At 42.1% G+C, this 144,179-nt stretch overlaps 2 protein-coding genes across 4 annotated transcripts; one reads left to right on the top strand and one right to left on the bottom strand.

The window, feature by feature from the left end:
- Positions 1 to 51,374: 51,374 nt before the first annotated feature.
- On the bottom strand, positions 51,375 to 66,490 carry LOC133510740 (uncharacterized). 2 transcript variants are annotated; one of them, XM_061839053.1, is made up of 5 exons: positions 66,366 to 66,490; positions 64,454 to 64,604; positions 64,117 to 64,213; positions 53,816 to 53,906; positions 51,375 to 51,794 (listed from the first exon to the last, which is right to left on the bottom strand). In XM_061839053.1, exons 2-5 carry the CDS (start codon positions 64,579 to 64,581, stop codon positions 51,646 to 51,648), a joined length of 465 nt encoding a protein of 154 aa, XP_061695037.1. In that variant the 5' UTR covers positions 64,582 to 64,604; positions 66,366 to 66,490; the 3' UTR covers positions 51,375 to 51,645. The 2 variants fall into 2 exon arrangements, with proteins under 2 accessions (XP_061695037.1, XP_061695031.1); XM_061839047.1 differs by having other exon boundaries at positions 64,062 to 64,213; positions 66,366 to 66,484.
- Positions 66,445 to 123,716, top strand: LOC133510731 (teashirt homolog 2). Of its 2 annotated transcripts, none has more exons than XM_061839025.1 (2): positions 66,445 to 67,024; positions 119,948 to 123,715. In XM_061839025.1, exons 1-2 carry the CDS (start codon positions 66,985 to 66,987, stop codon positions 122,965 to 122,967), a joined length of 3,060 nt encoding a protein of 1,019 aa, XP_061695009.1. In that variant the 5' UTR covers positions 66,445 to 66,984; the 3' UTR covers positions 122,968 to 123,715. The 2 variants fall into 2 exon arrangements, with proteins under 2 accessions (XP_061695009.1, XP_061695018.1); XM_061839034.1 differs by lacking the exon at positions 66,445 to 67,024 and adding an exon at positions 106,509 to 106,675 and having other exon boundaries at positions 119,948 to 123,716.
- Positions 123,717 to 144,179: the final 20,463 nt, after the last annotated feature.

Here is a 144,179-nt window from a genome sequence, read left to right as displayed (position 1 = left end):
GAGCTCGTGCAAGTGACGTCACCATTTTGATGGTATCATATTCCCGGTCAAAAAGAGCTGCTCGACAGTGTTGGGGACATTGAACCGGAGTAGAATATACACAATGCCGGAGACTTGTTGTCCTGCTGGTTGTCACAACAGACGAGACAGATATTCAAAGAGATCATTCTATGGAATACCAGGAGGCCCTGTAGCTCAGTGGTTAGAGCACTGGTTTGGTAAACCAGGATTTGTGGGTTCGTATCCCACTGGGGCCTCCATTCCCTGAGTAGGGTTGCATCAGGAAGGGCATCCGGCGTAAAAATTGTGCCAAACATATATGTGCATTCATCTGAGATGACACGGTGTGGCGACCCCGAAAGGGACAAGCTGAAAGAAACTCTTATTCTATGGAATACCAGCAGAAAAGACCAGAGAAGATTGATGGATTTCAGCAATTAAACGTGATGGATGGTTCCCAACCAAATACACACGACTGTGTAGTGATCACTTCAGGTAGGAATTATTCTTCTCAATCTCAAATTCCCAAGAAGTATTTATAATGCCAAGTTGGCTCATTTGAGAAGAGTGCATTAAAAAGAAAAAATGACAGACCAATGAGGAAGCGTGTTGCAGCCACACGTTAATCTTCGGCAGTCTTTTTTTTTTCTAATATGCATTGTTCTCAAATGAGTCAAATGTGTATTTAAAAAAAGAAAATAAAAGGTCGGTCACACAGAGGTTTACCAAAGTTCGTGTGGCCGCAACGCGCTTCCGTGTACTTGGGCTGAAACCTATCCCAGCGGTCTATTTTCTTTTTTTAAATATGCGTTGGACTCATTTGAGAACAATGCATATTTTAAAAAAAAGTCTGTCACAAAGAGGTTTACCAAAGTTTAATGTGTGGCTACAACACGCTTCGTGTTGCCGACTCGCTGTCTTTTTTATTTCCAGTCATAGTTAATGAATGCGAGTTTGTGTAAAACCAAAGGTCATTTATTTAAATATTGGTATTTTATTGAAAAAAATCTGAGTAGGTCCATCACTATGTGGGATTTATTCTTGACTGAGAACAGATCCAGCAACGAAGTATTTGTATGCGTCCAGAATTTTCTACACTTTCAAACTCTTCCGTGTAAATCTCGACGACTTACTCACCAGATACATGTCTAGATCCAGTTGTCCGAGACAAGCGGAAGTGGATTAACAGTCCAATTTCTTATCGGCAAAAACATCGACTTCGGTATTAAATATGGGTCCTCTATGCTAAGTGTGTCTCATTTTTCCAAGTATCTTCGTTTATTATCACCTTCTAAATGTTAAACAGTATCGGATAAAACTCTCGGAGTCGTGCTAGTAGATGTCGTCTCCAACTGACTTACCACTGAAAAATGGCTTGTTTGACTGACCCTTCCGGCCAGTGACGTGATTTGATGACATAGGTGCACGAACTCTATAGAACTGAAACTACATACAAAGTTAAGCGGTCAATAAAAATAAAAAAAAAAGAATGTATTACAACAAAATTCATTGCAGTATTTCATAACAATCAGTTTTAAAACAAAAATTAAAATGTACTTTCTTAGTGCTTGGATACAAATAGTGTGGGCTATTGTTCTGTTGCTGAAAATGTGTCTTCCAGCAGGTCATGCTGCACTTGCACACTATTGCTACATAACAGTGAGGCTAAAATACATAATAATCACACCCACACATGATCACTAAGGCTGAGAATTGGGTACCTCGAAACGTGTTGTGTATATACTATATATACACTGTACCGTATGTACAGTGGGTATGGAAAGTATTCAGACCCTCTTAAAACGTTCACACTTTTTATATTGCAGGCATATGCTAAAATTATTCAAGTTATGTTTTTCCACATTATTGTAATGCAGCACCCCATAATAAAATGGAAGACAATTATTGAATTTTTTTCCATTTGTTAAAAAAGACAAAAAAGTCAAAACCTTAAGTCAAAGCACTTGGATCTCAAGTATCTCTTTTTTTCTACACTCTGGGTTTGACACCTGCCTGCTTGCCTTTCCACTATCTTGGCCCCAGTTGTCCTGGTAAGGAAATTGGCACTTGCCATAGACCGAGCAGTATATTGGGTAGTGTTTAAACAGACTAATTTCATCAAAACCATAAACAGAGAGTGGAAAGTGTGAAGCAATTCTTGGGGGTGTTAGCCAGACCTGGGAAGAGCCTTTAAAAATAAAAATGAAAATGCATAATATGTGTCCTGTGAAGGGTGAGGTGTAGATGTCACGTTCATGAATCTTTTCTGTTTCCCCCTTGTGGCAAACATCAATTATGCTGCTTAAAAACTGCTGGCCTTTAGACGGGACAAGCACTAAACTTGGGTTCAGGTTCACTGCACAGGAAGATGAATGCTGTGAGCAGGTTATGATTTGAGCTGCATGAGTCCAATGGGGCCCACGTGCTGAATCGTGGAAGGCCATATCCCAAACTGTCAATCAGCTGACATTTCGCAGCCTGAAGATGGCAGTGTGGAGGCCCAAGGGGAGAGGGGGACATAAATCCCGAGTCGTCTATAAAAAGAAATACCCTGTGTGTCAAGGAAAGGTGGGATGGCTTAAAATGAATGATAACAGTCTCATTAAAAGTAATGGCCTGCTAAATGATGAATAGGCTGCCTCCTGGAAGGTGCTCAGGACAACAGATTCAAAAAATTAAACTGGAGACCACTCGGACTGCATTTCAACAAAATATGAACATGTGCTAACCCTCCTGCTCATACCATGCATGTATGCCTGCTTTAAACAATAACTTTCTTTGCCTATGACATGAAGAGCTACGTTTTTATATTTGTAGCTGTGACTGTGACCTGCAGATTTTTCATTTTTTTGGTGGTGGTGGGGGACAAGACATCCGTCGCCATTTGCTGAAAACACTACATATTTACTAAAATTATTTGACCATCCATCCATCCATCAATCCATTTTCTCAACTGCTTATCCTCACGAGGGTCGCAGGAGTGTTGTAGCCTATACCAGCTGTCAATGGTCAGGAGGCGAGGTACACCACAAACTGGTTTCCAGCCAATCACAAGGCAGATTCAGACAGACAACTGTCACGCTCACAATCACACCTAAGGGCAATTTTTAGAGTGTCCAATTAACGTTGCATGTTTTTGGGATGTGGTAGGAAACTGGAGTGCCCAGAGAAAACTCACGCTGCCAAATTAATGCTATGAACATGTCCCTTGAAAATATAAATTCTTGGTTGATTGGATTATAGAACGTAGAGGGCCGTATGAGACTCCAGGGCCAAATTTTGCTCACACCGGTGCTACATCTAGCTGGTACCAAACATGTACTGTATGGTACTTTCACACACAAAAAAAACTGACATGAGAGCACGTGTGTGAGATGATGCCAACAAACTCATCCAAACTATCTCACTCAGCCTCAAAGGCCAGGTCTTCTTCTTCTGACTGTTAAAAAAAAAAAAAAAAACATTGTGTAAACATTTACATCTGTGAGACATAAACAAATCGCAGCACTGTAAATAGTCCCGAGAAGAGACAGAACTCGGGCCTGTCACGGGGAATGAAAATGAGAAATGGGTGAGTCATGCGAGCAGTGGAGTTCCGAACTGATAGACGTCCTCTCCCAAACAGGCTTGACGTGTCCGCTAGTGCAAACTTACTCTGTCTCTTCTCTAAACACTGACATTCCACATGGATTAGAGACGCTTTCTGAAGAATTCAAAGGTCCGTTACGATTTCAACATTTAGGACCACGATACGTGCTGCCTTCTACTGAAAAAAAAGTTGCCTTTCACTCATGTTTGACATGTCTTGGATAAACATAAAAAAACTAGCTGTTCTGGCCGTGTGGAAACCAATGAAAATACAAAGCACACACATTCGGATCGATTGTTGCTCATTGAACTAAGCTCTCAGCTGTCTTTTCTGTTGCCATAGTGATTTTCACGATGGTGTAATCATTTGAACATGATGCTATTCTGACCTGTAACAAGGAAAACAATTTCTCCTATTGTAGCCATGGCAACAAGTATCAGCTACTTAAACGGTCTATCGTTTTCATGGACCGGGCAAGACACCTCTTGTTCTGCGTTATAACATCATTAGAAATGTCCACCCCCCCCCCCCCCCCCGGCTGGTTTAAGAGCAGAGTGACTTCAGAGGTGCCACGGTGAGTCCAGTCTCTTCCCTCCTTGGGAGGATATTAAAATAGCAGTATGTAATTATTTGGGCGGCACGGTGGGTCAGCTGGAAGGCGATAGCCTCACAGTTCTGAGGTCCAGGGTACAATCCCAACACCGCCTGTGTGGAGTTTGCATGTTCTCCCTGTGCCTGCGTGACCTTTTTCCAGGCACTGTGGTTTCCGACCACAGCCCACAAACATGCAACATTAATTGGACACTCTAAATTACCCCTAGGTGAGATTGTGACTGTTTTCTGTCTCCATGTGCCCTGTGATTGGCTGGCAACCAGTTCAGGGTGCACCGCCTCCTGCCTGTTTACAGCCGGGATAGTCTCCAGCAGTCCCCGGGACTTCTTGTAAGGATAAGCGGCTAAGAAAATGGATGGATGGATGTAATTATTTGGTCATCCATGAGCAATTTCTAAATCCTGAAATTGCCTTGGTGACCTGTCTCAGCAACATCAGTGGTCTGTATTAGTGGTGGACCACCCAGGCCAACTCTCATGCTACCATTGTGTTCAAACACCAAAATATCTATTTCAAGACATGCAGTTATACAGTGACGAAAATAAATATTTGAACACCCTGCTATTTTGCGAGTTCTCCCACTTAGAAATCATGGAGGGGTCTGAAATTTTAGGTGCATGTCCAGTGTGAAAAAGATAATCTAAAAAGAAAATCTAAAATCTAAAAAGAAAATCACAATGTATGATTTTTTAAAGATTTATATGTGTGATACAGCTGCAAATAAGTATTTGAACACCTGTCCATCAGCTAGAAGTCTGACCCTCAAAGACCTGTTAGTCTGCCTTTATAAGTCCACCTTCACTCCATGTATTATCCTAAATCAGATGTACCTCTGTGAGGTTGTTAGCTGCATAAAGACACCTGTCCACCCAATAATCAGTAAGACTCAAACTTATAACATGGCCAAGACCAAAGAGCTGTCCAAAGACACCAGAGACAAAATCGTACAACTCCACACGGGTGGAAAGGTCTATGGAGAAGTTGCCAAGCAGCTTGGTGAAAATGGTCCACTGTTGGAGCAATCATTAGAAAATGGAAGAAGCTAAACATGACGATCAACCTCAATCGGAGTGGAGCCCCATGGAAGATATCACCTCGTGGGGTCTCAATGATCCTTAGAAAGGTGAGTAATCAGCCCAGGACTACATGACAGGACTTGGTCAATGACCTGAAAAGAGCCGGGACCACCGTTTCCAAGGTGATTGTTGGTAAGACACTAAGACGTCATGGTATGAAATCATGGATGGTACGGAGGGTTCCCTTGCTTAAACCAGCACGTCAAGGCCCATATTAAGTTTTCCAATGACCGTTTGGATGATACAGAGGAGTCATGGGAGTCGTTTTGTGGCCAGATGACACCAAAATTTAACTTTTTGGTCATAATTCCACTAATCCTGTTTGGTGGAAGACGGATGATGAGTTCCATCCCAAGAACACCATCCCTACTGTGAAGCATGAGGGTGGTAGCTTCATGCTTTGGGGGTGTTTTACTGCACATGGGACAGAACGACTGCACTGTATTAAGGAGAGGATGACAGCAACCATGTATTGTGAGATTTTGATTTTTGACAATGACTCGAAACACACAGCCAGGAAAACCAAGGAATGGCTGCATAAGAAGCATATCAATGTTCTGGCGTGGCCAAGCCAGTCTCCAGACCTAAAGCCAATACAAAATCTTTGGAGGGAGCTGAAACTCTGTGTTTCTCAGCGACAGCCCAGAAACCTGTCTGATCTAGAGAAGATCTGTGTGGAGGAGTGGGCCAAAATCCCACCTGCAGTGTGTGCAAACCTGGTGAACAACTACAGGAAACGTTTGACTTCTGTAATTGCAAACAAAGGCTTCTGTACCAAATATTAACATTGGTTTTCTCAGGCGTTCACATACGTATTTGCAGCTGTATCACAGAAATAAATCTTTAAAAATCATACATTGTAATTTCTGGATTTTTCTTTTTAGATTATCTCTCTCACAGTGGACATGCACCTACGATGAAAATTTCAAACCCCTCCATGATTTCTAAGTGGGAGAACTTGCAATATAACAGGGTGTTCAAATACTTATTTTTGTCACTGTAGCTCTCAAGCTTTGTTGTCATTACTGATCGTTTTAAAGGACATCTATTATACTAAAACATTGATTTCTTCAATGGCCCTGGACTTAAAAACAATTTCTGAAGAAAAAAATCGTTCCAACAAAGAACCATTCGCAATTTTCGCCCAACTAAGACACTGTCTCCTCAAACGGGGTGAGGCCCTCTGAGCCAGTTCTTCCACCTGTTTTGACCTCCGCTTCACCTCCACCTTAATGTCTGACCACTTCCTTTTTAATTCAGCCTTTGCGGTATTCTGACCTCTTCGTATTGACAGCCACGTTCACGCTGTCGCATTCATTCCTCTTTCACTTGTTAACGCCAAAGGACAGCGTGTCAAAAGAGGATTTTCTTGGCCACCTCCACTTCATTGAGCAACTCCACATTCAGAAAAATTCTTACTTCTGCTACTCCAAAGTGTGCTCAATTCTACGTTGATAGAGATGTAAGAAGGAAACGTGCCGTGCTCGGATGCATGTGTACGCACAGATTCATATATCTGGATGCCTTTAACCTTTTCTGGATTTGAGCGTACACCGCGTTTCTGTAGGAAATCCACACGAGTCTTTGTACACGAGGCCCCAGTAGGAATCCGCATCGAGGGCCCTACCCCGTTTGATGAGAGGGTCGGTGCAATCATGGGGGAAACTGGTCTCAGCGGAGGTGGAGCCCCGTGTTGCTGTTTCTGATTACCCCACAACGTTAATACCATGTATTGTTCTAACGCACCACAAATGTGTTCATACAGTAACCTACACGCAGCCCTATGAGATAAAGGTTCAGGTGTAAATCTTTGCACTCAAATAGAATAAAAAAGTCTGGTTGAAAAGGTCATGAAGTTGGGACAATTGCCGTAACAATATTATCGAACGTGAAAGTTGTGACATGCTCATTTACCATGGTGTTGTTCAGATACCGACACGTTGGGGCAGAAACGGGAAGTAAGGCGGCCATTATCTAAATGATGTTGATTTGTACACATTTTTGAAGCTCCTTTTAATTTGAGTTGTTTCCTGAGGGGTTACTGGAATGTTTCCTTTGTTGAGTTTTACGAGTCCTGACACCATTACATGTACAGTAAATGCAAGCATGTGCATGATTCTCTAAATCGTTTTCTCCTTCAAAATTAACAAAGCGACCAGTTTCATGAAGTTGTGAAAAATGATGAGAGTTTTAAAGCACTTTGTCGCTCCATTATTTATATACAACCGCACGGCGACCTGACATCATTGTCATGTATCCGCCGTCTCCACCATAAGGATGCACCACATGGAGATCACAGACTGGCAAAAAGCAATCAGCTTTTTAATTAACAGAATTAACAGCGCGACGTCAAAGCTTAATGACAGCAGTAAAAAAAAGTGGTTGATGTGACAATCAGAAGTCCACCAAACACAACCACGGGTTTTCGTTTCACAAGACAACAATGAAAATCAAGGGAACAGGAAACAATCTGAAAGAACCATCACCCTTTGGTTTAATGAATATAAAATGAAATTATTTTTGTAATGTAATATAAGCATAGTAAGGCAAGGAACCATATTTGATAACTCAGGAAAACCTTGGGCTAAGCTATATGGTGAAAATTAATGATTGTGAATAATTGTTCATATTGACTGATTGTAATGATTCTCATGAATTCTATTTTTTATTTTTTGTTAAACAGATTTAAAGCACCTGTACTGAATACTAAAGATGGTTGCACATACAACATCTTTTGCTAACAATACTCCTCATTGTCAATATTTAAAATGTAAAAGAACATTATATCAGCATACTAACCAAACTAGAATAAAATATAGAAAAAAACAAAACAATTTTCATTGAACAAGGCAATGAATGTAGGAAAATGCAGGACAACACAGTCCCGAGTATTTTTCAAGGTACTGTATACGTGTTTGTACAAATAGACAAACTGCCTCCAGGGGGCTAACAGACATCTTGTGATGTGAATATGACGATTTTCTAATTACAATGCTGCACGTATATAGCAACTAGTAAATGTAGACCATCTGCGATAAGAAAACAATCAAGAGTAGCTGGTTTTGCCAAGTTACAAACCGCTTCAATAATGAGGATGACACGATTGATGATGGCCTCGCTGCTAGTTGAGGCTTAAGCGCTGATGCCACGTGTGCTGCTTGCAGTGAGTGTTTGGCTGTGTTGACCCAGCTTGGATTTTTATGGTCTTCACATCATTACTTCCGTGGTACTTCTTCAAACGGAAAAACAGGTTTGTTGTGTTGTCAGAGCACCAACTGTCGACTTCGGTTTAATTTATTAATTTGGCCCGATTGGGTACATTCATGAATTTGGTCCATTGACAGTTCAAATCCCGGCTCCAGCTGTCAAAGTGTCCTCGGGCAAGACTCCAAACCTCGGTTGCTCCCAGTGGGGCTGGCAGCACCTTGCATGGCTGCAACTGGCCATTGAAGGTTGACTCTTGTCACGGACGAGACTCGGGGGTGGACCCAAATGCACGACTCAGGTGAGAGGTAAGCAGTGCGGAATAAGCCTTTATTCGTTCCAATGTCGGTTACCAGGGAGTCAGTCCAAACAAGCAGCAAGATCAGTAACGGCAGGCTTACGGGGTAGGTCGGGAGACAGGCGTTGGTCGGTACACGGGAGGTAGACGTCAGGAGTACGGTAGTGCGGGAACGAGGCATGAGAGGCAACGATCTAGCAGAGTAATAGTGGTCCTATATGTACTGGGTCTTAATCAAAGGTCATGAGGCGCAGGTGTGCACCTTCAGATTAGCTGGCCACGCCCAGCCCTGGCTGGAATCCAGGAGCATGACAACTCTGATTGGCTGTTGTCGTGCACATTTCCTCTGTGTTGGATTTAAGTAAATACAGTATGCTCACGCCTGATCACCGTAATGGACTTGAAATGTATTACGATGTATGGTAGTCAATGGCAGCAGTGACAGTGGCAAGGCAACTGCAGCAGCACCATTAAAATGAAAGAAAAAGAAAAAAAAAACCACAATGGCAACACAACAACATCAACCAAAACCAGCATCAGAAGAAGAAAAACAGCAACGGAAGAATTACAACGGGGAATGTGGATAAAGTATTCACACGCTGTACTTAAAGGGCCACTGTCATGAAAGACATGATTTTTAGTATGTTATTAATGAAAAAACAGCAGCCGGTATGGACCCATGCTTTTTCCCACCACAAAACATGATTTTGACGTATGTGGCTTTTTGTAACTCCCGCCATGAAAATCCTCTCGAGGGATTTGCTTTCGAGAAGAGGCAGGAAGTGACGTACAGGGCAGTAGCGCACTCAAGCGGAGTCGTTTGTTTCCATTAGTTTTTCCTGCGGGAAGGTAGCTCTTTGTTCCTTCGTGTTAGCCAAACTGATTTTGACCTCTATCAGAGCACAAATCCCAGATTTATTTCTTTGATCGCTAAGTGTTAATTTGTCCATTTAACTGTCGACATCCAGCCCTGAGTCCTCCGTCAAACTTTAGAGAAGTGCAACCACTGGCTGGAAGACTTTGTTGGAAAATGGCATTTTTTTTTTTTGTAACCATCAAGCTTGTGCTCCAAAGAGACAAAGATGGCGATGGCAAGATGGACCTCAGTGAGCGCCACTCCCCTCACCCAACCCATGCAGAATGTAGCCTAACAAAAGAAACTCAAATGATTAGAAATAATGAAAAGCCATCAATAAGAATTCAGCGGAGACTCATTTCATTCTGTTTTCGCCGGCGCTTTTCAGCCCATTATTTTCTGTAAATGTTAACACGGCCGAGCTCGCCTATTGATTGTATTATTTTTGACCTTGCATTAGTGTCGGCTAATCTCGCGTGCTATAAAATTTCATTTCATGGTGAAAAATACTGCGGGGCCCTCAGGGTGAGTTATACGCAGGTTGGGGGCGCCCCTGGGATTCATAAGTGCACATGCGGGTAAACAAACGGCACATTTAATGTTTCTAAGATGAGTGAGCAGCGCCCGCACTTTCATTTCGTTCTTTTGTTTTGTTTTTTTCCATTCACAGCGAGGGTCAGGTCGAGTAGCTCATTCCAAGACAAATGTGAGCATCTCGTGGAACAATGCTGAGTTTTCTCTGCCGATCCCGAGTGAGTTTTCCCATTGCGTGTGCGAGCCGCGGTTTGAAGAACATGTCTTCCCTGCACATTTGTGACCCGGGCCTGACCCGAATGAGAGAACAACGAATCACATCACATCTCCCATGTTTACTATGCAGCTGAAACACTCCTCGCTGCTCATGTCAATCACATAAATCACAGAGAAATCAATTTCAGAGGCCTCTTGATGGATCAAACCAAATATTGACATCTTAGTGATTGTAGGGGTGGCCCTCGTCTGTTATTATTAAATGCAAACAAAATCTTATTCAATCTGATAAAAGTATTTACATTCAGAGAAATCTGATCAATGTGTTAGCTATGAATAATTTGAATCAAATAGAGTGGAGCCTCAAAATGCCGCCTCAAATTTGAAAGAAAAATGAACTATAATAGACTCTTTTTTAACCTTTCCCAAGGGCACCAATTACAAGAAAGGGGGAACATAATGAAAAGAATGGAAAATAATCCTCTGTAAAAAAAAAAAAATAGTGCGTGTGTGGCATTTCACAAGGTTATTCATCTTATGTGAGAGGGAAATTGCAGTACAATAAATAATTGCCATAATTGAAACAACTAATAATAAATAGATGTTGAATTGACTTTTTGTTAGTATATAGTACTTACATTTTCAAGGATCCAGTTGAATACTTTCAATTGATTTGCATGCACAAAAAAAAAAAAAAAAAAGAGGATTGTTTGGTTTACGGAAGAAATTGTTCATAGATGAGAGTGAATTTTTCTATTCTCGCTCAAAGTCAACCGGTATAGATAAATCATTACTATCGTTTTCGCGTACCCGCCAATTGGCTCCACTTGTGTTCTGCCCAGCAGTGCATTCTTGCTCCGGTCTGCAATTACTTGCTTTGTTTCATTTCACTGCTGGTGACAATTTCTTTTGTTGTGCATCCTGCAGTCTCCACGTGGCGCTCCCGTTATTCTTTGTCTTTTGGAAAACCAAGCATTTGTTGCGTGTGAAAGCTGAAGGAAATCTATGTAGTACTGTTACTGCATCGGTCCATACGGTTCTCAGCAATTTACTCATAAAGTGCAAATGTGCCGCGAGCAGAATAGCGATGACATCAGAGCAGTCGGGTGAAGGGAGAGAAGAAACCGCCCAATGAGTCTTGCAGTGTGCTTGCTGTGTTATTGTGGGTGTCACTTTAGTTAATAATCTGACAGCAATCTTTCAACTAGGCTGCACATGGAGGACGCCTCGAAGCATGAAAACATCTGGTTGTGTGGAGCCCAACTGTTTCGGGGCTCCGTTGGTGTCCAAGATTGAAATATCACAGCGGTGAGCTGTGGGTTGACTTCACAATTCCAACCCTACCTCGAGATAAGTCACGCAAAACAGTTCAGTAGTGTAGACTTGAAGTTTCATCATTGGTATAACGATCATATTTAGCTCTGAGCTCACTGGGTCGAGTGGAGTTATCCTGCAATGCGAAAGTGTTATCAAAGATAAAAATAACAAGAACATGCAACATTAATTGGACATTCTAAATTGCCCCTAGGTCTGATTGGGAGTGCGGTATTTGTTTCTATGTGGCCTGCGATTGGCTGGCAACCAGTTCAGGGTGTACCCTGCCTCCTTCCTGGTGACAGCTGGGATAGGCTCCGGCACTCCACGCGACCCTTGGAAGGATAAGCGGCTCAGTTGCATAGTGTAATAAAGGTGTAATAAGGCGTCCCATGAGTGAGGCTTTTCTTGTGTGTTCTTGAATTGTGCAAATGATGCACATGTTGCAGAGCTTCAATGGTGAATATAAGCGATGAATGAATTAAAAGGCCTGAGCACGAGAACCTGTTTTCCAAAAGGTTCATATGGTGAAAGGAGTTCTGTGACATAGGAAGACTCAAGACTCAAACAAGTAAACGAACCTCAAAATCAACCCTGAATAACAGGGTAAGCAAAAATTTCCAACAATGTAGTATGGTTTGTTCCATTTGGTCTTCGTCAGGACACGTGCGGCCAAATTCTGTCATCATTCTGTAATAACTGGAAACTTGAAATATTGTTTTGGGGAAGACCAGCATGTAGGGCAGGGGTGCCCAAACTTCTTTACCCCAAGATCTACTTTTCAAGCTGCCAGCCTCTCAATCGCAAGTGGGGCGGGGCAGCTTTTTTTTTTTTTTTCATTTTTTTATTTTTTAGAATGACCAATAATGAAATAGAATAACCAAGTCACAAAGACGTACCCACTACAAAAATGCAAAACATATTTATTTTAAAGTATATTGAGGATTCTTTATGTGTAAATGTACGTTTGTGTGCCTTGCATAACCGCATGAGCCAGTATTGCACAGCAGAACATAATTAACGTTAAACATTTTTTGTAACTATCTGAGTTCACGTTGATGATCACTATACAGCATACGAATGAAAATGCACACCCGGGCTGTGTCACTCACATTAGTGGATTCGTCCAACTGCAGTGAGAAACACTCACAATCCGAAATGTCCTTCCACACATCAGCCATGGGTTCACGGCGCCGTGCAACTGTACTCCTTTACGGCTGCAGAGATTTTATTGAAGATAATATTTCCGCCTTGTTTTTAAAAGATCGGAACAACAAGTCAGCTATGCCTCTTTTACCATCTCTCCCTCTTGGAAGGATTTCTTGTTATTAACAATGATGTGACGAACCCGAAATGAATGCCGGCTTTCGCTGTTGAACTATATTGTGTGAAAAGTGACTGCTGTGCGGCCAGTTGGGATTTTTGTTCGTTCACTTTTTTCGTTCTCAGCTCACTTTTTGGCAGAATGTCTGTGTCGAATTTTCCATGAACATTTTGAAAATGCCGTTCCACATTTCACAACACTGGCAGATGAGGCAAACGCACTTCGAAAATGACATAGTGGAAAAAAAAAAGTCTGAATGCAATTCTCTATGAAAGTGATATGTTTTTGTCTTCTTTGCTTCAACATCCATACTCATGTTTGATAAGATTTCTTTACTTTAAGAAAAAAGCAAGGGCTTAAAATAGTGGGGGAACTCACTGAATAGCGTCTTTTCCTGTACTGTGTAGTTGTTTGCGGATATGCAGTGAGCTAAAGGTCAGAAAAATATGGCTGAAGTCTTTTTTTTTTTTTTTCCAGCATCCTGTCGCGATCGACCAAGACTGCCTAACGATCGACCGACAGATTGAGCACCCCTGATGTAGGGCATTATCGGAATCAATCCATTAGTGATCAAAGCTTGCATTAGCGTCTCCATGTTGGCCTGAAAGAGAAAGGGCTGTATGTACTTTGCCGATATTCTTCAAATGATAATAACCTACTTTTGTTACATTTTTAATGTGAGGGATAACAGTGAGCTCACAGTCTAAAATAAGACCCAGGTTTTTGACTTGTAGTGGGGGATGAGAAGAAAAAGGTCTTTCTTGCTGTTTTGGAGAAGTCTGTACTGTATTCATTAAAATTATACAATTAATTTGCTCATTGAGTATTTGATGTTTACCATGTTTTTGATATATTCTCCAGTTCCTCTCTGCGAACTTGCAGCACCTTTTTTTAAAAATGTTTGCATAGGAATAGTATTTATGAAATGAAGTAATTACAGTTATTGCACTTTTTTTTCCTGGCAGAAAAAAGGAGGTGTCAATTTGACAAAGCGCGATGAGAGTTTGTCTATTTCTTATCAGCGTTCCTTAACACTTCTGTCTACTTTTGAATATTCAAATCAATCAAAAAAAAAAAAAAGTAAATCACAAGTGATTGCTTAAAGATTACATTATATTGCTAAATTGCCAAAGGTATAATTTAGTTGGACTATCTGAGTACCGGTAATTTTAGAGCTAATGTGAATGAATTTTTGAACATTATTTTCATAAATCCTTTTAAAAAAGAAAGTAATTGTCTGCGTACAATGGAGTGTGATTCTTTTGTTTTAATATGGCCTCATTTTTTTTAAGAGCTTTTAAATCTGCCTGTTATGCACCGCACATCTAATGCTGTCCGATGAGACTTGACATTGACCATTATTCAAAAGATGATGATATGAGTGCGACTAAGAATTCAAAAGAATGTTGTTGTTAATGCTTTACGAATGATCCCACTATGTGTGTGCATTTTTTTGAAAAGATGTAAGTTGAGAGAGAATTAGCAAAGCCCCCATCAGGGTACCTCATCTAACTTTAAGCAAGCGGCAAGGACCTGCTCTTATGGAGAATGTCATGAATAAATGAGCAGACGAATTTGGTCCTGACAAGTGAGGGACATGGCACTTGCCTATGCATTTTTGATAGTGATCTAATTCGTGTGGCAGGCGTGGATGTTGATTAAATCACAATGTCAGCCACTTGACAGGACAAGACGCCCCAACCTGTTTGAACAGCCGTGAGCCGTGCAAGATGGCCGGGGAGATTCGCCACGCGCCCGCCAAAGCCAAGCCCGCCGCCCTCTTATCGCTTTGCGCAACGTCCACAGAGACAGACTGATGGACGCCGACCGATCCGCTTTTTCTTTTCTCTCTCGGCATGAAATCGGGCCAATGTGACACAGTGAGTGTAAATTTGTGCTCCCTCTTACCCACGTGACGTGTCTCCGTCAAATATGGATGTCAATTACGGAGCTTGAGGCCAGACAGAATGACATCATGTACAGGACCATCGTGGCTGCCAAAGCTTGTATCATACCCCTTCAGTGGCAAATTATACCGGGGAACAGGTTTATGAAACAGGTTGAGAATTGAACCATATCTTATGTCGAACATAATTAAGGTCAACCTCAAATTTGTTCACAATTCCCAAAATATATTCTCAAAATATTCCCCACAGAAAATAATCTAATGAACAGTCTTCCCTGTCACACTCACATTCACACATAAGGAAACTTTAGAGTCTTCAATTAACCTAAAGTGCATGTTTTGGGAGTGTGGGAGGTACCTGCAGATACAAATGCAAGCGAGGCAAAAACATGACAACTCCACAAAGGACCTGGACGCAACTCCCTGAATTCAAAACTGGATGGCGAATGCCCTAACCACATAACCAAGGAAAATCATAGTCAGAATATTGAACAAGAAAATTGCTATGTAATACTAATGATAATATTTTAGAAAATCCTGTGTGCATAGCTTTTAAGGAGGTCAAAGTTCCATGTAGAAAGTGACTTTTCTAATCTCCTTTGTCACTCATAAAATTTACACAACACGTCCCTCATGGAGGCCTGTCAGTTTGCCGCTTGCCTGTGGCTGTCACACAACACAGATAATGACTCGCAGGAACCAGCTAAGGCCTTGATTATTTATAGCGAGCTATGTCTGAAAAGAAAGACAGGCACTACATGTGTGATTCCTTGTCAGTAATAATACAGGATTAGCTTTTATAATAAAACAACAACAATCTTTATTCCAGTCATTAATGTGAAAAGCCAAGAAGACATGAACCCTGGAGTCATTTTTGACTGATGATTATTTTTAATACATTAAATAAAATGTTTTCTTTCCCCGAAAAGATTCAAAGTGCAATATTAAATGTTACCTGGGCTGTGAGCATGACATAACTTTGATACGTGGTCAGTTACAGCGCCAGTTAAGTTGATGTTTAAATGTATCTAATCTACTTCAATTTAAAAAAAAAAAAATGCACACAATAGTGTTATGACAAAAATGCACTTGAATGCATAAATTTCACCACCATGATCGGTTGTGAGTGGCATGGTGGAGACTGGTTCACAGTTCTGAGGACTCAGGTTCAAATCCATGTACAGTGTGTGTGGGTTTTATACAACGCTCCTCCCATATTCCAAAATCATAAATTGTGAGTTAATAGAAAACTCTAAATTGTCCATGGGTGCAAATGTGAATGTGAACGGTTCTTTGTCTCTGTGTGGCCTTCGATTGGCGGCCGACCAGTCCCAAAGTCATCAGTGCAAGCCTCCAGCACATCCGCGGTCCTAGTTATGAAAAGCGCTTCAGAAGACGGATGAATCTGTTAACATTACTATTTTGTTTCAGCACCAAGACAAAGCGTTCAACAACAAACATTATACAAAAAGACAATAGCTTTACAGTCATAAACATGAATTTCAAATGTTTAAGTGTATTTGCTTGACATATCACCGTCACACCGAGTTGTAAATAAAGCGACGGCTTCCTATGATTCACCAACCTGAAAATGTAGCAATCATCTGCTCAAAACATTTCATTTACTCTCCAACGCTGTCAACACTTGGCTCATAAGAATAATATAACAAGTATCTGACCTCTTCACTCATCTTCAAGTCAAAGAGAATCGGGGAGGTGTGGTTTGCAGAGGATGTACTGTATGTATTTCAAGGACAGTTGTCATTGGGTGTTTAGCAACACACTTTTTTTTTTGCTGAGTTCTGTTTAGCTGTTTAGTCACGCAGCAAGGTGGAGAGTTTGATTTCCAGTTGTCCCTCTGTCACTGGTTGTATTGAGATGGATGTTTAATTGAAGTGCAGTTAGACGGAATCAGGTTTGAGAGTGGACACACTGAGAGAAATAGATGACCAAAAAAAGTCAAGCAACAGAAAAACAGCATAACAACCAAACCGAGCTTTGTTTGGAACAGTCTGCATGAATCAATACGATCTCAGGGAGCACGATTTTTGGTTTTGCGATTGACGCTGCGTGGCTACGTGTGGGCTGGTTAAATGCATCTGACAACAAGGTGCAGCTCACGTAGTGAAACATAAAACCACCAGCATGAGTGAACAATTTGAAAAAACAAGATTTGGAAGAAACAACGACTTAAATAATGGTTACCTTGAAATAATTTATACTGCTCAATATGCTACAAAATGAAGTTTTTGCCTGCAAGCAAAATAAAGAAACTTTTTGAGAGGGGGAAAAAATTGCCATGTTTAAGAACAAGTAAGACAATTTTGGCACAAAAGCCACAGACTGCAGCATAGGTGTACCATCCTGCACCTAGTTTGCAGTGTGGCGTGGTTACAGCAAACAGGCATGTGTCTTGGGAGATATGCTCAGGAATCAGTATAGGTGCTCTGCAGCTACAATGAAGGTGGAGGAACCCACCCACCTGGGCAGAAAATGTGGGTCCACCCACTACCTGGGACCCACAAAGGCTCGCCAGCACCACAGAAGAACCCAGTCAGGCCCTCAGGAGGCAGAGCCAATCATCTTGTTTGCGATCTCGCCTGCTCTTTGTATGTAATCAGCTCCCGTGGTAATTTGTGAACATCATGAAGTCCAGACCTAAAAAAAATAAACAGTTCTTGATTTCCCTGATCACTTGGTAAGATCTTTCAAATGTCAGAGAAGACGACGTTTCCATGTAGTATTTTTATTGATAAAAAAAAAATATATATATATTAGCAGCACCAGGAACAATGGCTCCCAGTCTATCTTTTGCAGTGACACACTCAACACTCCAAATGATGACTCGAAACCACACACCACAAAAACATAAAAGGAACACTTTTGTTTTCACTCAATTTTCTCTGAAGTGAATTAAAAGATGTGAGACAGCAGCGAAATAAGAAACTGCTCCTGTCTCCCAATATTGGCTTCATACATTTGTTTAATCTGTGTTAATGAACACTCCGCTGGCAACGATAAGTCACTTGCCAGGGGATCTCAAAATGTTTACTGAAAAGCAGGATGATACAAATGAAGCGCTAAACACACTTGGCAAAACATTTGAACGTGCGTTCCATTTAAAATGCACACTTTAGGGACACCCATGTGAAAGATCACTTTTTCTTTTTCACATTTCTATTGGTATTCAAGTGTCAAATCAAACATACTTCTCCCAAAATTTGGAGGGAAAATTTATCTTTGCAAAAGTCATGCCTAAAACTTTTACAATGTTCAAACATCATTCGTGAGTACCTCACAATATCGCACTTTGGCGAGCATCATAATGTACCTTGAGCGACATACAGTAAGTGGACTTGCATTCAAAGCAGCAAGACCGTTCCACAAGCTACTAATAGACGGGTTTTCATACTTTTGCACATGTAACATTATTTGTTTTTATGGGAGGAAAACAATGCTTCTTGACTTAAGTCATGATTTTTTTTTTTTTTTTGTGCGCGTATCTACTATTTGGAAGGGTTAGGGTTCCCTCAAATTTTTTATGTGTCTGAGGAAACACACTAAGGCCGTGAGTGCTCCTTTTGACCACCGAGAGCAACATCAGACGTAAGCACTGTGGTCAGATCAGTGTCATCCACTGAAGTTACACAGCTCATTCAAAGGTTCAGATGAACATTTTTAAGAACAATTTTGTGTTTTCGCAAACTTACACAGAAAATGTCAACAAACAAACAAATACATTATAATACAAATACATACCAAGCCAACTATTAACTATAAATTTGAAAATTTCCAACTTTTCCTTTTTTTCTTAACCCACAATGATATCCCTGTCTGTTTTTCTTGGTGTAAATCTGAATTATTGCTTGCAGAATATCTTTAGCAATGCATATTGAAAGCTGAATGATGCTCCCAAACAGTTTTAGGGTTAATGTTATGTTGCCTCCTATATTTCAAATACAGAATTAGCTTGTTGCCTTCATCCTCAATCAGGCTGTGCCTATCCAGTTTCACCACTTTTTCTTCAATTATTCACATACCCAGTTTTTGTAATTATGAGTGTAAAGTAAGTTTCTTTCAGCTCGTCCCATTAGGGGTCACCACTGCTTGTCATCTCAGATGTAACGCTCATATTTGCTTGGGACGGTTGTTACGCCGGATGCCCTTCCCGACGCAACCCCTCAGGGGGAGTGGAGGCCCCACTAAGATATGAATTCACGACCCCTGGTTTACTAAATCAATGCTCTAACCACAGAGCTATGGGGCCTCCTTTTGTAATTATGAGTGTACCCCTTTAAAATGGAGGTGGGCGGTGTCAGGAAAACTAGGAAGTAGAGTGTGTGGCCAAGCAGCAGCTCTTTGTGAGAGATAGTGTGCTGCCGTGTTTAAAAAAAAAAAAAAAAAAAAAAAAGACGACAGGCTGTAGTTCACTGCGCTGGATCTGTTTTCCTCTGCACTGAGAGTATGCGACAGGTGCGCAAATCTGCAATTGCGCAGCTTCGAGGGAACATTGTTTGGAAGTTACACTGAGCAAGTTAGGATTTGGATGTATGCTGAACAAGGTGAGTTTGTTCTTTCAAAAAACAGTGACCATGTCAGAAACCCTCACAAACTTTCAAACAACACTGTATGGTGAGATAATGAAAGGACTGAATTCCAATTAATATCTTGGAGCATTCGCCCTCGCTACAGAGAACTACAATGTAAACGTACTGAGTGTTGCCGTATTTGGCAGTACTTGAGGAAAATGCACATCAAGTGAGACGCCGGGGGCAGGTGGAGCACTGAAGGGCCGATATGAACGTACAATTATATTCCCGTCTCGAGCTCGGTGACAGTTGTGTGTGCTCCCACTAAAGGCCGTAAAAGCCATGAATTTCCAGCGACAGGCTCAGGCAGCAGAGAGAGGAGCACTCGGGGAGGATAACTAGTACTACGCAGTATAATCTGACATTTGGACCACGGGGGAGTCATAGCGCATTGCTCACAAATGACAGTGTCACTGTTGGTTTACGTCCCTGGCGGAGTAGGTTAAAGAGAACAAAACATGTTTTTGCGGCGGTGTGCCACACTGCAAGACACAACCAATAAAAATGAATTGGATTGTAGAGGCTATCATCTAACCGACTTTGGCACGGCAGAGTGAAGACTACCAGCTCTCCATGGCCCTCCAAGAAGCATCAGCATGCACTGAAAAAAGTAAAATGAAAATTGTCAGGGAGTTGACTCAATCACGACTGGATTGTTCTGGTTGGTAGTTCAGTTGCGATTGATTTGGCGCTCTGAAAATGAAATGACCTGGATGAATGACATTATTCAAAGGCATGACTGTCTCATTCAATAAAGAGCATTTTTGTATTAGTTTATAGAAAGTCTTGGTTTCAAGCTCAAATCCGTTTCTTGTCGCACACTAAAAGAAGGCGACACTCATCTGAAGCAAAATCAAACGTAAGTTTTAATTCAGTAGCGTTTTTACTTCAAACAAAATTTCATGTAATCATGTGATGTCACACCAAGTGAAATTTTGATCTTTTTCTGACATCCCACATTACTTCACACATCCGTCCATCCATTATCTGAGCCGCTTATTCTCACAAGTGTCGCGGAATTGGGACCTATCCCAGCTGTCATCAGGCAGGAGGCGGGGTACACCCTCAACTGGTTGCCAGTCAATCATAGGGCACATAGAAACAAACAAGCATTCCCACTGACAATCACACCTAAGGACAATTTAGATGTTTTTGGGATGTGGGAGGGTACCGGAGTGCCTGGAGAAAACCCTCAAAGGCCGGGATTTGCACTCCGTTTGAGAGTTGTGAGGCTAACGCTCTAAACAGTTGTCCACTGTGCCACGCTTATTTTTACACAATAAAGATGAAAATGCTGTTAACAAAGGTAAGAAGTCTTTGCCTTAAAGGTGAGTCAAAGAATACAGTTTGTCATATTTGATTACGATCTCGTCAGTGGCTATTAATATGATCAGTCTGATCAGCGACAACATCAGCCACCTCTGGTCCCATGTTGTGGCTCTTTTACAATTTAGAAAAAACCTCTGTGCCTGGGGTGGGGTGGGGTGGGGGGGTCAGAAACAGATTGACTTGTGAGGTGTTAGTCATTTTCGACGCACACGTGGGCATGCCCAACGGGGCCAAACTCCTGCAGCCTTGAAACTGACAAAATGTACTGTTGTGGTAAGACGCCTCTATTAATATAGTGTTTTTTTTAAGGTAACAAGGTACTGTAAAAGTTTAGGACATGGCCACAGGTGTGGGCCTGATTGACAACTTGTAAGTCACGCTTTCCGTCTCTGATTGGTTGTTTTTCTTTGGGCTCAGTGGTTTCCTGCAAATCTATTTAGAGTCACAAGATGGGGCCAGAGATGGCAGATTTGTTTTCACAGAGCATATTTATCTTAGTACTGTTAAGTCATGATGACAAGTGTGACAAAAGAAGGATTTCTTTTGTTAAAAATTGTAAACACTCATTCAAGTGTTTTTTGTCCTCATTTATTGTTATTGGTTGGACAACTATACAGACTGATTTTGTATTTTGGAAGCAAACTCAAAGGAACCAAAAAATAAACGAGAAAATGACAGAAGAAATGAGGCAGAAAGGAAGGAAAAGTAAAACAATATGATCGGTGAGAAGGGAGGAAAGGAGTGGAAAAAGGAAATTAAAAAGGAATTAATGATGGAAAGCAAAGGAAATGGGAAGAGCAGAGTGAGTAAGAAAATGTAAGGTTTCAGAATAGCTTACTTCCCATCCAAATGGGAGGGGGCGGGGCACGGTGGATCTGATTTTTAGCTCCTTACTGGACAGATGGGTAAGCAAATCGAGAGGGAGACATCTCTTTGGAAACTGAAGAGGTAGAAATTGGCTGAGGACAATAGACAGGAATGCAGGAGGAAGACTGAATTTTCTCTTGGGCTGGGAATAAACTAAAAAGACATCCATTGTATTGCGAGCTCAAGAGGAAACTAAGTGAGGGGTTGAGGTTTTCAGGAAAGGTGCACGTCGTTTGCTTTCCTATATGTCAAAATTGATAATGAGACTTTAACCCACTAATTAGCATTACAATACAGTATATAAATATTGACCATAAAAAAGGGGAAAATCCATCCATCCATTATCTGAGCTGCTTATCCTCACAAAAGGTCATGAAAAAGAAAATGTTAACAATAATAATAAAACCATCCTCATTTTAATGCTTGGTATCACAAAAAAATATTACTTGAATAGAATGAACATGAGAAAACACAGCTTATTCCATATTATTTTATGTTCTATTTGGCATGTGTAAACTCAATTGTATTCTGAGTCATTTTAATTTATTATCAATAAAAATCTGAATTATTCCCCCCCGCCACACACACACACACACACAGATCCCTGCTGAAACTACCAGGCCTCGTTTTCAAGCACCTCTTCATGCATAAACATCCAGTTTAGTAGTCCACAATTCTCGCTTTGGTCCCACCGTGCCTCGCTTAAACGATAACACCGGATGCCATATTTGAGTAACTGTCAAATCTTTTTAAAAACAACAAGCGTGATATCCCATTCAGCGCTCGATGAGATGGGCCGAGGGGGGCTTCGCGAGCGTCCGCCGGGAGGACGGACTGCAGCCAAACTCCGTGAGGCGAGATCTTGTCGGACGCTAATGAATTGGCTACTTGGATAGAATAGCGTCATACTTGATTTCTTTGAAAGGAAGTGACAGGTACTCAAGTAGTTTTGAAATTTATTTATTTATTTTGTACAATTAATTTCATAACTATGTGGAACAGAAACGTCAGAAGCTGCATCATGAAAAACATTCAGGTTGATGGAATGATCAGTCCAAATTGGCACGCATTTTTGGCAATGCGACATCATATTATGAGAGTCCTCAGCTCAGCGAGCCTCAACAGATACAAGACATTCCCTGATTTCTTCATGATAAATATAATTCAAGTGAATTTATGTAATGATGGACACGCATTCAATGTAGCATATGCAGATCATATTTAAAGGTGCTTGTTTTTCCTGTAGTTGGAATTACTTTGGGTCTTTGTAGTATGTTTATTTGTGTTGATGTGGCTGTGTTTTGGTCACCAATCCTCTTATTTTGATCACGCCAGGCTTCTATTGACGCGTATCTCCGATCTGCGCATTTTTGCTGCATCTGTAGGATTTTTGCCCGCATGTGGGCTTGATTTTAATCTGAGGATATGTGAGTCCATCATTTTTATCTCTTTATGCTTCCATGGGATGTATCCGAACAGTGCCACTTGAAAGCAAAAAGTTGGAATTGTGACACTTGAACCATGAGGTGTAAATTAAGCGTTAAGATTTCAGTGAATTAACGCTGGTTTTGTTTGTCTTGTACGTAGTGTACCCATTAATTCCTTTCAAAGAAAACAAACACAATGTCATTCTTGCCAGGTATCCATTTCGTTACTTCCATTTGAATAACTGGTGCTTCTGCATTTTGGCTGCAGTCCGTCCTCCTTGCGAACGCTCCAGTAATGGCATGGGGGGAGCCCACGTACGCCCTGGTCATCGTCCGACACCTGCCTCCACTTTGGAGAGATGTGTAGCAAAGCTGCTCACTTGGTGGGGGAGGTGAACTAACCGCAATCTTCAATCACGGTGTACGGGAGCCGCATACACATGGGGGGAGTTTGTTCCTGGTTGAATGCGGCATCGCCTAATTAATGCTCACGCAATATTCCCACCAGTCAGACACTGTAGTGCTCCAGCGGCTTTTCTTTGCATACTCCCCCCCAAAGTGCCTTTGAAGAGGAAGCGGTGCTAGTGCTAATAAATAGACGTATGGAATATGAAGGTTGGGGACATCTTTACTAGGTGACAATAAAGCTAGGCTAACTGTGGCAGGGGAGAAGACGAGGTGCTCAGTGGAGATTGGGGCATCGGCAATGTGCAGGCATTTCTTTTCAATGGTATCTTTGAATTATTTCCTATGGGTGTGCATAATGGCAATATAAATCTTACTGGCTGTGCAATTACAAAGACTGGCATGGTCTATTCCCCGCTGGGTGATCGCCTGAGAACAATGACATATTAGCAGCCGGCCTGCAGTGGTCATTAAGAGCTGATACGGGATTGATGGCCAGTCTTTAAACACGAGATGGCATTAAGGAGATTTGAATACAGTTAAAATGGCACAAAGAATCCGACTTGAGCAAGACGGAGCTAATGAAGTGTGCTCGGAAAGCAGGAGTGCATCCAGTTATTTTTGGGTGAAGCCATTTTCCCGGTAGGTGAGCACTGGATCGTCCATAACAAGCTGAGTGTACTAAAACACGCTCCGGTTTTATGTGTGGGGGTTGGGGCTGGTACATTATATTTCCAGTTGTGGGTGCACAACTAGAAATTCTCGGCTCCGGCTCATTGTTGTAGTGTATATGGGCTCAATCAAAATGTATTTTTTTAGTAGAAAAGAATAAACTGCAAGTGAGGCCTGTGTTGGTTACGGTTTTGTGTAATTTTGAATTAGCGTTATAAATCAAGCCATTTTATCGAGAAAAGAGGCATCACATTACTTTTTGTGTGGATAAAATTTAGGAAAAGTGATGAGAAAGATTTTTACCTTTTCTTTTGTTTCATAATCTGAAGGTTGCTCCACTTTGTGACGTTTTGAGTTCTAGATGACAGTGATTTACTAAAACTCAGAACACAACAAATACTACCAAGAGTGGATTTTTCTAGTATACAGTATTTAATAAGGCATTTAGAGGGAGCCACACAAAGGGGTCAGACTAAAGAAAGAAATTAACACTAATCATGATAAAATGAAGGAAAATGGGCTTTGCAAAATGGAAATGGAACATTGTGTGTTGGACTAAAGTTGGAGAAAGGGAAAAATGTAGAATATAGAGCAAAACAAAAGGTGCTGAAGACGAAAAATGGCTAGTCGTCACTCCTCATTGGGAGAATGATGTTTATTGATATTAATGTTTCTCTTTCTTCCTCTTGATTGTGGGGCTTTCTGGCAATTTCAGAGCGATCACACTTACTGTAGCTGGAACTGTACCTGGTACTAGCTGCTCTGATTGCATAGCAGTGGCCCTCTTTTAGGGTGGGAAGCCAAGTCTATATTCTCAGGGGCCACGGTTACTGAGCTGTGTACCCGGACAAAGAAATGGGAGGGGGAGGGGTGGCTGAGCTGCCAGCAAGACAAGAGGAGAAAAAAAAACACAGGAGAGCGGAAGGCATGGGTTAAGAGCCTTTTCCATTTGGAGAAGACAACACCCATCAGCTTGAATCTTGCTAAAATTTGATCAAAGGGTTTAAAATCAGATACTAATATCAAATAATGACATGACATGATTGTACCCAATGACAGCGACGAACAGAAGTGTGTCCTCACTTTGTTGATATAAATGACCAGGCACCTCAGTGAAACAGTTGGATTAAGATTTTCGTGCAAAGGAAGCTTTCACGTCTGGATTTTTTTTTTTTTTTTTTTTAAATCAAATGAAAGGTGGCTAACAGAAAGCAGCTGTAATTACATTCTAAATGAGGCAATATCAGCAAATTGTAATTTTATGAACAAGTTTGAAATAGGGTAAAAAGGCGGTGGTAATACTCTTATTTTTAAGTCATTGTTTCATTGTAAAGAAATTATACTGTGTGATTTTTGAATATGTGCTTTTTTTTTTTTTTAAGAAAAAATATGTCCCAAGTTATTGTTTTAATAGTTTATAGACCTCCAAGACACACTAAAAAAATTCTGGAGCATTTTTCAGAACTGTTGGCAGTTATTTTTACTGACTACAACTATATTGTCATAATGTGAGCCTTCAACATTCATGTTGACAATAAAATGGAATAAACAGCCCCAGAACTCTCTGTCATACATTTGACCTCTATTAACATATTAAGAGTCCAACCCCCACTCGGGGTGAAATCTTAGACCTGGTCTTCTCTAAGGATGTTGAGATTTTATCAATTGACACTAGGATATGGCTATTTCTGACCGTGTTTGTCTGTGTGTGTGTTTTTTTCTTTTTTTTTTTTTTATTTAGAGATTCTTCCAAAAGTTCAGACAACATCTATGTCTATTAAGAAAAGGTAAATGAATGAAAGTACTGCCACTACATTTATGGAAACTCTAGCTGTTCCCCAAATTGTGGAAGCTGAGACAGTTGATGAACTTTTGGACAATTTCACCAAGAAAATCTCAAATGTCATGAATGCTGTCGCTCGTGTTAAAACTAAGACCATCTGGAGGTGACCGAGAACACCATGGATGAGCACAATGATGGTCAGGAGCACTTAATCAAAGTGTATCAAAGCAGAATGTAAGTGGAGAAAAACTTAACTCCAAATCTTTGTAATTTTAACTCAGGGTTAGGGCTAGACAGCAACACTTTTCTGAAATCATCATTCGGAACTTCAACAATACTCAGACATTGTTTGTTGTGGTTGACAACCTCCAAGTACAGGAAATCATACAAGAAAGAGGTTAGCTAAGATGTGTGATGAATGAGGAGAGGAGACAGCAATACAAGGAGATGCGACATAGAGCAAAAATAAAGAGACGCATATGAGAATATCTACCATAGATTGGACGCTAAAGAAAGAAAAAAGGTTCTCTACACGTTTGCCAGACAGAGTGAGATGGGAAGGATGTGGAGCAGCTTACAGTGATTTAAAGATAGAGATGGAAATGTGCTGACTGGTGGCTGTAGTGTGCTGGATAGATAGGCTACATTGAGGAGTTGATAAATGAATAAAATGAGACTGGAGGAAGAGAGATGGATGCAGCAATGATTAGTAAGGGGGAAGTTAAAGGCATTTAAAGAGGATGAACACTTGAAAAGCAGTTGGACCTGATGACATTCCTGTGGAGCTATGAAAGCACCTGGAAAGATGGCTGTGACGTTTTTGACCAGCTTGTGTAATTATTCTAGTGGGTGAGAAGATGACTGGGGGGCATTTTTAAAACAAGGGTGCTATGTAAAACTTTAGGAACTACAGAGGAATTAAGTTGATGAGCCACACAATTAGGTTAAGGGAAAGAGGAGTGGAGACTACACTCAAGACAGAAGTTAGTATTTGGGAGCAACAGTATGAGTTCATCCTTGGGAAAAGTACCAGGGATGCATCATTTGCCTTGAAGGTGGTGATGGGAAAGTACAGAGAAGGTCAGAAGGATCTATATCCTGTCTTTGTAGATCTAGAGTCAGCCTACAGCATGACGGAATACCCAGAGAGGGACTATGGTATTGCAGTGGTCTTAATTATCTCACTACCAGTCACTTTCAACTGCAAAAATTTCCCGAGGCCCAAGTGGTATTTTTGCAATGTTCCCTGGACCTCATAATTATTATTAGTCATTTCAAACTGATCTAAATTTCTAGAGTACTTGGCGTCATTTGCACAACTGTCAAAAAATAATAATAATAAAAAAAAATATATAAATAAATAAATAAATAAATAATGTACTAGCCTTACCATTTTATTTAATTGTTCAGTCTCTCCTCATACGATATTTTTTTATATTTTTATGTCCCAAAAGTATGTTCTGTTGTTGCACTAGAGTGGCTAAAATTAGTGAAGACAAAATCCTTGAGTGTTTTTGACATACTTGGCAAATACTTGGGGAGGCTCCAATTTTAAAAATCGAGTTGATATTGATGGTAACCATTCATTATACTATATATTAATGGGAACCAGTCATTTTAATATAATAGGCATTTGGAAATGCGTGAGTTTTGAAGCCTTTCATCAGGAAGATTACAGGCATTAAAAACACCCACATCAGCCATAAACCTTCCCTGCCTTGCATTCAATTATTTGTAGCTGTCCACAGATTACTGACAAGGCTCACTAAGAAAGGCAACTAAAACCGGCCGTTATCAATAAACTCAGGAAAGAAAAAAGCCAAAACTGAATTCTGATTCTTCTCACTTTTGACACGCATCGAGTGTAATAGACATAATGGAAGTAAAGGTAATGTGAAAGAAAAGAACCATCTTGCTATGTGTCTGAAGATGCCACTTCATCCGGCGCTGTGATTCCAACTTGTCTTTTTTTCCCAGGTGACAGGCAGACCCGGGCCTAACCAGCACTCCTTTAAAGCGCCTGACAGAAGGAGTGCATTAATTAAGTCATTGCTGGACTTTAATTGTGTTAAGAAGTTTAGAAAAAAAAAAACCTCATGAGAAAAGGTGAGCAAGTACTCGGTGGTGTCAGATTTTCTTCTTTCTATGAATATTAATGTGCCTAATGAAGACAATCGTCGCTTCATCTCGCCATCGCTCAGTGTGCAGGTGCCAAGTGTTCTCAACCACTGATTTGTTGTTCAAGAACAAATATGTCACGGGAGGAAGTGACTGCCATGTCTTTTATCTCAAAGTCATCAAGACGAAACCTTTCTCTCGCTTTTTTTTTACTAAAAGCGAAAAAGTTGTCAAGATATGTTTGTGTGTTAATTAATAGTTATTCTAAGCGCAGGGAACAAAAGAAAAGTATGATTTCTTTGGTTGGTGTTCGATTTAGTTTTTTGGCACGTGTCACTTAGAAAAAGCACATGTTTTTTACTTTTCTTTGTAATCACAATGCTGAAATGATTTTGAAAATAAAAAGAATAAGAAGGATTTGCAAAGAGATTTTCATAAACACATAGCGACTAAATAAATCTGCATACTTTCTATCGTGCTTGTCCTTATTTGGATCACGGGAGAGCTGGACCCTCTCCCAGGTGACCTCAGTCAAGAGATTACATAGGTACACTCTGGTCTCGCCACTGATTTCAAGATTCAATAGTTAGACAGTCGAGATATTTTACCACAAGTAACATTACAAAAGTCAAATCGAGTTCTCACTTGTTGATGCGGGTGTGGGGGCCACAGCTGTTCAGGACATGTAACAACTCACCAATAGGATAAGATGAGAGAGGACAGCAAAGGGCGGGTAGGACCGGATCCCGGGGGATGAGCAATGCAGTACTACTGATAAGTAGCGCGGTGGGACTTTTATTGTATCTAAACACCTGTCAGAACCTGTGAGTGAATATCTGTGTTATTATTAGTAGTCCAAGCACAAGCAATTCAAACCTATAGCGTGTCTGTGGATCTTTTTAGTGAATGAACACCATCTAGCATGGAAGGTAATCAACTGGTGTACGGAGTTGCTGAGCTGGCCCACTGAGGGAGGGGCACAAGCAACCAAGCCCAACCTGCTGGGGACTCAGGCAGGGAGACGCCACCCACACCCCAGGCCGTCCTAGCCCAACCAAACAGACCATCAACCCCCACTCCCGATCTCCCCATCCCCCACCCAACGCACCAGACCGCTGTCATCATCCCTGCCAACCCTGAAGAGGATGATGGCCCCAACCACCAACAGTGCCCAACACAGTAGCCACCTGCCACCTGAAAAAGGTCATAACCTGCCAAAAGTGAGCCCATTTCAAGTGGCAGTCACTAGCAATGATGGGTGAGGCCACCGGGAGAGTGGTCGGGGTACGGGGGGGAACCTTAGCTCCCAATGGCTCGACAACAGAAGCAGATGTAGACTCCAGGAGTTAAGCCACGCTAAATGTGAATCCCCACCACCCACCCTATTCCTATGGTTGCCAGGTCCCCACGAGCAACCGTTATCCCTGTACTGTGATTGTGTGCGGTGGGCTGTCTTGCATTAAAAATGGGGAGGCTGGTGGCGTTGGGGCTGGACAGTCATGGAGCAATGGTGATCCGCAGGTGTCACTCCCACCCAAGCCAATCAGTTCACCAAAGGATGTGCCACTCCATGAGGAGCATTAGACATCTGTGGGGAAAAGCACAGCAGGCCAGAGACCAGAGCGCAGGGCTCGAACACCTGTCCGAGTGTCCACGCTAGCCTGACACTGCCTTTTCCCCACCGCCGGGTGAATGATGCATTAAAATTGGAGGACCGGCAGTGCAGAGAAGGGGAATGACCAGACCAGAGACCAGCATAGATGTGCCACGACCTGGCCCGTCGTCCCTCTCATCGTTCCTCGTGCCAGAACCTCAAGGGTCCCTGAATGAGATGCGAATGTATGTAAGGTGTAATACAAATGTAGAGACTGTGTGAAGTAAGAGGCTAGAAACCTCTGGGCCCATCTCGGCCTGAACACAGAGAAAACGGGGTCGTCGGTACACACACACACACACACACACACACACACACACGCACACACACACGCACGCACGCACGCACGCACGCACGCACACGGAGAACTGGACCAGCACCCAGGGACCGAGAGCAGCCTCCCAGGAGGGCGACACAGACTAAACTTGACCCAAAGGGAGAGGGGGAAAGAGGACCAGCATCCCCAGAGGCTCAAACTGCAGATCTGGAGCTAAAAGGATAGGGAGTACGTGCAAGTCATCTTTTGGCGTGCTCAGGAGTCTCAAATGAGAGGATATGATTCAGTCACATGATGTTACATTTACTTCACACATTACATTGCATCACAATTCTGTATGAATGACATTCTTTCCCAGACAAGACTCAAGCGTCAAGGTTCACCATTTTAATGAGAGGTGAACAGGTTTTCTTAAAATGTATCCATCTGCTGATTATGTTTTGCAGGCATATATTTACATATTTTCAATAAATATATAGTCTATGAAAAGATTTTGCCGTTGGTTAATGTTGATAGTTCAATTATTTTTCCAGTTTCACAATATTGTTTTGTTTTGTTTTTTAGCAATTACTAAGATTGTTTGTTTTAAACGCTGGAGATGACGGTTTTCCTTTTTTTTTTTTTTTTAAAAAAGTGGATTTGCTTTGTACCAGCATTAGGTGCAAATATACAGGTAGAAAGGCGGAATGGTGGGACAGCTGTAAAGCTTTGGCCTCACAGTTCTGAGGACCCAGGGGTCAATCCTGGCCTGCCTGTGTGGAGTTTGCATGTTCTCCTCGTGCCTCCATGGGTTTTTCTCCGGGCACTCCGGTTTCCTCCCACATCCCAAAAACCTGTGTTAATTGCCCCTTCATGTGACTGCGTTTGCGACTGTCGTCTGTCTCTGTGTGCCCTGCGATTGGCTGGCAACCAGTTCAGGCTGTACCCAGCCTCCTACCTGATGAAAGCTGGGATTGGCTCCAGCAGTCCCGCGACCCTTGTGAGGATAAGTGGCTAAGAAAATGGATGGATGCATGGATACAGGTAGAAGTCCAGTTGCTGTGACAACAGAAACAGAAGTTTGAAGGCTATTTGGGATGTTAATTAATGTTTCACCCAAAAGTTACATATAGCATTGTCAAAATTATTATTTGGGACTGCTTTATTATGTCCATAGGTTTAAATGTGCACATAACTTCCTGTTTTAAGCTCGTAGCCTTGCATTTTGACGGTTAGTCACCTGATATCAGCATTTAGACATGAAAAGTGACTTCACAAGACTACATTGATATTTTATTTATTGTGTGTGTCCTGTTCGGCTGTCAGATCAAGCAGAATGGAGAATATGTATCGCCTTTATGCCGGAACAATTTTACTGTGTCACAGTGGAGTTTTTGATCTTCCTCTGTGATTTCTTTGTATTTTAATTGCAATTTTATTGAGGATCAGAGTCAATCAGTCGAACAAATCAGAATTTCTAGAGGGGTGGGGGACAAAAAGACAAGGACAAAGCGCTACCTTTAAAAAGAATGAGATGAGAAAATCATTCCATATTTACAACAAAAACAAATACGGATATTGCGTGAGACTACAATTACACCCTGTAAACGAAGAACAGGACAGGACAGGACAAAGACAGGAGAAGAAGCATGCAAGAGAAAGATCGTGAACCCGGCTATACAACTGGAATGTGATGGAACTGACTAAGTGGATTACAGTCGTCAATAGAACAAGAATATAAGTGGGGTCATACATAAGATCTTCATGTATACATGAGCTGTATTTGCAATAAATGAGTACTCCCACACCCAGTGAAAGAATCCCAGAGTTGTGTGGCTACGGACAAATGCAAGTGAATTCACATCATCGTGCATGCAAAAGTACTGACAGAAATGTCCTATAATTTCTGTGTTTGCAACGTGGACGTGAAGGACTTCATAAAATCTATCAAGGAACCTTGGTCCTGGTTCTTCCATTTATTTATTGACAGAGGTAAATGCTATGAAATGTTTTTCTTTGTTGGTTTTTCCCAGTTCTTCTTCGGGACTGGCAGGCCATGGATCCAAACCGTGACCCGAAATGTACACATTAGAACGATTCTGGGAGAATTGGAACCTTAGTCCTGGTTCCAACCTGTTCTCGATTCGTGATTCGCAGCCCTCTTCTCATCACACCATTTCACAAAAATGAGTTTAATCTTTTCATCAGAACACAATGACAAATTGACACTGTTGCAGTGGAGTCTGTTTACAGCTTCTATATACCGGTCCCAGAAAGGTCAATGTAGCCACTCATGACAAAGAACGCTGAGGATCTGAAAGAAAAATACTTGTTGGTCTACATAAAGATGGCCGAGGTTTCGAGAAGATTGGCAACGCCCTGAAATTGAGCGGTAGCACAGTGGCTAAAAGCATACCGGACAAGATCCACTCAGAAGAGGCTGACCAAAGAAGAAGAGTGCACATATTTAGCTTTATTTCACGAGGTTGTCAATGGAAAAAAAAAATTATATGAATGCTGCCAGAATTGCTGCAGAGCTTGAAAGCGTCGGGATCCCTTTGGGCATTATGGACTCTGTGTTAAATTATTCTGAGCGGAGAGTGAATTTACATTTTTGTACAAATTTTACAACTGTACATATCGCAGCAATGTCTTTTCTTCAACGTTATCCCATTAAATAATATACTACGGCATCTATAAAACATTGTATATGACAGCATATTTTGGAGGTTTTGTTCAGGTGACCATCAATCCAAAGGCAAGATGTAGAAGCAATGAAATGCTCTTCAGGCGTGCCTGAAGAGCCTGAGGCAACCAGGAGGGACGACAACATCAAGCGACCATCCAAATGCAATATTAAGTGGACACGATGATTGCCAGGCATATTGAAGGGACAGAAATTCAAATTAACCTCCGTGCCCATGATAAGAAGACCTGGGCGCTCGTGAAAGATGAGCTGGGGCTATTTCGGGAGAATGAGTTCTCTCGCCACAGGGCAAACCCTGAATAGCCTCGCTCGGAATTACTACTTGAAGAGAAGGACTGGATGATGTACTTGGCACTTGTCATTGAAGGAGTGCCTTTTGTTCCCACTGATGCCATAGATCTCCATCTGACGCGACTGTGCAAAAAGAAGGGTTCATGTATTTGTGAATCCTTTTGCGGAAAAATGAAAGGACACGTGTCCCTGGTGGGGAAGGGTCTGGCAATGAATACTGCAACGCCTGGATTTAGTTTCACTTTTGCGCATCCTCCCGAGTTGCCCTTCCTCTCCAAATATTGGTTGGCAGCCAAAAGGGGCGTCGTCACCATTGCTAATTGATGCAGTGAGACGACTGCTGAGGGCCAAGGATCAGCAACGACGTGCACGAAAATCCAATGTGATTGCATCTGACGGAGACCATGTCTTTCTGATGCCAGCCCTCAGTCATTTGGGATACACACACACACGCACCACACACACACACACACACACACACACACCACACACACACACACGCACATACGCACACACTCAGGTTTGATGCTCAACTGTAATTTTGTTTAAAAAGTTTCTTCGTTTAAAATAAATAAGATAAGCACAAGAATCTAGAAAAGATTAAAACAAAATAATTGAATGTGTATACATATAACAACGGAGAGTGGGTAAGCTGCTCCCCTCAAAACGACAGAATGGTTTTAATACACCCAATTTGCTTCTATATTGATTTTATTTACATAATATGAAAACAACTGACATTATTTTAGAGCAAAAGTACAGAAGTAATGCAAAGTATTGCTATACACAATACACAATGTCCCCCTAATGTTGGAATAATTTTGTTCTCAGTCAAGACCTGTCAATGCCCGTTGTCCATTTTTCTGCTTAAAGCGCACTCTTATGACTACTACTACTTCTCAGAATATTAAACAACTTTTTACACATGTTTTATGTTATACTACAATGTATACATCTTTCCAAGGAGCCAGGGAATAAAAAATAAAAACAAAAAGAAACAATATGAAGTACTGTATATCTCTGTGTGTGATCATATTACTGAATGCACACTTTGGTGAACTGTATTTTTTGTTTTTTTAACTGTCCAAGGATGCACACTCAAAGCTCTTGTTTGGGAGAGAGAGAGAGATGTCAAAGGCTGTGGTACTGATACTGAAAACATTGAATGTATTAATGTTTTGTACTTTTTCAATTCAAAAAGTAAAAGTCCTACATAGACTGTACAGTAAAGTCATACCAGATCAGAAAATATTTTTTCAGAAAGCCGTCCATCCATCCATCCATCCATCCATCCATTTTCTGAGCCGCTTATCATCACAAGGGTCGCAGAAGTGTTGGAGCCAATCCCAGCAGTCATTGGGCAGGTGGCAGGGTACACGCTGAACTTGTTGCCAGCCAATCGCAGGGCACATGGCGATAGACAACAGTCGCACTCACAATCACACCTAGAGCCAATTTAGAGCCTCCAATGAATGCATGTTTTGGACATGTGGGAGGAAACCGGAGTGCTCGGACAAAACCAACACAGGCACAGTGAGAACATACAAAGTCCACAAAGGCCTACAGTACTCATTTTAGATGGCACAGTTGATCAAACTGTCCATTGGATTCTTTTTGGCCAAGTAAAGTTTAGGGCAAACATGTGAAGGACAGCACAGCAGCAATTTTGTCCATCCTGCAGGATCAATTTGAATTCAGTATGAAAATGGCCTGCACATCCAAACTTGTGAACATATAATTCAATGAGCAGCGTCTTCGTTTATATGAACTATACACTTGCCTACTGGTGTTGGGAAACGGTAATACAACCGGTGACCTCGGATTAGATCTGCCACAACGTTTACAGGAATGCTGTTCAGATTCATAGGGGGTAATGGGGTCATTAGCGTTATCTAGTTATGTTAGTGTTCAGTCGAAGTTTTGATGAAGATGAAAATAAAAATCTTTGCATTTACAGGATATTTACCCAATAGTGTCATTTTGGAATGAAGACTGGACCCAAGAGGAGGGTGAGAGGTTCTGATGACCAGTTTATGTAAAAGGGTTCTGTCGATGGTCCTCGAGGTGCGCTGGCGTGTCGTAGAGGCAGGGAACGCGTGCCAGTCAGTGACACACTTTACAGCTTAGTGCTCGGAATTAACTTGCCAATGAACTTGGAGGAAACGCTGAGGACAAGGAGAAACACGGAGGTCAGAAACGAGACCAGGAATCACGTAGCTTGCATGGAGACGGGGAAGCCGTTGTACCACTGGACCAACTGTAACACTCTGGCAAGAGTTTCTCGGATCTGGGAGGTTTTTATGCTGGCGGCTGATTGGTGAAAGGTGCACAGCCGAGGAAGGTGCAGTGAACAGAGAGAAGGAGGGCAAGATGGTACAAAGCCCCACCCAGGATCTCACCATGGGACTGCAGGGGGGCTCATGACAAATAGGAAACTATATGGATGTGATTCACTAGTATTATTCGGTGTTCTAGTTTGGTGAAATATCAATAGGTATCTCAAGCAGCAACATCTACTGATGTCCCCATTAGCGTTTGCATTTGCTAATCCTCCTCTGGTCCAAAAATAATAAAAAGTACAAATAATAGATTAGTAGAGCTCAACAATGCAGTTACTTCCACGATTCTTTGATACAGTTGATCCTCAAAATACATGCTACAGTCAAACAAGTAACACAAACTTCACATAAACTACACAAATTCATGATTCAATGAAATATGGAATCAAGTACAGTTGAAACAAAATGAAAAGTGTATCAAGTGGATAGAATAAAAACAAATACTGTAAGAAGCATCTTAAACTCGCAGCTAGTAGTAGCCACATTATTTTATGTGCCCGGCAAAAATTAATCATTTACCTCAACTTCCATGATTGTTGCTAAAATTTGGACCAGAATTTCACATTATAATATTTAATATACAACATTGAGATGTTACACTTTTTTTTTTTCCCATTCACCTCCGTTTCCACCAAAATTAAACATCAGGGATCTGTAGAAATCAGAAGTATACTGAAACTGTGGAGAAAGGCGCTGAAACTTTGTGGTTGTTCTAATGGAAAATGCACTTTTATGGTATCAACTGATGACGGTGGTGATTTCATCTCCGTTCCCCGTGTGGAACAAACGGATCAAAGTGAAGAAAAAAACAGAGCAGAGTCAGAAAAGTAATGAAACGTTTTTCCAACAACGCTTTGTCTCCGTCCTTTTAGCAAGACTGGGACACCTAACATTCCCTTTAAATTATTCATCCTGATGGATAAAACACCTCCGCTATTAATTACACATTGGCCACCGCAACCTCCAGACCCCCCAAAATCTCAGGCTGAATCATACAGAATGTCATCATTAAATGTGAAGGGTGCAGTAATTTTTGTGGGCCACAGATAAATTATCAAATGCATCTGTGACCAGAAATAACAATAGAGAGCAATGGAGAGTCTCTGTTAGGATGAAGGCCAAAGTTTATAAAACAGCGATGACCCAGCCATGATGTACGGATTAGAGACGGTGGCACCGAAGAGACAACTGGAAGCACACCTGGAGCTAGCAGAAATGAAGATACTGAGGTTTTCGCTTGGAGTGAGCAGGTTGGATGGGATTAGAAATGAGGTCATTCGAGGGACAGCAAAAATTGGATGTTTTGGAGACAAGGTTAGAGAAAGCAGACTGAGATGGTTTGGACATGTTCAGGGACAAGAAAGTGAGTATGTTAGTAGAAGGCTGCTGAGGATGGAGCTGCCAGGCAAAAGAGCGAGAGGAAGACCAAAGAAAAAGTTGATGGATGTTGTGAGGGATGACAAGAGGACAGAGGGTGTTAGAGAGGAAGCTGCACGAGATAGGCTTAGATGGAAAAAGATGACACGCTGTGGCGACACCTAACGGGACAAGCCGAAAGGAAAAGAAGAAGATCAGTGACCAGAAACTAAAAAATTGAAAAAGTTTATTGTCAGTGAGTTGAAGAAATGATCTGCAAATGGTATTTTTTCTAAGGAACATAGTTGATTACTCTTCACCTTTCAAGGCCGATTGCGGATGGTTGTAGGCTGAAATATGTGCCAATAGGAACTCAACTTAAATCATTTATATGTGAATTTGAATTCATACACTGGAATAATTACATTGAAAACGGAATTCATGGAACACAATGTTTTAATCTGAAACATTCCATTTTAATGTAATGGGAGACAAACAAATCCCTGTTTACACGCCCACAATGCCGATTATCGACTTATTCAAATCAGACATACGTAACTCTAATTTTTGCTGACTTTGATCCAAAGTGGGAAATCGGCATTAAATTATGCCCGGTTGTGGGTACGGGTGAAAGATGACGTCAGTCCCAGTGGACTTAATCTAAAAGTCAGATGACACGCTGGACTGGTTGCTAATAAATCTAAGGCCAGAAATTAAGACAAATGACCATTCGTCGTCACATTCAAACGAAATGTCGCTGAACCTAGCAGAGGTGCTCAATGCGTCGATCGTGACCCCCCCCAAAAAATAAATAGACATCAGCCCATCATCCATCTTGACACTTGATTCAGGTGTGGCCGATACGTCGATGTCAAGCGTCGATTGACTGACAATCGGTTTTACCAATCCTGGCTTCTTCTGACATGTCACCTCACATGAAGGCACGTTCTAGCAAACTGGTGAGTTGGCCTCCTTTTCACCGCAAGTCTCTTACTTTCTTCACTGTAGTCACGTTGAGGAAACACTTGCGCTCAACCCAGCACTACACAATCAGCCACTGAATGTGAATGATTTTCATCCAAGTATCAAAAACTCACATTTGTCAATGTCAACTGATTTAATGGGGGGGAAAAAGGCGTAATATAAATAATATGGCTCCTGGTAGCTAATTGTATGTTCAGAAAATGTAAAATAAGATCAATTACTAGATTGTACACAGGAAATGCCTGTATTGATCCAGACAATCATGATAATGAAATCATCTTCATAATGAAGTTAGCTGAAACATCATTTTCTTTCATGGAGGGTGTAAACTTTTGTCACTGCCAGCACCGACATTTACACAACACTTGAAAAGTGCAAAACTCAAGAGTTACAGAGTGAAAAAACAACGTGGCAAGCAAAGGGACCAAAGAAGTGTTGTGTTTTTGCCGGGCTATTTATCTGCCTCTGAGCTCAAATGGCTTCGAGTCATCTGGGAGATTGTTAGGCAACCGTGAAAACTCTGGATTGCTGAGGAAATGGATGAGCAACACTTCATAACAATTAATCAGAGGAAGCTGACGAATAAAGTCCATTTTTAATTCTGGATGATTCAGGGGATTATCAAAAGGACACAGTTCTTGTCAGTTTGATTAACACGTTTGGGATCACGGGCCACGCACTGGAGGGAGGCGCATTCTTTTTCGCCCATAAAATAAATATTGAATGAGAATATTAACTCGTTAACCTTGACTAGTATTTGTAATTTTCATAAAGGGGGCTAAACTAGCAGATTCAGCACAAAAAATATCCTCTATGGGCCGGAGGGACGAGGCCCAGAGAAGTGTATTGCACCAACACAACAAATTAGAGAGAATGAAGAATGCTACTGCGTGAATCCTGTCATTTTTATGCGCTGCAATGATTAATTAGTGAGTTCCTAATCTCAATTAAGACGCACAGACCTGGTAGGACTGGAAGAGGAGAGTGGACCCAGGGACTCATACAAGGTCTTGAGGGCCCTCATCAGCAAAAATATGATGGAAAATTATCTTGAATGACGAAGTGACTACTCGACTAATACTGAGTCTACTTCAGGGAGATTTTTTTGTAAATCCAGAACTATGGATGAAGTGCCAATGTTGACCTGTTTGAACATTTTATATTCAGCCAGATTCGGGCTGAAAATGCCTCTTTGAGGAAAGAAGACAGCCATGTCATCCCACATGATTTAATTCTTGCCGATTCATATAGAAATGGGTTTCATTAGATCAATTTTGTACTGATTGCATTCCAAATGCCTTTAAAATGTTTGAAAAGATTTCCTATAGAAGAAAAATGCATTTCTGTAGCTGGCATTGTGTGACAGACGTGGACTTCGGCTGACTGTCAAAATGTCTGACCAGGAGGGACACCCGACCAAAAGCTTTACAGCACTTTATGTCCCAAAATTGCAATCCATCCATCTATCCATCCATTCATTCATTTTCTTAGCCGCTTTTCCTCACGAGGGTCGCAGGTGTGCTGGAGCCTATCCCAGCTGTCAGCGGGCAGGCGGCGGGGTACACCCTGAACTTGTTGCCAGCCAATCGCAGGGCACAAAGAGACAAACAGCCACACTCATAATCACATCTAGGGGCAATTTTTAGTGTCCAATGTTGCACTTTGTTGGGATCTGGGAGGAAACCGGAGTGCCCAGAGAAAACCCACACAGGCATGCGGAGAACATGCAAACTCCACACAGGGAGGGCTGGGATTGAACCCAAGTCCTCAGAACTGTGAGGCTAACGCTTTCCAGCTGCAACACCGTACTGCCATCAGCAATCTATTATCACCCAAATTTATGTGGACATCTCGATCATTTAAAAAACAAAACAAAACACAGAAAGAATGCCTAAATCTGAATCAACCTTTAAGACCTTCATTATAAATTTACACTTAAAGATTTATTTCAAAATGCAGCAAGACAGGAAAAATGTAAATTGATATATGTTATGCAAAGCACTTTGATAAATCACGTTGCGTTTTCCTTTCATTTGTACAGGTCGCATTGTCAAGGGGAATGCCCTTAAAATGTCAATTTTCAACGTGAGCATGCATTGTATTACACGTAAAGTACACCCTCACCCTCCACAGAAAGATATAAAATATGGAACTTGCACTTCTTGTCTCCCCTGAGGCCCTCTACTCTTGTTATTTGTCAAAGTGACAGATGTTTCTCATGCGTGTTGAACTTCTAGCGCCGCTTTGACCCCCAGGGACCGCGGGACGCGCTGCGCCATCTCGCAGTGTTCTGGGAGGAGTGGAGCCCCGCTATTTGCGAGGGTTAGGGACCAGGCCGGACCATAAATAGTGAAAAGCAGCGGATAATTGACACCAATAGTATAGCATTGAAAAAAACATTTTTTTTTATTCCATCAACCCTTCCGGCCAGCCATTCATCATCTACACCAAATGTTCAAGCCTTGGTAGAGATGCTGTATGTTTTTTTTCCCCTTTGCATTAATAATACTAAGAATTAATGGTCATATTCAATGACTAATAACTTTTCATGTTTATTACACGATTACTATCTTGAAGTTACCATTTTCTGCACAAGCAGGCTCGTGAAATAATAGTAGCGGCTACCTTTATTTCTTTTCCATTGCCTGGTGCTCTTTGTGCACTCTGCATCTATTCAGAGCGGCAGCATCGACTCGAGACAGCGCTTGTAAAGCAAAAAAGGCTTATTAGTCAAAGAGTCCCATTGGAGAAACATTGCGGTCAGTCGACGATGAGGGATAACTCTATGGACGACACAATGGAGTTAAATCCGTTGGGTCCAATGGATCCAAAAAATAAAATAAAATAAAAAAATCTATGATGCATGGACACAGAATCATCACGGGAACGTATGGTGTGCTGTACGAGGGAGCTGCTGAGGAGATTTGCATCAAATAATAGCACTGTGTTCTACTTTCTGGGAAATTAAACTAACCTAAAGAATACAAATTCTCTGCATGGAACGTACGGTGATATGTTTGCGCACCCGAAGGAGGCCGCGTGGGCTCAAATGAAGAGAGCCGCGCCATCTGGCGTGCCAATCGCTAACATGATAGCAAGCTATAAACAATCAGCCATGGGATGATTTGATTACCTCCGCAGAATTTGTAAGCTGTGTACTGTTCTTTATTCAAAACATGGAGGACCGGGCGAAACACATTTAATTTGATCTTTTACGGGATTCAAATGAAACTGTCAGGCATTTCAGAAAATCACAATCATTAAATACATCATCAGTCCGTCCATTTTCTACACCGCTCATCCTCACATGGGCCGTTCACACTCACATAGTCATAGTCACATACCTACCTACATGCACGAGCATGTTATAGGAAACCGGAGTGCCTAGAAAAACCCACACTGGCACAGGGAGAACAGGCAAACTCCAATCTTATTATATGAATTTGTTTACGTGACAATAATAAATGGCAAAAGCTTTTTGAATTTGATTGTGATCCAGGTTATAAATAGATGTAGATGACTATGAAGGCGACTTAAAGAAATATTTATCACAATAAATAAACAGGAGATGATGTTCCTTCTGTCACGAACCTCCGGTACGGGGGCGGACTCAAATGCAGGACTTCGAGGTAGAGGCATAATGTTCAATGTGGTTTATTCCAGAAACTGGGTCAGTAGCAGTCCAACAAGGCAGAGGCACAGAAATGCTAGGCTAGGCGGAATCCAAAAGACATACAGCAAGGTCCGATAACTATGGGGCAAACTATCAAACTTAACAGGACAGGATCAAACAAAAGGGCACAGGATTGCTGTGACTAGGATTACGCTAACTTATGCGTAGAAGCGAAGAATCCCACAGGCAGTGAATGCAACTCACTAATGCAAGGCAAAGAACTGGCAAATGCCAGTGACAAAAACTCCGACTTAAATGCCTGTCTAATTACAGTCCCAATGTCAAACAGCTGTGAGCGGTGACAGGTGTCATCGCCCACAGCAGTGGCGTGGTCGCGCCCCTCTTGGCAGTGGCCATGTCTTGCTCACGACACCTTCCAAGATCTGGACCTTTAAAAATTCTTGTTGAATACCCCTGCACTATATCATGGTCTCCGATAAGCAGAGCTGCAGTGCTAGCACATATCCACTCTAGATAACAGAAGCATCGGCGTTAGCTTCACCTAATTCAATCGCAATCTAAAAATACAATACTTGATCGGTATGTGAAATTGTCAATGTGGGGCGTGACGTTTTTGGCCTTCGCCGATGTGACCGCTGGGTATGCCACATACGTTGATCCACTACAGTGCCAGGGGTATCAAACCTGTTTTCATCAAGTGCCACATCATAGTTAGGGTTGGTGCCCACTGCTTCTGCTGATACTACATAACATAATTGCTTACTGTATCAATTGTGTGAAGTGGAACAGAGTTCACATCATTTCAAATAAAACATCCGTATCTTAAATCTTTTCTCTTTAGTAAAGTGCAACATAAACAGTTTGTCTTCTTTTTAGGAAACGAAGGATAAAGACAAGTGCAACACTGATCGAATAATAAAAGGTGACAGCTTGATGATAAGTAAAAGCACAAACGATGCCTGTGTGGTGGTCCAGTTTGTCTTCAGATTCTGGGATACTTGATTACAAGTAGTCGCTTGCCTACTCGCAACGCCCTTGCTTCGGGATTGAACTCCTTTGATTGAATTTGATGTAACCTCTCTGCACCCAGTCAGTAAAGAATGCTAACGAAACCCCTCCCACTCTACATTGGCACTGACACTGGGCCACCCCCCAAAAACCAGAAGTATGTCAGAGACAACAGATTTAAATTGTGGGAGGAAAAAAACGTGCTCTTTAACTTTTGATTACCTATGTAGTTAGTTGTATGTAATTGTGTATAAGAAAATGCTACTTCAGGCATAACTGGATAAGAGCCAAAATATAATAAGTAATAACGAAAAATAAATGAATAATAGCCAAGTTTAAAATGTGACAAAGTCACAGACTCGGCTGATTTAATTCATCTAGTCCGTTTAACAGTCTCTAAGAAAGAGACTCTGTCATTAGCGAGGAAACCTCAAAATAAATTCCAATCCCAATAAATCCACCTCTGAAGGAACCTGCGTCGTTGGAAAAGTGACAGCGAGTGACCTTGAGATTTATTTTTGTCGTGCCACAAAACTGTCTCGCTCAGCAGCGAGCGACGTGCCTGTCCAGATGGTTTTGTGTGGCGGCGTCTTGCTAATTGTCAGTGATGCCATCAAAGGGACAGAGCGGACCTGACAAGTTAGCTGATGAGCAACAAGAGCTGCACGGGGGTGGGTTGGGGGGAACGGCGCCTAAAACATGTGACAGTTATTTTCTGCGGCCCACCTACAGTACGCTTTGAAGTCATTTACATCACTGCCGTTGGCTCCTTTTGTTTGCTGCATTGCTTCTTTGCGTGATACACGTTAACCATACGTAGTTTATTTTACACCTTTCCATGCAGGAACACGATCTATTGCTTTTTCAATCAAACTAATCTTCCAATCCATTTTCCTTATTTGGGATTTTTCCCCAGCGGCACGGTGAAGCAGCTGGTAAAGCATTGGCCTCACAGTTTTGAGGACCTGGGTTCGAGCCCGGCCCCGCCTGTGTGTAGTTTGCATGTTCACCCCGTGCCTGCGTGCGTTTTCTCCGGGCACTCCAGTTTCCTCCCACATCCCAAAAACACGCAACATTAATTGGACACTCTAAATTGCCCCAAGGTGGGATTGTGAGTGCGGTTGTTTGTCGCTATGTGCCCTGCCTCCTCCCCGTTGACAGCAGGGATAGGCTCCAGTACTCCTCGCGACCCTTGTGAGGATAAGCTGCAAAGAAAATGGATGGATGGAGATATGCCCCCGAATCACACCCTAAAACATCATACAGTATATTGTATTAAAGATATCCATCTGTATCTAGCTAATATTTCCCAATAATCAAGTTCTTTTGAATAAAATGACATACACTTATGTAAATATGTACTATGTATATGTATTATGTATGTGTGCCCATCCATGCGGATTTGTATATATCATTTAAGTTATATCATAAATCAGTCAGTAAGCGGTCCAAGTTTTGCAACTGGATTCTATTAACTTGGATGATGAAATTTTAAATTGCTTCACTGTTACGTGCTTTTTGTAACGTTTCCGAATAGTTAATTATTCTTTGCCAGTGCACAAGGGACGACAGAACTTGTTGCAAACTGTCATTCATCCATTATATATATATATATATGAAGAGATCAGACGCAAAAGAGGATATATCCATTTTTGTTGTGTCTGTAGATTATTTGATTTATATAATGTATACATTTTTATACAATTTATATATTATTATTGTTACAAAATCTACAAAACATTAATTGGACACTCTAAATTGCCCCTACGTGTGATTGTGAATGCAGCTGTTTTTCTCTGTGTGCCCTGCGATTGGCTGGCAACCAGTTCAGGTTGTACCCTGCCTCCTGTGTGTGTGTGTGTGTGTGTGTGTGTATATATATATATATATATATATACATACATACATACATACATACATACAGTATATGCATATATATATATGCACCGATAAACTACGGGCGGTTCCGAGTCTCGAATCAATATACCAGCGTGCTCTTGTAATGTGGAAGGAAGCAACAGAACACGCAAACTTCACAGAAGGTCAACACCAAGATTTGAAATGTGAGGCAGATGTGCCAACCACTATTCCACCATGCACTTCAAGAACAAAATAATCTTTCATGATTAATGAAATGATTAACTTTCTCATCCCTAATTGATACCCATGTGAAAGGTTAGAAAAAAACAAGAAATTCCTGTTTTATTGCCATATGAAGGGTTATGGTTATCATTGCTATACTGCATAGTTGAAGTAGGAATCTACCGTGACATCGATTATTAACTCGGCCTCTGCAAAGTGTCTGAGAAGGAATAAAACAGGATGGATTTTTGAAGCTTATCACCTGTCTAAGTGGAATTTCAACTCAAATAGGCGGCAGCAGGGAAGACATGACGTGGCTCCCTGGTGAGTGTAAAACATGCACGACAAAACATATGACACGAGCGGGGAGACTGACACGTGCTCAAGTCCATTAGAGTCATCGCCTGGATAAAGGTCACATTGGCTGCTGCTCTAAATTGGACAGGACAGCTCGGCCATACAGCGAGTGTCAAGTGGGAGGAGGGCTGAAAGAAAATCCCCCCAATGATTTGGGACATGCACGCAAACACGCACAAACACACACTCACACATCAACGTTGTCATATGAAACCAAAAGGAATGAAATAACCAAAACTAAAAATGAATCAACAGTTTTGTAAACGAAATAAAATAAAAATGAGAATGTTTGAATGCTTTTGCCGCAAAGCTGTTTTTGTTTGCCACGTGTTGCTAATGGAAACAGCTAAAATGCCGACCAACTAGCTAGCGCCTCTACTGAACATGCACATCAGTTATTTGTATTCTATCTATGTATCATAGCTGGTTATCATTTCTAAGTGCATCTACAAGTGAATTTTTAAATTATACAAATAACTTAGTAAAACATATACATCTTAATCACACATTAATTGTTATTGATTAATTATGAATCACACATTTTAAGTAATACTACATATTGCTTTGAGATGGTATGTTCAACTTGTTGTGCTTGGATTAAAAGAGATTTCAACACTGCACTTATGTGCCAATTACCGTAGAATTTTCCAGAAGTCCCACAGGGGAAACATTTGGAGCAAAAGTTGCCACCGACCACACAAGCCGGCGTCTCCTCATTCATCTTTGGACTTGCGTTAGCATCGACCCGATCACTGACCATACTGCAACCCTTCAGCTCATTTCAAATATCCATAAAAAATGAATTGTTGAGTTAATACATGATTCATGCAATTTTTTTTTAATTTGTCATATACCTGCATGTCAGAAACAATAGTAAAGATTTTGCAAAAATTCCCACACAAGGAAAATGCTATGACTATAAATGCACGCTTTACATGATTTTTTTTTCTCCATTTATCACAAAAGTTTACATTAATACATTATGCAGTGTAGCTATTTAAATCTATGTTTGTAATGCACGTCTTTAATTGTCACAACTAAACTAGTGGTCACAATGTAAATGTATGTACATGCTGGTTGAGAAAGCTCAAAATTGTAAACAAATGGACCTTTCCGACCTGTCAATCACTCGTACAATAATAGCCAATCAGATAGCCGTATTGTCTTAACCCCTGGCTTGACACGCCCCTCTCGCCATATTGTCCCACAAGCAATGCTTGTTGTAAGTCGCGTGCGCTTGGAAAAGTTAATGTTACGAAGAAAATGGCCTTCAGATGCGCTTGGGGAATGTGCAATTCTGATGAAAGATATCTGGCTAGGCTGAAAGGGGCCTGGTTGATTCATTTTCCAAAGCCTAAAACACACTTGACTAAGTGTCTACGATGGATCAAGGCTTGCGGAAGACCGCAAGTACATTTAAAAACATATAGCTGTCTGTTCAAAGTTAAGTGAGGGAGGAGTATCTTCTCTTGCTGAATGAAGTGTGTCATGTTTTATGCCGAAGAGTCGGGGTTAGCGATACGTAAATGCGCCACGTCATGCAAGAGAAACGTCTATTTGCCTATTTATATCACATGCGACTTTTAAGACGGCGCACTGGGTTCCATTACGAGCCAAGTCAAATGGATACACCCACTCACTTATAAAGCCTACATGATATTACTCGTGATCTTTCCAAGTAAAAAGTACTCACCCTGCTTTACATGCGCAGGACAATTCCGCTCGTGAAGGGGGGCGGAGCTTAAGGTCGCCATCTGAAAGGTCCATTGTTTAAGACCAGCGCAAGTGAGGAAGTCCCATCAAGGACCAGCAAGTGGGAGAAGCAGGTGAGCTAAAAGAACCTGGAGGAGATGAAGGCTGGGCCGCAGGGCGAAAGTGAGAGAAGCACAGGGAATATTAGATAACGAGCAAATTAAGTCGTAAAATAAAAATGTATGTGTTGGATATGGATGATGGCACTCAAGAGCATGTTTGGAAGAAGCTCTTTGTCTATCCTTGGAGTTGCTTGGAAGCACTTCAAAGCATCTTTGGAAAGCCGTCAAGGTCAAAGCTAAGTGCCATTACTCCTTCCAAAATATCCGCAGCCTTTGGATATTCATGCGAATAAATTTTCAGATTTTCTGTGCTTGCAACGACTCTTTCCCCATTAGAGTTCTCTGCTAGATGGACATTTTTTTCCCCAACTCCTCATCTTCTGACGGATGGACACACACACACACACACACACAATCCAACTGGTAAATGACACAAGAGTCAAAATTAGGCAGTGACAACAAAGAGCAAAACAATAATACCTCAGAAAATATCAAATATTAGATGTCGTTTCCTAGGCTGACTCCTTTCGACTCATTAATTTAAATGAGCGTACCCAAGGCATTACTGGCCACTCTCCCCAATTAGTTTCCTCATTTAGTGATCATTACACTCCTAGTATAACATATTTACATCATATTTAACAGTTTATGCTTTGACTGTAGTTTCAATTTATAGTGGGTAATTTTTTGATAGCATTTATGTTTGAGCGGGCACAATATGTGTACTTTGATAATTGGTGTATTTTGATGCACGTCAGCTTTGCGCTGATCTGGGCGTGTCCGGACTGCGCTAACGTTGCACTTGGATGGGGAGTTACATAATTATCATATTTTTAGTCAGATTTCGTCGTGTCCTGCTTGCGATCGGAGGATTTCCGATTCCATGGCTTCAACTCACCGATGAGGATAGGCTGTATAGGAAATGGATTGATGGTGGATGTTTTTTTGTGCTTTCTGGAGTGACGCATATGCGAACCGCGCCACTTGAGGGCAAAACATCCGAATTGTGTCACTTGAACCATGCAATGTAAACCCCGCTAATGTGGAACCAATCTGAAGATGTTTACCTCCTGGAACACGGAAATGGATGCACATGCAACTGCCCCCAATCCCCCCTCCCCCAGTGTATTGAGGCCACTCGAATCCATTGGAAAATTGCTGTCTGTCAGACTGGAGGAAATACAGTCATTCACATTTATTTATTTATTTCATTTTAATTTTTTTACTGAACCACACTGCACAGGTTACATGCCAATCTGACAAGAACAGACAAATATGGGGCAATGAGGGCCTCACAGTTCTGAGGATTGGAGTTCAAATCCCGGCCCCGCCTGTGTGGGGGTTTGCATGTTTTCCCCGTGCCTGCGTGGGTTTCTACGGTCGCTCCAGCTTCCTCCCACATCCCAAATACGTGCAAGGTAAATTGATTGAGGACTCTAAATTGCCCGTAGGTGTGAATGTGAGTGCGAATGGTTGTTTGTTTCTATGCACCGTGTGATCGGCTGTCTACCAGTTCCGGGTTTACCCCGCCTCTCTCCCGAAGGTGGCTGGGATAAGCTCCTGCACGCCTGCACACCTTGTGAGGATAAGCCGTACAGAAATTTAATGGTTAGAATCATGTTGATTAGTCAAAAACTATGAATGTTTTAGATAGATAGATAGATAGATAGATAGATAGATAGATAGATAGATAGATAGATAGATAGATAGATAGATAGATAGATAGATAGATAGATAGATAGATAATGATCTATACGTAGATTCAGTACCTGTAAATAGAATAAATACTTTTATTTTGAGTTGTCTTGGAGTGTACACAAGTATTGCAATTACACAACGATTGCCACACTTTTGCCCGAACTTTTCATTTAGAGCAAAACAACAACAAAAATATTTGCAAGTTTGTTATTATTTCCAAAGAGGAATGCTTGACAAAGAAAAATCCAGAAGTCTCGGAATAGAGCAGCGAGCGCAGGAGCAGACTCTTTGCTCCGAGATCCAAAGGGAAACGACTTGAAAGGAAAGAAGCAAATGACTGCGATGCCTCATTAGGTGGGTTTTATTTGACCGTAGCCAATTAGCGCGCATCTGTAATTTAAAACAGTCAACCTAAAAAAAAACTCAACAAAGAGCTCATTTCTCTCGTGGGAATGAACCCCTTTCCTTTTTTGGGGGGGACTGGAGTATAATCTCACATTTCTATTTTTCTACATAAATAAGACTCGAGCATGTGCGTGTCATCATATTTAGAAGTGGATGGTTGCAGGGGCTTCCTGATACATTTTTCGCATATTTTGGAAAGGTTCTGCTTTGGCTCATGTTGATTACTTTGACTTTCGTAAAGAGTACAACCATGTGCAACCGCCATTTCGCAATCAATGATGATAAAATTCTCATGAATTATAATACATTTAAGTGCATTAAAACATTGGAGGCCCAACATTATTTGTTCCAAGATGCTGGAAAGGATTTTGGGATATTAAATAATTGAAGTAATTAGTATTACTGAAACTGTCAACATCATACAGTATATCCTTTCATAAGTGTGCAGAGAAGATTTTAAGAAACATCCCTAGCTGGCAGGTGGAAGTAAGTAAGAATAAACAAAACAATAAAATGCAAAAGTAAATTGAATTCTTCATTGTCATTATTAAACTAATCCACTGTTAATAGTAGAATAGTGTAGTTTCATGTGGTATACTGCAGGGGGCCGTCCGTTTATGAAACGTGTGGAAGTTATGAAAGCTCATGCAGCAGCGTCAGTAATACGATGTCATACAGAACAAGAAGGTCACAACCGTACATGCGGTTTTCATTTGATAATTTTGAATTCATGGACGTCATACAAACATTTACTGTAATTACAACTTTACTACTTTGTTAGCATAGGTTAGCGATAGATGATGACATGTTCCAAAAAAAAAAAAAAATACTACTGTAGCAGCCCTTGGCATCAATGAGACAGCGTAGAGTTCAACCGGTGCAAACTTTATTGCATCATCAAGCACCGTGAAACTAAAAAAACGCATAACAATATTAATATGTACAAAGTTCAGTTTTCTCTAAAAACCAACACTTCGTTATACATCCATTTTTGTATACAAACAACAATTGTTTAAAGCAACACACAAATATCAAGAGAATGAGCCAACCTCGCTCCGCCTACCAAGGGTGCAAACTTTTCAATGACATCATGAAGGCCACAACGCCTGGCCCAAACTGCATTTGAACAACAACAACAACAAAAAAAAAAACATTTCACATCAATGTCATACTTGTATGCATATAAATGGACCAAAACAAAATGTCAAACATTTAGACTTACTCTGCTTCTCTGCTCTACTCCACATAACCTCCTCTCTGTGTGATCACCCAGGTAAGTATGGCAAACCAACACAGGTGTGGCAATCAGCACAGGTCATCAGCTTGTGGATCACCCCAGAACATGAATGGGTCATTCAATTTACTCGACTGGCCACCAACAACCACAAACTCAATTCCAACAGTGTTGGGACGATGTGACGAGGGTAAATAAAAGAGAATTCAATTTCAGTAGAACCTCTACAAAACAGATATCACGGACGTTGGATAAAAAGGAGCCCCGGGACAGAACAACGTGTGCCAAAAGTCTGTTACTTCTACTTCTGGTGGGCAAAATATCCATCCATCCATTTTCTTCTAAGCTTATCCTCACGAGGGTCGCGGGGGGCGCTGGAGCCTATCCCAGCTGTCTTCGGTACTCCCTGAACTGGTTGCCAGCCAATAACAGGGCACATGAAGACAGACAACATTCGCACTCACAATCACACCTAGGGGCAATTTAAAGTTTCCAATTAGTGATGCATGTTTTTGGGATGTGGGCGGAAACCGGAGTGCCCGGAGGCCAACACTTTACAGCTGCTCCACTGTTCCGCCGGATGAAGATGTTTCTCCAAAAAGTCTTCAAAAAAGCAATAACCAAAAAACTCATCTGTAAAAAAAAGACATGAAATTGCGTAAAGAAGAAAATCTAACTACACAAGTAGGGAACAAAGAAAACTTAACAAACAGAGGAGCAGCTTCTAGGCGGCATGGTTAGCGCATCTGGCTTGCAGTTCTGAGGATCCGCATTCAAATCTGAGCTCCACTATGGGGAGTGTGCATGTTCTCCTCGTGCCTGTGTGGGTTTCCTCTGGGGACTCCACCTTCCGCCCATAATCCGAAAACATGCATTGTAGGTCATTTGAAGGTTAAATTGCCTGCTGGTGTGAATGCCAGTGTGGATGGTTGCACGTCAATATGATATGTGCCCTGTTTATTGGCTGACGACCAGTTCTGAGTGTACCTTGCCTCTTGCCCAGATTCTGCTGGGACAGGGTCCACAGCAGGCCCGCGACCCAAGTGAGGATAAGTGGTGTAGAAAATGGACTGATACCGGTAGATGTTTTCAGGCGCTGTGGCACAATTCAGACAGTGAATAGGAGTGACCTATTTCCAGCGACATTTGTGTTGTTGATAACCGTATGGCTTTCGCTTTGCACGGTAGAGCTGTTACTTGCATTTGTAGATGTAGTGAGAAACTGTGTTCCGAAGCCCACATGGCAATATCCTTTACACAATGATTCAGATTTTAATACAATACCGGCTTCTGAGCAACGGAGCCTTTCGGGCATGCTCTTTTTATACACGCTGGTGACACGCAACTGTTTCTAATTAACCTGCTCATCTGATGAATGTTCTGAGCAGGTGTTTTTTCAGCATTCTTCAAGGTTCCCATTCTTTTGTTGCTCCATTGCCGGCTTTTTTTTTTTTAAATGTGTTGCAGGAATCACATTTAAAATGAGAAACAAAAAAAAAAAAAAACCAATAACATTCATCAGTTTGAACATTCAATATCTTGTCTTTGTTGTGTATTCATTTGCATATTGGGTGAAAAGGATTTTGGAAATGTGTTTTTAGTTTCTGTTCTGTGTTTATTTCTGTTTTCCACATACCAATTTCATTAGAATTGTGGTTTAAAGCCCCACTGACAACCCTAAATACATTGCAAAATAGATATTGTAATCAAAAATAAATATAAAAGGGAGAATGTTGTGCGGCCTTCCGGAAAGAGGTGAGACAGGCTCTCGATGGACAACCGAAGCTCCCGGAAGACTGGACGACGACAGCCAAGGTGATCAGAGAGACAGGCAGGAGAGTACTTGGTGTGTCATCTGGTAGGAAAGGGGAGAAGGAGACTTGGTGGTGGAACCCCATAATACAGGGAGTCATACAAGGAAAGAGATTAGCGAAGAAGAAGTGGGATACTGAGAGGACTGAGGAGAGGCGAAAGGAGTACATCGAGATGCGACGTAGGGCAAAGGTAGAGGTGGCAAGGGCTAAACAAGAGGCATATGAAGACATGTACACCAGGTTGGACACGAAAAAAGGAGAAAAGGATCTCTACAGGTTGGCCAGACAGAGGGATAGAGATGGGAAGGATGTGCAGCAGGTCAGGGTGATTAAGGATAGAGATGGAAATGTGTTGACTGGTGCCGGTAGTGTACTAAATAGATGGAAAGAATACTTTGAGAAGTTGATGAATGAAGAAAATGAGAGAGAAGGAAGAGTTGAAGAGGCAAGAGTGAAGGACCAGGAAGTGGAAATGATTACTAAGGGGGAAGTCAGAAAGGCACTACAAAGGATGAAAAATGGAAAGGCAGTTGGTCCTGATGACATACCGGTAGAGGTATGGAAGCAATTTGGAGAGATGGCTGTGGAGTTTTTGACCAACTTATTCAACAGAATACTAGCGGGCGAAAAGATGCCTGAAGAATGGAGGAAAAGTGTTCTAGTTCCCATTTTTAAGAACAAAGGGGATGTTCAGAGCTGTGGGAACTATAGAGGAATAAAGTTGATGAGCCACACAATGAAGTTATGGGAAAGAGTAGTGGAGGCTAGACTCAGGACAGAAGTAAGTATCTGCGAGCAACAGTATGGTTTCATGCCTAGAAAGAGTACCACAGATGCATTATTTGCCTTGAGGATGCTCGTGGAAAAGTACAGAGAAGGTCAGAAGGAGCTACATTGTGTCTTTGTGGATCTAGAGAAAGCCTATGACAGAGTACCAAGAGAGGAACTGTGATACTGCATGCGTAAGTCTGGTGTGGCAGAGAAGTATGTTAAAATAGTACAGGACATGTATGATGGCAGCAGAACAATGGTGAGGTGTGCCTTAGGTGTGACAGAGGAATTTAAGGTGGAGGTGGGACTGCATCAGGGATCAGCTCTGAGCCCCTTCCTGTTTGCAGTGGTAATGGATAGGCTGACAGATGAGGTTAGACTGGAATCCCCTTGGACCATGATGTTCGCAGATGATATTGTCATATGCAGTGAAAGCAGGGAGCACGCAGAGGAACAATTGGAAAGATGGAGACATGCACTGGAAAGGAGAGGAATGAAGATTAGCCGAAGTAAAACAGAATATATGTGCGTGAATGAGAAAGGTGGAGGGGGAAGAGTGAAGCTACAGGGAGAAGAGATAGCGAGGGTGGAGGACTTCATATATTTAGGGTCAACAATCCAGAGCAATGGTGAGTGTGGTAAGGAAGTGAAGAAACGGGTCCAAGCAGGTTGGAACAGCTGGCGAAAGGTGTCTGGTGTGTTATGTGACAGAAGAGTGTCTGCTAGGATGAAGGGCAAAGTTTACAAAACAGTGGTGAGGCCGGCCATGATGTACGGATTAGAGACGGTGGCACTGAAGAAACAACAGGAAGCTGAACTGGAGGTGGCAGAAATGAAGATGTTGAGGTTCTCGCTCGGAGTGACCAGGTTGGATAGGATTAGAAATGAGCTCATTAGAGGGACAGCCAAAGCTGGATGTTTTGGAGACAAGATTCGAGAGAGCAGACTTCGATGGTTTGGACATGTTCAGAGGCGAGAGAGTGAGTATATTGGTAGAAGGATGCTGAGGATGGAGCTGCCAGGCAAAAGAGCGAGAGGAAGACCAAAGAGAAGGTTTATGGATGTGGTGAGGGAAGACATGAGGGCAGTTGGGGTTAGAGAGGAAGATGCAGGAGATAGGCTAAGATGGCAAAAGATGACACGCTGTGGCGACCCCTAACGGGACAAGCCGAAAGGAAAAGAAGAAGAAGAATCAAAAATAAATATAACATTATTCACTTCAATGTCTATACAAAAAAATAAATATGAGCGGAGAGCGCGTCATCCATGCGCAAAGTTGTGGAAGTCTCACTCGACATCGAAGTGGTAGCCATATTGCCTGCAACGTCATCAGCAGATGTCACACTGGGACAGTCGCCATTGGGAAGATGCTGTGCCATCTGCTATGGGAGAGGAACAACAGAGATTTTCAGATTTTTCTGACGCCTCTTCTGAAACGGAAGCTCTTTTTAAAGAAGAGAACATCTCATAATCGAGTGTCATGACCGGGGCGATATTGCCCTATCATTTCGAGCCATATTTAAATGATATGCAGAACCCTTCCAGCTAACAACAGACTCCCCGGCAGTATGACAGTATGTAGCATACTCAGCCGCGAGCGACGACAATGCCGCGGCCCGGGAACGACGACCCACCGATGCGACGAGCCGATCATGGCTTCGGCCTCGGTGACTCATCGCGGCGCTGAACCGGGGCGCTTTACGGCGTAGTTGTCGCTCGCGGCTGAGTGCGCCATCGTCGGCGGTGTTGTTCATCACCGATGGATGAACAACGCCACCTCTGCGCTGCGATGAGCCAGTTTAACACCCCAATGAGCCACCCCAGCCGAAGCCTTGACCGGAACTTCTCGTCCTTTGCACCTGTGCAATCCATTTTTCACAACGAACCAGGTCTCTTGGAAATATATAAAGAGTAAATCCATCCTCCTGAGTGTTCAAACAATATCCAGCAATAAAATGAGCCGGCATTTTGGCTAACACGAAGGATCGAAGAGCTACCTTCCAGCAGGTAAAAGGCAGGTGTGTGTGTGTTTTCCTTTCATGCTTTTAACTTGTTAAGATGCGGATATTTGTGACACTGTTTCTTTTCATACTTTTAAGTCCTTATGATGTTTCCTCTAATGGGAAACCGTCTGACAGGAACTCTTTGTGTCCTTTGTGATGCGGAAGTATGAAATGTTTCAAGGATTACCTATATAAGGACAAGAAAAACGGACATCGAGGCTTCTTCTTACGAACTTACCGCTGCTCTGGGAAACTACACTGCTTGGAACACTAACTACACGGACGCCTGCTGCCTTTCGTTTTTGGACCGGCTGGAAGTTTCGCTAACTTGGAATACCCGCTGGGACGAACTTTTGCTTGTTTGGGAACAATCGTTCAACATTGGTGAATAGTCGCCATTGTGGGTCAAATACTCAGTTCTTGTCAACAAAAGCTCTTATGAAGTACGTTTGAGGTTCCACTGTCCAAATGCATTGTGGTGGCTTCCATGTTCTCTTTCCCAAACCTCCTGACAGAAATATTGGCCACGTCCAGAAGGAAGGGGGGGAAAAAAAAGTTTTTCCGATTGCAGCATAAGGCCGCCACATCCCAAATGTGAAGAAAATTGAAGAGCGCTCAACTCTTTGAAGACGCTGTCATAACACCTGTACGACTTATCCTGGTTGTTAAGCATTGGAATAAAATTTTGTGCAATATGCATCACCAAATGTTGGAATAATGAGCCATCTGCATGTGAGAGGTGGCTTCCTCGGAGATGCCAAGAATGGCGCCATCTGCGACGCTGCTACCAGCTGTTTTCTTCTTATTACGTGTTTATTAAAAGCTGAACTTGGCCTCTTCTGGAGTAGGGGAGGGGGCAGTGTGGGGTCCTCCATCGCCACAGGAAAAAAAAAAAAAAGACACACACAATTTGCTACATAAAACAGTTTGAGCAGAACAGAGGGAGTGCTAATTAAATAGTGCGTCTTTATCTTCAGAGACTAGCAGCAAATTAAGAGAACAAACACGAGATGAAGTGGCTGCAAAGCAACAAACATGAAAGCATTGTGAGTGAATCTAAACCAGCCTGATGGAAAATAAATAAATAAGCCATGCCCCAGAGCCCCAACTTCACTTAGCCCTCTGGAGCTGTATTTTCAAAATAATACAAAAAGGGAAGGAAAAAAAAAATCCCTCAAGTGCATTTTTACTCATCCTTCTCATTTCATTGTTGTCAATTTTCAAAACCTATTAGCAAGATATCGATTGACCGCAATTGAGCATTTATGCACAGCAGGCAACCTGCATCCCCGCCGTCAGGATCCGGTACCGTCTACAGTAATGGAGGCTGACACAAGTGCAGACCACCCTCTGCAGCTGTCAACAGATTTCAGGAGCTCAAAAGGAAGACGCGTCAGGCAAACGTCCCGAGCCGAGTGATGGACACTGGAAACGTCCATCAGCATCCGTGGCCACGCGCGCAAGAAGACAGGTCGGGTCGCAATAGACGCTGACAAACCCAACGTGGACGCACAATCCGAGCACACTAAATGCGATGCGGGGTGACAACTGACAGGCTGCTGCCATAACGGCATTCCAGATGGACGCGGCATTCCTCGGATCACTCGAACCCCACATGCAGTATTTGCAGGTTGGACTTTGACCCTGGGACGGCAAAAATGGACCAGCGCATTTAATGATGTTACCTTGAGTTTTGGTGAGAATCTGAATGGCTTTAATTTCTCCCTGGAGGTTCACTCTACCTCCTCCTCTCCTCTCATATATTCTGTTTTACTTCGGCTAATCTTCATTCCTCTCCTTTCCAGTGCGTACCTCCATCTTTCTACTTGTTCCTCTGCCTGCTCCCTGCTTTCACTGATATTGTCATCTGCAGAAGAGGTAGCGAGGGTGGATGACTTCAAATGCTTGTGGTCAACAATACAGAGCAATGGTGAGTGTGGTAAGGAAGTGAAGAAACGGGTACAAGCGGGGTGGAACAGTTGGCCGAAGGTGTCTGGTGTTCTATGTGACAGAAGAGTCTCCGCGAGGATGAAGGGCAAAGTTTATTAAACAGTGGTGAGGCCGTCCATGATGTACAGATGAGAGACGGTGGCACTGAAGAAACAACAGGAAGCAGAACTGGAGGTAACAGAAATGAAGACGCTGAGGTTCTCGCTCGGAGTGAGCAGGTCGGATAGGATTAGAAATGAACTCAATAGAGGGACAGCCAGAGTTGGATGTTTTGGAGACAAGGTGAGAGAGAGAGCAGACTTAGATGGTTTGGACAAGTCCAGAGGCGAGAGAGTGACTATGTTGGTAGAAGGGTGCTGAGGATGGAGCTGCCAGGCAAAAGACCGAGAGGAACACCAAAGAAAAGGTTGATGGATGTGGTGAGGGAGAACATGAGGACAGTGGGCGTTAGAGAAGAGGACAGATCAGATAGGCTTCGATCAAAAAAGATGACACGCTGTGGCGACCTCTAACGGGACAAGCCGAAAGAAGAAGAAGAAGAAGAACCTCACGACTGCAGGCAGATGCACACGCGCTTACCACTTGGTCACGGTGCTCACCCAAAGAAGAACCTTTAGCAGTTATTTTGCTCTCATTTTTTTAAAGAGATGCAGGACATCGTCCATCATCTTCTGTGTGACTAGGTAAACGTCATCACCTGATAAACAGAAGGCTGTTTGCAGTCGTAGAAGAAGTTGTCTACTGGCATTATGAGAAATGTGCTGATTCTCAACATTTGTTTCTCTTTGTTTGTGACAATGGATGCCTCTCCGTGGTGAGTGTGTTCTCCACTCACTCCGGCACTCAATAAAACAAAACAAAAGGCCCTCCAATTTTTTTCCTGTACAAACAATTACCTGCATTGGATTTGTAACCTTATTGGATCCAGTGGAATGTTTGAAATAAATCATTAAAGGCGCTGACAGGGCATTTATCTTCACTCGTTCTTTAATGCGTTGCACACGGAACTGCTGTGTGTGTGTGTAAGTGTGTGTGTGTGTGCGTCTGCGTGTGTCAATCCTCCCGTGGAGCCATGTTCTCAAAGCTCTTCATTCTGAAATCAAGCATGAATAATTAAGCGTTTTCACAAGGCTGCTTTAACGATACATTACACGAGAGGAAATAGGTCAAGCAGCAGTATGAGCGTGATCGCAGCCCTGGTTTTTTTTTTTTTTTTTTGGGTGGTGGTGGTGGTGGTGGTGGGGGGAGGTTGAATCCGTGGCCAACAAATAGACAATACGCTTCTCACTTAAATGCAGATATGATTGGAAGGGTTACATCTGGGACACACTGGCCCAGTTTTATTTAGCCTGACCATTTTCTTTGGGACTTCATTTACATTGAAAGTCTTGGGTTTTGTGCCAATATCCAACTTCTGTTAATAAATATGATACAGTGCAACCAGTAAAGCTGGGTACACTCTTCCTTAAATGTGTTCAATATTTGTATTCGCAAATCCCTATGTGACTTCGTCAAGATGGAGACACAGTGACTTTGACATGAATTCAGAATTCATAATCATTACCATCATAATGAGAACTTTGACTTACTGAATGTTCACTAGCCAATTGGGAAGCGATTTCCAAACTGGTGCAGTTGCTGTACACAAATATAGGAGTAAAGGACTATGTTGGATGTTTTTCCAAGTCATTTGCCACAATTCAAATGAGAAGCAGAAGACCTTTCGACCACACACACAATGGAACCTCGATATAACAGACCCTGATATAACAGATATCGGCTAAAACCAAACGTCAGGACCAAACAATGTGTTCAAAAAATAGTTTAGAATTGTCATTTTAATATGCATTGACAAACTCTATTAGTTCCACAATTGGCGCAATGCAAGCAGGGAATAAAAATATGCATTTCCGGGCACAGATATACGTCGAGATATATGTTGAGATCATAAGTCATGCCTCCCATGTCTATCTGGTGGTCATGTAGAATATTGCACATTTCCAGGCTATGCATTGATTGGCAGCCCTCATTATGATGGTTCTATCTAGTGTTTATTGTCGCAAAGTGTGCTGTGTACAGAGAGAGAGCAGCTTGGTGGTGGTGTTAACTTTAAGAGGAATGCAAAACACGAGTCTAAGGCGTCTACAAAATGCTATTTTTGGTTTAATTTCCAGTATTTTTCATTGTCAAGCCGTTTGTCAATGTCAATGACTTTGGAAGTAAAGAGAGCGCACTAATTCCTTATGACTCATGAAAATGACCCACCTTTTTCTTCACATATGATAATGTCAACAATGCCTACATCAAGCACACTAGCATATTAACTTTATATATAAACTTTGAAAATGTTAAAGCTTTTTTTCTATTCATTTACAATAACTTTGGACTGTACGGTGCATTATAGGCAACAAAAACAAGTACAAAACATATTTTTTTACTGTTCAGTAATAAGGGGGCACATGGACACAAAAACATTATAATCCATCCCTCCATTTTCTGAGACACTTATCCTGACAAGGGTCACGGGAGTGTTAGAGCCTATCCAAGCTATCATCAAGCAGGAGGTGGGGTACAACCGGAACTGGTTTCCAGACAATCAGAGGGCACAAAGAAACAGTCACACTCACAATCACACATATGGGCAATTTTGAGTCTCCAATTAATGCATGTTTTTTTTTTTTTTTGAGGGAGGGGGGAATTGTGGGTGGAAACCGGAGTACCTGGAAAAATCCCACGCAGGTACAGGGAGAACATGCAAACTCCACACAGGCGTGGCCTGGATTTGAACCCCAATCCTCAGAACTGAGAGGTCAATGCTGTAGCCAGTTATGCTACCTTGCCGGCAATATAATATAATAAAATATAATATAATACGCACGCACACACACACCGCATGCACACAAACTATGTCAAAGAGGGGGGAATAAACATTGGGTTCTGAGTGATGTTGCAGAAAAAGGCTCCAATGATCTCAGTCATCTGTTACATTCAGCCCCGAGGACACAACACGCCATGGAGCACAAAGCTGCTTTTACTGCTTTCAACAGCAGCGACACTCACGTCAACCCGATCCAATTCGTCTGCACTCAAATCTGATGTGCCCTTTTTGTGCAAATGTGATCAACTTTGACCCCTTTGCTCCCGAAATGCCTTCTAGAAAAGAAGTTACAAGCAAAGAAATGTCAAGAGTGTTGTTTACATGATCATGGTGTACATTGAAGCCCGTGTGGGTATTGTTTCATTGTGAAGTGCTTGTCAGTCATGAAGAATGTCTTTGCACATCTGAGTTTGTAGTAGAACTTGGTATTTAGCATTTTTTTTTCTCACAGAGCAGATTTGGCTGCTTTCAAAGGGATTAAACTAGGGATTGGCAAACTATGGCCCATGGGCCACATCCCGTCCCTTGCCCATTTCAATCCGGGCCACCAGATTGGCACAGAATTGCCCGAATCATGCCAAAATCATGAGTAAATTCATTGGACCTTGTCTGAAATGCCAAATGGTTATACCCTTAGAGTATTTGCAATTATAGGTATCAAAGCTCATGTTTTTTTTGTTTTTTATTCTTGAACAAAAATGTAATACAATATCTCAATGATCGCATGCCTTCTAACTATCTATTTGAACTTGAACCCAGATTCAGGGAAGACAACTCTACTGAAAAAATCCTTGCAAAAGTATCAAATGGTCTTTAACTAGCTATGGATTGCGACACCTCATCAATAATAATATTACTTGACCTCAGTCCTGCCTTTGATACGTTTGATCACAGTATAGTACCAGATCACCTTGAAACATATCAGTATTACACGCCGAGCACTTTCTTGGTTTATCTCTCAGACAGCAGAAACCATCTAAATTCACAGTGATGTGACCTCTGAGTATTATAATCTCTGTTTGTGCGGTGTCACTGGGATCAGTACTCAGCTCTCTTTTGTTCAGTAATTATATGTTTTTGTCACATGCAAATATAAAATAAGACATGAAAATTTACCAGCCCCACGCTATTGCGATAATCTGGAGTAATATCTCGCTGAGATTAACAGTGGATGTCTTGAATTTTTTGCTCAGCAACGAGAATACTGCGCTATTATTGGTCCTTCTAAACACTTGTTTAATAAGGATAGCACTCCTAGGTTAGACAAAACCACCATTCCACAAAGTGACTGAGCAAAGAATCTGAGAGTTACCTTTGACGCATCTCTCTCCTTTTAAATGGGCATTAAGAAGATTACTAAAACTGCTTCTTTTTTGTCATCTTCACAATACCTGCTGATGATAGACAGCCCTCCCTATCCGATCGTGATACAGAGATCATAGACGGTGCATTTGTTCCGCCTCGCCTCGACTATTGCGATGTGGCGCTCTCCGAACTTCCCATGTCTCTTATTAAAAGCCTCTATTTAGTATAAAAATCTGGAGCAATGCTCTTGACGAGGATGAGAAAGTTCAATAATATTTCCCTGATAGTGGCCAACTTGCATTGGTTGTGACTTTGACGTCCTGTTACACGGGCTAGCACCCTCTTATTTTATTGAAGTAGGTGTACCATATGTTTCGTCCTGACACCAACGCTCACAAAAAAACTCTTTTTTGAGGTGACTATGAGGGCCTCAAAGAAGTCCACAGGCTCTTAAGCATTTGATAATCGGGCCTCAGTGCTCTAGAATGCCCTACCTGCGGAGATTAGAGGTGTCACATCAATAGAAATGTTCAAATCACAATTTAAGACTTATTTTTACTTTTTAGGACTGAGCTAAAATACATGTAGGCTTGTTTCACGACCGCTTTTTCTATCTCCTAACCCCCTAATCTTCTTCTCAGAGAGGGGGCGAGGTGACGCTGAACAAATCTGGGGTTGTTGCTGTTGGCATTTTCCACTTACCAATTGGGCCAGGTTCTGAGGAAGAACCGTTTTCCTGAAAGTCTACCTGTGGTGGCTTTTCTCTTTAAATAGACTCATCTTAATCTTGTTATCTTAATGAACACTGAACAACATCTTGCCATCATAATGAACGTTGTACAGTACCAGACGATATGATAAATGTTACCCACACATTAGCCATAGCAGCCTGGTTATCCTGGAAGGGGGTGGGGGGCCGTAAATCTGTAGTTCCTTGAAATTTTGCAATGTTCATAATATTGTGTGGCTTTCTTTTTTAATTAAAATAACCATCTTTTATAAACCTCATACTTAGTTGATTACCGAATTTCAAATTCACAGCTCTCAGGTTTCTGCAAACCAGAAGAGGGTGACTGTTCATATTTTGAAAGGATATGACGACATGGCATGATGTGCACAGAGCCCATTAGTGAAGTCCAGAACAGTGCAATCTTTTGGTAGCTTCCTAATTGGCTATCGTTTCATTTCACATCACAGAGTTTGTGGCTGCACCTACGTATTATGATTTTTAATAGGAATAAAACACTTACTTTGAACTTTGGTGAACAGACTTGTAAGGTCTTGCTCGATTTGCTGTTTGTGTTCAGTTTCCAAATTGTACAATCAATAAAGTTCAATTGAGATTTTATTTGACATTTTAGATTCAGTGTGCATTTTTGCTCCAACATTCAGTGGCTCTTTGGGTAACTTTTCCTCATTGCACATAAGAAGCGCAACTGAAAATTTCCTTGCCTGTTAATCTTCCTGTTGGTGAATCCTAATAGTTATGTTTTGACCATGCACCCAAGGTTGGAGATCAATCTGCCAGCACAATCTGCACCGCTGCAGACTGAATTGCAAAGAAGTTGCTGACATGTGGGCACCAGCAGGAAATGGTGGGAGTGATAAGGTGTGCATGTGTGTGCCCGTTCGTTGGGGTAACTGCGGTAGTTGCGTAAACACAAGGTGCTCGCAGCTGTCAGAAAGCTACCACACAGGCTTGATCTGAGGCTTGATTGATCGCGAGAGTTCAGGCGGAGTTCAGCGGAGGTCTCGAGTATCGGCTGTGGTATGAGTGAGTGACAGACACAAAATAGACTGATAGAATATTATCAGGAAGTCATTTGTAAAGTGGGTTGAGCCCAGATCTCTGAGGAGGGTTGTCTCTCTGAGATGAAGTCATCCATCATCTCAGCTTCTTGTTGGATGAAGTCATGAGCAGCATTTGAAGAGAGACAGACATTTTCCAAATGTTCCCACATATAAAACTCAAACTTTGTGTCAAAGCACACCAATTCATACAGTGTATACAGTAACAAGACTATTTAATTTCATATCAACAAACAATGAATGACAGATGAACAAAAGAGGCATGAAAAAAGGCTTGAAATTTGAAACAGATTCTCAACGAGCCAGAAAATGACTCAAACACAAACCCCAAAAAATGCTAAGTCTGTAATATCAGGGTTCAAAATGGTCAGGATTGAGATGTTCCTTCAGCTTGCCGATGCTGTGGGCAGGTCCGTGAATGCTCTGAAAACCCCAACTCCGCAGAACTTTCAGCTGTCATTCAAATACTTCCGTCCGTCATGACTCAAGTGGGGAAAGGAGAATTCCTAGCGATCCACAGTGCATTGGCTCCGACGAGCGAGAGAAACAATTTCTGAGATGGCACCGACCAACAACTTTCTCTCTTTTGGCTCTGTTGACATTCAGCGGAACAGAGCGCTGCGCACTTCTGTGGTTGCCGAAGGCCACAGCAATGGCTTTCACAGTGGTCCACCTGGATGATTTTTTTTTTTTCCCACCTCCTCCACCTTGACATGCAGCCAGCAGCTGTGTGGCTGACAACCTAAACACTGATGTGCTAGACCTCAGGTGGGTACGCTAACCAATATCTGGCTGACGAGGCAGAGTGACAGATTCCATCCAGGTCACGACTGACATGCAGTTTACATGGGGTAGAGACATCCATCCATCCATCTTCTACCGTTTGTCCAAGTACGGGTCGCGGAGGCAGTAGCTTGAGCAAGAACATTCAGACTTCCCTCTCGCCACCCACTTCATCCATTAGGGAAGATGCATTTTTACAACTTGTGGACACATTTTAATGGCCAATTGCATGCTACACTGGCAGTAATGGGTCAATTTGTTTATGTTGAGCAAAGAATGAGACCAACAGGCCGCTGGCCGCTCAATGCGCTTTGTCGGTGGCTGTCTGAGTCACGGGATGGTCAGGCTGGAAAGGGGAGTATTTAAAATCCAAGGTGTTGAGGCAAAAGCTCAGATATTTTCAGAAGTTGAAGTGGCCATAAATTGTGACGGCCAGATAAATTTAAAGTTTTTGGAGTTATCCAATCAAAGTCTGGACTTGAATCCAATTTGAAAAGGCCATTTGTACTCTATAACCCTCCACTGTTTCCAGTAAGGAGGGTGCATGTAAATGGAAAAAGTATACGATCCGGATTAAGAGTACAGTATTAAAACAACACGTGATAAATATGGACACAAAAAGTACAACCAAACACAATGACAAAAAAGGTACATCATAAGGCAAGTTACTCCACAAAAACTAAGTGCATGCTGGTGGATGGAGCTGCAGTGGAAAAGAACCGGTCTAACAAACAAGTATGAAGTAAGTATTTAAGCAAACTATAATTGAAAAAAGATGTACTTGTAAGAATAACACAGGACAGACATACCACTGCACCGTGGACAAAAAACAAAAAAAGGCCAGAAACAATAATGTGACAACACCTTTCTGCCGCTGCTGGCCTTGAAACACCACAGACTGCAATCAATGCCTTCCAGGTGTGTCTCAGATGGCTCCGCCCACCAACGATCGCCAAGGGAACTGAAAGACAATGAAGCCAAATGAACAGCAACACCCAGTTGGAACACAGAAGTTGGTGAATTCAAGCAATTCTCCAAGGAAGAGTCGGACAAATTGCTGGAGCCTATCCCAGCTGTCTTCAGGCCAGAGACAGGGTAGACCCTTAACTGGTCGCCAGCCAGTCGTAGGGCACATGTACAACAATAACCATTTAACTCACATTCACACCCACAGGCAATTTAAAGATACTGGTCAACCTACCATGGGATGGGGTACGGGAAGAAACTGCAGCACCTGGAGAAAAACCCACGCAGGCTCCCGGTGAGGCCGGGATTTGAATACGGGTCCTCAGAACTGTGAGCCAGATATGGTAACCAGTTGTTAACCATTTCCCCCTCATTATTACAGATAGCTATAAAAATCACAAGACAAATTATTGTGAATATTATGGCACGGCACCTCGAGACAAACAGCCGCGCTCACAATCACACCTTGGGGCAATTTACAGTGTCTAATTAATGTTGCGTTTTTGGGATGTGGGAAGAAACCCACACAGGCATGGGGAGAACATCCAAACTCCACACAGGTAGGGTCCGGGATTGAACCTAGGACGTCAGAACTGTGAGGCCAACGCTTTCCAGCTGCTCCACCGTGCCACCTAAGGTGAATACTATACTATATTCTAAGCTATTCAATATTAAATACTTTTTGTCCTAAAACTAACTAACTAACTAAATACAATGAAAGGTTTTCCACCTGACTTTTGGTGCCCTCTTGAGGCCGCCGCAACCTTAGTATTTGCTAACCACACCCCGCGGGCACACTGGCCTTGACCAACGGACTTCAGATTTATTCATTCATTATTCGAGCTGCTTATCCTCACGAGGGTCACGGAAGTGCTGGAGCCTATCCCAGATATCAACAGGCAGGAGGCGGGGAACATCCTGAACTGCTTTGCCAGTCAATTGCATAGAGACAGAAAACAGTCGCACTCACAATCACATCTGAGGGCAATTTAGAGTCCACAATTAATGCATGTTTCGGGGATCTGGGAGGAAACCAGAGTGCCTGGAAAGAAAACTGACCCAAGCACGAGGAGAACATGCAAAGTCCACACAGGATTTGAGCCCCAGTCCTCAGATGTATGAGGCCAATGATCTAACCACTTGTTTCACCGTGCCGAGTGAGTCCCGTGAGGGGGGACAATGGTATTGACAGGCATGTATCTCATATCAATTATTCATTTGTATAATGTTTTCTATCCATAAAGTCAGAAAATATTTAAGTTAATAACGTCCAACTTTGACCTGAAGCAGGTTGCTGTACTCCCAAAACTTTAACAACAACAACAACAAAAAAATAATAATAATAACAAAAATAAAACCACACCACAGGCCAGAGTATACGGAGAAAAGCCAGCCCAGCAAGGGTAGAACATGCAACCCACTGTACTTCATTGCCGTTTCCATTTGTATAAAGTTGGAAAACACGGAAGGACTTTGTGGTTGCAGCCAGAGGGCCACATGGTTTGAATCCTCTCGTGAACAAGATGAAAAAGAAACCAATTTGTTGTCGGGTATATGCTCTTCTGGCAGCACGGTGGGTTTCCTCCGGGCACTCCGGTTTCCTCCCACATCCCAAAAACATGCAACATTAGTTGGACACTCTAAATTGGCCCTAGGAGCGCGGCTTTTTGTCTCTATGTGCCCTGCGATTGGCTGGCAACCAGTTCAGGGCGTACCCCGCTTTCTGCCCAGTTTACAGCTGAGAAAGGCTCCAGTACTCCCCGCAAGCCTTGTGAGGATAAGTGGCAAAGAAAATGGATGGATGGGTGGATATATGCTCTTCTGCTTCCTGGAAATATTCGAGGTGCCCTGAAGCAAGGCACCACCCCAGCCACCCAGCTAAAAAAACACACCAAAAAAAAAAATTCAATTTGCTTCTGTGCCACACAAAATACATACAGCAGTAGACTATAGTACACTGAATTTCCCTTCTCGAGATGATAGTTAGTCTAACTTTTTTATTATTATTATTATTACGAGGACTGACTATAAGACGTTGATGTGAAAAATAAAAGCTTCCGTTCATTTGAAAGGCAGAAAGCGGCACGCGGCCCCTGTTCCTTTAATAAATTACTGCTTATCTATTCTCGCAAATGTCTCGCAGCCACCATCGTCGTCGTCGTCGTCAGGTCCGGCCCGGTGGAAGGAGGGAAGAGGCAGAGAGGGAGGGAGGAGTTTTCAATGTTCAGTTTCTCGCGTGGATCTCCGCGCGCTGACATCGCCTCTCTGCTCTGCCCGTCACCCCCGGCGCCCGGCAGCCCACGGTTCCGGTTCTCCAAGCCCTCTTTCTTCTTTTGCTTCTCGGTGTTTTTTTTTTTTTTTTTTTCTCGAGCCTGCTCCACGCGTTCAAGGTCCCCCGCAGGGGGGGCGGGGGAAGTGGACGCGCGTGCACACGCGGGGACCAGGTTTCACATGGACACGAGAAGGAAGACGCTTCGTCCCGCGTAGAAGACGGAAGACGCCGAGATTTGTCTTTTTTGCATTTTATTTTTGAAATTTCCGTTTTATTTTGATCTGATAAACGCGACAAAGCGAAGGGGATTCTTTCAGGCAGCCAGATTGAGAGCAACGAGAAAAAAAATACAACAACAACAAAAACAAACAAAAAACAATCAGAAAACCCCGAGAAATAACCCCGCACGCTCCGCGCGCCTGTGCACTCTCTATGCGCGCTCACGAGCGTGGCCCCGCATTGTGGTTGCACCTGGGCACGCGCGCGCGAACAACATGCCACGCAGGAAGCAGCAGGCGCCTCGACGGGCTGCGGGTAAGAAGACGCCTCTTGCACTCCCGTTGTCTTCGTTTGGCTTTCATGAGGGACATTGTTAGGCTTGTTTAGCCTTTGTTGCCATGGTCACAGTCTCACCTTATCCCCCCCCCCTTCCTCCAGCCATCCTTTCGTCCCTCCCAACAAACTTTTGGGGTTTGTTTTCATGCGCGACCCAGTTGTACGTCTTAAACTCAACATGCACTGCATTCACATGAGCAATTTTTCATCTAATAAGTTGCTAAAAAAGTAACGTCGGGCGCAAAAGCTATCCATCGTGGTCACTTTATTAGGGAAACTCCACTTGCCCAACATCCATCCTTGCATGTTCTATCCCAGCTGACCTTGGGCGAGAGGCGGGGTGCACTCATGACTGCTCACCAGCCCCAATCTGAATGCATCCAATACAAAGATTCTGCCTTTAAAAGAAAAAAAAAAACGTGACAACAAAATGCGTTCGTTGGTGCGGTTGTAAAACTGCACTGCCCCGTGCTAAGTGCCGTTCCTAATATTATAGCTGGAGGTGACCACGATTCAATTTCCCTGTATGACTAAAGAGAGGAATTAGGATCTTTTCATCTGCTTTTTTCACATCACAATTGGAGTTTGCTGGAAATAATCCACAAACTATATATTTCCAGATATATCTATGTAAAGTATTTGAAAGAGAGCATTTTTTTTAAATATGAAAAACTCTATCTATCTATCTATCTATCTATCTATCTATCTATCTATCTATCTATCTATCTATCTATCTATCTATCTATCTATCTATCTATCTATCTATCTATCTATCTCTATCTATCTATCTATCTATCTATCTATCTATCTATGTAATCCAAAATCGTAATTCGGATCGGGACCAACTCGTACGCCTTCACTCTTCCCTGCTTGCACGCGTCAGTGTGAGTGAGTTACTGTAGTAGTAAATAATAAGTCTTGTCCTCCATGTGTGGAGCTGCGCGTATCCTGCTTGTGAACTCTGTGTGAACTCTGCATCATCTTCTGGACATGCACGTTTTTTGGTGGGCTGTAATGTGTGTACGTCTTCATAATCCGTTTAGCCTTTCGGGATGCGAAGCGTGTTTCCTAAGGGGCGCCGTAATCGGTGGCCTCGGCCGCCTGTCACCTCAGCCCTTTGGGCCATCTTTTGGGTGTTTTCGGAGGATGCCTTTCTGTCTCTCTCTCTCTCTCTCTCTCTTTTTTCTCCTTTCTTGCGTGTGAAGCTGTGAGCCGTTATCACTCTTTATTATGGCTGCGGATCCTCCGAGCAGATGGCGATTGTTTCTCTGCCTATCATTGTTTTTACTACGTGAGGAAGATACTGAGATCTCAAACACACACACACACACACACACACACACAACACTTGCTGCCATTCGAGGCTGACTAGACTTAGTCGTTTTACAGACGTTTTGTTTTTAGACCCAACAATATATCTAACCAGGATATCAATTGTATATTGTAGTTTCTGCCCCTTTAAGTCAATTCTGCAATTGTGATCAAATCACTGATCTCATTTTCCTCTGCAGTTTTATTCCCGGTCATGGGTTGTAGTCATCGGGCAGTCTTCCACGTCAGGCATTTTCTTGGTGGTGTGTCAGTCATTACTGTCCAAACTTGATATGCAGCGGAAGCGTCACGACAACGCCACTTCCGAATCACGTTCACGGCAGCTATGTATTTACTGAGCTGATCCTAAAATTAAATAAATGTGGGGGAATACCTTTTATAAAAGCAAAGCAAATTATTTGTATTGCGCATTCCATACACGAGGTAACTCAATGTGCTTTCCATGATTAAAAGAATTTGAAAACAAAGAGATAAAATATTTAAAACGGGATGAAAACACTAAAAATGACAAACACAATATTAAAAAAAAAAGAATTAAAACGGCATACAGTGCAAGTAATATGATCAAAAAGTGGATATATTCTAAAAAGCGTTGATAAAAAAGTTTTCAACCTGGATTTAAAAACATTGACACTTGGGTCTGACCACACCTCAGTTGGCAACTTATTCCATTTGTGTGCAGCATAAAAGCTAAATGCTGCTTGACCATGTTTGCTCTGGACTCTGCACTCCACTATTTGACCTGAGTCAGTCGATCTCAGAGCTCTACTGGGTTTGTATTCTGTAAGCATTAGGACCTAAATCATTCAGTGATTTATAGACCAGTAGCAGAACTTTAAAATCTATTCTAAAGATGACTGGAAGCCAGTGCAAAAAAATTAGGTTTGGAGTTACAGGTATATGCTTTGTTTTGGTCAGAACGCGAGCTGCAGCATACTGAATGAGTTCCTCTTTTTTTTGGAAGTCCAGTCAGAAGACCATTACAATAGTCAAGTCTACTTGAGATAAAAGCATAGATGGAAAAGGTGAGCTTTATATGTGTTTCAAAAGATGTCTCCACAATGATTACAATTAAAGGTAGCCGAAGTTTGCTCTATCACGATGATGATTTATCAGACAAAGACTTTAATTTATTCATACACTTGGAACCAAACATTTCAAATTTATAATATTCCTCTACACAGGCAGAATGTACCATCTTTGTTTAGGTTTCCAGTCCCTGTCCATACAGTCATATTAACCCTTACCTGCGTTAGTCATGACAGCAGTAAAATTGACTGCATAAAGTACCGTAATTTCTCAAAACTAATGCGCATTTTTTTCCAAAAATATTTTCAGAAAGTCAATAGAGTGCATTATATTTAGGTATGGATGAAAAAAAAGGTATACATATAAATTCCGATATGCCACCGACCTGAACTCTGACCTCCTCGGGAGGGTGTGGTGGGGGGCTTTTGGAGCTTTGCATTTTACGATCGTTAGCGTAGCATATTTGTTGCTACTGCACCAAACATCAGAAATGACTGCCCGTGACTTTGTTTTAACTTAAAAGAAGACAAAAAATGTTGACTACAACGGCTACTTGTGCAGCCGCATTTAAAAGAAATGTGTCATCACTCCGGCCGATGACGCCACCAAACTGGAAACAAAACAATGTGAGCTGAAAGTACGTATTACTGTCGTACGATTATTTTAAAAAAAGGGATCGCGGACACAAGTGAAATGCTCGCTTTTTTAAAAGTGCCCATTACGCTCATTCCTAAGTAGTTTGAAGTGTTGGTTTTGATCACGACCTGACGTTCTGAAGAGCTGGGACAGATTGCGGCCGAACGGCGGCAAGAGGCTGCGCTGGTAGCACGGGGTTGACCTTCCCCTCGAAGCGCTGACAATAATGAGGAATAAAGGGAAGCAAGACTCTTAGGAATCGTAAAAATGTTTCCTCACAAACGCCACGGATGGCACAGAGGATGACATGCGGTGGGAGCAAGATGGGATCACTGTTCATAAATGCAGGAGGCACCAGAACTGGACCAAGTCATCAATGATGAGTTTGACAGTGATGCACAAAGGTAGCTACGATGGAGCTTTCTCAGACTGGAGATGAGTCAGATCCTTCTTTTCCAAGTCCTGGCCAAGGATGTGTAATTTAGTGGGTAAACTTCACTATGCACAAATATGTAATGGAGTTAACAGAGTAAAATAGTTTAATTATTTAAGACTGTAATATGTGCTATCAACAGTATTAACAAAATGTTATGCCATCATTGAGCATTTGTTTTAGTTGGTTGAGGGATTCTGTTCTAACATTTGCAGGGACCAGGACAAGCATGTCCTGTGGCCTGTCCCGAGATATATATTACCGCTGCATAAGTACACGCACAAATATTATTATTAATGATTGTTGTAAAGACCCCGTAGCTCAGTGGTTAGAGCACTGGTTTGGTAAACCAGGGGTTGTGGGTTTGTATCCCACTGGGGGCCTCCACTCCCTGAGAAGGGTTGCGTCAGGAAGGGCATCCGGCGTAAAAATTGTGCCAAACATATATATGCGTTCATCTGAGATGATACGCTGTGGCGACCCCGAAAGGGACAAGCTGAAAGAAACACACAGTTGTAAAGACATTTTTTTTTAAAAACAATACAAGTACAAAGAGTAAAAGTATAAATCTAGCAAAATTGAAATACAGATAATTCCCAATATTTTGAGCCTATGGATTGCAGCAAATTGGTGGTGCGCATTGTTCATTGGTAGAAGGGTTTTCCTGATTCTTTTAGGTCAACTTTGGGGATGTGCTTTAACTTCAGGACGCATTATACTCGAGAAATTACGGTATATGGAATATTAAGATGATTTGACATAATTGTAATCAATGCAATTGGATTTATTTTTCACAGCTTCGTGGACAGTTTTTTTTGGGTGAAAAAGAACAAAAGTTAGTTTAAGATAGAGTTGTTGATATGATTAGCATTTGTTTTGGCACTATTTTATTATGAACACAAACACACACACAGAAAACCAAATACAGGAGGCCTAATCCTACATTTGTACAGCAAATACAACACAGAATATTCAACCCCCCCCCCCACACACACACACACTACACACACTCACATTTCAACCTTCTAAGTGGTTGTCCTCAAAAAGCAATGCCCTTGCTTTTATTATCTGGATGGGGGTAGGGGGAACTTTTGAGACGGTGCCTAAGTGATTCCCTTTACACACTCCCTAAATGTGTCGGGCCTGTGCGAGCGTACAAATAAGCCCTCCAGAAGAGTTTCTTCATTGTTGAGGTAATTGTCTCCTGGCTGACAGGCACATTCATCAGTGGCTTAATGGTCAATCAAAAGTTGGCAGGCAGAGTGTTTTCATTCTTTCCTATCCACTACATTAGGAATACTTCATCAAAATGTCGGGCCGCTAATGGCTGTGAAGAGTTCATGACTGACTGATCCCTTGTCTGAAAGCCCCCCCCCCCCCCCCCCCCAAACCCCTCAGCTTGAAAATTAACAGCTCCGCGCTTGTGAGATGTGGACCCGCAGATAAACAAATTGTGCATTAATATTTCATCTCCGAGACCTGCGACGGTGTTGTGAAGCGGTGGAATATTCCCAGCCCTCGTTGTCATTTTTCTCCTTTTTCCGCACCCCCCTCCTTCCCATCCTCCGCCAGTGTTCTTGAAGGCTCTTTGCAGCTGTAACTCATTTCACTTGATGACTTTACTGAGGTTACAGAGAGTGACGACAAATTGATTACCTGGCAGAGCAAGAATGGAGCGAGCGGAAAACGGCGGCTGACAGTCATGTTATAATAATATGTTTAATGATGTGTGCAGAGAGAACAAGGAGAGAGGAGGATGGAAATAGGCGCACACAAGATGCAAAGGAATACATTTTTAAGTGTGTTCATTGTTGATGTACGGTTCTTAAAGATGAAAGGTCCCTCCTATTGGAGTTTGTTTTCTTTTTTTTTTTTTTTTTAAATCACAAAGCAGTCAGGATGCTCCTATGGGAGTTGTGGTATTTATTAATAGGTGCATATGTAAGTGTCACATCAAAAATATACCCCCCGGACAATGTTCCCTCTAATTTTTTTACGTGTCTGAGCAAACACACTAAGGCCGTGAGCGCTCCCTTTGACCACCGTGAGCAACATCAGACGTATGCACTGTGGTCAGATCAGTGTCATCCATTGAATTTGCATGGCTCATTCAAAGGTTCAGATTACAGCATTTCCATTCCCGTCAGAACAGTTTTAAGTACAATTTTGTGTTTTTGCAAACTTACAATGAAAATGTCAACAAACAAAAAAATACATTGCTAACCAAACCAAGCCAACTATGAACTGTAAATTTGAAATGTCGCATGCAACTTTGTTTCATTTCTTTTTTTTTAACCCACAATGATATCCCCGTCTGTTTTTCTTAGTGTAAAACTGAATTATTACTTGCAGAATATCTTTAGCAATACATGTTGAAAGCTGAGCGATGCTCGCAAATAGTTTGAGGATTAATGTTATGTTGCCTCCTATATTTAAAATACAAAATTAGCTTTTAGAGCACTATCTCATCTGTGCTTTCATCCTCGATCAGGCTGTGCCAAGGTGGAATTTTAACATTGCACACCATTGCATCCCGTACTTTCTACTTTGGCTTCAGACCAGACCCTTTGTGACTCAAAAAAGAGAAACTCTCATCCAGTTTCACGTCAAGGATACGCTGTAGGAATGACAACAGTTTGTTATTTTGTTTCTCACTTATTGAAGGCTAGCTCACTGCATGCTAGCATCGCTGATGCCCATTTGAAGAAAGGTTTCATTGGTAATCAGTGATATTGTCCCAGGGAGTTTCACATTTATCCACTTCATTCCATGTCAACTAGGTTTTTATTTGTTATGAATAAGCAGTTTGGAAAATGGATGGATGGATGGATGGATTCGATGGACGGATGAGAGAGGTCACAAGTTCACAGATGTAGCGGGAGTGCACACTCAACTGTAAACATTGTTTTTGTTAGATTGTTGACCAGTATAATTCTAGCTTGTGTTGGGTTCACTTTTTTTTTTTTTTAATGTGTGAGATGCATGCTTTCGACCGGCTCCATATGACATAAAAGCATTTTAATCATTAGGTTTGGCTGAATTTGTTCTGTTTCAATTCAGTTTTCTTTGCATGCACTTCTGCTTAATATGAAAAGAAAAGTTTTTAGCATTACTTGAAAATATTTGTAAAGAAGTCTTGGTAACATCTCAGAGTAATCAAAACGGATGAATTGCATTTTGGAAATCAGCTCTTGAAGTGCTTCATCTTCACCTTCATCACTGTGACATTATCAGCAACGTTTTGTGCTTTGATTCAGTTTCAAGGTGGCGTAATAACGCAAGGTTCGTGTTTGAGTAAAAGAAAGCCATATGCTAGTGGTCCACCCGTGGGAGGATCCCTCTCGCTGTTGTTGTTTTTAATTTTTACAATAGCGCTGTGCCTGTAACCCAATTTGCTGTTAACAAGATGAATTGGGGAGCAGACAAAAGCATTAAGTGTTGCAGCGCGGAGCTCATGACTGACAGCAGCTTGTGGGAACGGCCTTGCTCAAATTCCTCCTAAGTGGTTTGCTCAGAAAACATCCGAGCATCAAGGCAGATGTTGTTGATCTACTTGAGGTGGGAAAAGCTAGTCCAGTTTCAAATGGGGGACTGGTGAAGTTTTTTTTTTTTTTTTTTTTTTTGCTATCGGGGAATTGCACTTGAAGTAGCACACTGTCCCGGTGATTAATTTGTTCTGTGACACGCTCGAGCTTTATGTCTTGAATAACTTTTTTTTTTTTCAATATAAAAACGGTTGTTGAAGGTAGGAACCGGAACACCTTTTGTGTCTAAACATTTTATTTTTATGCACACACACAAATTGAACCTCAATCTACCTAATTTGGAGCACACTAACATTGCTGGATGCTGATTCTGACTTTTGATTATTCTGTCAGAAATTGAGAAACAATGTTAAACAAAAAAAAAAAGAGATAAAGTGTAGTGGGGAAAATACTTTGCCCCGTAAGATTCCAATATGTTCTGCTTTGACCCGATTCTCATCTCAAAAATTTGGATGGCAAGTGGTTTATCAGAATTAGAATTTCCTTTTATGTCATTGTATGCATTACAACTTAATTCGAGGTGTGTTCTCCTTGGCGCCTAAAATGTTTCTTCAAGAACATGAACAGTACAAAATAAGATGGGAACTGTGCAAAAATAAAATCCGAATGAAGTAAATAAAATGAGAATAGTTCGGAAAGTAAAATAAATAGTGGGACAGAGTGCATACATTATTATCAATACATACAGTAAGTCATCACATGTGATGTCTAACACTGTTAATAAACAAACAGCGTTGAAAAGAAGTACCGCTATAAACAGATACATATCACACAACAATTTGGTACCCTTCGGTTGGAGGCCCAAGTATGGTGGTATGGTACCGAAAGCTGAACACAGTCCACTGTGTCGATTGCTGAGCATGCAGTTGAATGCTAACTCGCCGAATAGGCGGGAAATGCAAAAAAAGAAGGTTTGAAGTCAATGGAGAAATGGTGGGTTACTTCATTTTGACGGTAATGTGGGCAAACTGAAGTGTTTTTTTTTTTTTTTTCTTGGTGCGGTTGCGATCTTTGGCTCAAGGACCGTGAAGTTGCAAAATGATGCAATCATTAGCGGGCATTAAATCTGCGTTTGCCGCCGATGAGGTTGACGTCAACAAATGTTTTGATCCGATGCAGTCTCCCGAGCGCGGCACACTTCGCTGCAGCGTTTGCAGTTTCGGGCTCGCCTTCCGCAGAGATTTCCCATAATAACTTCCTCTTCATCAGCGACTTTTTTTTTTTTTTCCTCTAAATCAGGAGAAATCACAAGTGAAGTGAGATGGTGGCAGGTGGCGCTAGCTGTTGTGATTGTGCGCGCACGAGCGGATGCAGTTGTGTTTTCGTCACGTCAGACATTTACATTGAGTGGATGTGAATGATCTTTTTTTTAATGACGTGTTTATGTACAAATGGACAGATAGACTGTATGCAAATGAACAGGAAAATGTTCACATTGCGTGTGTACACGTATTGTGGACAATTATATTTACATGATGTGTATGTTACATCTATTTATTTACATGACACATATTTATATTTTACTGTATATGCGATTGAATGGACGGACAGATGTTTCCCTTAAGTATGGATGGACTGTTTACAATATGTTTAAAATGGACCAACATACTGTGTTTACAGTATGTGTGCATATAGATATGTAAATGTGACACGCAGTGTATCCAAATGGGCAGACCCATATATTCTATTTATAGGCATTATGTTTATGTTATAGACTTGTGGATATTTATATTATGCGTGTTCTGTGTTTAAATGGAAGGACAGATATTTACACAAGGTGTGTATGTTTTTTGACAGACAAATCTTGCCGTTGTGTGTGTATGTGAATGGAAAGATGTCATTAATATCACCATTAGTACCTGTCGTGATTTCCTGACTCCTGTTAAGGCTTTAAATAACTATATAATCTATAACTCCAAGCTCATTAAAAGATTTCAAAATGTAAAATACAAACCAGAAAAAAATGTACTTCATTTTTTTTCCCACTTAAGATTTTACAAATTGTTGAATCGCTGTCGTTTTTGATAAACAAAATGATCCGTCATCATAATTTAATTCTTTATCTTCGTTACCCGCCTTCTCTGATTGGCTGGGGAAAAAAAATCAATGATTTGGTGTTCGTTTCACCTTAAGTGTAAGTCAACAAATCCACTTTATCCTGCACTTGAAAAGACAAAGCGTCGACAGAAAGTATGTCTGGCATGATCAGCTCTAGCAATTTTTTGAAATCAGCAAGAAATGTTCCAATGAAAAACACATTAAGACTTGAAAATGTCCACGCTAACGTTCATTCACCTTGGTGCTCCTCTTGAGACGCGCGGCAGTTTCCAGGCAAATGACACAATTTGATTCAAGCAGGTGCGATGCAGCAAAGAGACAATTTCTCGTTGTGCATATTTTCACCCTTTGCCCATTAAGTCTGACAATAACCAGAATATTGCGAAGGGAGATTAGTGCAAGTTGGCTGAATCTCAGTGTGGCCATAAGACGTCCCGTGCACAAAAAGAAAAAAAAAAATGCCAGAGGATAACAGTAGCAGCAGCCGGCCTGCTATCGATTACACAGCGCCGTGGGGCTGTGCGTTTTATGTTCTTTTTGCTGAAACGCACGCTTCCTCTTGCGCCGTGTGTTACTTTTACGACGAACATTCCCGCACGGGCTTTCGTCTTTGTAATATATGCCCGCGGCCCCCGCGTCTCGTCTCGTCTTATCCACACGCAGAGATCCCGGCGTTCATCTTGTACTTGTTGACCTACACGTGTCGTGTCAGGAGGTGACGAGTTCGTGGTGGACACACATGGCGGCCAGATGGAGGCCTTAAAAACAAATCGCAAACAGATTAGGTTCACCTAAGGATCGGTGTGTCTAACGCTGAATGAGACCAAATGATGTTATCCTTAGAATTCTTAAATACCAATAATAATAATAGGGGAAACAAAAACACTTATCATGTTGCTGTGCAATGAAAAGAATTTAAGTGGCAACTTAGCATTGAACAGTCACTATACTTCAATTGAACTGGCTGCATGATGCATTAATTAACACAATCAAAAAAAAAAGAGAAGAAGAAAACATTCATCTTAAGTTATCTGATTTGCTTCTTATCAGACTCCTAATGAGCCGCAATTAAGATGAATTATGCAAATTGACCTTCGGCTGCTTGTGACTGCAGGAGCGATGACAACATTGGTGCTAATGTTAATGGAGTGATATGTGATAATTACAAAGGAAAATCATCACACGGCACGGGGTGTCCTGGTGTATTATCTTATATTTTGTATCCTGGCTTTCCTTATTGAGTGAAGTTAAGATCACTTGGAAAAAAAACCCGCAAAGTTCATATTGCAATACTGAAAAAGGCTGACGCAAAGGGACTGACTGGCTCATGCATCGGATGAGCTACTTTTTAGCTTTGAGTGTCAGGCTCCACTGCCTTTCCATTTTGGCCACTTTTATCTTTTGTTTAAATGTTGCAGTCATTGTTCAAGGCAATGTTCAACTTTTCTTCTTGGAGTTAAGATTTTATTGAAGAAAAAGTCATTCCAATCATATTTTTACGACCTTCTGTGGAAAATGTAGTAATGAATTGCTGATTGATCCAACAACAAATGTCTAAAACGCACAATTCAGCTCATATAAATCACATTACACTTTTATTTACAGTACACTCCACTGTAATGATAGCAAGCGCAAAGTTTTATCTGTTTTATGCTGTATCAAGGAACCAAATTTGTTTGCTTCAGTGGTTATAAAAAAAAAACATTTTAAGGCAGAAAAAAAATATTTTTTTGAAAAAATTTGTGAAAAAAAACCTAAAATGAATCATTTTGAAAAGCGATATATTTTATATGTCATACAGTAACAGTAATTTATTATTATGAAATGTAAAATAAAAACATTACATTCATTATGGATATTTTTATTGTATTACTTAATTGGGGGCGGCACAGTGGATCAACTGGAAAGTGTTGGCCTCACAGTTCCAAGGTCCCAGGTTCAATCACGGCCCCACTTGTGTGGAATTTGCATGTTCGCCCATGCCTGGGTCGGTTTTCTCCAGGCATTCCGGTTACCTCCAATATCCCAAAAACATGCATTAGTTGGACAATTTAAATTGCTCCTAGGTGTGATTGTGAGTGCGACTGTTTGTCTCTATGTGCCCTGCGATTGGCTGGCATCCATTTCAGGGTGTACTCCGCCTCCTGCCCGTTGACAGCTGGGATAGGCTACAGCACTCCCCACCACCCTTGTGGGGATAAGCGGCTAATAAAATGGATGGATGGATGCATGGATGGATGGATTCCTTAATTGAATTAATGGAGAGGTAATAATTTCACAAGGAATTTCACCAAGGAATTAAAAACAACAGGGATCATATTTGAAAATATCAATACACTCTAAGAACATATCATGAAATATAAATGAAGATAAAATATAACAAATATATTAGTCTGCCTAAAAGTTTCAGTACTCTACCATAGAACCAAATAATGGTGTCGTAAGATGTTTTTTTTTTCGAGTGTGGCAATAGATTACAAAAAATATCGTTAAAGATCATTAAAACATTTCATTTAATTGAATGTGAATTATGCTAATAACAAATCAGCAAAAGGTCCAAAGTAAAAGTGACCAGGAATGCTATCGTCTGAAATCTCCAATTTGTGTTGGAATTCCGTGTCCTTTATAAGGTTAGAGACTTGCAACGTCTGCATGTTCCATTCTTGAGAAATATGATTGGTTGTTGGCCAGCCAATCAGGGTGTACTTGCAGACACATCATCGTAAAACATAAAAACCTTGCATGAATACTTGGGCTTTGGGCTCGGAACGATGATCATCTCTCGTCTCCTCGGTTACGGCGAGCACGTGAGCAGAAGACGTGTCGCCGTACACGTTTCTGCGGAATTGTACGCAAATGCTGAACTTTGCACCTTTGGCGACTTCGTTTAGCGCCAGGCTGATGGCGCCGTCGCAGCTTTATGTGGCCCGTGTTTTATGAGTCATCATGCGGTGCAATTACACACCATCTAATTTGATGAATCAAGTCGATGCTCAACTGCCATCGTTGACCTTGCTGGGCCGCCATCTTCCGTCTCCCCCTGCGGTTCAAACGGAGGTCTCGTGCATCCATGATGAGATTTGGTAAACAGCCCCGGTTGGATTCTTTAAAATGCGCTTGGGGGGAAAAAAATAGAATGATAAAACACAATCATTGAGTTTGCAGCGATGTTCATAATTATTATCTCTTTGCCTGTGCTCATAAAACAAACAGAATCGTTTCTTGTGAGTCGTGTTATACAATTAGAATATTTAAAGTTGCAAGCAGTGATGATGAACAAGCCCTCACATACGCTTCATTATGGCACATTCTGAAAAAAAAAAAAAATCTGATCAAACTAACACTGTAATCCTCCAAAATCTTAAGAATGTATTTAGTATCAACCATTGTGTTCAGAACCTGTAGAATACACACACGGAAGATACAGAAGACAGCAAAATGTGTGAAGGTTTGGAATCCCCAAAATGCCGTTCATTTATTTAAAAAAAAAAAAAAATCAATGAAACTTTATTTGTAACCGTTTTTCATGCACACACAAAATTGCAATTAAAAGTGCATTCAATGAATTTAAAATCTGACTTTCCCACGTACAGACACAACGTGACTCTAAATACAGAGCATACAGGTGAGGAAGGGAAATGTTGGCGGGCCAAAACACAACAATTCCAAAATGGCTTATGATAATCTTAATTGTAATGATCACAATAATAAAAACAATCACAAGATCACGTGGTTGAACTGGTCAAATCGTATTACAAGCCAATGAGCGCTGTTACCTCATTTTCCGTTCGTGCTTTGAAAATCGTCGAATTTAAAAGTCTTAAAGTGCCCTTTAACAGTAAACTTTCCACTGTGCCATTACAGCCAATTGCTGTAAGGGGAAAAAAAAAAGAAAAACAGAAGCTCTAGAGTTCAAAATCCCATTTGTTTATTTCGTCTATATGGTCAGATGTAGGAAATTTGATACTATGTGCGAATTACATAATCAGGAAGAACTGTGTGTATATTACGTGGACATTAAAAGTGTGTAAGATTCTGCATTGGCATGTATTTTAAAAGCACTAACACATTAGAATGGACCTCAGTTATGAAAGAAACCCCCCCCCCCAAATAAAATGTAAAAAAAACCCTCACATTTCATTGTAGTTATAGCTAAACTCCATTTGAATGTATACAATTGTATTTGAACTAGCAATATACTCTGCTGCCACTTTGGGAAATTATGGTAGTCCAGTCAGTTCGTATGAGTATGTATGTATATATACAGGTCAGGGGCGTGTCTATATTCTCTTGGGCCCCTGCGAAGTAGAAGCATTCATTCATCCCCCCATAAGACAAAAACTCAGATGATGGATAAACAGATACATATTATATTATATAATTGGCAACTGACACGGATGACAAATAACTACAGCAACAACTTAACAATAGCAAACTATAAATAAATAAACTGAAAATGTACAAAATATCAGAATGACAAACCATACAATTCAATAAAATGAAAAGTAATGGAAAAGCACATAATGTTGTCTCTCTAACATTATTTGCTCCTCTTCAAATGTTGGCTAATGATGTGTAGTAAAGTTCAAATACTGTTCTGCGTCACTACGTCTCGATGTACAGTACCAGATACATATTTCCGCCACCCTGAGTGATCAGGTCGCTTTTTTTGTTGTTGCTGTGTTTGGTAATGCTAATCGGGGCCCTAACTTGCGAAGCGATATCCGCCATTTGTCGGGGTCCGTACGAGCTCCCGAGGAGGCGACCCTTGACAAAAGCCTGGGTTGCCTGTTCTGTTGCAGCGCTCAGCTGAAGTCTTCTAAGTCTTCTATCTTCAAATAAACACCGACTTATTTTACGAGCGCTGAACGATAGTGTTAGCGTCTCACGAAAACTAAGGTGTCTTAGCCCGAACGCTAACCTAGTCTGCTATTTTTATTGACCACCAAAGAGTAGAGAGAGACACGTCTCCTGATTACAAGACAGCGTGGAACCCCAAATGAAGCCATTATTTTGGGCTAAAATGATGACATATTGTTGCAATAGGCTCACTGTGCCTGAAGGTCTTTTGTGTTTGGAGGTCGCCCGCCCGCTTGTGTCTTCACAACGCGCTGAGCGAGTCGGTTGAAACGACTTAATTGATACTCATTAAACAGCGGTGACAGCTTCAGTGTCCGTGATGGATGTGGAATAATTGTGTTGTGCTCACAACTTGATTAAGAGAAGCAACAACAGTGGCTGAGTAGTCCTTCGGACCGCCGCACCCGCGGGACATCCTGAAACACAGTCCAGCCTCGGGAATCGAACCTTTGATTTGAACCAATTTGAATTTTGCATTTTCGTTGTGTCGAAAAGTGCTATATACTGTCTAAATTATATTTTTGTAATGTAATATTTTTACATTGGTATGAATGTAAAGTTAGTAAAGGTTTGATGATGTGATAGTTTAACCTTGGAAAAAATAACATTTGTATTATTTCCAAGGGAAAATTTATTTTGAACCTCTGAAGCTGACTAGTATCCTATTTGTGTTACGCTATGGCTTCGTTTTGAAGAAATAATGTAAATCCAAGTTCAATCCTGTGTGACGTTTGCATGTTCTCCCCGTGCCTCTGTGGGTGTTCTCCGGGCACTCGGGTTTCCTCCCACATCCCAAAAACATCCAACATTAATTGGACATTCTAAATTGCCCCTAGGTGTGATTGTGAGTGCAACTGTTATCTGTCTCCATGTGTACCCCGCCTCCTGCCCGTTGACAGCTGGGATAGGCTCCAGCACTCCCCACGACCCTCGTGAGGTTAAGCGGCAAAGAAAATGGATGGATGGATTGGATGTAAATCCAACAAATATGTTCTCACCTGTGAATTGCACCACATTTGGTGTCCTTTTGTCGTCCTCTTCATCTCATCATCATTGACACACTTGTGAAGAATGAGTATACGCACACATTTAAAAAAAAAAAAAAAAAACACCTGACTGTATTGTCCTGTGCAGTGTTGGTTGAATTCCAAATAATGACGAGCAAATCCGCTTCACAGTTGTGGGGTTCAGGGTTCGAATCTTGACTTTGGTCTTTCTGTGTGGCGTTAGCCATGTTTTCCCTGTGCTTGTGTGGCTTTTCATCAGGCGCTCTGGCTTTCTCCCGCATTCCAAAAGGTTCATTGAGAACTAACCTGTCCAAAGATGTGAATGTAAACTTGAATGGCTCTTTGTCTGCATCTATTCTGTGATTGGTTTGCAACCAGTTCCAGACTCAGCTAAGATCCCCTCGAGAACAAGCCAAATTTAACCACCCAAGTTCTGAAATTGCAGCACGCTGGATACAAATTTAAAACCCCTTTGTACGGTACCGCCCAATACACTTCATCTTAAACTGCATGCAGTCCCATCGATTTTCTGAGCCGCTTATCCTCACAAGGTTCACTGGAGTGCTGGAGCCCTGAACTGGTCGCCAACCAATTGGGCACGCAGATACAGTCAACAGTCACACTCACAATCACAATCACACCTAGGGGCAATTTAGAGTGTCCAATTAATGTTGCATATTTTGGGGAAGTGGGAGGGAACCGGAAGGCCTGGAGAAAACCATGGACGCACGGGGAGAACATCCAAACTCCACAAAGGTGGGGCCGGGATTTGAACTCCCATCCTCAGAACTGTTAGGCTAACACTTTAACCAGTTGCAGCACTTTCTGGCTTATTTGAAACTTTTATTCATCTGCATTATTATATTTGCACGTCAAATAAAGTTGTCAGCCAGATGACAAATGTGCTTCCAGTGTGACTTAAGTTTGATATTGGAGGCTTTTGGAATTTACTGTCTCACTAATAAGTCCATGAAAAATGGTTCCATTTAGAGGAGAAAATGAATGCCAGCGAAACTTAAAGAATATTATTGTACTGTCTTCAGAATAGTCATATTCCGTGAAGCTGCATTAATTTAATGAAATAGTGCATCAAATCTCTCCCTGGTGTTTTTCTGTAGGCTACCCCACGAGCAGGAAAAAAAAAGACAAGTTTGTCTCTTTGACATTCTAAGGCCCTTACAGCTAATTAAAGCCACGCCCCTGAACAACATTTAAGATAAGAGTATTCAGAACTTTATCCTCACATGATGAATGTTGCACAGGGAGATCTTTATACAGGAAGCTGCTTGCTCAGCTGGCGCACAGCAAAGGCCGCCGGTGGGAACTGTGCGGACATGTCACGCGCACACTTTCCGTGGGCGGCCGGCGATGTCATCGCCACTATTCAGCGCGCTGAGCGATTGAGCAACAGCAGAGGCCGTTTCCAGCTGGCAGCGGCCGTCTACAAGCAGCGTGGGCAGATTGGAGTCAGCTTTGATGCGGCTTTTTCTTTTAACCTTTAGATTTTCAAGGTCGCACATCTACTATAAACATGGTGCTCAAAACAGAGCAGATACTACCAGCAAGGCGAAGCAAGCCTCATTTGGATCAGAACAGTAGCTGATAGAAGGCGTCATTATCATTAGGCTTCATGCCAAAATGAAGAAAAGGCTAAAACATCTTAATAATATATACAAATTTTAATTTGGGGGTGTTGTATAATGAAACCAGGCGGCACGGTGGAACAGCTGGTAAAGCGTTGGCCTCACAGTTCTGAGGTCCCGGGTTCAGTCGCGGACCCACCTGTGTGAAGTTTGCACGTTCTCCCCGTGCCTGCGTGGGTTTCCCCCGGGCACTCCGGTTTCCTCCGACATTCCAAAAACATGCAACATCAATTGGACACTCTAAATTGCCCCTAGGTGTGATTGTGAGTGCGGCGGTTTGTCTCTATGTGGCCTGCGATTGGCTGTCAACCAGTTCAGGCTGTATCCCGCCTCCTGCCTGTTGACAGCTGGTATAGGCCCTCGTGAGGATAAGCGGTGAAGACAATGGATGGATGGATGGATGGATGGACAATGAAACCATTACACCAGTCAAGTATACACAGCTCTATTAAAAATACACATGTAAAAAATAGAATACTTTTGATTAATTCTGGTTGTGGATCACATTATATTTGTCTTTCGAATGAGTTGTTATGGTCTGATTTTATAACCAACCATCCAGTACCATGAACACCAGTGGGATGCCTGGTGGAGTGTCTGTATTGTGTATTGTTTTGTACTTTTACTTTGTGTGTGTGTGTGTGTGTGTGTGTGTGATGTTGGCAATGACCCAGCCGAGAAGTTGCGGTACTGTCCAGTCATTTCCTTGAGGGACCTCATCAACCCCCTCAAATGTCTTCCCCTCTTGCCCGAGGACATCCATATTCATTTCCTTCTCTGATTTGGCTGAAATGATGAAAAGCTGCCTTGGCTCCTGCCCCCGCCCTCCTTATTTCCTGCCAAAGGTTGCCAGCATTTCAATCGGCGGTAAAACCTCAAGAGGGCCCGCTAAAACACGAGCTATGTCAGCTGCCGTCGTAAAGAAAATAGACGGTTACTTTTTACGTCGTCTTTGCACAGCATGTGGGCGCTCTGTTGATAAACACTGTTATTGCAGTCAAGTTGGGCCATTGTCTTGTGCACGTGACTGCTTCCTCTGGCCGTCACCCCCCTTCCACCCCCCACCCCCATAAAATAAATATGGCATTCAGTGTGAAGTCACGAGGGTGGGGTGATATCACAGAGAGAGATAACTGCACTGTGATTAAAGGGTGGGGGGGGGGGCTGTTTACTCTCTCGGCCTGGACGGGAAGTGAATGTTCATCAGAATAACATACGACCGTAACTCAGCTCTCTAATTATTGGTCGTGTTTGATGATGAGCCTCAGGTAGCCTATTCAACTGCTCTTCTACACGCTACAGCAGCAGGGCGTGGAGGTGCAGCCCCATCGTCACGGCAACGCCAAACACACGAGTACACAAAGGGAAGTCCCCGCTGTGGGAGTGGATCATCTCCACCTCGGGCTGGATAAAGGTCTGGAATGTAACTAGAGGTGTGTGTTAAAAAACACATTTTTTGTTTTACTTTATTGTCATGGCTTACTGTTCCGTCTGGAATGTAACTTAGAGGTGTGTGCACCGTGAAGAGTTTGTGAGGATCCCACTAAGATTGACGTCTCAATATGTTCATTTCATGGCGTTCTTCCAATTATTATGATTTTTTTGTTGGTTATTTTTATCACTCCATTGTCAAAAGTTGTCGTGTACCAAAACAATGAATCCACTCGACTTTTTTAACTGCCACATGATTGACTAGCAACTAGTCTAGTGTGGGATAAGCTCCATCTCGCCCGTGACCCGAATGATGACAAGCAGCCGACGGAGCACTTTACGACACTATTCTGCAGTTGCAGGGTACCAAAAAAGACGGAGACAGAAAGACCGAAGCGCTCAGATCGGTTCAGTGGCGTAGTGAGCTAAACTGAACGCGACCGCTCGGTGGCTTTAGAGGTGTCTCCTGCAGAGTTACCTCCCTCGGAACCTTGTGTGTCTATTGTTGGCCTGTGAATCTGGGCCACATGTGATAACAGCATTATCCTTTTGTGCAGTAAGCTGGTGGAGGTTGGAGTGTTTCAAGATTTGGAGCTGGAAAAAAAAGGGAAAACTACATGTGTACTATTTTGTTTTCTAAAGCAGAGTACCCGCATAATGATTTTTAACATTTTGTTCTGATGGTTAGTGACTGACTCAAGATGACTAACACAGCACACCACGCATAACAATACCCCCACTGACAATTGTGAATCTCCTTCCAAATGAGGGGTGTCATGATACAGTACAGTAGGACTCGTTAATTACATTGCAAAGACTTAAAACATCTAGTTCTTCCTCTATTTCTTCACAGCAAAAGAGCAATCTTCAGTCTTCCATTTCCTGTCACAGTTCATGGCTCGGCCCAACTCTGTGTTGAATCGCAATCACAAATGTTGAATAGGTTAAACGTTTATGATCTTCGGCTGTTTTCCGATCAGGGAGGAAAAAAAAAATCACTCGAAACGCGTCCCATACCGGGATAATAGGTTAGTACAGGGGTCACCAACGCGGTGCCCGCGGGCGAATGGCAGCCCGCAAGGACCATATAAGGTGCCCGCAAGGTATGTTCTAAAAACTACAGGCACTAATTGTTACTATTATTTGTGCTTTAAATCCTGAATCTGACTTGCTTACGTGAATTCAAATTTTAAAATACCTGTGATGTCATTTACTACAATAAATTAAAAAAATATATTTTATGTGCGTGTAACTAACTCAGTCTGAAATTTGCCACAAGGTTCGCTGTAGTGCTGGAGCCAATCCCAGCTATCTTTGGGCAGCAGGCAGGGTACACACTGAACTAGTTGCCAGCCAATCGCAGGCCACACAGAGACAAAAAAAAAAAAAAAACACAAAAAAAACATACGTACTCACAATCACACCTAAGGGCAATTTAGAGTGTACAATTAATGCATGTTTTGGGGTTTTTGGAAGAAACCCACAGGCTGAGATTTTGAAGCCCGGTCCTCAGAACTGTGAGTCAGACGCCACATGCCAGCCGTCCACCGGGCTGCCCAAATGTCAACTTGTTCAACAATTTTCCATGTAAAGACTTGTGCGATGAACTAATGACTAAATGTGGAGGGTGACACGTTTTAGTTGAGAATATTATAGTAGAAAACATTCCATAAACTATACTATCAATTTACTCAAAGAAATAAGAAACTGATTTTTGGTGTGCACAACTGATACAATGATGGAAAGATTGAACACATAGTTTGGAGAATTTCAATTTGGACCTGAGAAATGTACCAAAGCGACAGCATGACCATCTTTTTCTTTTAAAGTGGAAAATGCTGATTTTTAAGAGGGTGAGTAAAACTTGGAAAACTGCTCTGGGACGGCATCCAGCTAATTGTAAACAGCTGCAGGTGATATCACCCTTCAGACTGCTAATGGGGCAGGCCAGAACTGAAAAATAATCCTTGTTCAGTTCTACCACATAACACACAAAATTCTGCTAATTCAAAGACGCATCTTAGCGAATGGTTGAGGTTTTGATCATTTATGAGTCCCCCAAATGGCTAAAAATAGATCAAACGGAAAGGCTGTCAATTCTTAGCTAAGTCAGATGATCGTGAAAGGTTTTTGACATTTTAGTTGTGCTCCAGTGGTATTGAAAGAGGCCACGCCAATCAAGAAGTCTTTTGTTACTGGGCCGAATCGACAAAACATAATTAAAATGTTTCTGTTGTTGCGTTTGAGATCGAGGGGTTGAGACCTGTCTCACATTTTGGTGACCTCACTGTGTTACATGAGAGAGTCAACCATGTTTTTGAACTGGAGGCTGCCTTGTGGTCGTGATGCTTTAGGTGGTCTATGTAGCTCAGGCTTTAGCCGCATTGCACCCGGAGAAGGTTAGGTAGGAGGAGCTCTGAACGAGCCCCACTCGGCTTTGGAACTGCTCGTTATTGACCCACTTTGACAGAAGCTTGGTGAATGACACAGGCGGGGCGCAGTCACTGAGACGAAACAACATCTCGCACATTCACCTTGATTGAGTGACAGAAACATAGCTTTGCTAAACATAGTGTTCTTGCTTTGTGAGTAGAAGAGTGAATTAAAAAACATATTTTTTCCACCTCTGTTACGTTGGATTTTTTTTTCAATCAAGACATATTGTTCTTACAAAAGCAATTGAGAAATAACCCCACAGAAAATGACGATTGGCTGATAATTGCCAGGAAGGTCCCTCTCCGTTTTCTCTTCCGATCCAATACCAATATTGCAGTCTTAAGTTTTAACTGAAACAGATATCAATCCGATCTGATTCCAGCTACAATCAGATAACCTGTACTTATTTTTTTTAGTATGAAATGTTAAAAAACACATTTTTTGTTTTACTTTATTGTCATGGCTTACTGTTCTGTCATTTTTAAAGCCAATCCCTCCCATGCTCCTTGAAGTGCCTTGGGTTGTCAAAACAATAACCATTCAAAAAGAACTTCAAAAGCATTGTGATATGCATGCCAGGTAGCAGCTGGCAATGTCACTTTGTCACATGCATATAGTGTACTAAAAAGTTAATATGTGCAACCTACTCCCACGTTTGGCAAAACAGGTCTAACTACTTCCCCCAGTTTAGGTGAAGGGCAAAGAGGACCGTGACAAGGCAACCATAGGAAGATTAAATGTCCACAATGCCTTTTATAAACACAGAATCTCAACACAGAGCCACCAAATATGAAATATTCAATGTTAAACATATGTCGTGTCATATTTGTGTACATAATTGAATTCTATACATGTATTTAGCTATTGTCTAAAAGCACCATTCATCCATCCATTTTCTGTCCCCTTAATCTTCTCAAGGATCGCACAGGTGCTGGAGCCTATCCCACCTGGATCTGGGCGAGAGGCGGGGTACACCCTGAACTGGTTGCCACCCAGTCGCAGGACACCAGTCATGACGAAAACAACATTTTAATTCGGCTTTTAACAATCATGCCATACATATACTGTGAAGCAATAGGAACAAATTTAAATCTCGCGCTTGTGGTATACCAATGAACTTAGCCCGACATAGTTGAGCATAGTCTTGATCCTGGTCTTGTAACGACCTGTGCCAGAAATGCCACCCACATATTATCGGTCATTTGGTCAACATTTTCCAAAAGAGCAATCCCTGATAGTGAGGTCCAGTCAGTTACTTTTAGATTTTCAGAGTGAGATCTGTGAAGGTGAGAGAACCACAAACAACAAGGATGTGCTTAGAGACTGGAAATGAGGAGATGAACTAGACAGCTCCAGCCCACAGTACATCATCAAGTATGTGTGGGTGTGTGTGTGTGTGTGTGTGTGTGTGCATTTGAGCGAACTCCACTCGTAAATATCCTTCCCAGCAGCACACCAACCTCCTTACCCCCCTCCAAAAAGGCGCCTCTCTGATGTTGATGGCGGAAGGATGTCGCTGTCCGGGTGATTGAGTGCTGCTGATCTGGGCACATCTCACCGCTACAAGCCCAAGAGGCAGGCCCACCGCTGATCGCTTGCCCGAGGGGGGCATGTGGGACAGGGGCTTGTCTGAGGGCCGGCAGGCAGGAGCTGCCTCCTCCACTGGGCTTGGATTTACATTGGCGGTCTAAATGCCCAATTCTGATTCCGTGATTAATATATGATAATATGTTAATGGTGACTACAGATGATGATATTTACATGTGACACTGATAATGTAGTGGTTCACTCACCTGACTTCCCTCTCAGTGATGGCACAAGTGTGAGTCTAGATGCAGTCAGCTTGGATAGGTTTGAGCTCCCCGTGACAGCAGAATAAGCAGTATATCATGGATGGGTAGATGAGTAGTGATGGATTCTTTTCCCATATCACGATGCATTTACTGAATTCTTGAAACAACCTTCAACATCGATCGGTGACAATCACACAAGTCAATGAAGATTATACATTCCATATCATTTCGTAGGAGTATGAATGGGACTGAATCTTTCTTCAATAGGTTCCAAAGAGAAATCAGCTCGACATTTATTTTTATAACCCATTTTGATATGTAATACTGTGGTCTTACTTGAGTCAGTCAAAAGTTATTAGTTGCACAATAAATCTGCTGGGGACACGTTTCAGACATCTGGGTGATACCTCGATATAAAGAGACTCTACTAAAAGGTTTTTTTTAAATAGTTTTAACTTCCCACACATTTAAAACAAATTTAAGCTTCTTAAACACTTCAACTTGTTAAAAAAATACTTAGAGCCTGTTCTCACTCTTTTGCTGTGAAGAAATGGATCATATAACATCGCTTTTAGGAAATGGAAAGACGACTCTTGCATCCACATTCCCTAAATAAGAGGCTGGTGTGCTTGCTTCAAGCCCTTTCTTTAATACTCCTGTTGAGGTTTACTTTGAAGCTAACACACAGTACAAAATTGAACTAAAACATTGTATATATTAACACCAAACCATTATAATTTTCTCTCAGGAAGGTCCACTAGCTTGATGTTAATGTATTGTGAAATGTCATGGCAGGATTGCATAGATGGTCAGTAATTATAAAACTTCAAGCAGATGCAACTTTAACACACACTGAGTGTGCAACCAGAGTATCCGTTAATACTGCTAAGGCATATAATTCTTTCTGCTGTGTGGGAAGAACAAAACAGCAAAATGTGGGACTGTATTACAGTGTCCTCACCTTCTCGCTGTTAATCATCCTACGTTTGTTTGAGTAGACGTCAGTGCAAGTCTGAATGTTGCAGCACAACGTTGTCCTACGCTGAAAAGTGTGTAACTCTAAATTCAGACTTGCCTGCGTAATGTAAAAACCCATCATAAAACCGTCACTTCCAAATCCAAAATATAGCTAAGGTGTGAAAGATGAACCCCAATATTAACCAACACAGATTGCCTTATATGAGCTTGCTGAGCTCTTTTATTGTTTTTGCAAATATTCTGGCAGTTTCTTGTCAAAGTTCGGCCATTATGATGGGATATTTAATCCGGTTATAGCTGCGTAAACGGTCCTGTCTAAAGGCTGCCGCACACTGACGATTGGGCAGAACCCGAAAAAGAATGGCGTCAGCGAGGGTCCTTTAAAATATCCACACTCGCGCTTTAATTCTCACCTGCCTCCACTGCCTTTACCTGTGCGTCTCGTCCTTAACGATTAATCTAGCTTTTAATGATGTAAGAAATGTGATTCCGTAAACTGTTGTCAATACAGCATTCAGCGCCAATACTGGCTCACTATTCACAGCATCCATATATCTAATCCCTTGATGTGCGAGGTCGGCTCAGCAACTCCTATTTTTGCACAATGATCCAGTCTGGTTCGACTGCCTTGCGCCATGTGTGGCAATCTCAAAACGTTACAATTGGCCATCAGCTTATGCTACTGTTTGCAAAATGTAAACCTACTTGGTTTTCTAAAGAGAAAATTCAGACGAGAAACATGTATACTATTTTAAAATGTGCTTTGAAGCGTTTCTATGGAAATAATTACAGTAAACTGTTTTTCATGCCTAGGCCGAGCACTCCTATTTGTCCGTTCATAGAGTCTCCTTGTCTTTGTGGCTATTTGGACCTCACATTGTCTAAAATTAGCTGTGTTTTTTTTTTTTTTTCCACCCAAGAAATGTCTGAGCTCACATCGGATCTTTTGAGTTCTTTCTCAAATCAACGACTCACTAATTAGCCCTGCTTGCCGCGGTGTAATTGGGGGCAGATGGAGGTTGCTCATTCTCGTTTCTTTGCTATATTGCCCGTTTGATAAGTGCACACTTTAGCCGAGCATCTGTTAAGCAGTGTGACCCTCCCGAGCTCGCTTTTGTTTTATTGCCACAACTCGTGTGTCTTTCATCAGCCGTTGGACCCGCCGTCTATTCCCTTTTTGGGCTTCGACAGAACCACCCCCGCCCTCCTCCCCACTGCCTCTTCCCTGAGAGCTTGATGCTGTCCAGGTCCGTCCTACTTGGCGAGCAGGAATACTGCACAGAAAGGCCCGAGTTTATTTCCTGTTCATGTGAATCATATATCAGTACAATTCCCCTCTGTGCTGTTTGGCAGTGGTGGAATGACGGGTGTCATTTATCATGCCGACTGAAAGAGGCTGTGGGAAAAGGGATTTGAATCCTCCTGGAAGCGTGCGGACGCTCCTCGGTGGTGAATCATTAAACGGAGGCAGGGTATGAGTAACTCCTAACTTTGCTTCCCCGACTGGCTGTGTTGTTAATAGTCTCAAGGATATGATTTTCTAGTTTGAAATGAACATCAAAAGTTTGATTTGTCCCGCTGAGTCCTTCACAAAGCCCCTCTCAATTGTGCGATTCCTTGGCCCTGTTAGATCATTTGATTAGCACTGCTTTTGTCATATCCTTGTCTGTCTTTCATCAGCTCTTTTCTGCCTCTTTTGGTTTTTGAAATTGTGCTTTATAAACATTTTGTGTACCTTTTGGGTTTCTCTTTTCACTTGTCAGGAATGGTTACTTCCCCCACCCTCATCCCCGCCGCCGTATTTTTTTAGACGACTGATCAAAGAAGTCGACTCATGACGGGCTGTCGCCGGCTCCTCAGCCCCGATGGCAGCAAATAAATATGTGTGGAGCTTTAACGTGTCCTCTGAAAAAACACATTCCTAACACCTCTCCTCTAATTGAGTCAAACTTCCAGAAAACTGAATGGCTTTGCAAAGGTGTGCCCCCCCCCAAAAAAAAAAAAATTATATACATATATAAATATATATAATAAACATCTTAACTCTTTCTGGCCAGGGGTTGCAAATTTGCAACAGGTTTAATATAATCGAAAATTTTAAGTCTAGAGTATAATTTTCTGAAAGTATCAGATTTTTCTCTCTGCAAAATTTTATTTGGTCCAGAGAGGCTTTTAAATCTGCCACCAATCAGCTGCCACTGCAGCCCCACTCAAAGACTAACTTTATGTTAGCAACCCCAAGTAGGGCTAATCAATATTAGATTGCTCACAATTCTGACAACCATGTAAAAGTTGCCAAGTCTCAGCAACATGGGCAGAGGCCACAATTAATACAGGTTGCCAAAATGGGTTGCTGCAAAAAAAAAACAAAAAAACACAAAACTAAAACTGTTCTTGTCTATCATTCTGTATGCGGACCCAAAATGTGAACTGAAATTTGCTGCCAAAAAAACAAAGCAAACAGAATGGAAGTTGGGTGCAGGACCATTTTAAAAAGAAAATACAGAAGTCCATTGCAAAGAGGGCAACGCTGCACACAATGGATAGCAGGTGTCAAGAGGATGGAGTGAGGTTCCCCAGGTTGATGGAGTTAGCTCATCCATGTTGACATGCTCACATTTCAGGCAGTACTTTATTTACTTACCCTTGACTTGTCTGTTTGATTGTGATGATGTTTAGCTCTGAGCTACAGACTCCACCCTCTTTGTATCTCCAATCCACATAAAAAAGACAGGATCTTCATCTTTATTCAGATTCTCATTAAGGGACTAGACTTTTGCATCGTACTGTAAAATCAAGAACGAGCGTTGGTTCGTACATATTAGAATCAATGACCCATCCAAGAGCCCCAACAGTTGTTTGTGTGTTTTATATTGTGGTTTCCCAAACCATGAGTTCGTGACCTTTCCCAGTCCTGCCACGAAGTGCAGATGCCCCCGAGGTAAACGAAAACATTTGCTTGTTGCCAGAGCAGCCCACGTCCGCGTTCGTACGGGACAACACGAGTTGGCAGCTGACGCGTGTACCATGCAGAACCGGAGACCGCGGCAATGGCCTACTTCTTTTCTTTCCGCACGGGCCACAACCCAGAAACACAGCTCAGTTTGTTCCTGACAAAGAGTGACCTGCATTCAGGTGAAACTCAGCCTCCTCCTCCTCCTCCCCCTACTCCTTCTCCTACTCCTCATCGTCCTTTTGTAAGTTCTGCAGTTAAAACTTGACACGGACGTCGGCACCGTCATCTCATATCAGCATCTGCAATTACCAGACGAGCCACACTCAGATCCCAGGGGGGATTGTGATTGCAATTAAAAGCATCAGGCAAATGTTAATTAAGAAAAGTACTTCAAACCAGAAAGAGGGGTTGTTTTTAACGTTTGTTACTTTTAACCTCCATTTCCTTTTTAACGTTTCTGTTCATTTGCACTGGTGCCAATTACAACAGAGATGCAATCGAATTTTTTTGTCGTTGTGCTGAATTGCCATTAAGAACATATATAATGCTGACGCTATTATTTGGACTGCCATGATGCTAGTGTGCAAACTTCCAGTTACGTTAAGATTATAACCGAGGTCTAATTGCACCGAATGTAAGCTTGTTTTTTGTTTGGCTTAACATTACTGCTTCACAATTGAGGCAATTCATCATCCCTTAGCGGCGTATTTTTTAGGCAACGCAGGACTGATTGCAGGAAATGCCCCTCGCATGATATGGTATGAAAAAAAAAAAACACTCAAAGATGAACGTATTCTAAGCAATACAAGTGTATTAAGACGTAAATCACAACAAAGAAAAAAAAAAGGAATTTGAAGGCCTTGTAGTGATGAGACAAAAGGAACATTTGAAGAGGATGATTTGGGCTTTTGGGTACGTCATTTATGTTAGCATCCATCCGTTTTCTCAAGCTCTTGTCCTGATTTGGGTCGCAGCCGGGGCCGACGCCAGCTGACTTTGGCAAGAGACATCACGCACATATTGACAAAGGAACAAGGAAGGTTTTGTGGAACTTCAGAAGCTTATTGTTTTCCCCCGAATTTGGATTAATTGCAAATTGCAAGGCTTTAAGGATGTTCAATTACAGATGTTCCATGATACCAATTTTAAGCCACCGTAACTATATTGTTGTCAATCTTGAGTTGGAATTCTATGATTTTTTTTTTGCACTACCGGTTTAATTACTATGCAGTGAATTGACACATCTTAACCCATGCATACTGTAGGTCAAAGCTTATTAAAAATTAGTGTAATTTTTATACATAGTAACAAAGGAACCCACTGAACAATCAATTTATTAATGAATGACAATGCTTCCCATTGTGTGGAAGAGCTTTTTGAATAATTGTCTTGAAGTAGAGTCCAAATGAAGTGCAATATGGCTCTGCAACCAGCGGAGGCGCTGTTGATCCAGTTTATTCACTGTCTGAAAAAGCCCAACGTGACGGCGAGTCTGCGCAATCGAGGTACTTGGTGGAAAGCTTTGGCGTGGCCGAGATCCTCCAGGGAGCACGTATAGACTTAATATGACAATGGCATGAAAAGAGGCATGAAGATCAGAACATTCCAAGATGGGGTCTCCTCTGCTTCCAAAATAAAACTTTTATTGATCCGTTGGCCATCGCAATTAGTACACGTACAGCAACATGCCTGAAGGTTGAATATTTTCAGATTTTTCTTTATTCTAAAGGCCAAAGGCCACCATAAACTGTATCCTCTACCGAATAGCCTAGTTATTTACGTTTGAAATTTCTCAGAAGCACAAACTGCTAGAGGAATGTTCACCAGCTGACACTGCCGCAGTTCATCGGGTTATTAAATCAGAGGCAATACGAGGCCGACTTGAGGCCATTGTGGTGATTGATGAGCTGAGCTTTATTTGCTGAGGCGGTGCGTTTGTTCCGCCATAATTGTCTACCAGATGGCTAAGCTAACTGCTCTTCAATACCTTCAGACCAGCAGGGGTCTGAACATCTCCCTGCGCACTAATGACATCACATCCCCAAACAACATTGCCTTGCTTTTTCTGGATCGCTCATTTTCAGAGGTTGTTGTTAATTTGCCATTTTGAAGACGCTCCGTCTTTAAAGTAAAAATTGAACCCTCAAACGTGTGAGCGGGTTCGAGGTCTACCTGGAAAAAGTCAGATTCCCAGAGAAAAAGGATGGAGGTGGCAGCGGGAGTCATCCATCACAGCCCCTCAAGGGGAGCTGGAGCTAAAGCTGCTCTGAAGTGCGATCTGTCAGCTGCTCTTGTGCTTGGGGGTGCGGCAGGGGGGGGGGGGGGATTTGTGGGCAATAGCAAGGGGGTCGGTTTGGGTTCATACATTTACTATGTACACATAAGGAAGTGTTCCTGTTGGACTAACACATACCCAGGTTTTGATGAAAGGCCTCCTCATCATGGATGAGTTTACACGCTTCTTCTGTTTAATGCAAGTGTTTTTTTTTTTTTTGGGTAACTTGTACGTGGCCCCGCCTACCACATTGAAACCGCCAAGCGCATCCCCGCAGATGTTGAGCCACATCTGTCGATACGTCCCAAGATGGATCGTTGTTCTGCATGCTTATTGATTCGGCACAGGCCAGAGATATAAGTATCATTTGTCATTTCTGGAATTATTTGGAGTCCTAGTTAAAGCCTAGAGTGGGAGGTGCACCGGGCCTTGAGGGGAGTGGGTGGGTTGTCGGCTGTTGGGGGTATTTTTGGACTTTGATGAATGACTGCACGGCTTTTGTTTTTTACTGTGAGCACTGCAGCCCTTTAACTACAATTTGCTTTCAGCGCGCTCCAAGAAAAACAATGCGACGGCTCTCAGCTCTGAGCAGCAGCATCCTGTCATGCGGCGCAGTCCGGCCAGCAGGGTGGTCCCGGTTGCAGGGAGGAAGGGGAGGGAGGGGTCAAGCTTTCGGACATTACGTGCTGCAGGCCATTGTAACACGCACTGCTCCTGCCAGGTCTCAGACACAGTTGCCGGCCAGAAAACAGCTCTGAATTTGAATACTTAGAAGTCACAATTATTACTATTATTATTTTACTCTTGAATCTCTAGTCCATGCATCATCAGTTTGCATGATACTGTTGAACCTCTGTTTTTTTTTTTCTTCCAGATTTACAGTTTTTCCCATTGCAAAGTGAATTTATTGTCCTCATAAAACCTTCATCACTTTACAGGCCATGTAATATGTAACATTTTAACATTCTTAACTGTACATGTTACTCATAATATTTTGATGTAAAACTAAAGAAACATTAGTGACAAATATGCATAGGGCGAGACTAAATATAGCTCACTGTCAGGGATGCATTCCCCTCATTTATTTTCCTTTGTTATTCATTGCCTAGCGAGCAGCCTTTGACATGTTACTAGATCACAAGGAGTTCACCTTCGCGGTCATCATCACATTTTCTGCTCCTCTTCTCTCGTGGTGTCACAAAACAAAAATTGGACAAACAAAGGAAAAGCAAGACACGTTGATGGAGTTCATCATGAAATGAGAAAGTTTTGCATCCTCCTGCTTCCCCCCATTAATGGCAGGTAAAGTGGCGTTGACGACTTATGACCAAAGTCAAAAAGCACCATAGTCTAATCACTAACCTGCGCTAAACTAATAGTAAAGTTATAATAACTGTAAATATGTGCGTGGAGAGCACTTCAGGGTTATACATTAAAACAATCAAAAGTAGAACAGCAAGTATGGAGGGAACTGAGTATGCTGTCTTGTTCTGGTGACAAGGCATTCTTCAACTGTGTGCTGTTTATAACCTTGAAATCTCTGGCTGGGCTTTTTTTTTTTTTTTTTTTTTTTTTTTAAACTGAGGACCCCTCCGTGTACTTTAAAAGGGTCAAAAATGAGGAAAGCGCCATTGGGAGCTTCGCTGTATCCTTTAAGGATTTGACCCTGTCCCATTTCGGGCTCCGAGCCAGCAGCAGACCCAGCTTCATTATTGTATAGATCATCTTTTAAGACCGTTAAAGATCAGCAGGAACCACGGTGTGCTAATGACTCGGAGGACTTCATTACTTGGTGGCACTTTGACTCGGCGAGCGCAACAGTCGATGGAGGACTTTCGTTTGAGTTTGGTGAGCAGACGATAGTAACAAGAAAAAAAGAAATAAAAGCAACACGGCGAAGAGGAGGAAGTCAGACATTTGAATGACAGTTAATTATTTGCCTTGTCTATCAAAGTGTGTTTTGATGCAGGGATGCGATCAAACATGATCCGAACAACTTCAAGCCTTCAAATGGAAATGATTTTTTTCGTGCACACACACGCGGGGCTGACGGTATCGCCACAGCTTCTCAAGGCTCGATGGCCATTGTCTCTTCATTTTCATTCTAGCCTGCCAACATGTCTGTTCACAGCGGGATGGCGGGAGGGTGACCCCCCCCCCCCACGCCCCACCACCACCACCATCCGCCCTTGATTCCACTCATAGCACGTAGGCCCACTCTATCTGATAGAATTAAATCAGGATGGAATCAAAGAAAAATTACATTGGTCAACAACAAATTTGGCTACAATGGGTTTTTTTTTAAGTAATTTAGGACAATTTTGACATCCTGGATCCAAATATAAATTTGTTTCCGCCTCAATCAGGTCAACTCTTTGAACTATGGCCACATGTTTTTGTTGGCATGTTCAGTTATTTTCACCTAAGAGGTTCAAATCAGCTGAGGTTCATACCATGAATATTGTACAATGATGACGTATCATTGAACTTACCGCTACTTAATTTGATCAATGTCTTCTAGTCAAGTTACATAAAGGAAAGCTTGTAAAAATGATTGGATTGGATATACACACACACACACACACACACACATACACTTTTGGATGGCGCTGGTTAAAATACACATGCAAGTATTTTCCAAGACATCTTGATACATTTTTATAATTTGCAAGATTCATTTTTATACTTCTAATTGTAATTGACCTGTTATATTTAAATATATTACATGATTACAGTATCATATCAGAATCAGACTACCTTTATTGTCTTGGCATTAAATTCCAACAAAATTGGAGCACTCGTCCGGCCTTATCTTGAGGTCTTTTTTATTTATTTATTTACGTATGGATATAATTTTTTTTTTTTGCACTTGCACAAAAAGTTGTGTGAATTGTGGAAAGGGAGAAAGGAAAGGAAAATGCAGTCAAGCACCGGAACCTGAGGCCCAGAGCTTCAGCAAACGTCTTTCACATTCAATTAGACAAGTGAAGCATAAGAAAATTAGGTTTTTTGTAGAGAAAGACATGTAACATCAGTCATCAGTCAGCACAGGAGCTTCTTATTTAGACGCTAATGTTGCCTCACTGTTTACCCGCACCGCTCTGTTATAGATGTATACAATATTGACACATTTACAGCAAACTTTATTCTACAGGGTCTAAAAACAGCCAATTCTCACTCAAGTTCTCGCAAATTTCAACGACATGTGTGAAACTAAGTTTTAATAATGTACTTAAGATTAAGTGTATTGTTCGTTAAATTCTCTACTTTGACTTTTTTTTTCTATGTCCTGAATGACATCGACTAGCTCTGAAAAGGCATTTTGTGTGTTAGAGTAAACTTGGAAACAATCAAACAAGAAATTCAAAAACGATATACACCAACCGGAAAACGCAGTTGGGCATGTGGTAGGTTTTGTGAAATCTATTATACAATAGATATCCATTTTAATATGTCCAAATTTGTATAAATACGGACCTCTTTTATTTTTCAGGCATGCAGCTAAGTTAGCTTTTGTTTACTTCGTGTTAAAATATTCATATTTCAAATTCTGTCAATTTTGGCAGTATGAAATTACAGTAAACGTGCTTCAATTGTCATTTTGTTTCATCAAGTCAGAGTCACAATGCTGACAAAAATCTTGATGCGCAAAAATCAATTTGCGTCGATTTAACCTGCTAATGTTTGAATTTTCTATCTGGCAATTTGCGTGTATTCCGTTTGAAGTACGACTGGCGCACGCCTAAACGGATGCACGCTTTGTTTGTCGGAACGCTCCGGGGGGGGTGGGGGGGGGGGGAATCAGAAGCTTAATCCTTCTGGAGGCTCGAGCCTGAACTGATATCTCCTCTAACAGCCCCTCCATCAACCCCACCCCCACCCTCTAATGTCTTTCCTAGAACTTGAACAAACAGCCTGTGCGTGTAGGACCCAGCAGACAGATGTTTAGGATTACTTTCACCTCATTGCTCTATTGTGTGCACGTAAAGCGAGCTCAGCTGATGTGGAATGCCACTCATCTCGGCTCCTGCAGGGCTCCTCCTGTTTATCAAAGTGCCATCTGCACTCAAGACACACTGACGCCATCTTCAAGAGGAGCTTGGTGGGAAGATGAAGGTGCTGCTTAGTTATTTATTTGCATTTTTTCGGGGGGAGGGGGGGGAGGGTTTTTTTTAGTAAATTTTAAATCAGAAGTGCTACCTTTTCAATGCTTTCGTACACTTTGTAAACTCTTTGGGAACAGCGTTATTGCAAGTTAACAGTGAGTGGATGCTTTAAAAAAAAAAGAAAGAAATAGTTAGGGGGACTCATTTAACCATTGACAGATGGCACGCTCAGAAATGGATTTGCATGCAACACAAACTGAAATTATGCACAATCTAGCTTTGTTTAAGGGTTAGAGAGGGCTGACATTCTTAATCCATCCTGCCATCCTCTTTCTAGCGCTTATGCTGTTCTCAAGCCTACCCCAGCTCACTCGGACAGAAACGAGTTACGCCGTGGACTGGTCACCGGTTAATCACAGGGCACAGATACGATTCACAAACAAACAGGAGCTCATAGCTACTGTCTTTAATACTGAAAACAGAACTGAAAAAAAAAAAAGCCAAAATGTAGTTGTTTTACAAAAAGGGAGGAGGAATTGTGCATTACTTCTCAAATAGTGGGCTCCAATGTATTATAGGTCTGCCCAGAGGTGGCCAAAATACTCAAAATCTGTACTTTAAGTTTAAAGATACTGTGAAAAGTGGAAAAAAGTGAAAGATATTTCAGCTTAAAAAAAAAAGGTACAGTCCAATCAAGGAATAAGCACTGACAAAGAAGAAATCAATGGATATGCTTTCAAAATGTGTTTTTCCCATAGATTTGTTTTTCTAATATTGTGAACTTGTTGCATTGTGCACTTGAAGCTTGTTCTCACCTCACTTGATTGACAAGTTAGCTATTGAGCCCATTTTAAGATTGCCACAAAGTATTGCTAACCGACGGCACATATGTAGAGTTTTTCAGAACTATTTGCGTTCCGCATTGTTGTGTGCCCATTTATGTTCTGAGGCCCTTCGATTTCATCTTTAAATTAGCGTTGCCCTGTCTGTATGTCTCCAGCCTGTCCAGATCCTTGACGTTTTTCCGCATTTTGACCAGCTCAGGGTGTCCCCGCCTCCGGCCCAACGGCAGCTGCTATCGTCAGCACTCCCGCAACCCTCGTGAGGATAAGCAACTCAGATCATGGATGAATGGATGAACTGAACTTTATTTTGGACACCATTATGGTTATCCACAAAATTAAAAAGTTACAAAAAAAATGTAAACTTCCGTATTACCGTAGCTAGCCAAAAGTCTTTGGGTTGAAGCTAAAAGCTTTAAAATGCTCCAAACCAAAACACGACTCGTGATGCTCTCTGTATCTACTATCTCTTGATTAGATACACACATTTCGTTTGGCATGCATGAATCTTAGTGGCAAATGTTTGAATTTGTTTTTACACTGAGACACACGTTCGCGTGCAGCCTGCTTGTGACTGTGGTGTCCTTTGAAACAACAACGCTGTATCTAAACACATAGAAACAAATGGGTGAGATATTGTTTTGGGAAGAAGCGGCAGAGACGCTATCTTTTGGCACAGCTCTTATCTCACGTGGCGGAAGTGTCTTTTGCCCGAGGATGCCGCATCTTTAATTACCATTGATAAGGCAATACAGAGGGATGGGGGAGGACGACCGGAGGGGTAGTGTGGAGGGACGGTGATGGCGGGGAGAAGAAGCCATGTTCACTTTTTAATTAAGGCGCCGTAGTGTAACTCGTCAATGTACATTATTGGAAGAATGAACGTCAATGCCGTTGCTTTTTCTCGCCCTCCTTTATCTCTGTCAATGATTCCCAGACATGATTTATGGTTCGTCTCCGTCTTTCAGGATCATCCATCAAGCGCCGCCTCTGCCGCAGCGCCACCCGTTGTAAATCATTCTGAAAGCCTGTCACTCATTTCCATTAACCGTTCCTCTGTCGCACTGGTCGACGCACCCTCCTTACCCCCACCCCAGCTCCCCTGGTACCACCCCCAACCCACCGCCCCCTTGCTTCGGTGTACAACCTAGAGCCGTGCACAGGGTATCAGTTCCGTGCCGCTGCTTCGTCCGCCTACCTTCTTTTCAATAAATTAACCACTCTCCTCTCTCTCTCGTGCTGTGAATAAAGAAGAACAGTCAGGGACCTACTCCGCCTCCCTTACCTCGCAAATGTCACGCAGGGAAAATATTGTTGTGGCAGTGACTTTTCCAGTGGCACTCTTTGAAGACCTGTGACGCGCTTGTATGGCCGAATTACTGAGCGTGCGTGGTCATACATTTGTTTCTAAATACATTATGCTGTACATACTGAAAAATAATTGCAGAACGCATGTGCAAAGATTAAGATCAACAGTATGTAGGAGTCACTTGTAGGTGAATAGCTTTACTGCTTTATGCCATTGCAGTTTTCAAAGATTTTAGTGAATAGCTAAAACAGCGTCCAGTAATGTGTGTCCAGATGTAAGGAGATGACCATCCTAAACATGTATCACATTTCTCGTCTTGGAGACAGTAATATTGGACCTTCTTAACAACACTCTTACCTGTGGTGTGTCAAGTTCAGAAGACGCATTTAGTTTCACTTTACAGGGACTTTAAAAGGCCATAAGATATCCTTCATTCGGGCACTGCAAAAGCATAAACTCTTTGAGTTTAGCGCAGGGGTCTCAAACTCAATTTACATTGGGGGGCCGGTGGAGGCAAAATCTGGCTGAGGCTGGGCCGCAGATGCAATCAGAAACTTTTGAAAATAAATCCAATCGTCTCTAATGTATTTCTTATTTTTTAACACAAAATAAGATGAGGAAGGGCCTTATTGTAAAAAAAAAAGTTGCGTGCAAAACCACGAATAAAACCCTGCATGGCAATGCTTCTGTAAATTTCACTCGATGAAAAATGTTTCTCTACTTGTATCAAACCGGGTCGCTGTTACACGCCCGAGAGCCAAATACGCTGATCGGTAGGCTCATCAGCGCCGTACACAACACTGTAAAGTGTAAAGATATACAGTACAACTCAAGGGCCGCAGTAACATTAAACTTTCATGTTAAGGTGGAGGGCCACAAAATATCATCTCGCCCCCCGGGGCACCAGTTTAGCGTCTTAGATGCATCATGTAACAGCAAAGAATATTTGTACAAATCGTGTGCAATGAAGAATGAACACTTTTTATCCAGATCCTCATCAAAATAGTATGACTTCTTCATTGGCGCATGCAGTCCTGATTCAGCAACGGAGATATAAATTTATCGTTTCTCAAACCCCCCTCCCGTGTTCAACATACATATTAATGTTTTTTTCTTGGCTGTAATGTCCAAAGATGAGGCGGCCTTACTTTCCTCTCAGCTTGTTGTGACGCGTATCAAAGTTAAAGCATTAACATTATACATCAGCATAATTCACAATTCACTGGCTAATTCAGACAACAGATTTTGATCTGCAGAAATCCATCAATGTAAATGTGTTCATGATTTTAGGTTGTCAGGACTTGGTCGATAAAGACATAGCAAGAACAGTCAGTCTGCTGTTGCCTTTGCTGTCGTTGGTGTCCTTTTTACGTCAAGCACAGAGAACGATGGTCTGACTTGGACGTAAACGTTTGATTGGCTCTGCTGGCTGCCACTCGAAGTCATCCTACGCCTTCAGAACAATATTCAAAATTTTCATTGGTTGTTTCGCTGCAGACACTAGGAGAAGGACAATGCATTCATGAACGTTATTTCAAACTCTAAATTGCGTTGCCTCTTTTTGTCTTTTTGTCTTTAGTATCGCATTTCCAGCTGGCTCAGGAATTACATTCACTCGGCAAAGGAGTCATTTTTAATCGGTCAAATGACTCGTTCCCAAGTCGTAAAAACAATACTTAGCGGGTTGGATGTTATAGCAATCGCGTAATTGTTCTATTATGATTATTATTCTTTTTTCAAATTCAAAACATGGTGGCGCTCTTAAGCAGTTTTTGTCAGAGAAATAATAGGCTCAATCTAACGACTGTCAGTGTGACACAATGGCTGATGTGCTGCTCCGCGGAGGCCCGATTCAACGGGATTTTTTTTTTTCCCATTCTAATCAACACGGAGATATCAACGTTGTGGAATACCCCCAAACGGCCGAGGGTCCATTTTGGGAGAGGGGAACTTTCAATTGGGGCTGCCAAAACCGTCTCTGTCTGGGCAGCCTTGTTGTAACAATGGGCTGTCAGAATGACAAAGTTCCATTGGAGTTTTGCACTTAAAAGAATGATCATTTTATGACGGCGTAGGGTTTATTACGGCTCGTTCCTAATACCCTCCTGTCTCGCCGCGTTTCTTTCCCGCCAGAAACAACGGGCCGAGGCACTCTCGCAGCTGCACCTTCCCTGCACAGCCTCCTCATTGTATTTAATGAAGGGAAAAAGTGGCAATCTACTATTAATGAAGTGGGAATGTTAAAAAAGTGCCTCCCTTTGCTGAAAACTTAAAAGTGCTTGTACGAGGAAAGCTGCGGCTGGAGCACGTCCAGCAGTCTCGTAAAAAAAAAAAAAAAAAAGGCAGGCAGGAGGAGTTAGTGACATGCAGATTGTTTTTAATAGGATACACACAGCTGCACTATCACATTCATCAGGGCCCGACCTTGATGGAGGGCGATCTTTTGGGGAGGACAGGTCGTTGTTTTGGGTTCATACGAAGGTGACGTTGCTGGGAGAATGCAATCTCAGGGGGGAGTTTTTATAATTCCCAGCAGGAATGAGAGGGATACTGTTAATTCAGTAACAAGGGACGCCACAAGGGCGTACAAGGTCTGATTATGACTGCATGTAGACGCCGCTGTAATCAGGCTCGGTAAAGAACTTGACATCGTTGATACATTGTTCTGTTAGTTTGTGGTTTTAGAAAGCCTTTATTTTTGTTCTATGGGCAGGTTTCAGTTGTGGATAATGTAATGGAAAACTAAACCAGAGAGAAAGTCATTTGTATCCTCTATCCATCTATCTAGCACAATACTACGACATATTACTATAACATTGGCAATATCAGCATTGTGATGGATCCCGAGTCTTTGAATGCCAAACAGGCCCGGCCTGTGTGGAGTTTGCATGTTCTCCCCATGTCTGCGTGGGTTTTCTCCGGGCACTCCGGTTTCCTCCCACATCCCACAAACATGCAACGTTAATTGAAGACTCTAAATTGCCCGTAGGTGTGATTGTGAGTGCATTTGTTGTCTCTCTCCATGTGACCTGCGATTGGCCGACAGCCAGTTGAGGGTGTACCCCGCCTCCTGCCCGTTGACAGCTGGGATGGGCTTCAGCACTCCCTGCGCCCGTTGTGAGGATACGTGGCTAAGAAAATGGATGGATGAATGAAAAAGTATTTGTGCATACAAGTCACTGATCGTGTAGCAAGATGTTCCAAAAATGCGCCATATTTAAAATGTGAATATCTGAGTAATCACATGTTCCACACCAATGAAATGAAATGGGCTTGTCAATGAATAAGATTTAGCAAAATTCCAGCAGTGGGGATAGATTTTACAAAGCTTCACAAATGTTCAATATGCCCACCATCTGACAATGCACATTTTCCCTTTTGCCTTCCTCTTGGGATTTTTTTGTCGCTTCAAATTCTGCTTTTTTTTTAATCAAATTTCCATGAAAATAAAAGATGCACACTCTTGTATGCTGTTCTTGAGAGTATACAAATATTCTAAACAAAATGCCTTTCATTGTGAGTGAACGTCATTCTTCAACCTAAAAAGTAAACAAATCAACTTCAAACTTAAGTCCAACATCATCATTTGGGCATATCTCCTTTAAATTCAAGATAATTCTCATTTGCAAAGAGACAAAGAAATTATGTCTATTTTGGGGGGTTACACCATGTATAATCACAAACAAGTACTATCGTAACGTGGTCGTCCGCCATGTTTTTTGTTTTTCATTTGAGAGGAATGCTTTGGGGTGAGTCCTCGTGATCTCCAACTGAGAGTTTTCTTCATTCCCAGCAGTCTCGAATGCAGCGTTAGCAAGTGCTGCAGTGCCATGGCAGCGTTGCCTTTCTGTTCATGATCTAATGTCATAGCAGTCCCTTCCCACCTTGCAAAATCACCCTCGTTGTGAGCAGTAGTGTGATGACGCCGGCGCAATCTGATCGGACACGTAATGCTTTTTTGAAGGTGATGTCCAAAACATCAGGAGTAAATGTGTTCAGAGGAAAACAATAAGGAATGCCTGCATTACGAAGTGACATTGAAACATGTGCATGATGATAAAGAGCAAAACATATCCATCACCTAGTTCTATCGTTCCAGTACTTATCCACATTAGGGTTGAGGATGAGCTAGATCTTAACCTTTAAGATAGATGAGGGACACACCCTGGACTAGTTATCAGCCAATCACAGGGCACATATAGATGAACAAACATTCACACTCGCGCCTTACTGTATAGATAATTTAAAGTCTTCAAGGAACCTTACGTGCGAGCTTTTGGAAATCAGGAGAAATCCCATGCAATTTCCTGGGCCAAGATTCAAACCCAGAATCCCTCAAGATTCAAACCCAGAATCCCTCAAATGGGAGGCAGACTTCCCAAACATTTATTCTGCCAAAAAAAAAAAAAAAAAGAGTCCTTTCATAATTGTGTACAAATGTGACAATTTCCAAAATATATTTGGAGTTGAAATCCATGTTAGCGATTGTGCTGCAATTCAGCAGAAGACAAGCGGGTGAAAGATTGGAAAAAGAAGAAATATTTTTGGATGCACCCGACCCGAGTGTGAATGCTCATCTCTCAGCATTTACACAGTGAGTGAAATGAGGCGCTCAGTGCCTCATAACCAGAACAAAGGCGTCATGTGTTGCAGGGTCCTTTAAACGGCTGCCCACTTCCCTGGCGGCCGCCACGCAAACATTCCTGACTGACAGTCCATCAGGGAAATCTGAAGGCGAGCAGGATGCTCTTTTATTAGCGCCTCCCTGTTTGCTGGAGCGGTCAGCTCCAATATGGGCCGCGCTTTTTGAGTGGCGTACGGCGAGATGATGGCTCCCCCGCTCTGATAAGGGTGAACGAGGGGTAAAGTGCTCTTCTGCAGAAAGGAAGCATCGGACCTCATCGCATTGCCGCTGGAGACCCGTGCCGCGAGCACGGCCTGCCCGGTTAAGACAACAGATTGTGAGTCTGTGTGAGTGGATCAGCCGTGGTGGGGTGTTGGAATCTTCCATCATCTGATGAATGTACACTGGAGTTGCGATCTTGACTTCCTCCACAACTCACCGAGATGGCTTTTGTTTCCCTTTGTCTGTTAGACACGGAGGACGCTACAGGGACATGCTGATGGCCTTTCTCCATCTTTTTTTTTCAACCGTAATTTCCGGCCTCCAGAGCGCACCTGATTATAAGCCTCACCCAGTACATTTGTAAAGGAAATACCATTTGGTACATACATGGGCCGCAACTGTGTAAAAGCTGCAAGTGCCCACATTGAAACCCACATTGAAACACGAGATTTTTACAAAGAAAGACGGTACACAGAAAGAGTTTTCAAAGTTTCAGTTCCTTATCTCATTTTAACATAGCAACAAAACTGTAGAACGAACAGGGCTCGTAAAAAAACAAACCTACACACCTACACAGTAGCAACACGGTAGCACAGCACTAACAGGGCCGGTTAAAAAAACATGCCTAAATCACTGAGACGCGGCAGTAACACAGCAGTAACATGCTAGCACAGCGCTAACGCTAGCAGCATGGCACTAAAGCGAGCACAGCAGTGCCAACAGGGCCGGCTAAAAAACATACTGGTAAAAATTACTGAGAAACGGCAGAAACACAGCAGCAACACGCTAACACAGTGCTAGCCCAGCGCTAACAGGGCCGTTTAAAAAACACATACCGGTAAAAGTCGCTTCCTTTCCACCAGTCTCACTCTTATCTTTTCCACTCGAGTGCCCCCTTGCGGCCATTAGAAAAAAATGCACGAATTAGCCGCTTAAACAGCAGGGTTGAAAGTGGGTGAAAAAACCCGCGGTTTATAGGTCGGAAATTATGGTAATCCTAATATGGATCGGCAAAAAACTGTCATCCCATAGTTATGTAAGTATACACCTATGTATCTCTCAATTTTTTTATCGATGGATAAAATGGAAAATGGATTCTTTACATCGAAATTAAGGAAATCACATGAAACAACAACTCATATTCCAAATTGCATACGAGTAACTCCTGTCTACAATGGGCTGTAAAAAAAAAAAAAATAAAGATCACTTCACCTGTTGCCATTGGCAGTGTAGCACATTTACATCATATTTTTAATTATCTATGCTGTCCACAGCAGATATTTTTGTATGAGCATAGAACATTCATCACAGTTTGTTTTAATTTTTGTTTGTTCAATTTGGATGAGGTTAGACATTGTTCACATAAAATTGTCATTCAAAAGACTTGACTGCCCTTAATATTGGAGCAAACTTTAAGGTACACGCTGTACCCTTTACATATTCTATATCATGAACAATTAAAGCGTTCCCAAGAGGATACATGTAGCTGTGCACACTAGACGCTAACAGCACAAGGCAGTGTTCTGTGTTCTATCATGTTTTGAAGTGAACCTCATCCTATTGTTTTTTTGGTCTGTCTGGACCGGCAGCATTGTACACCCTATCTAGAACTAAACACAACTTGAAAGGTGTCCTGGAGTCCACACTGGTCCGCTGCTATTACAGGCCAGTAAAGTACTTGATCCTGGGGTTACCGTTATTATAAGCCAATGTAGGGTCACCATAATTTAGAAGCTGATGGTTTCATTAAAGTAATGCAGTTTGATAATTGAAATAATTGCTTTAGATGATTACCAGATATGGCTTCACTTTGTTGTTTACTCTGTGCTCTGAAATACTCAAGAGTACAAATGTGCATTATGTTCAGAGCCCAAAAAGCTAAATACAACAAATACAGGGTACAGTTACTCATGTGTTAAACCAGGGGTGTCAAACTGTTTTTTGTCACGGGCCACAATGGAGTTCCGGTTTACCTCACCGGGCCGTTATAACTGTGAAACCATAAAAATCTTTGACCGCCTCATCATATTTCCGCATGGAATTTCTGAACAACTTTAGGAATCAAAAATCAAGGAAAATGTGTTTTTCAACGCTTGTTGTTTGGGAACACAAAAATCCTTATAATACCTAAATTTGATCATTTATGACATGACAATTTGAAATTTTGGTACAGATTTGAACAAAAATCACAAAAGTTAATACACATGATTTAGCTTCGCGGACTACTTAAAATCATGCGGCAGGCCGGATCTGGCCCCCGGTCTTGAGTTTGACACCTGTGTGTTAAACTATACAATACATATGATAATGATGCAAATATTTATCCAGATAAGCCACATACTGTCCACAAAGGCTCCACGGCAAAATAATACATTTGAAAAAAAGCATTCTACAAAGGCCACTGAAACATCAACATCCCATTAATGAGAATGTGACAAAATTATTTTAAAACTGGTAACTATTGCAAATGCATTCACAGTATAACAAAATAATAGTGGCAGGTTGTGTGGTAAATTAAAGTCGCCAAAGGTCATGGGCATGATGGACACATGTCCAATATTCTTATTTCAAGTCAAGATGAAACAGAATGTGTGCGTGCGTGTGCGTGCGTGCGTGTGTGTGCGTGTGTGTGTGTGTGTAGTGTTTGCGTGCGTGTGCAGGTGCAGCAGCGACCTCATGTGACGCGTCGTCCGCGGCTCATTCAAAGTGATGACTGGAGGTTCCGGAGAGCAGATTGTGTCGCTCTCAGACAGCTCGCTTCCAATTAGGCTTTGGGCCGACTGACGCAGAATATTATTTCATCAAAAGGGGCGCGCGCCTCAGTCGATGACATCATCAGCAAGGTGTAGGCTATGTGAAAAAAATTCTCATTACAGTTGGACGTGTCCTCAGTGTTTTTTTTTTTTTTTTTTTTAGCTTACCAAATTTGGCTTGTGAAAACATTTCTTTGATTAATTGCCTTAATTATTGTGATCCTTTTTGGCCAAACGAAGAGCCAGATGGCAGGAGATGGTGTCGCATCCGCTATCCCGTCGTATTAATCTGGCGGCGGGTCCATCTGAGCATCGTTTGCTACGCACACAATCTGTTGTCCTCTTTTGAGCCGCAAGTTTTCATGTGATTATATTAGGGCATCAAATATTCAGGTTGAGGGTGTACAAGAACGAGGCATTTATCTGCATGAATAACTTGTGTTTAGTGGAGGACGTAATGTGCTTAAAGTAGCATCTCTGTCATGCATACAGAAATCAAGATGGGCTTTTCCCCCCACGTGTGCTTTTTGGAGCCCAAACGGACACAGAACACCTCTTTTAAAGATGCTTTTTATGGTCTTGTCTGGGGATGGATGTGGAAAATGAATGTGTCCCTTTTTGATCAGGAATAATTGCGTGGACGTGTGGGGATTTTCAACACATACCTTTCCAGACCTCATGCATAATTTTAAGAAATGTTTTGAATCCTGAAAATCCTAAAAATGTCTTTGCCATTTTTGTTTTCAAAATAATGAAAGTCATAATGATGATAACAGTGTCTTTTGCACATTTAAATGCTAGTAATTAAAAAAAAAAAACATCAAGAGTTCAGACAGATTTATACAATCCATACTTCCAGCCATCCATTTTCTTCTCACTGGAGCCTATCCCAGTTGTTAACGGGCAGGAGGCGGGGTACACCCCGAACTGGTTGCCAGCCAATCGCAAGGCACATAGAGACAAACAGCCGCACTCACATTCACACCGATGAGCAATTTAGAGTATCCAATTAATGTTGCATGTTTTTGGGATGTGGGAGGAAACCGGAGTGCCCGGAGAAAACCCACGCAGCCACGGGGAGAACATGCAAAATACACACAGGCGGGGTTGGGATCGAACCTTGGGTCCTCAGAACTGTGAGGCCAACGCTTTACCGGCTGATCCACTCTGCCACCCTTTATATAATATAATAATATATTACATTATATAATATATATAATGTGCTAATATATTTTTATATTATATATATATGTTTAAATAATATATTTATAGAATATATAAATCAAAGAATCTACAGAAAAAACAAAAATGGCTATATCCACTCTTCATATAGTTTGAAATGGAAGGATTTTTTTTTAATTGTACAGCAATAATAGCTGTAAATTTCCAAGCAGAACCCAAGTGGGATTGCGATATACAGCATGACTAAAACCCTACCAGTCTTGCTCAGAGTCAGCCTGGATCAGCTCCAGCTCATCTGTGACCCTATCATGGGGACCGGCGCTCTAGAAATGGAAGGATGGCTTAGTGGAGATAAATAGAGCTCTGTATATGCCCCCCACCCTCAGCCCACAGCCCCTCCACAAAGCGACAAAATGTCTGAACATGGACCGTGGATTGCAGAAGAATGTGGACTGTTTTGTTGTTGATTTGGGGTTTGCACCAACAGAGGGTGGACTTCATTTCTGGCCCAATGACTTCTGCTTAAATGACCCCTCAGAAAAGTATGTAAACTGTGTTTTAAACAAATACAATAAAAAGTGGTTACCACAGCATATAAGGTTCGTGGGGTATAGAGCAGCATCTGGTTTGAAATGTTTCAATATTCAAATATAAGATTTGTTGGAAGCGTTGAAATATTTCGTTGCCTCAACACGAAGGGCAGAGTGGTGTAAAGTGAATGCAAGGAGTTAGCACATAAATAACTTGGGTACCGTTTGAGGAGTTTTTGTTTTCATTTCAGGGCAAGAATCAGTAGACTTAATTTGATCACGCTTGACTTGTGTGTTTGAATCCAAAAATGTTTGGCTCGGAGCGTCGGACTCTGTTGTCTGTCCGTTCCATCGCTTCACTTTTGTCGTGAAGCAAAGGCGATGTAATGGATTTCACTACTTGGCAGCAACCTGAAGAGAGTGCAGTTCATTCACACCCAACTAGCTTGCATGCTGAGATGGTCAGCTGAAGACAGGAAGAAGTACAAACGTATTTCAACAAAATTTAATGCTATTGCCACAGAAAGTCTGATTTTGACTGATAATGTCCTAATAATGGCGGCACGGTGGATCGGCTGGAAAGCATTGGCCTCACAGTTCTGAGGATCCAAATTCGATCCCAGCCCCGCCTGTGTGGAGTTTGTATGTTCTCCCCGTGCCTGCATGCGTTTTCTCCGGGCACTCTGGTTTCCTCCAACATCCCAAAAACAACAACAACAACATTAATTGGACACTCTAAATCAGGGCTCAACGACCTTTTTGAGGCTGAGGGCTACTTCGTGAGCACCGACCGTATGAAGGGCTACGTGACCTGTTTGCGGCAAATTTCAGACTCACTTCATTACACGTACATAAAATATTTTTGTTTTAATTTATTGTAGTAAATGACATTACAGTTATTTTAAAATTTTAATTTACGTAAGCAAGTCACATTCAGAATTTAAAGCACAAATAATAGTAACAGTTTGTGGGCTATGGTATTTTTAGAACATACCTCGCGGGCACCTTATGTGGTCCTCGCAGGCTACCATTCGCCCGCGGGCACCGCGTTGGTGACCCCTGCTCTAAATTGGGGCTCGGTGTGATTGTGAGTGCGGCTGTTTGTCTCATTGTGCCCTGCGATTGGCTGGCAACCAGTTCAGGGTGTAACCTGCATCCTGCCCGTTGACAGCTGGGATAGGCTCTTGCACTCCCCGTGACCCTCATGTGGGTAAGCAGCAAAGAAAATGGATGGATGGATGGATGGATGGATGGATGGATGGATGGACGTTTTTATAATATGCTACTACATGTTGAGCCTAAAAACCTGATACAGGGTCGCAGTTTTTCTGTTGCAGCACACCAGTAGGTGGGCCCTGATCTCACTCATTGTGTTTTTTTCATAATGGCCCACATCAGTTGGGTTCAATCGTGATGTGGCCTAAAACAATCATTCGTAGCCCTGACTGTATGCTGACTTTGCATTTCAGGAACTTTTGTGCCAAAATTTCACCGTTCTAAGGACCAGGGTTCAAATACCGGCCGCACCTGTGTGGAGATTGCATGTTCGCCCTGTGCCTGCGTGGGTTTTCTCCGGGCACTCCTGTTTCCCCCCACATCCCCAAAACACGCAAGATTAATGGGACACTTTAAATTGTCCTTAGGTGTGATTGTGAGTGCGTCTGTTTGTCTCGATGTGCCCTGCGATTGGCTGGCAACCAGTCCAGGGTGTACCCCGCCTCCTGCCCGTTGACAGCTGGGATAGGCTCCAGCACTTCCACGACCCTTGTGAGGGTAAGCGGCTGAGAAAATGAATGGCTGGATGGATGGATGGCTGGATGGACGGACGGACAGATACATGTTCAAATGAACCGTTCTGATCATTTGATTGATTGGCGATCAAATTCCCATCCCTCATCTGCTCAATGCACAGCATCATGCCACAGTCTTCTGCTGGCTAAACCACTGAAATGATCAGTTGTAGTGCGTCAGAGTAGTTGAAGTCCCTCGAGGGCGTCATCAGAGCCGCTTTACTCGAGACTTGCAAGGAAATAATGGGCCAGAAGGGAGGCAACGACATGCTCCTGTTTAAAGGCAAATCAAATACTATTTCATCCCGTGATGTCAATTAACCTCCAGACATATTTTGTCAAAAGGAGGCAGCCCAGGCTCGATTGTTCTGTCTATGTCCTCGTGTGCACTAAGGCTGTTTCCTGACAGGAAGCGATGACGAGGAAAAGCATTTGCAGATATTTACAGATGGCTGCGGGCCTCAAAATTAACACTTTGCCATTTCGTTCCTTTTTTGTGTGCGGCTGTGTTCAGAATTAACTTCAGACGTCAAGCGTGTCATCAAGTCTGTCATCGGGATGTCTGACAGCGTCGGCGTTTGATCGTGACTCACACATGTCGTCAGATATCAAGATGTCAAATATTACACCTTGTGGCGGGTGCGCGTCGCCATCTAATCATAGCTCACAGAGGACACAACTTTTATTTCGCTTGTTCTCCACACAAAAAGACCACCGCGACTTTGTTTGGAACCCAACTTTTTTTTTTCTTTTGACTGACACATCCACACTTATTTTAAGTGTTTTGAAATTGACACACACCATTAATTGCTACTTTCATGTAAGGGAGAGGGTGATAGTTATCGCGGCAACCCACAGAATGTTCACTGATGCCATTTTTCTTGTACGTTACATGGCATAAATCTCCAAGATGAAAATGTCACGGGGCAGCTTCATTTTGCAAAGAGCTTTTGATTGCCATGCACATGTAATTGATTGTTGCAAGGACAGCGGGAAATCTGGAAATGTCATAACAGTCTTGCTTAGGTCGCTCCCTCCGCTAAGAAATCAATGAGAAGTAAAAAGAGGTATTGATTGGCGGGCAGCAAAAGTGAAGCCTGAGACAGCCTGAGAGCATTTGGGGGGGTTGTTTGTGTGTGGGCGAAGTAGCTGAGCATGAGTACAGTCATCCAGGTACGTCGTGCACACATCGCCAGAAGATAGTCTTACTACTTATTCTGCAGCTTTTTCTCCGTGATTCACCATATTAAAAATCATTACTATGAAGTAATTGTACCTTTAAACCTACTTAAAGAGTACAGCTTCTTCTTGTTTGAGCCATTTGCATTGCGTTGTGACAGATAGAAGGGCAATTTACAAAACTAGAGATTGCTCAATAATTTGTAAGATAACAGACCAACGTGGGGAATGACCATATGTAAAATTGACAAAAAAAAAAGAAATTTACTAAAGCATATATCTCCAAATTGTGAACTGTTTTGTTTACAATCATTAAAAAAATCCCCTTATCATTTGGAAGGAAGAAAAAAACACAACATAGTTTTACGAAACAAAAGGTTTTGTGGTAAAATGTTTGCTTCAGCAGCTTCGGTGGAGCAGTAATATTCAATTCAAGCTCTCAATAACACAAACTATATACATGCACAATAGAATTTAAAATAAATTAAAAAAATGAAAAAAAAGAAAAAACTCATTTACATTTGTTTTGAATTTGTTTAGCTAAATCATTGGTTAATTAACTAGAATTCATTATAAAAATGAAATTATTTTTTATTTATTTTGTAACTATTTTACATAGCTTTTTTTTTAAAACCTGATCTACAAAATATCAAGCCCATGTGTTGGTTTTAAAAGTCTAAATGTAAAATGTAGTGCTTGAGCACAAAAGTGGGCTCAGCCTTTGTCCATCCATACCTGCATGGAACTATAGTATTATTGTAATAAGCTTGTAACAAGCAGTTTCCGAACTGTCTCCTACTTTTTCATTGTGTTAGGCCTGACGTCTGTGTTAACTTTATAGCTCAGGTTTGGACACAGACATCGTGCAAATACACTAATGCTATTTGACATTGTTTTATCTCAACTCACGACATGATGAAGACGACAAGTTGTTCTTTGTGGTTAGTGTGCACATTTGTGAGCTTCATTCGCGACAAGCAGTGTTGTAGCAGAAATAAACAGGCCAATTATATGAACTCAATCTGCTGAGAAGTAACTCTGGTCAAAAATGTCGCACTCGATTGTAAATTTGAACTTCAACTTGTAATTTGTCTGGAGTTGTGGTCCTCTGTAGGTGGTGCTACTATGCCTCACGCACTCAATTAATAAATTCAGCAGTTTTTACATTATTTTGGTAACACGGAAAACTTAGTACGCATAGTTGAACCTTAACCTGCTGTCTCACCCTTGAAAATATGCAAGTGTTTCTACTCTAAATTTAATGAAGTAAGTGTTAATCTTGGGAGTGTGAATCATTCCTACACGATGGTGTGTTGAAACAGGAAATTCCTCAAATGACTGACACTTCCTGAGATTCCTCCATCCAACAAGCAAGCAAGCACTGTGCGCTCTGAAGTTCCAAACGTCGTACACTAAATATTTGCTCCTGTACGCTCTCTGTACCAATGGTCTTGGACAACTTGCTGCCAGTGTCTGGATGTCGCCGTAAAAGTAATCTAGTATGGCCGAAGCACTTAGCTACATTCTGTAGACGTAAGGGAAAGAGTGTGTTGGCTGACAAACAGGGCCCTGCCGCCGTAAATCTAGGCCTCACTATGCCAAGCGCCCGCTATCACGGATAAAGCTTCAAAACACTTCAGCCCGTGGATTTACGATGGACACCTCGGCTTTTTTGACCTTTGCATATCTCCATCTGAAGATATAAATTTGCCTTGACACAGATTGGAGGCTTTAACAGTGGTTTATGACATGCTAAATCTCAGCTAAGCAGTGCCAGCCTCCTGTTTTGTTAGCTAGGTAGTGAGGTTGCCTTCGTCCTACCCTAAGGCAGTAAGTACCTTTAGAGAAAGCGTAGAGTAAGGATCAGGATCAGGATCTCTTCTCATTTAGTGGTTTAAAGTCTTATTAGCAGATCCTACAAGATCCATGAGATAACCTGTTTGGAGTGGAAGATTCTTTGTTTACATTTTTGTTTTGAATCAATTTTCGCAACACGAAAGGGAGACAAGCTTTCACTGTCATAAAATGTTTGAATAGCAACCAAATAATGTTTTAAACCAGTGATTCCCAGCCAGTGGGCTACGGAAAATTATTTAACTTTGCTTAATTGGTCTGAATTTATTTTTTTTTTATTACTAATAATGTATCTTTTTCATATTATATATGCCAGCAATGTATAGTGACAAGCAGAAAAACATCTATCCAGTTTTTGTGAATTTTGTGTGGGGGTGTGCCCTAACATTTTTCTAACGTAAATTATTTACCTCATCTTCATAAAGATTGGGAAGCAGTTTCAAGGATAGGATAGGGTGTGGCATGAGTGCAGTTAAAAAAAAAAAGCTGCAAAATGTAGCAAACATCCCATTAGCTAACTTTTTTTCAGTCCCATCATTACGGAAAACAACAAACAACATTTGGGACATCAGCTGATTCCTTGCCAATTTTCAAACGACTTTATCCTTGCCCTTCAAATGTAGGATCCGCCTTGTTTGAGCGCCTACCTGTTCACTGTCATGTTGTTCGTCTGAATGTTTCTGACTGTGTTCCTTTCATCTCTCCTTGTCCTTTCTCTGCTCTTTTGGGCAGTGGAGCCTCAAGTTGTGTAATGAGCCTCTAATGATTGCAGCTGGAGATTCTGCCTAACAAAACTTACGCAGACCTGCGACATAGCCAGGAAACGGAATTTGAACAATTACTTTGACCTTCATTCATCAAATCTTGGCCACTCTTGTAATAAAAGCCGTGCCTCAATTATCAGTGAGTGCATTGTCTGTCCTCTCCCATCTCAATAGAAAAACAAGGTGGTGTCACTAGGCAGCTGTTACCACCATATGTCAGGGTCGACAGTATTCCGAATCATATTGGTGAATTATCGCAATATACGTAATAGTCAAAGTTGTACACTAATACGGATGTTATCTACTGGTGAATCGGGCCTAAAAAATAGGTCGTGAACAGTTAGAAAACGTTTCTATTGATCATACCCGTATTCAGATGTCTTTCAGAGGCATACCAAGATTCCACATGGACCATATTAGGTGTTATTCACTTCCGCAAACAAAAACAGTGCAGCTCAGCCTCATTGGTATGTCAAACTCATGGGAAATGGGTATGTTCAAAGTAAATAAAACGTTTATTTTACTTGACTTCTATAAAAGTGGGTTGCGAGTTTGCAACAATGGGAAAATGCTCATCCAGGGTGATGACACTTGAGGACTAATATGTTGGATTCACTAAAACAATTTGAAGACACAGATTATAGTGGGAATAATATTAAATATAAATATTTGTTTTGAAACATAAAGGCCTCCTCAGTGAAAAAAAAAAAAAATAAAAACAGAAACCGGCCTGGTATTCTCTGCCACAGAATAAATCTTTTTCTGGGGTTTGTAACATTGTTGTTACTGTAGTCAACCACTTCTTTTCCCGTGTGAAAACAGCACCGGTTTCTTGCCCTTGAATCACAGTTCCTATTAAAGGTCGTTAAGAAAAATTGGAGTTACAAACGTCGGCTGAGAGGCAAGAGTCGGACATTCCAGCAACGCCTGCCAGAAGGTTAATTGGTGCCTCTGGAAGTTTGCTACTCGGGGCATCTGATAGAAGCGCCTAGAAGAGTAGGAAGGGCAGCTGTTAATCTCCCACGATACCTCCCAGCGTGATAACATGGACTTTCATATTCAAATTGATGTAACTATAAGCGCCGGCACTCCCTTGCTGAATGCACAATTATTTTACCCAAAAAAAGGTGAAATTAAAGTGAATTTTGGAGTTTACAAAAAGCATGGGCATTCAGTTTCCCTCTAGCCTCAAAAAACGCTAATAGCTCCACTTTGACGTTTGTTCTTGTCAGTTGAGCTTGTCAGAGCTCTCGCTATATATAAGACACTAAATAAAACATACCTCCACGCTCCCTCAGCATCCAGGGTGTTTTAGAGGCCATCACGGATGTCGGTCGGCCAATCAAAACATCGCTCTTACGGCGGATCAAGGTCACAGCACGTCGGGGGCTTTTGTGTGTATTCATGATGCCACGTTCTCTATATTTGTTTTAAAAGTCCAAAGCCCATCGCCAACTTGTGGCCATTAGCTAGCAAGCAACTCACCTCCAGGCTTTCTCTGGAGGCGCTTGTGAAATATTGATTTAAAAAGGAAAAAGTTTTATTTTCAGAAAGAAAAGAGGCGAGGCGTTCCTCGAACCGGCCGGCGTGGGAGCGGCGAGTGCTGCTTGGAAGAGAGGGGAAATATTAACCACGTGAAAGGCATAAGTGCACCCGGGCACGGCTGTTATGTCCCATTCATTTTTTAAGCGGGAGCGCATCTGCCAAGTCTTTCTCCCAAAATGCACATTTTCCCTGCATGGCTGCGAGGTGGAAAACATCTCAGATTTGTGCTGACAAACTTCATTTATGGCAAAGTGGCTTCCGAAGAGGACGTCGGTCGTGATACCGTTGACGGCCATTTCAAGAGGACGTTTTCCAGCACCACGTGAAAATTCTTCGTGCTGAGTCAGACTCCTTCTAATTGCGTGACGGGAAGACTGCCAATTAGTAATAGTGTTGCTTAATTATCTGTTAATGAAAGCAATAATGTTTGTGCAGTAGGAGTAGGGGAAAGGAACAGGTGAATAATGAAAGATGTAATTACTGTTTATGAGGCTGTCATGGGGAATGTAAAGACCTGACAGCTTGCCCGTAATCTCTCAAAAGTTGTTATTTATGTACAGTTTCATTGCGCTTCATCATTGCTCACATTTGCAACATAATTCTGTTTTGCCGTCAGCAAAATCAGTTTCCTGATGTCAAATCACTGGAACCATCTGCTGAAGTCATGTTTCCTCACCGCCTTGAAAGTTTGGTGCATGCCGTGACATTAGTATGTAATCTTTTATTTGTTTATTTATTTTTTGGCTTTGGAGAAGGCAGCAGTGGGGCTGAGAAGTAAAAGACTCGCATTTTCACTGCACTTGCCGTGCTCCTTAATCACTGTGGAAGAGGTCATTTGCAATAACGGTTAACAGGACTCAGAAGAATCAATTTGCTTTTGTCACTCAGTCGCCAATGACTGTTGTAAACACATCAAGTTGAGCCAGAAAAGCCTTGGACGCAACACTAAGTCGATAGCCCGTCGTGAATCACAGGCTGCAGCACTCTGTTCGTAAAGACACTGTCTTCAGCACAAAGTCTCACATGACACAAATGTTGGCTTAAATGACTCAAATGTGTTTTTTTTTTCTGAATTAGGGATGACCATTTAGAGTAGTGTTCCCCACTTTATGGTAGTAATTACACACAGGTTGTAGCCTCAGACTGCATTTACAATCACAATCATGCCCACTGCTCATCCAGACAGCAGTATCCCTTGTGTACTATGCATTTTAAAATCCTCACACCTTACGAGTTTAGTTGTAGCTTGTTTGAAATGTGGAATTACATAGCGTAAGATTGCATTTGTATTTATTTTAGATAAAGGGGTATTTTTTCATTAAACATATCGTCATTTCAATGGCAACTGTGAGCAAAAAAAACCCGAGAGAAATAAAATTGTGGATGAACATGTAGAGTACTGCATGGAAGAAGCTTTGTAAACTTGATCGGATTAAACAGGAAGGTGAATGGAGAGCGAAAGAATCCCTTCAAGTTTGTTGGTTCTTGGTGAATGTGAGCATAAAAGGTTAGTCCAGCATGGAAAAAGAATAAAAAAACATATCGTCACATGGAGGCAGGGATATTGATGTGCTAAATTTAAAAGCAAACATGCTCCTATTCACTCTGTTGGGTTCCAACCAGGGCATGGGTAAGTCTCCCCATGAATGTTCTGAACTTTTGTTGTGATGAAGTACTGGTTTGACCTGATCTTGTTGAGATTATTCGCTGCGTGTTGCTACACAACTAAAGGTCCACCAAATCAAACTGGATGTCACTAATATCGCAATGTCTTTCATTTGTTGTTTTAGTATACATGCCTGATGATGGAGACACTGCTCTTCACGACTCCATCATTGAGGAAGATGGAGAGAATGGCACCCTGACAGAAGAGGATTTCTCGGAAAAGACCAGCCCCAAAGTGTCTGAGGACCATGAGCTGGACAACAGGAGTGCCAACAGTTACAGCAACCAGAACTCTCCCGCCAGTCTCCTGTCAAACCAAGAGGCAGAGTTAGAATCGCACCTCAGCGACACTTGTGACAGACTGTCTGACTTCAAGAACTCCTCGCCAACCAAGGGCCAGGCAGAAGAGGACAGCTCTAAACGTAAAGATGAGATGGGCAATAGCTTGCAGAAAATGAGGGCAGCCTATGCAAACTTTCTTTCAGATTCCTACTGGACAGGAGTTGGGACAGAATTAAAATTGGGCAAAAACACCAGCAAAGCCAACTGTGACAGCACCAACGGAAGCACCAAAAGTGAGTTTGACTGGCACCAGGATGCTCTCTCCAAGACCCTGCAGCAGACTGTCTCCCCGAAGCCCACTTCCAAACCCAACCTTTTTAGTTCAGTCCACCTGTACCGGCAAAGCACCAAACCCTGTGGTTCAGTATTCACAGGTGCGAGTCGCTTTCGTTGTAAGGACTGCAGTGCTGCATATGACACCCTAGTCGAGCTGACGGTTCACATGAACAAGAGTGGTCACTACCAGGACAATAACATCAGCAAGCAAAGTAATTCCTCTGCAACCTCCTCTAAATCAAAGAAACGCAGTATGCAGGATCTGGAAGGGAAGGAGGATGCACAGAAAGTTCTCAAGTGCATGTTCTGTGGCCATTCTTTTGACTCCCTCCAAGATTTAAGCGTCCACATGATCAAAACTAAGCATTACCAAAAAGTGCCTTTAAAGGAGCCAATACCAGTAATCACCCCCAAACTACTGCCACCAGCAAAGAAGCGTGCATTTGAAACCGCCAGGCCGTGCTCCCCTGACTCTACAACCGGTGCGTCCGGGTACAGCGACACCCAACGTGCTGTTGCAGTTTCAAATGCAAACAATAGTCGCTATGGCTATCAGAACGGCGCAAGTTACACATGGCAGTTTGAGACGTGCAAATCTCAGATTTTAAAATGCATGGAGTGCGGAAGCTCCCATGACACCCTGCAGCAACTCACCACACACATGATGGTGACTGGGCATTTCATCAAGGTTACCAATTCTGCTTCCAAGAAGGGTAAACAGCTAGCGCTCGAGCCCCTGGTCGTGGAGAAGATCCAGGTGTTAGCTGAGCCCAATGCCAGTGAACCGGACGGAGAAAAGTTGTCTCCCAAAAATGTTTCCCCTGCAAGCAGCGAGAGGAACAGCCAAGGGGAGAGTGCATCAGATAAAATGGAAGAAATTGAAGCAAAAGATGACAAGCAAGCGAGTGAAGATCAAAAGGCAGGAAATGGGGAATTTAAATACCCTTATCTCCGGGAGGAAGATCTGGAGCAGGATTCTGGTGGAGGGGGGGACATTCTTAAGTCTTTAGCCAACACAGTGGCCTCGGCCATCAATAAAGCGCAAACAGGGACGCCGAGCTGGAGTGCCTACCCGAGCATTCACGCTGCCTATCAGATCTCTGGCATTATCAAAAGCAACCCCGTCACATCTGCGTCGCCTCCCGTTCAGCTGAAGCAAACGTTTCACCAAAAGCTGAGGGCCCTCGCCCCAAAGGAAAAGTATGGTGCCACGGGCCTTGAGAGTCCCCAGGGGACACATAAAAACTTTGACATCAAACAAGAAACAGCTGTGATTAGTGATGGGAAAGAAAGTCAAAGTGTGAAGCTTGATCTAATGGAGACAGACGACAGTGATTGTCAGGATGATTCCTCTTTCTCTTCAAAGCCAGATGCCGACTGTGGGAATGACGCGAGCGAGGCGATCAAAGGGAAGCTGAGCCCCGATTTCTCTGACAGGGCCAAGACTCCGAGCCCCTCTGCCAGCACCGCAGAATCTCTCAAAGACACTCTGGATAACCTTGCTGTAAACCCTCTTAGTGCTCTCCAGTCGGTCCTGAACAATCATTTGGGCAAAGCAAATAAACCTAATAATTTGCGAGAAGATAACCTGTCTTCTCATATCCAGTCCATTTTCGCTAACACTAACAACTGCAGGGACAAACCCTCACTTATGCTCAGTAATCTGGCAAAGAACAAGCCTAAAAAAAACTTTGTTTTTGCAACTGATGACCAACCAATAGATCTGACTAAATCGAAAAACAGCAAGCCAAGGTCTTTGCAGCTGCAGCCCTCCGTCCCGATGCCACAGAAGTACGCTCTGTCTGACATCGCCGACATGGTTAAAGTTCTTCCTAAAGCCACCACACCAAAGCCCCCTGTAGCATCTAGGCTTCCAGCCATGAAACTGGAGTCGGATGTCAGGCGCTTTGAGGATGTGTCCGCCGAGGTGTACTCCGTCCACAAGCGCAAAGGCCGCCAATCCAACTGGAATCCTCGCCATCTTCTCATCTTGCAAGCTCAGTTCGCCTCCAGCCTCTTCCTCACTTCGGAGGGGAAGTATCTTCTGTCTGACCTCGGTCCGCAGGAGCGGATGCACATCTCGAAGTTCACGGGACTCTCCATGACCACCATAAGCCATTGGTTAGCAAATGTGAAATACCAGTTGCGGAAAACGGGAGGCACCAAATTCCTGAAGAACATGGACACAGGCCACCCGGTCTTCTACTGCAATGACTGCGCTTCCCAGTTCAGGTCGCCGACAAGCTTCATTTCCCACCTGGAGTCCCATCTGGGCTTCCAGATCAAAGACATGTGCAAGATGCCCGTGGAGCATCAGATCAAGGTGGACGAAGCAGAGCTCCCGAAGGTCCTCGGCGTCCGAGCATCAGAGACTCTGGTCCCGGAGGAGGAAGTTGACTCTAAGTTTAAATGTAAGCTGTGTTGTCGGACATTTGCCAGTAATCACGCCATCAAACTTCATTTGAGTAAAACACACAGCAAATCCCCTGACAACCATTCACAGTATGTGGAGATGGACAAGGAATAGTTTTTCATACGATCGACACGGTTATTGTTTTAACACACGGGTTGGACATTTCAACAGTTCCCAGTTAGCATCGTGTAGTACTGTACAACATTTGCTGTCGTGGCAGCAAAGACACACTGGTTAGGAAACGTTAGATTGACACGAAGACAAACGTTTGCACCCTGCTCCAATGCATCACCAGTAATGAATTTTATTACTGCTTGAAGAAACGTAAATGCTGATGTTGCATGCGTAGCCGCGGCTATGACTACTATTTATTATTTCTGATATGTCAAATTTCAATTGTATATGAAAGGCAACATTATGGAAAGAGAACAATTGTACTTTGCAAACCTTTGGGATACGGAACACCTGCATAAATGTGGAGCAGGCCGCGCTGTACAGATCTGTACAGGTTATTTCTATGTAAAGCTGTTTTGTGTCGCCATAATAGAAGTGAAATAGATGAGGGATAAAGGAAGGGGTGGAAAGCACTTTAATGTTTAATCATCAATTTGGAGTCGGAACAAGTCTTAAAATTGGCTTGAGCATTTCAAAAGCAAAACTATTTCACACGTAAATTATGTTTGAAATAAAAAAGACACACGCAATGAGTACAAGCTGCAAGACAAATGATACCTGTGGTCCTTGCACCTTTTTTTTTACATATTCAAATAAAGAGTTAACATTTGATAACAGCTTATATTATTGTGATTGTTTTCATTTAAAACAATTGTGTAAAATAATCATGCATGCAACTCGGTACGAATCACGGATTTAACAAGTGCACGTCTGAGTGGTGGAATTTGTATCTTTGATACCTTTAACAGTTATCACAGGAGACAGTGGCAGCACGTTAATAGCCTAACATTTTTTTCAAATCAAAAGATAAATATATCGTGCTACGACATGACAGCATGGACGAGAAATATTCTATTTTGGATATATTTGTTTTTTTTTCCTCTCTACTTTAAAAATAACTCCATTAACTGTCACCTCTCTGTCCGCTGATGTGGATGATTCAGTAAGATAGAAAATTATGATTTTTTTTTTTTTTAATCTTGTAAAGAAAAAAATCAGCACGTTGTACCATGATGTTATGTTGCCAACTAGAAGGACCATAAAGTGATTATGGAATGTGAACACACCCCTGTGAAAATACTAGCTTTTGTTGATTGAAAAAAGGCCTTTATTTCCAGACGGCTTATCCTCACTTGGGTCGTGAGAATGCTGGAGCCTCTCCCACCTACCTTTAGGCAAGACGCGGGAAAGGGATGGGATACGCCCTGAACTGGTCCCCACCCAATCTGACACCACATAGAAACAAACAACCATTCGGACTCGCATTCAGACCTACGGGAACCGATATGTGGTATAGAGTTTTCAGTTAAGATATCGTGCATGTTTTGGTGATGTGGGAGGAAACCGGAGCACTGGAGAAAACCCACACAGGCACGGGGAGAACATGCAAACTCCACACATGCAGGGTCGGGGTTTGAACCCCAGTCCTCAGAACTGTGAGGCAGATACTCTAACAAGTTGCCCCACCGTGCCGCCGCCCTTATATAACAATAAATCTAAAGGGGGAAACCATAGAAAATTAAATACAATTAATTGGTTGAAGCAATGTGGTAGGAAATGGGGAATATGTCCACCTCACAAATCTGAGATTCAAGGTTCGAATCCCAGCTTTGAGTGTTTTCTCCTGGTACTCTGGCTTCCGGGGTCATGAGAAGATGGAGCCTGTCTCATCCTGAACTGGTGGCCATTCAATCACAGGGTGGAGAAACAGACAAGCGTCCCGCTCTGATTCAGACCATCGCTGAGGGGGAAGGGAAAATTCTACTCCAACTCCGTAGAATGTTTTTGTGGAACTCTTTTGTATTTTGTAGCAGGTTGATACTTTGCCCAGGGGTCACCTTGGCAGTAATCATTAAATAGCAGCTCTCCAAAATCCAAGTTCTTATTGATGAGCAACAGCAAGACCTCTCCTCCCGGGTAAGAAAAAATATTTGAAATATTTTTCCAAAGTGTTTTTTTTTTTTTTTTTAAGAGTTGCTCCGCTGCTTTTCGAACATTACAAATAGCTACTATTTAGTGGACAAGTTGAAAAAGGTGTTGTAGCTTCTGTAAAATCACCGAGAACGAAAGGGACTTTCAGGCTTCACTCCTCCACAAATGCCGTAAAAACGGCCCTGATGGCAAGCAAGAGGGTGTAAACAACAGCTAATAGTGATGAATATTGGCATGGACTTAAAGTGCCGCGTTTGCTCTGAGGACATTATTAGGAAATGATGGAGCTCCAGGATGCATCTGATTCAATTGCGAGAACAGGAACACATTTTAATCCCACAGTAAGAAGCAATGTGAGATAAAGGACAACAAGGCCCGCACTGTACAATAATTTCTCATCTCCACATAATGGCGTTTAGATGCACCGCCAAGATATTTCCTCATGTCGGCCTTTATTGCTTTTCCGCAAGATGGTATCATAACAATTAAGCATATTTCCTCAAGCTCTATTATTTCAAGGCTATTAAAAAATAATTGCCTCCTAGATTCATAAACATTTTATGCAATTCATCTCTTTTTGTCGCAGCAATCAAGTCCTCAATTACCTCAACCCATCAAATCTCTATTTTATACAAGGCGAGTGACATTTGACGGTAAATGGGGGGAAAGCGGCGGCCATTGGGATGCGTGTGACACCGACGTGGCCCCCATTGTTGGAAATGAGCCGGCAATCACCTCGTTCATCCGATGAGTCCTAATGCAGTTAAAGTATTCCGCTATAATTTCTGCACGCATTTATAATTACTGTCAAAGAGCCCACACCTCAGTGAGCAGATCCAAGCGATCAATTATTTAAAGCCTTTTTTTCTGATTCGTCTGCGAGGCCATTATGTTGGAGAGCCAGCGGCGCTCCGAGGATGCGCTTTGTAGGGGGGGGGTTTGTGGCGACGACAAAATATATCAATTTCTTGATGTGGTGACAGGATTTGGACACGTATTTGTGGTTAAATTCTGGAATATGTACAGCTATAGTAGAAAAAGAAAACTTATACTGTATGCCTGTATATTTACACAAAAGCTACTATTTATGTGCTATTCTTTATCCCATATACAGCTTTGTAATAGAAGATAGGAATTAGAAATAGGAATTAGAAATCTCATGTGAAAACGGGTCACCACTCTTCAAGTACTCCTGTTTAAATTCCAAGTACTTTTAAATCCTGGAAAATACCTCAGTAAAATTTGAACTATTCACAGGAGATAGCTTTCATCATCTGCACAGCAACAGATGATGATGCACCACCCAAAACAATGATGCAATAAGTACTGTGTCGAATATTCTCACGTAGTATTCATCTAGTATTTGTTTACTCTGCTGCAGAGAGTAACAGGCAATTACCCATCCAACCATGTTCTGAGCCGCTTATCCTTACGAGGGTCGCCAGAGTGCTGGAGCCTATCCCAGCTGTCAAAGGACAGGAGGCAGGGTACACCTTGAACTGGTTGCCAGCCAATCGCAGGGAACATAGAAACAAACAACCAATCACACTCACAATCACACTTAATGGCAATTTAGAATGTCCAATGAATGCATCTTTTTAGGATGCAGGAGGAGACCGGGGTGCCCAGAGAAAACCCACACAGTCACGGGGAGAATATGCAAACTCCACACAGACGGGTCCCAGCGTTTGAAAGCCAGTCCTCAGAACTATGCGCCCAATGCTCCACAGCCGCCCCACAAGCAGTTATTAATTAATTCATTGATTTGTTTCATTCGAACAACTCAGAAATCTACCAACATCGTGAAACGGATTGTTTTCTCCTGTCTCTTCATTCCATTATTAGTTTAATTTTTTTTTTTAATGGTTGCAACTCGTCATCGTCATTCAGCGCATAAATGGGCCACGAGTACATTTTGGTGACTCGGCGTTTTTCGCTGTGTTTTAATCAAAGAAGACAGCCGCCAGCAGTGTAATTGCAGAACTGGGGGGGCATACTTCTCAACTAGAATCTGTTCCAATAAGACAAAAACTCTAAATGCAGAGCAGGAGAAGTTCATCTACTACAGGCAACACTGGAGTGCTCTCCTGAATTAAATTGATAGAAAATGCATGTAAACACGAAAAAATGTATTCCAGCATACAAACTCGCGTACTTTTGATTACGGTGCAGACAGTGCCGCCCAGAATTCATTATCCGTTGATTAAAATGTTTTTTCGGAATACATGCTACTTCTTTAACTACACTACCTTTAGCTGGACACATATTTGACATTTTTTTCCAATTTTAAGAGTTCCCAAGCAGTTTAAGAACATGTCATTGACATTCTTTGGTCCCAAATGTGCAATCGCTACAAAATTTACAGCACACTTAAAATCCACTTGCAACACAGTGATCAAAATCACTCAATCCGCAGGGCGAAAATAGGGCGTTGCTCTGACCAATTGGGAAAAAAAAAAGCGAGTATGCCTTAAATTTTAAAATGTTGTACTTTCACCCACGGAAGCAGCACCCTGGGCCATCAAATTATACCTGGCAATTATTGATGCTAATCTGTGTATGGGGTACCTGCAAATATGATGTGCAAAGTTATGAGCGTATTTTCTGAAATAAGGAGCCAACAAAACATTTTCATTTGTTTACAAGCAATGAAAAGGTTATTTTTCCATAAAATGTTCATTTGCCTAAAAAGAGCAAAAAAACAAAAAAACAAAACAATATTGAAATTTATAAAATGTACCATTCATTTCAGCTAAGTATATTTGACAACAGTACATGCATGCCTAAGGGTGGCAGGTCTAAAACTGAAATGTTAATGTAGCCCTAGCATTTTAATTTATCTTTTCCAAACACCACTGCCCATCTCGTACCTTACGACGTGGTTAATAAGTGAACAATCGGACGCTTGTCATTAAGCGTGCAATGAACGAGTGATTACGTGACGCTGATGTGCAGTAATAAAGCGATCCGAAATGTGACCGCTGGGCTGTATTTGGGGTGTGAGTGCGTGCAATTGTGTGTCCAGAATGTGCGCCTGTGTGACTTTGCTCCCCCCTTGCACCGCACAAGCGTGGACGCCCTGCATCATTGTGCCTGTGATGCCGAGGAATGGGAGGAGGGGGGTTGCTGTGAGGAGGGCGGAGAATCTTCATCAAGTCTGTGGCGCGGTAATGACTAGCTCATGTGTTTAATGAAGGCCTTCAGAACTCGGAGCCATAATGACCCACATCCTGACTCCCCTTCCTCCAATTTATCCTCTCTCTGCAGGTTATTACATCCCTTTTCGAGAAATATCCTGCCGAGAGCGTCATATTGTTCCTTTTCTTTGAGATGGTTTCATTTTCTCCTCACCACTTTGTCAACAAAAAACAAAAAAAACGTGACAAATGTACAGCAGTGTATTAAAGGTCAAAAATCCATCCACTCTGTGATCCTGGGTGACCTCTAATTTGTTTTAAATTCAAAACAAATTCCCCCACAGGAAATAATGGAAAAGAGATCATCAGTTCCAGACCGTGAACCTCAAAAGCTTTGTAAATATTTTAAACATGAAACATTCATAATGGTGGCACGGTGGAACAGCTGGTAAAGCATTGGCCTCACATTTCTGAGGTCCCGGGTTCAATCCCGGATCCGCCTGTGTGGAGTTTGCATGTTCTCCCCATACCTGTGTGGGTTTTCTCCGGGCTCTCCAGTTTCCTCCCACATTCCAAAAACGTGCAACATTGATTGGACACTCTAAATTGGCCCTAGGTGTGATTGTGAGTGCGGCTGTTTGTCTCGATGTGGCCTGCGACTGGCTGGAAACCAGTTCAGGGTGTATCCCGCCTCCTGCCTGTTGACAGCTGGGATAGGCTCCAGCAGTCCCCACGACCCTCGTGAGGATAAGCGGCAAAGAAAACGGATGGATGGAACATTCATAATTGTTAAACCAGTTCCAAGTAACCTCTCGTACTAAAACATGAAAATACATTATTTAATACCTTGAATAACTCATTGTAAAGGCTCACTGATGGTGTAGTGGTACACACGCCTGCCTTTGGTGCGGGCACCATCTGATCGATTCCCGCTCAGTGATGGTGTTGATATCTGCCCAGCGACTGACTGGAGACCAGTTAGGGTGTAGTCTGCCTTTCGCCTGAAGCGAGCTGGGATAGGCTCCATCTTTCCCGCAACCCTTGTGAGGATTAGTGGCTTGAAGATGAGCCATGTCTCACCCATCTCCTTTTTTTAAATTCAAAATCAGAATCAGCTGATTCTGATTGCTTCTCAAGTGTCACAAGAATTTGTCAGTTCCTCCCTCCTTCACCCTGCTGGGATTTCAACTCCTTTGCAACAATATCAGGACTTTGAGGCTAACTTTTATTCTTGCTGTCGACTGAAAACAGCCTCTTGAACTTCAATGTGCAGCAAAGTTGTTGACATTGGAAATTTGTGTTTGGCATCACATAAGCAATCAATCTACACAATTATTGTGGCATACAATACAATACAAAATTACGCTTTTACTTTTATGACTCACTTTTGTGTTCAGTTCTGGCCTGTTTGAGAATGTGACGTCAATTGCACCGCCCTGACTCTGCATCGGCTGCTTTAGAACACGGTCTAATCACAGCAATATTTTTACAAATGGATGCTGAGTGTGCAGATTCTTCTGAATTCCAGAGACTTTTTATTAAGATACCTGAAAAGTGTTTTAAATTGAGCTCAAATACAGAATGTGTTCTTTAATATTTGCTTTTGTGAGGCTTTTGCATGTGTTCACTCCAGCCCCTTTCAGTTGTTTGTTTTTTTGTTTTTTTTCTACTCCCTTCAATTTTTTCTTTAGTTGGTATAGTGTATGTTCTATAGGGTTTATGTGTGGGGTTTCAAACCTTCCTAACAGAATCGTGGAAGTAGCCCAAATTTTGTGGCTCTTCTGGTACATCTCTAATGTATCTATTTTACGGAATCTCTGTGTGAATAAGACTCTTGTTGGTAATAAAATGTAATGACTCGAAACCGTAGCAAATGGAAAACAAATTTCTGTGATAAAAGGGAGGAAATCATCCACTTTCTGTTTATTCACTCACAGACTATTGTGTGATTCATGGCGACTGACTAAAAACGTGAGTAATAGATTAACAGAAGTCTACCTTCTGAATTGTAGGGAGGAGGAAAGAGTTATCACAGCAGATACAGAAAAATCATTTTGCACCAAGACGTCTTGTAGCTTTCGGATAGCTCTTCTAATTACCAAAGAAATGAACCCCCAAAAATAGATTAAAAACAATATTTGTAGATTTGGGTGACAATATTGTGATAAAAATCCTTCATAAAGCACATAACTTTTTTTTTTTTTTTCATTTCTATGTTTCTCCTCAACGGGCAGGAGTGATTTCTTCCTCAGGACGACGGAGAGGCCTACGAGACAAAGAGGGATGTGTGCTCATCTGCATACATACATCATATCTCCCAAATAGCCCATAGTGCTGCACTCTTAATAGTGTTGCCTCAAATATGCTAATTAAGCACAAAATGTGTGATGAATGGAATACATTTGATCAATCAAGTAGAGGCCCGAGCCGCCGGTGCTGCATATTCATTGGGCATCATGAATATGAAAGCCCAGTCATTTATCAAGTATCCGTTGCGCATTTGTATCTTATTAATCATACACACTGAAACTACTGTCTTGTCTGGGGGGGGGTGTGAATGGTGAAGGTTGATGGAGCGCTTAGAAGACGGATTAAATTCACAGAAGTCTGCGTAAGGTTTCACGCAACATTTACACAATTAACAATTGGATTACCGGGTTCGATTCTACTTTTTTTGTGTCAATTATTGACAATAATAGCATCCATCCATCCATTTTCTTAGCTGCTTATCCTCACACGGGTCGTGGGAGTGCTGGTGCCTTTCCCAGCTGTCAACGGGCATTTGGTTGGGTGCACCCTGAACTGTTTGCCAGCCAATCACAGAGCACATAGAGACATACAACAATCGCACTCACAATCACACCTAGGGGCAATTAAGAGTGTCCAATTAATGTTGCATGTTTTTGGAATGTGGGAGGAAACCGGAGTGCCCGGAGAAAACCCACACAGGCACAAGGAGAACATGCAAATGCCACACTTCAGGGGAGGGCAGGATTTGAACGCCAGTCCTCAGAACTGTGAGGCCAATGCTCTACGTCTGTGCCGTGCCTCCCGTGTTTATTTTTCAAATTTCAGTTTGTGGTATGCTTTCATCAAGCTACTGCAAGGATTGTAGACAAACGTATTGAACACATTTCCTGCCAAGAAATATTAAATATAAAATGTGGCCTTGAAAATCAACAGTGCTTTGGCTCTCACAAAGAACTGGAATACAGAAGGAGAATCCAATGTTTCCCTTTTTATTTTTAGCTGATAACTGGCTAATTAGATTGATAGCATTAGCTCAGTGGAAAAACATAGAGAGAGCTAAGAGTTTCTGGCCAGCGCTTCATTAGTTCATCCCTCATGTTTGTCCCTCAAGGCAGTGGGCTTGCTCAAATAGGATCTGACATCCCGCAAATATGAAAGCAAAAAAACAAGAACTTTTTAAAATGATTATTATTGGGCTCCAACTCGCAGCCCTGCTCTCCCCCTTTGCAGACGTCAGCACAATCGCAAATGCCGTAATTTAACGCCATGACGTGCTGCATCCCGGAATACTCTAACATTTTACCTTCTCCGATCTCCAGATGAGCAGCAGATTGAGAATACGGTAAAGCGGTACGTGAAAACTCCCATCACGTCTTGTTGTAAATGCAAACGTTACACTTTCACTTATTAGATTATTGGATTATCGATTGCTTTTAGGGCCATTAGTAGTAGGGACAAAAGCATGTGTAGAATTGAACAAAACGGTGACCATAGAGTAATGAAGAATAGGAGGAAACCATGTTAAGGCAAACGAGCTCTAACCTCGACAACCGGAAGTAACTTGGCTGAAAAGTCCAAATCAATAAGGCTGTCATTCCACAGAAATGTTTAAAGAAGACATTAGTCAATATGACAAATGACATCTGAAAGTTCAAAAATAACAAGAAGAAGAATTGGCACAGTCGAGGACGAATTAGCTCATCCGCACCACAGTGCTGAGGACGTAGTTTCAAATCTGGCCTTGCCTGTGTGGAGTGTGCATGTTCTCCCCATGCCTGTGTGGGATTTTTTTTCCATGTGCCCCTGTTTCCTCCCACATCTCCAAAACGTGTGGGAGGTTAGTTGAAGACTCTAAATTCACCATAGGTGTGACTTTAGGTGACATTGTTTATAATGTGCTGTGGTACAGAGCAGCCAGGCCAGGTTGCACGGGTTAGGGTTAGGGTTAGGGTTAGCCGCTCGCCCACACTGCTACAGCACAGCCACAAGCATGGTGAGGCTAAGCGGGACGGAAAATGGATGCATAATAATAAGATAGATGATGTAGCTTATATAGCATTTTTTATGGCAACCGCGGCCGCTTTATGCAAGCTCCACAAGCAAAAATACAGAACAAAGAGCGCTAAATATCAAAACCTGTGTGAAATATTAGAGTTTTCTGGTTGAAAATGTCCAGCAGTGGAGTGTTGGAGGGATTAGAGGTGAGAGAGATCGAGAGGCTGGAGACTGCCTCCCTGAAGTCTCTGAGGCCAAAGGTTCACAGGCATCTTGCGGGGGATGTTGAGGACACTCGACGTGGAAGACCTCAGGATCCAAGATGGGGACTAGAGGTTGAGGAGAAAGGTACTGGGGGGCAAGTGCATGGGATTTGTTTGTGATGCGGGATTTAGCCACGAGTGAGTGGAGACGGTTTCGTCTGTGCTGCCAAGTGTGTTTGAAAAAGAATGGGTTGTTTTCACTGATGTCACATTTTTTGCTGCATTACCCATACACCACTGCGCGCTGCCATTTAACCTCCCTACCTAACGCCTACCTGTGTGGCAGCCTCCGGAATGCTCTCCGTTACTGTTTGCGTTTTTGTGTTTCACGGGCGTCACGGGACTCAAGTACACAAGAGAGGATTTGCTAACCATCAGAGAGCCTTCTTCTGAGTTTTCTTCTGACTTTTTTTCGACAACTTTCGCCAATTCGCTGAAGCTTTTTCCAGAGTTGCTAGCCGGTGCGTTCTTCAAAGCCTCGCAACGAAGAGGCTCACAATCCGGGATACAAGTCCGACTTCGGCACATCGTCAGGGACATCGTTTAATGCTTCCGACGTGCTGCGGCTGTGCTTCACATAGACTTGGCTTTGCGGACCGATTGCCCGACGCTGCTATCACGCTGCCCAGCTTCAACCTCCATCGTCCTGATTGTGTCGCCGAGTGAACAAGCTTAATTGATACTCTTTTTAGAAGGCCAACATTACAGTTAAGATCCTTTTTTGTTAATCACTTGAAAGATTTGAGAATTTTGTGAAATTCTGGATTTGTTTATTCTTTTCTTTCTGCCATTGTCATCAAATTTTAATTAAATAATAAATATTTCACTTTGCTTGTGGTGAACTAAAATACAGGTTTTACTTTTTGAAAAAAAATTTAAAAAATTGAGTTTGCCTCAATATTAAAAAAAATAATATTCCACTGCCTTTCCTTCATTTTATGTGTTAGCATGCAGGTAAGTGCCCATATATATATATATATAATATATATATATATATAATATATATATATATATGGGCACTTACCTGTACGCTAACAACAAAAAACGAAAGGCGGAGGAATATGAGGAATGGTGTACGGACTTTACAGAGCTCAGCACACACTGCAGCAATTTTTGTTAGCTGCAACAGCCTATCTATAAAAAATAAGACTGAACTAACCATTTATGAAGTATCTTTAGCAGACAAGTGTCCGATCCCACTGCTCCTCCTTCGTGATTTCTGTCACATAAAGTAAAAGATCGAGGGCACAATACACACCTTTGTGACGCAGTCCTGAGTCCCATGATGTCGGTATGCCGGTTAGCCTAATAGTCAGTCTGGGCTTGATGTGCTGTCGGTCGCATCTTTAATAAATGCAGTTAGAAACATAATGTCATCCACCTTGCGTATGTATGAGTAACGGAGGTCAGGGATCAAAAATGGCTGCCGTTCGAGGCAGCACAACGGGTGACGTCACGTGAAAACAACCAATTGTGAAAAAGGGAGCGATTGAACTCTTGTCAAAAACGTACTGTATGCTGATATGACATTTCTCCATCTTCCATCTCATCACAGGCATTGAAATCATCCAGGTTCTTGCTCTGACATAGAGCAACTTGAACGTTTAACAGATCTTTTAAAATGTGACTTGGGTGTTAGTGCTGGCTGTTAGCTCCAAATGTGTCCAGATTTGCTAAAGAATCAAAACCAATAGGATGTTCTCGCATACAATTGCCATCAGATTTAAAAAATAATTTTGCAGAGATGAACGGAACAAGAAATGGTTTCACCTTGGACCTCAGTTAACTTGAAATCTTGTTTAAAGTGTTATTAGTTGTATATCCAGTAGATTAATAGAATATGATCGTGTGGCAAAGATTTTTAGGAAAAGAGTGACTGGGTGAGTGGGAACCAAAGCATGTATAAATTTGACTTTTGATACCTCCAGAATCAGAAAGCCAATAGGATCTTTCTCTGACATACTACATGAAAACCCACTAAAAACTGACCAGTGGAGTGCTGTCAAAAACATGTATGTACTGAGACAACTGTTATCCTCATCTACCTCAAGCATCACCGCTCAAATATGAACCATCTGACAAAGCCCAATAATAATCAAAATGTTTGAAAATAAGTATATGTCGAAAAAGGGAAGTGGATTCACACAATATCAAGTTTTTATTGTATATCCTATCGGTGCATTTATGCTGCACTGCCATCGACAGATATTGGATAGCTAGCACATTTGGGAAAAACCTGATGTCCATCTGAAGATAACGGATTTCATCTGTTTTTTTTTTTTTTCAATTTAGATTCATGATGCATATCCAGGTTGTGCCACTTGAATGCAAAAAATGGAATTGTCACTTGAACCATGCAACCATACTGATACTCCCTCGAGCATCGGTGGTCCAATTCCAGAATCAGTGGGGCTCTTTTTCTGACAAAAATAAGTTCAGAAAGACTGAAGAACACTCACCCTGCAGAAAGATGTTCACAGGGTGCAAGAAAGTGGTTGCACGTTTGGCGCAGGTCTGAAAATCATTCAAGCTGTCAGCATAATAATTTGGCATATTGTAAAAGGTGATGGTAGAGAGATAACAAGAAAGGAAAAATGATTCTATCAAACTCGGATATCCTAAGAACCTCAGAAAAAAAAAAAACCCTCCAACTTACACTAATGAGTGAAGAGCATAGTAACATCAGTCAGTTGATCAAAAAAGAACTTGGATGGCGTTGCATGTCATTACTGCTGTCTGACATTTCAAATAACATTTATTGCACCACAAGGAAATTTGGTTTCAAAATAAAATGAGACATCTGATGTAAAACTGCCAAGATAAGGGCCATTCTGTCTCTCTTTCTCTCTCTATCTGTCTAGGGAGTCTTGTTTTAGCAATACGCATTTTAAACGAGCCATTCATCTTAAACATCGGATCCTGGAAAACGTTTTAAAAACAGTGTGATGTCTAACAATTATGAAAGATTTCAGGAAAGACTGCCCGAGCTCTTCAAGGTTGTCCTTGCTGTGAACTAACAAGCGGAATTGGAGACGATTGGATTTGGGCGCCTTACATTGTGTCAGAAGATTTGTTGGTTTGTTGGCTTGGCAGCAGCGGACAAGGACTCGTGAACACTTTGATTTTGTATGCGGAAGGTCGAATCATCGCCCTTCACGCTCTTTCTTTTCTTCATCACTAACCACTTCATTAGGTGCTTGATATCATATCACGTCAAGTAAAGTCAATTCTACTTATATATAGTTGCAGCCTTTCATAACAGAAGCCATCTCAAAACACTTGAGGCCGACAACGATGCACCTTACACATTAAGAAACCAACTGAGGCCCGCATGAGTGAGCACGAGGTGACGGAGGAAGAAAGGACACAAACCTCAACCACATCTGAGCAGGGGCCAAGCCATAACATTTTGTGGAGTGGAAGGGGTGGGAACTTGGGTCATTTCACATCCGCCTCACAGTTCAGAGGTCTTGGGATTGAATCCCACCTCTGGCCTCTCTGTGTGGAGTTTGCATGGGTGCACGGTGCAAGAGATACACGGTAGGTTAATTGAAGATTCAAAATTTTCCATAGGTGTGAATGGTTGTCTATACGTGGCACGTAATTGCTTGGCGTGACACCAACAATCTGCCACAAATTCCTGTTGTGTTTTAACATACTTAGCCAACTAAATTCTAGATTCTGAGTCGAGATTTAGTTTGATACTGTTGCTATCCTTAAAGTTTAAAGACCACATGGATTAGTATTTTATCATTTTGTATTCTGGTTTAGTCATTTAGTTTTACTGTGCTAGGATACATTAACATTAAAACAACAATATTTCATGAGCAAATGTCAAAACAATCCTTCAAAAACTACTAAAAATAGTGTAATATGTATGCCAGACCATTAGTTACTGATGTGACAAAGAAATACAACGCACATGCACACTCACTGCTTGTGCCTATCAAAAAATTATCTTGTGTATAACACTGGTATATGTGAGTGTAAAATATGATGTATGCTGTGTAAATTTGGAAGTTTTAAACAAAGTCGTCATAGGCATTGTCTGTTGTTATTTTGGCTGCAACATACTCTTACGTGTCAACACTGAACATTCGATACACTTGTACATGTACACAGAGAGCAGTTTTCAGTTTTGATGAAAAAATAATGGTACAGTTACATCAACTACTACTTTGAGCTCCGTGTTGCGTCTCTGGCGTGCCGTTGTCACGTCAACAAATTATTGTATTTTTTTATGCACGTTAATGTCCAAAACGTGAGTTGATTCAGTGTTTAGCGCAAGTTTTCCTCTTCTACCATCCAGCCAGTGTGGATAGTGGCCAAGAGGGTGATGGGTGATGGAAGGAGGGGTCTCACCACCTCTTGGCCCCGACCCACGGCTCCCGCCTCCCACGCTGTCATCATGCTGCCTCACATCAGGCCAGAGGTTGTGTGCATTTAGCTGCCTTGTAATTCGTCTGAGTGTCTGGCTGCCGGCTCTCAGGTCAACTGTCACTCAAAGTGACGTGAATCAGCATTGACGCCGGCACGTTTAAAACCATGTAAACACACACACACACACACACACACACACAGGTCCGCCTGCCGGCCTCCAGCAGACGCAGATAAAAAGGACCCATCTCATGGTGCCCCGCCCAGCCCCAAACTTCTTCAGTGAACCACGAGAGCAAAAATAGGTTGCTACAGGTTTTTTTTTTTTTTTTTTTTTTTTTTTTTTTCAAAATAGCTAGGTTATAATGTGAAATGACAATCAGCTAATGTGACATGATGTGCAGCTGCTACGCTCATATTCGGCTTCCCATCAAAGTGGCACCGCATGTTTTGACGACCTATCACAAGACCAAGTGAGAACACAAACTTTGTCGATTGCTTAGCTAATTGTAGTCCATCTCCTAGAGGGGAGACTGTGTTAAATGAGAGTTTATGTTCTAATACGGGAATGTATCATTTATAACTGTTTATTTACCATGCCAGGAATCATTTTTGGTAACCTCAATGGAGATACTGGTGTTGAGGTCATCACGCAACAAAATACCTGTTGTAGTGAAAAACAATTACAGCAATATCCTGCATAAGGTAGGTTTTGTTTTGGCAGAAAAGTGGTTTGCACAGCTGCCTCGTAGTTGAGAGGACCTGGTTTTGAATCTCAGCTCTAGCCCTGCTGTGTAGAATTTGTATGTTCTCCCTCCGTGCACGTGGGCTTTCTCCAGCCTTTTTCCCATGTTACTTAAACATTTGTCGTATGACCATCCATCCATCCATCCATCCATCCATCCATCCATCCATCCATCCATCCATCCATCCATCCATCCATCATCCATCCATCCATCCATCCATCCATCCATCCATCCATCCATCCATCCATCCATCCATCCATCCATCTATCCATCCATTTTCTTAGCCGCTTATCCCCACAAGGGTCACAGGAGTGTTGGAGAATATCCCAGCTGTCAACAGGCAGGAGGCTGGGTACTCCATGAACTGGTTCCCAGCCAATTGCAGGGCATATCGAGACAAACAGCCGCACTCACAATCACACCAAGGGGCAATTTAGAATGTCCAATCAATGTTTCATGTTTTTGGGATGTGGGAGGAAACCGGAGTGGCCAGAGAAAACCCACGCAGGCTTGGAGAGGACATGCAAACTCCACACAGGCAGGATCAACCCTGGACCTCAGAACTGTGAGGCCAACACTTTCCAGCTGACCCACCGTGCTGCCTGTGGTATGATTATTGAAGACTAAATTGTCCATAGGTGAAAATGTGAGTGTATTACTGTTTGCCAATACTGAATGCGTGCTGCAATAGCTGTCTGGGATAGGCTCCGCCTCACTTGTACCATGCAGTATAAGTCCAGCCTAAAGCAGAAAGGTGAACCCCGACGATCAGCTGACCAACCAGCACTCCCACGTGTTCCTGCAGACTCATCTATTACCATGAAGCTCGAGCAACAGTAGGAAGCATCTCCCAATGCTTAAAGTTGCGTTTTTCTTGAGTAGCTGATTAGAATGCAGAGCGTGCATCAAGTGTCAAGAAACCAAATGGATCTAATGATGCAAATGTGAGCAACGGCGACGGTGACGGGGGAGGCACTTGTCACTGTGGTCAAAATTCAGACGTGCAGTCTTAAAAAGGCAGCCGCACGTTGGACAGGGAAATCAATACAGCATTTTGTTATCCATCTCTATCTTACGAGCTAAAAGAGAAGGATGATGTGTCATAGAGTGAGCCCAGGCAGACTTGGACGGAGATCTATCATTGTAGAAAGTCACAGGCCTCTTCCTGTGTAAATCATGTGTCACATGGGCGGCAGGTTCATTCTCTGGCCATGGAATACATTTAGGCCTTGGACACCCACTTCCATTTTTCTCTTTTGATGGAGTTGCTCCCTGCAGTTATACACCTGCAAGTGGATTATTTTGCAACATGCAGCTTTTCCTTTTTCCGTTTTGTTCCCGCTTTCCACGTCGGCCGGATCAAGCGTGGAGGAAAAATCATGCTCTCAAACAAGTGATTGATACGTTTTAATTAGCCCACTTCTCGCAGCAGCGCAGCTGTCACGGCTCCCGAGGTTTTAATGTGACAAACGCTCGACGGTGAGGCGAGAGAGGGGAATGACAACACCTGTGGTAAACTTTAGGAGGGACTCATTACTCCAGATTCAGCACTCAGTCCTGCACCTATCAGTGGCCCAAATCTGAAATGGACAGTTCCATCTTGCGAGGCGATGTGCATTTTCAACTAATCACCTGTCAATCACAGGACTGACACGCGGAGACCTAGAATCAGTAATTCTCACATTTACGACTTTTTTGAGAGGATTTGTTGTTCTGAACAAAATATTGCGGGCCCAATCTGGGAAATCTGCTGCAATACCTAGTCGGGTCAAAATCGAGGCTAAAATCCTGATCTCTGATCTAGGCTTTAGTTTCACTTCACGTACTGCTGAAGTTCACTTTTGTGATCTTACAAAAAAATTAAGTCCATTTATTGAATAACAGAGACAGAATCCAGTAGTTTTGACTATTTGAAGAATGTATTTTTCACAAAAATTCACCAAATATTTATTTAGACTTGACATTCGTGGGACACAACCTAACATAGATATATTTGTCAATATTGGAGACGGTTGACTCATCAACAAACCTAGTATTTGTGTGTTTGTAAACATTGTAGACAATTTTTAGTCTTTGAAGAACATAATCGAGTCTTTGGTATAACAAACGATTTTTGGTAAACAGGTTTGTAAAGAGTTAGTCCACAGTTCACCAAATTCACTGTAGTATTACACTACATTTCTTTCCCAATATTAAAAAAAAATGGATACTCTGACATGGTAAAATCCTGCATTGAATTTTTTATAATTTCATTATATGATTACTTGTCTTCAGTGATTTTCTGTCATTTCTGACTGCTGGCAGGGTTCATTTTTAAAGTCTACTTAAGTAACCAAATGTGGCTCCGTACCTCATAAAAGGACTACATGAAAAGTGTGCACAAAGGAAATTATTTTTAAAAAAGAAAGAACGAAAAGCCGTCTGCATTGATGTATCATTTTGGGCAAAGAAAAAAATGTGCATTATCAGTACATTACCGATAACTGTTATCAAATTATAATAGCCAAGTCAAGATTGATTTTACAAGAATGACAGTTATACTGCAAGGCGTAAAGACATAAAGTAATTGATCCTTTGCTGCAGGCTCATGATGATCGCGGAGGTCTCGTCCTATGCGGTTAGCATAAAAAGACAATCTTGCGGCGCAGCTAGCGAGGTGGGAGGTGCAAAGACAAAGCAAGCAGCAGGTAGTCAGTCATTGACGACATCTATATTACATCTGTGAGATGAGCTCTCCAAGAGACAATCATTGCTATCATTCACATTCGCCACAAAAGAATCATCTCATATCATCAAAGTGTGCGAAATTGTCTGACAGCTCCCACCTCGAGCTTTCATCATGTCGTCCCAGTGCATTTGGATTTAATAGGAGTCTGCCTTCAAGTGCTCTCATTCTGTTTTAATGAAGTTTTTTAAAGTTGGCGAATTGGTTATGTATGAATGGCACTCCATGCAATATACTACAGTCTCCGTTTATTTTTCCATCTGGTCATCCAACCATGTAATTTGAGCATTTTATTTGCTTATCTAGAAAGCCATATTTAATCTTATATCTTTCTGGGCACCTTTGTCTAGGGGGTTACCACATCTGTATTACAGTGATGATTTATTCTCTTTATGAACAACCACTGATACTCACGTTCACACCTATGGACAGTTTAGTGTCTTCACCGAATAATGGCGTGCTTTTTGGGGGGCAGGGGTTTGGTAGGAAACCCAGAGAAAACCCCCTTACGACAGTGGAGAACATGCAAGGTTGGAGCCAAGATTCAAACAGGGAACTTCAGTACTGTGAGTCACACGTGTTTACCATTAACACTGCCTAAAATACTTCAGTCTACCAGAAAAAAATGAACCAGGGAGCTCTTTCTCTAGAAACCCTCTTATTTTGGGTCACAGAAGTGGGAAACCCAAATCTAACCCCTCAGAAACCATGATCACTTCTCCGTATATAAACTATAATATACAGTAATACCCCCTGCTGAAACACTGCAACAAACCTCATAAAATCTGTAGTTGATAACAAGGCAAAGGGCCATATCAAAACGTCACATATGAAGCTCTAGTGAGGGAATTTGTTCGGTTAAGTCCTGCATGTCTGAAAGTGACCCGAGATTATGTGAAACAAAGACGCGGTAAATGCCGTCATCTACACAAAGACAATGAGATGTTGGGAGAATTCAAACAAAGAATGAAATAAGAGACAAGATCAGCTCGGAAATGGAGATGGGACTGAGGCAACCCATCAGAACGGAGAAAGAAAAGCTTCGCATTTGAAAACCCGAAGGCTTAATACAAAAAGTCTAATCAGACTAGCAATCCCTGATGTTAATGAAGGTGTCACACATTGCACAAAGAAAGTTGTGCCTGGCAATCTTCCATTTTTCGGCTGCCTACACCAGTGACATTTCATCTCACATTCAAAGAGCGCCGAGGCCCCTTAATGAAATGCATAATTAACATATTCTAATTGTGCTGAGCACAGTGATGGTTTTGACAGAGCTCACTTTCCATGTCTAATTCAATGCTAATTTAATCTGTTCTTTTCCCGCCGACATGACCTTTCTTGATTGAGTTTCACCGCCAAGAATTTTTTGATGGATTGATTTATCAACCCCTCGCAAGATGACAAAAGTGCCACTTTTAGACAGACAGATATAAGATGACAATGGAGGAAAACAACCTGTGTTTTTCCAATACCATTAAACAGAGGAATCTACAGTATGCGCTATACTGTAATGTGATGCTAAAGCACTGCATTGTGAATAAGAATAGGCCAGATTCATCTAGAGATTGATTTATGATGGGAAGAGATTTGTTATTCATTCATTCATTCATTCATTCATTTTCCAAGCCGCTTATCCTCACAAGGGTCGCGGGAGTGCTGGAGCCTATCCCCGCTATCATTGGGCAGGAGAGGGTGTACACACTGAACGGGTTGCCAGCCAATCACAAGGCACATCGAGACAGACAACAGTCGCACTCACAATCACACCTGTGGGAAATTTACAGTGTCCAATTAAAGTTGCATGTTTTTGGAATATGGGAGGAAACCGGAGTGCCCGGAGAAAACCCACACAGGCGTGGGGAGAGCAGGAAAACACCACACAGGCGGGGCCGGGATTTGAAGCCTGGTCTTCAGAACAGTTGGGCCTATGCTCTTACCAGTTGTGGCACCCTGCCATCAGATATTATCAATTTTATGGAATTTATCAAACAATTGTGCGACTGATGTTACTTTTGACAACACTTCTGGCTAAATGGGTTGCATAAGAATTTGGGGTAGGATTATTTTCAGGGTCAAGGTCAAGGAGTCATAGTTCAGAGTTCAGGTGGGCAGGAGACAGAAGAGATAGAGGGGGCAGAACAGGCAGAGTTCAGATTCCAGACAGGGTGATGAATAAAATTGTCTTTGAGTAGGCTAGACCTGGGCTGTAGACTCCGCAGTCTCCTCCCTGATGTTAGTAGACTGAAGAGGCTGTGTGACGGATGAGGGCATCCCCTGCTATGCAAAGGGCTTTGTGGGTGAGGCAGGTGATTTAAAGTCCTGCAAGGAAGGAAGAGAGGTTCTGATGATTTTCTCAGCTGCCCTCACTGTACAATGGAGAGTCTTGCGGCAGGATGTGGTGTGGACTCTCAACCACACAGTCATGCAGTTGGTCTCTGTAGAACGAGCACATGGTGGGGGTTGAGGCTCTGGCTCTTCTCAGCTGGCACAGGAAAAAGAGATGCTGGTGAGCTTTCTTGGCCAGTGAGGAGGTATTGCTGGGGCAGGAGAGATCCTAGGCGATGTTCACTCCTAGGAACTTATGCTGTTAAAAAAAAAAAGGCGGGAAGTGTTTTAGATCAAGCAAGATGAGGTTGAAGATGTACAGTCACCATATTACAGAAGCAATACAGCATATTATATCAATAAAAATGGGTTATGCCAAGAAACGTTTATTTTCTTTATGTATGGAAAGCAAAAAAGGAGAACATAGTTTTCTGGAGAACTTGGTATCTTTGTGTCAAATATTTTGGTTTGTGTTGGGAATACGTCTTGAAAAGGCTTTTCCAGAATCAACATGAACCTTTTAGGTATGTCGTGGTGGACAGTAGATTCCAAATACACATGACATAAATCTCCTCATTCCCTGTGCTATCTCTGAGGCAACAACCAAGTGGGAAAATTAAGGGAAAAAGTCGGCGTCAAGGAGGAACACCGAGCTGTCAGTCAGTCCATCAGCAGGAAGGGGGATTATGCCGAGCTCAGAGGCGTAATTGAACACCGTCGATCCCGCCCTCATTTACATCTCTCCCGTTCGCCGCCTTTGATTGGCAGCTGTACATGAAATGCCACATCGGTTGAAAGTATGTCGTGAGCTGGCACTAACAATCCTGTGGCTCCAGGGAGACCTGCCATATTGTAATTTGGTTATCAGGCATGAAGGAAATAATTCCAAGTGCCAGGAAATGTGAGGCAGAATAAACGCTTCGTCGCTGCAACTCGCCCAGGGTGACAGTTCTTATTTAATGTACCACAAAGCATCCCGTTGCCTGTAGATTTAGGCTGAGGAACAAGGGAAGGGGTGGGCGGAAGTGTAAAAAATTGAGAATTCATTAAGGAAACTAATAGAATGTGTTTTTGTGTCAAGTTTGAACCCCATTATTTTTTTTTATCACTTATTTAATTAGATTGAAATACTAGGTACATTGGTCATACTAAAGCCAGACTTAAAAAAACTTGTATTCTGAGTTTTTCGAGTTCCAAGTATGATTTTATTTTATTTCTTTTGGGTGTGTGTTGTCTGAACCAATATTCGAAGCAAGAGCAAGCTGTCACAATGCACTTTCTGACTGTCACTGAACTGGACAAACTGTCAAACACACAAATAGCAAAACGAAAACTCCAACAAGAAGTAAGGAACAGACGCTAACACTGATCTGACGCTGTCGTAAATAGCCAACACAAT

The sequence above is a fragment of the Syngnathoides biaculeatus genome, chromosome 2, assembly GCF_019802595.1.
Source record: "Syngnathoides biaculeatus isolate LvHL_M chromosome 2, ASM1980259v1, whole genome shotgun sequence".
Taxonomy (NCBI): domain Eukaryota; kingdom Metazoa; phylum Chordata; class Actinopteri; order Syngnathiformes; family Syngnathidae; genus Syngnathoides; species Syngnathoides biaculeatus.
The sequence above is the reverse complement of the archived record's forward strand: the minus strand, read 5'-3'. Positions and strand labels throughout refer to the sequence as shown.

Excerpts from the sequence above, each read along its gene's own strand:
- LOC133510740 (XM_061839047.1), bottom strand. The coding sequence starts at position 66,476 with ATGTCAGCGCGCGGAGATCCACGCGAGAAACTGAACATTGAAAACTCC. Across the intron at positions 64,214-64,453 it reads TTCCCGTACCCCATCCCATG|TTCCCTTGGCGATCGTTGGT; the intron begins GTAGGTTGACCA and ends ATTGTCTTTCAG. Across the intron at positions 51,795-53,815 it reads GGCTACCACTTCGATGTCGA|ATGACACACCAAGTACTCTC; the intron begins GTGAGACTTCCA and ends CTTTCCTACCAG.
- LOC133510731 (XM_061839025.1), top strand. The coding sequence starts at position 66,985 with ATGCCACGCAGGAAGCAGCAGGCGCCTCGACGGGCTGCGG. Across the intron at positions 67,025-119,947 it reads GGCGCCTCGACGGGCTGCGG|TATACATGCCTGATGATGGA; the intron begins GTAAGAAGACGC and ends TTGTTGTTTTAG.